This window comes from Ammospiza caudacuta, chromosome 17, assembly GCF_027887145.1.
Source record: "Ammospiza caudacuta isolate bAmmCau1 chromosome 17, bAmmCau1.pri, whole genome shotgun sequence".
Taxonomy (NCBI): Eukaryota; Metazoa; Chordata; class Aves; order Passeriformes; family Passerellidae; genus Ammospiza; species Ammospiza caudacuta.
This window is the reverse complement of record NC_080609.1, coordinates 12,442,245-12,577,185: the sequence shown is the minus strand read 5'-3', so window position 1 is coordinate 12,577,185 and position 134,941 is coordinate 12,442,245. Positions and strand designations below refer to the sequence as shown.

Here is a 134,941-nt window from a genome sequence, read left to right as displayed (position 1 = left end):
CATGGTGGGCAGGAGCCCATTGCCTTGGTGCCAGGCAGATGGTCTGGAGTCAGTGTCTCTCCCCAGCCCTGCTGTCCCTCCCTCAGTCCCAGCCAGGCTGCGTGTGTGGCATTTGCAGAAGCAGTGGCTGGAGATCCTCTTGGCAGACCTCCTCCTGCAAGGTCAGGCTCCCAAGCAGGCACAAAGCCAACCTTAAAAAACCAAGCAGCATCTCAGGGCCCTCGGCAAGATGCAGTTGTGTCCCTGTTGCCCAAACCAGGGAATGGGACAGCACAATCTGGGGATCTGAGGCATGGAATATTAGCAGATTTACATGGGATTAAAGGAGACTCAGCCCCTGGGGGGTGGCTTCATTACATCCCCTAATGACAACAAAGGCAGGAGAATGATTTATTTGAAGCCCAGTCATTGGGTTTTTAAGGTCTCTGAACGCATCCCTCACAAAAAGCCAGGTTGGCAAAGCCTGTCAGGAGTGGTTTCTCTGCTCATCCCTGCCAATGATTACTGGGTCAGGCAGAGGTTTCACTCCAGAGCTGATGGCTTTACATGCATGGATGTTCCCTGTTCCCCTCAAGGCTGCAGCAGCAAACACAGCTCAGCTCACGTGCGCCTGCCCAGACCCCAACCAAGGCAGTGAGACGTGAAGGATGCAGTTATGCAAGCAGAGAGTGAGCTCCAGTGCCTCTTCCCTCTGAAACTCAAAAATGCTGCTGTCAGAGGGCTGGCACAGCATCCCTCCCATCCCTGCTAGAGCAGACAGGATGACTGGGATCAATGCTGGGCAGGCCACGGCCATGGCATGGTCGCAGGGGCCTCTCACCCCTTGACAGCAGCCTTAAAGCTCTCCCTCATGGGTGCTGAGAGTGTGACATTTATCCCACATCTGCTTCTCATCTGTAACTGCATCTCGGGGAGAGCCACCTTTGTCCTGGATGAGCAGATAGAGCCATTCATTTCTGAGGAACCTGGGAGAATGCTGAAGTCAATTAAGCCAGGGTACTAATTGCAGAGGGTCAACAGGCATCTCTCACCGCCCTGGAAGATGTGCAAAGACCCATGAACAATCAGGGACACAGAAGATCAGTTGATTTGGGGAATTATCTCTTTACAAAGCCACTTTAACAGTAAGTTATATTACAAAAACTAAAAATGTCCATGTAGTTAAAGCTCTGGGGCTCAGGGACAGGGGTTTAACTCCCCTCCCTGACACACTCTGTTTGTACAATAAGGTGCTTAGATATGACACCACTGAGACCCATAGAAAATCCCTCTGAGGCTCATTTACGGAGGATGGCAAAGTGCATTTGAACATCCAGTCCCTACAGGTGCAGAGTTGCTCAATCTCACTCCTCCTACTGCATGTGACTCTTCTGTGGAGTTTAGAAACCTCAATATTTCCCCAGCCTAGCACTGCTCTGTTGCTAGCATAAATCCCAGCTCCCCCGTGCTGCAGCAAGCCCTTTAGAGCTCTTTTAAATGACATTACCTTTTCTTTGTATATTTTTGGTCCAAAGCACAGGAGAAAGCTAACAGAGGGAAATCAGCATTTTAATCAGGATTGGTGATGTGGCATTTCATAAGCAAGTCAGCTTATACATGGGTTTGGATGATAGAAAAATTGGCTAGTGGGAAGAATATTTACAGGAGTCTTTTCCCAGCTTTGGAATTAGAGAAAATAATCCTACTAAATTAAACAAAAGTGATAATAATATAAGAGAGTGCTTCTTAAACACAACAGCATCCTTCCTTGCCAGCAACATAGAACTCAATGTTTTCAACACATGTATAATGCATTTTTAATGTAAACGGCGTGAGGCAAAATTCCAGCATAGGATGTGAAATAGAAAGAGAAATCGTTCAGGAAGGGAGTTGGGGAAATTGCTAACGTTGCACACAAAATGAAACTTTCTCTAAATCCCAAGCTCTGTCTGTGGGGCATTACAGAATCAATACCACTATCGCTGCACACCATGGGCCGCTTATTGCTTTTAATTATGTGAGCAAAATAAAGGATCCTTTCTGGCCAGACTGGATGGACAATGTTAAGCCATGCTGGCAAAGCTGGATAAACCTCATTAAGGAGAATTTGGCACAGAGAAAGATAAGGCTGCACGCTCACCGAGCTGAGGATACTTCAAAGGGAAAAAAGGCTTTTGATAATGGATTTCTTGGGAGTCACAACATGACTGGGCACCTTACTCATCCTGCAGCAAACCACTACAGAGGACAGGAGGTCTTCCTGGGAAAATGCCCTCTGTTTGCCTTGCCACCTCCACAGCCATGTGATGTAGCGGTGCTGCATCACACCCTGATTGTGGGGTGACAAGATTTTGCCCTGTTGTTTTAGTGACCCTGGAACCACTGAGCATGCAGTGAAAGGACCATGGCCCCAGGCATGCACAACATGGGATGGCAGAGCCCTGCAGATGTGCTGCATCCAATGGCTCCCAGACTGTATGGACAGCTGGGCTGCACGTTCTCCTGGGTTTGCTCCACTTTGTTTGAATGGAAGATGTGGCATTCACATCTTCTGAAAAATCCCTTCACCCAGGATTGTTCTCCTGGGAAGCTGAAAAGCTTCAGAGAAAAAGGAAAACAAATTCTTATCTCATTTGCTTTTCCTGTGTTGTGCTCACGTGTGGAATGTGTTCGGAGATTGTTTACCCACAGGTGATTGTTTCATTGGATTCTGGTGTGAGTTGTTTTCACTCAATAGCCAATGAGTGCCAAGCTGTGTTAGGACTCTGGAAAGAGTCACGAGTTTTCATTATTATCTCTTTAGCCTTCTGTAAGTATCCTTTCTGTATTCTTTAGTATAGTTTAGTATAGCATTCTTTAATATAATATAGTATCATAAAATAATAAATTAGCCTTCTGAAAACATGGAGTCAGATTCATCATTCCTTCCTCCATCTGGGGGCAACCCAAATACAACAGCAAGACACAGTGAGGGATGAAGGAGCAGGGTTATTATGCATGCAGACAAGAGTGATTGGGGAGGGATGGCAAGGACACTTCGGGGACAAGGTTAGAATTCAGAATTATTTAGACAAGTTGGATGAAACAGCCCCAAATACTGAGGTGAAATGCAAATGGGGGACAAATGCCAGGGACTGCATTTCAGCAGGAGGCACATCCTGGGTGGGAATGAAGAAAGGCATGGCTTTTCTTCCAGAAAGGAGCTGGGATATTGGCAGTTACAGGGGAATGGTCTCTCCTTCAGCTCCAAATGGTTCCTCTCCTTGCATAGCTTAACAAGCAGCAGAGGAGAGATGTTAACCTTGTCTCCCCCTCAGCTTAACTATTCAGTTCTTAAGGCCTTGAAAAGATAACCTTCTGAGAGGGGAACAGTCTGTCCTGCACAGCTGGAGTAGACAGGACAAGATGACACAGGTTTAAATTGGAGTGAGAGCTAATCAGGTTAGACACACAGGACTGTTTACTGGGTCTGGAGCGGATAACTTTGGGATGCCGGGCAGTCTCCATGTTGAAAGCTGTAAACTTTTCTTTCCTGTTAATCTACAGGTCTCTTCTCCCTTCTGTGATATCTGTGTGGCAAAGGAATTTTAGAATTTTATCTGTCCTTGAGGAGAGGAGCTTGTCTTGGTTCCCCTGAAGCATTTTCCCTAGCACAGGGGAGGCAAGGCCAGCTCATCATCCTACGTACTAACACTGCCCTGAATATTGGGAGAAGACAGAAGCAATGCTATTTTTGAAGGCAATATTGAATATAAATAGACATGGCAAGGTGCCAGCTTCAAAACAGAACTGTTTCCAATAGAGCTGGGTGAGGCACTCAAAGAGTCTTTTGAAAAATCCATTAAGGCTCCATCAAAACAAGGAGCTTTTCAGGATGACAGACACATAGGTGCCTCCTTCAGCTCATTCATTGAAATAGAAAAATCAGGCATGTTTTCTCCTTATTTCCTTTTATTCAGATTCAGCCCCTTAAGAGGACAAAAAAAAGTAAATTAAAGTTTCTGTTGCAGAGAAGAAGGCAGCACCATTTCAAGTTTTAACAGATCTTCTATTGATCAGGCTTAAATCAGATGTTAAATCAGCTGCACGCTGCCTGCAGTCGAGCTCTCGGCTCCGCTGCACTGCTGCTGACATGGAAAGGACTTAGCAGGCAAGCAGAGAGCTCCCGAGTCTGCAACCCTCATCTGCTGCTCAAAGCTTCAAAATGCAGAAGCTTTCAAGACTGAAAAGCCCAGGCTTTTGCCTTTCCACCAGTAGGTCTTTGAACACCTCTGGGTTTTTGTAATAGCAGCATCTGCTTCATCATTTCAATTTCTGCATGAGTCACAGTTCCCCTCATGTACTACTTTTCCTTTCCCACTCTGCCTCAGAGATAAGAATTCACCGTCCCAGAGCAGAGATTTGAGAAACCTCAGGCAATGGATTCATGTCCAGAAAAAAATGAATCTTATCTATGACAAAGAGGGAAAAGGAAGGGGGCGAAATGTGTTTGTAGTAAAATTGTTAAGAGACCAAATCTGTGCTTCCTTAGGAAGTTCCTGGGTTGTAAAGCACCAATTAATGTGCACATGATGTGAAATATGAATAGTCCAGGGCTTTGACTCACCCCCCAGTGCAAAGCAAGGGAAGAGCTGGAGTCGGCAAGGCAAGCAGCAATTTCAGGAGGGAAAAAGGAAGCCTTTCATTTGAACTGTGCCTCCAGCCACAGCAGAGGGACAGAGGAAGTAATGCAAGTTAGGAAGTGCCAGGATGTGGAGATGTGAGAAAAGGGTGCCTGGGGTCTGTCCCGGCCCCGTGCCAGATGAGAGCCCTGTATCCTTGCAATTATTTCCATCACGAATCCAACAACCACTGCAGGTTTGCACACATAAGGAAGGACCTGAGACTCGAAAGGAGCAATACACACTTCAGCTGTGGATCCCCAAGCACTGGGTCGTGCTGATCAGCCAACCCACTCGGTGCCTCTGGCAGTAGAGTATTTTTAAAATATTTTAGGAGACAGGACAAGGATCAAATTGTTGAGGAAGCCAGCAGAATTCATGATTTGATTCTTCAGAAGATGCTTGTTTTACATGATTGCAGCTGAATGCTGGGGACATAAGGAGATAGTCCTTGGTTGTGACCCCCAACTGTCCCAGGCAACACAGCATCAGTGCCCCTGTCCTGCCTGATCCCCTGATTGATATTTAGGACCCAGCAGAGCTGGTGCTCAGATGCTGAGGACAAACTAAAGCCATTTCTGGTGCACTCTCTATTTACAGCTGCAGCACAACCAAATCCATCAAACGAGAAGAGGAGTTCAGTTGTCACTGTCACATCCTGGAGGAAGACTGGGCTGACTCAATTAGAAGACATACATGAGTATTGATTATTGCCAAGTACAAATTCTCTCTCCCTCTCAACTATGTGTTACACTGTTAGTTTATTTTCCCCCTCCAGGTTACTCTTAATTTCAAAATAACGTGATTGTTGTTGCTCCCAATGTACAATACAAATTGACAATATAATGTGTAGCTTGTACTACCACAATCCCTACTGGCTTCTGATGAGTTAGTAATTCAGCCATTTGATTTCCTCATTTTTTCTTTCCCTTTTCACTTGTGGATTCCAAGAGCTCTGAAAATGTATTTCTTGTTTATGTTCAAAGCAAAGCCACCTCACAGCTGCAGGATGCCTGAAAGATCTTTCTTGCCCTTTGATTCTACTATAGAGGGGGCTGTATGTGTTCCAAAGATCTCATCCTGTAATTGCAGCCATCAGTCACTTATTCCCAGGGAAACTTATTTACAGGGCATTAAAGTGGGGTGAGGGCAGATTCCTGGGAGCCAACCCTCTGTGTATGCTGGGACAACTATTTTGGAGGGACAGCAGAGGCTGTGAGCTCTCAGCTTTCAGGCTGGGAGTAATCAAGAAATGGATGTTGCAAGCTACAGTCTCCCAGGGTAAATGAAGTGTTAGATCCCACCAAACAAATCTGCCTTGAGACCTTTTTATTCAAGTGGGAATCCATCATCCCTGCCTCTGGAAATAAAGCCATTAGGATATCTTGCTATAAACTCACGAGACTAAAAAAGAATCTCCCTCATCTGAAAATGAGATTTCGCGGTCCTGCACAGAGCAAACAGAAAAGTCCAACTTTCTACACAAACATCATCACTCTCCTGCCCTTGCAGGGGAGTCTGGGAGCCCAAATTCTCCCACACCTGCAGTTTCCTGCATGGAACTGGCAAAATGCACTGACTGCATTGAATAAGCCTATAGACTCAGAGGTCCCATGATCTCACCAGGAGATATTAAAATTCTTCATCTTCCTCTTGCCTGATGAAAGAGGGATGAACTGTGCTTGCACCAGTTAGAAATTAAACTATTTCCAGTGTATAACATCTATTGCTCTCCTTGGGGATGACTCAGATGTGAGTTACATATTTCTGGTAGAATGGTACTGGAGAGGACAGCAGGGCCAGCACTTCAGGTCTGTATTTATGGATATCATCAGAAAAGTTTTATTGGATTCATATTTTTGCATCACTCTCTGGAGGTCTTGCTACTTTCATAGTATTGTTCTCTTGCTTTCAGTAACTGATTTTATACATGTATGTACACACAGGGGATTTGGGTAAGAATTTCTCAAAGTATGGAGAAACACTGGAGGCATGACTGAAACATGGGTTCACTGTGTTTATAAATACAAAACCCATCTGCATTCAGATGCACCAGAGAGAGATTCAGTACCAGTCCTGCTTTAGCACCTTGGTCTAGGTACCACATGCCCTCATGTGTTGTCCTTTCTCCAAAATGTGAGACATGCTAAGATTTTCACCCAAATAGGAAAAAAGGCAGAAATATTTTAAAGCTTTTCACAAAAACAGCATGTCCTGCAGGTAGTTTGGGTCAACCAAATGTTTTCCTTTGCTCACTTTTCCTATATAAGATAAAATGTGGATAAAAAATCGACATGAAGTGAAATGACTGCAACTTTGTTTGAAAAATCATCAAAGCAGAACACTGTAACCTAAAAGTTACTTTTGAAAAGGGAGTGATCAAAACAATACGGCCTGATGTGTCGAAATAACATTTCCAACAAAAATTCCTTTAACAACATTTTCTCAAAGGCTCCTCATTGCACCATTCCCAAAAGGACCATTCCTGGTGATAACATGAAGAGATCAACTAGGAATTTTCTCCTCTTATGCTTCCTTTTAAGGCAGTGGTGACATGCATTGGTCTCTCCCTTTCTCTTCATGCGCTGTCTTTGAGACTTTTAGTCTTTTGTACCAAGTCCTGTTATTAATGTTGGGCATGGGGTGTGAGATGCACAGCACCACAGACCCTGCACAGCTGTATCACATTTCCCTGCAATAATGGGGGACTCATTGGATTGACACTGATGTCCCCAAGACAGCAGTGATCTTTCAGAAGGAAAGCAGCCCCACATGAAGGTCACACAGATTTTGCCCCATCCATACTGGTAAGTCCAATGTGCTGCTGTTTGCTGCTGTGCACGTACAGATACTCAGATAAGAGGGGATGTGCTCATGCACTTGTCAGCAGAGCACTGAGATGTCCAGCACTTAGTAGAAATATATAGGAGATGATTGTTGGAGTATAATTGTGTGATCCCTCAGCCCAAGACAGCACAGGCTGAACTCTGTCCACACCAGTAGGCTGGTACAGACCTGAGCAGAGCAGAATGAATGCACTTCTTCATCATGCAGGTGTCACTTCTCCTGACTCAGATTCAAGTACACTCATGGAGCTGATTGCAGATTTCAGCCTACTCTTGCATATCAAGCACACATTCAATGTTCCAGGGACTCCATGAAACAAAAAGCCAGCACGTGGTTTTCCTTACAGCCCCTGAGGCTTGTTCATCCCTGGTGGAGCCACATAAAGAATGAGTCTGGCCTATTTTGTCAGAGGCAGGGGTATCTGTGGGATAGTATGTTCAATCCTTTATGTCATCTATCTCTTCTCAGCAAAATGTATCTGTGATTACTTCTCCATTTGCTGGGATTTAAATGCAGAATTATACAATAACCCTCAAACTGAAGGAGAGGGGAATAAAAACGTTTAATTTAAAAGTTTAACTAGTCAAAACAAAGTTAGGGAAAGCACTGAGCATCTCAGGTGCTGGTTAGCCTATAAATGAAAAATAATGAAGGCTGGAAAAAGGAATATTAAATTAAGTATATTCTTAGAGGAATCATATCTTGGCTCATATACAAGTCCTCAGCACTGCAGGAAAGGAATGGGAAGACTGAGCTGGAAGAAAAGGGAAAATCAGTGTCTTCTCATGGAAAACAAGGGAAAACATCAGTGGAGCTTGGGTAGAATGGAAAATAGCTCTACTTTAAAAAGTTAGGTCACATTCATACCACATAACAGCAGTAATGTGTTTTGCCCTCAAAAAGAAAGAGCAAAGCAAGTCTCATGCCCACATACAGCTTATGCATGCATGTAGCTAGCACACAGCCCTGTAAGGACTGTTCCTGTTGCATGGGGCTCCTGCCTTACAGAAAAGATGGAGCTGTAGTGTCAGGAGAGCACCCAGAGATGGAGCTGCACGCTTCTCTTTCTCCTCCAGACAGGGATACAGTCCCATGGGAACACACCCTGCCTTTTGCAGACACATCCCACTTCCTAATTTATGGCAAGTCACCACAACATCTCCCTGGATGCTTTCCTTTCCCTGGGGAGGCATTTGGGACCCAGGCCCAGGGCAAGGGCCACCCCTCCAGCAGGTTTGGAGACAAGGGTGGCTACAGACGCATCATCTGCTTCTCTGTGGGATCCATGTTGCACTGTTGTGTAGAAAAGCAGAAACTCCCCTCCAAACCTCTAATGTAGCTTCCAAGTCAGCAGCAAGTAAACTTCTGCAAAGAATGCTGAGTTGTAATGCTGGTCCCAGCTGGTTTGGGGAACATTGTTCTGTTGGAAACCGTATTTCATGGTCTGTAACTGTGACAGGGCTTTCTGAAGATGGCCAAGCATGTGGGAACACTTCTCAGTCCCTGGAAGCCAATGGTTGTTCCTCAGCACAGATTTACAATTTAATTGGGAAAAAAAAAAAAAAAAAGAGCGAGAAAGAGAATAAATTTTTATTAACATTGCTTTTAATCACCAAAACTTTAGCTGGAAACTACTTGATTTTGCCAGCCCAAGCCATAACATCTATTAGAGGACTGACTGTAGAAAGAACCAGAGAGGAGAACAAAGTAAGAATGGGGTAAATGATGGTCTCACTTGCTTAGGAACAACTCCATGACGCAAATAGCTACTCTGCACTTATGTGGCTGCAGAGGCTCAGTTTGTCCCAGTGCCTTCTCAACACTGAACATTTGTCCTGCTTTCTAATCTTTAGGACCTGCCCCTAGCAAGTCTCCTGTCAAGCTCTTATTTGTCCTGTTTGCATGATATATCAGGAAACATCTCTAAAAAGAGACATCAGTCTGTGGCATGGAATTCTCTCTGGGAAATAATCTGCTGTGCTGCAGGCTGTGGAGGGGAGATCTGTTACCATTCAAGAGCTGTCCCATTCAAAAACTGCTGAAGCAAAAAGCAAAAATTACCAGAGTCAACCATGAACCAAAGTCCCAGCCAACATCAGGGAGCCCTTTTCTGTTAGAAGAGCCTCTTTTCTGTTAAGACTTTCATCCAAGGTTATCTGAACACTTGCAATCAAATGGCATTTTGTGCTAACATTAATCCTGGTGTCCTGGCCACATTCCAGTTTGAGTAACAACATTCTGCCAACCTAAATTCCTCCAGAGGTTTCAGTAGGATGGAATTTTCTCCTTCCTTTTTGTCTTCCATTTCTGGGTAGTCAATTCTGGACAGTGCAAACACGGACCATCTTCCAACCCAACACTGGCAGCACCTCTATCAGGAGGAAAGTGGACCTTCAAGTGAGAAGGACCAAAATCCTGCATGAAAACACATAATTAATAATAAATGGCTTTTAAAACACTTCAGTTTTAAAACACTTCAGTGCTTTTATTTTAAATTCTGGTATCAGTTGAAAATGTAGAGCTGGAATACTACTGACACCTCTGAGAAAGTTTATCAGCAATCCCAGCAATCAGAAGAGAGAGGTGCCTTTTCACTTCTAATCAATACACTTGTGACACAAATGAAAGGGAGACGTTACATAAGGAGGATTTTTCCACTGGAGAGAGCCCTGACAGGCAGTTATAGCACTGAGGAGAGGAAGTCACCCAGATGGACTCTCCGTCACACTAATGAAGCCATCTCATAACTGTAACAGAGACCTCATGTATCTGCTGTGACACTTAGCAAATCTGGGCATGAATAAATAGCCAAAGTCCAATTGAATTAACCTCCAGCTGATCAGACCTACTAAACAAATTATCCTAAACTCTGAACAAGATTAGAAGGACTGGCACAGGCCAGAATCATGTGGCAGGAGTGTTAATTCAGTTTAACAAGTTTAAAACTAATCCTCCAGTGTTCTCAGATGTCAGGGTTTCAGGGCAAACTAGTTCCAAAATGCTCCTGGAAGGGTTAGAAAAGGAGGCTCACATGAAGTTGAGAACAAAAATATGAGCTCAGCCTAGAGTCACCTAAAGATACAGAAGAAGAATTTCAAATGCAGAGCTAAGAAGGGTTTAGGCAGAGCATTTCTTACTGAAACAGAAGAGAGTAGGAAAATAACATTGATTTCCTCATGGAATATTCCAACCTCATTTCCAGGATGAAACTTAAAAAGTTGATAGCATATCTGCTTTTTTAATTATCATGTTTCTTGTGCAGAAACAGGAGATAAGCACCTATGAAATAAGGGACAATACTCCATTTTAAAGCCATTTTCTCCACTATATAATTGTATTTTCTTCTAAGAGTACATTTGTACAGTCCATCAAAAGCACAATTAAATTATCACAAATTTCAGTTCATTACTTAGAATGGCACTAACAAACAACTTCAGTACTTGTTTCTTTTTATGTTGATTCATAAAAGAATTTATATGGTCAGCTAAAATTAACTTTTAACTTCAACTTTAACTGGCTCAATATTTTGCAGGGCTTTGGAATATTAAACCTGCTTCCAAGAGGAAATATTTATTTGATTACTCTCTAGACACAGGAGGAGATGTAGTAAACTCCACAAGTTTTCTGAAATGGAGATAACCAGGATTAGAAACTCTTCTAAAAACAAACTCCTGCAGTACATGAACATGATGCCTCACAAAATCTTTCAAATCACAATAATCTTCATAAATGTATTTCCAATCTTCTGTTATAGGTAGGTCTTTCAATGGAGCTCCCAGATTCCTAAAATCTCACTCTTTTCAGTGAGTCTGCTTAGTATAGGCAGATGAAGACAGAAATGTGAGAGTCTCTGTGGCCCACTAAAGGACACCTGCCTGCACTCTCCTGCCTTGCCATGGAATGTCTTTATGCAAGGCTGACTTGGATTCTTTACTGTGGCTTCAGTTTTATGTGCTCAACTCAAGCACCAGACAGCATGATAATTTTGATTAGATGGCAAACAAATTTAATGTATCATGAAAGAGACATTCAGACACCAGGCAATTCCATAATCTTCAATATCTTCAACACATAAAGAACTTAAAAATCAGATTAAGCCAATTTTCACCCAATATTCAGAAGTAATTCATAAATCATTTTGTTACTGTTTCACTGGCAAGGCATTGTTGCCCATTTTGTTGAGAACTGCCTGAATGCTTCTACATATTTCAGTGTTGAAAATGAATATTCCTGTAATTTTGAAACTTCTGTTACACAACACTCAAAATGGAATCATGACTTGTCTACTGTGTACTTTGCTGTTATTTATGCAGTATATAAATGCAAGGTAAATATTTATTCTCATTTTCTACTGTGTGCACTGACTGATATCTCCAAAAGTTAACAGCAGCATTATGAACTGCAAATGATGACACATTGTCAAAGTTGAAACCATTTGGTTAGATGCCTCTTACATTCTCAAATATTCCCAATGTAATTTCATAACTGTCTTGAACATAATGAGGCAATGGATTTTTCCTCCTTCAACTGTGTAACAATGAACAACTATTAGAACCACTTTATTATTTCCAGAGTTTGAGGGATCAGTGGCCACAGAGAAAGTATGCCCTTTTCAACCAAGTTTTTAATTGTTTTCTCACTTGAAAGAGGAGCTAATTTATTACTGGCAGCACAGAAGGCATTTGTCTCATCAAGATATATCATTTTAACTGTGGGTGAATTCTAGACAACAACACTATTTAATTTGCTGTCACAATTAAGTGATTTATAGGACTGACTATACTATTAGCATCATACTAATACTCTGACATTCTTGTTACTTCTGCAAGGGCCGCAGAGTTATTTTCAGTGCTTTCACACTTCTCAGGAACAGAGGGGTATGAATTTTACTGTTAGAAGCTCTGCCACAGTAATTTTTACAATCCACTCCATTTGCATGTTGTCTCCCATCTGACAGATCACCACAAGCACCTGAAAATCTCCTACACAAACTACAGTGAGATTTAAGGCAATTACTGCTGTCTTTACTGATCCATGGAAATAATTCCTCTGGCCACTGCAGCAACACAAAGCTTCTGCTGCTCTCAGAGTAGATTGCTGATGGATGATACCATCCACAGGCGCTGTCATGGTTGTGATCTATGAGGGGCTGTTATTTGACAAATGAAAATTATGTAAACAGTACTCAAACTCAATCTTGCCTCATGATGACTCTGTCTGTTCCATACCCCCTGCCTACAGTGCCCAGAACAGCCAGCTGTTATCTCATGATAAATATCGAGGATAAAATTATCATCAGACAGCACCAGGTTGTCTGCATGATGTAATCCCGACTCTTTTAGGTAGCTGGAGCTTTTTTAGCTCTCTTAGGTAGTCTGGAGTGTTTCTGGAGGTGTATCTCACACATTTCCAGAGAGTCATTTTCATTTCAGTGGTTGTTGAAATAATTTCTGCAGAAATTTTTGCAAAGAAATCAAAGATGTGCTGGTTTCAAGGGTACTGAATATATGAAAAATATTGTTGTTTGAGATCAAGCACACCAAAAACTGTTTTCAGCAGAATCCTTCTGCAGATGTGACTTGCTTCACTCTTGCCAGGCTCTGTAATCTCAGCAGGAGCCCCTTCCCAAATTTCTCCCCCAGCACCAAGGTTGCTCCTTTCTCCTCTCAGTCCCATGGATCTGTAATCCTCCTCCCCCAGCCTGCAGAGCAGCTCAGAAAACACCAATGACACAGCACAAAAAAGTCCTACAAGGGCTGGAGTACTCCTCTATTTATAGATCGCTAAATCTGACTAAAAAAAAACTTCCACAGAGCACCAGTCAAATTGCTACCTAGATGTTTCCAGGCCCAGCCAGGGCATGCTGGCTTGCTGCCATGTTTTTAAATCCTACCCTGTGCACTGAGCTTTCTCAGGAAAATCTGCTAGTGCTCATATGTGGGCTGTTACTATTGACACAAACATTAATGAACATTCCCCTATTGCTTCCTTACTAAGCTGCAAGTGCAAGAAACCAAAACAATAACATGACCTGACAGTCTCAAGCATGTAAGCACATCCAACCCTTCTATTTCAGATGTGCGGCTGAGTGCAGCTCACTTAGGAAAGGGAACAATTTGTGTTTAAGTGTTATATTTGTTTTTTCTTCTAACACTGTTTTTTTGCTGGCTGAATTCTACACTGGAAAAAAAAATGTTTCATCAACAGCAAAGTAGGTTGGAGTGGTTCTGCAATGCCTGATGGATTGGCTGAGCCTTCCTCTCACACAAGCAATGAAATAAGAGATGTTCCATACAATAAGAGCCATAGGGACAACTTCAGAACAAAGCAAATTGCTCTTAGAATTGTCTCTCAGAATAAGGACTGATAATCTTGTTATCCTAGGGAACACAGCAAAGGGACCAACACACAAAAGAGCCAGAATCCCCTCATCTTCCTTCAAAATATGAGCACATAAACTGAGAGCCTCAGAGCTTTAACTCAGGTATCACCTAATCCTGGACACATCTGAACTCCTCAGCAGCTCACACTCCAACCTCAGGCTCCCCTGCACACCTCACGTCCCATGTGCAGAAACAGCTGAGCTGAGGTCATGGTTGGCAGGCTCATACCTCTATCAGGAGGAGCTGCAGAAACCCAGAGATGAAACAACCAATGTCAGGTGCAGCAGGGATGACTCCTGACTGTGGACAGTGGGGTTCAAAGCTGTTTCCACTCTGCACCAAAGGCCAAAGCCTCTCTCTGCTGTCTGCAGCCAGCCAGCCAGGGAGACCCGAGCGCTGGGCTAAACAGCCCCAGGTGTGCTCCTCTCCCTGCCTCCCCCAGGGCCTCGATTCACTATTATTTTCTGAACACAGTCCCTTCCAGACTAATTAAATGCAGTGGGGATGACTTGAAAGGAGAAATCCAGGAGGTGAATTTCTGCCATTCTTCTACTCCTTTTACAATGGCCCCATGGAGAGAGCCCTCACACAACCCCGCAGCACCCACACCCCTGACCTTGCTGTGCCAGTAATAAGAGGAAAAGGAGAGTTCTGATATTGCCTGGCCCGAGGAATGTACTCACAGGCAACTCCACTTCATGTACCTGATTTATAACAAGGGTCAGAATAATTCCCAAGCAGCTCCTGCATCAGGGAGCAAACTAATTCCTTTCCTCTCTCCTCGGCTGCACAGCTCAGAGTCCAGCTGCACCCAAGGTTCCAGCTCAGTCTATATTCTGCATCATAAAAGATACAAGAGAGAAATCTAAACTGGAGAAGTAATAACCTGTAAACTAATAAACCAACCCAGCACTTTGATAGTGAGGCACTCCCCAGAGCAGGGATTATGAATGGGTGTCCTGAAACACTGTGTGTCTATGTTCGAGAGCAGTGGGAAATATTTCTGATGCTCTGTGGATCTTACACATATGTTCTTATAAAATCAGTTCAGATAAATGCAAAGACTAATATAAAAGCAGCCTCCCTCCAGTCTACACACACAGAGGCACTTAAGCAGTTTAAAAAGAAAAGCAGTACAAAACTGCTTGAATAAATAATAATAAAGGTATTAAGCTGCAATATTAGGAGTAGTTTTACTTGTCAAAGTATGGGGCTGCACAGTCATTTTCTCTTATAATTGAGATAGTGACATGCATGACTTATGTTTCTTTGGCAGTGAGTGCATGGGGATGGAAGAAGGGATCTTGAAATCCTGTGAAATCTCCAGCTGAGGATTTGATGGCTCTGAAACTGCTGTCGGTCTCGATTCTTTATTTCCCTCGAACCATAAAATGGGTTATATTAACAATCTGTTATGATGAAAGACAGTTTATGAAGCTAAATGTAATAACGTTTGCAATGTGATCAGGGATCTGTGGAGGTAAAGTGTTATAGAAACCAGGAGTGTGAGTATGGATCCAGATCCTTCTCAGCCAGAAATGCTGGGAAGCAGATGACAGGCAGACAGACCCCCTCAGGAAAGGCTTCATTACCTGTCCTGGTGTGTATTCTCAAATCCCCATGCCCTGTCTCAGTCACACAAACAGGAATCTTCTCCTTAGTTAATTTCTTTAACATATTCACTTTCAGTGATGAGGATTCAGTGCTCAGTTGCTTCAGCTTGCTATATCCCATCTCAGCTACATGCCAAAATGAGACATCTAATTGACGGAAACTGTGAAAGACAACTTTTTTTCTTTGTCCCAAACTAATGCAAAACAGCAAAGAATGGTGTTTCCATGTAAATCTGAACTACAGTGGACTCCCTTTGTTCCCCTGTCATGTAAAAAATAAAATGAAGTCTGGCAAGGATGGCAGGAAGAATCCAGTGCTTTGTGTTCTGAAGTAAAGTTACTCTCTGGAGAAGGCAGAGCAGGAATAAACTTCTTTATGAGTCAGGAGGTTTTACTGACAATAGCTGCTATTATCTCTGTCAAACAGGCAAAGCCTCGAGTGATTGTGGTAAGCGAGAAAGAGGAATGCTGTTTATTCAGTGCTGGAAAACAGACTATTTGCCAGACTGCAAAGAGTACTGAAAAGGTATCGAGTCTCTCTCTGTTTGAATTAACCACAAAAATAACCTGCATGAATTAAAAGCTTTTCCATGGATCTCTGCTGCTCTCTAACGGTGCCTTAAAGGATTGTCAGCACAAAGTGTATGTGTTCCTCCTGTAATCAAGTTTTGGTAAAACTTTTAATGCAAAACAAACAAAAGAAATATTCATTAGGTCCTTCAGAGATGTTACCTGAACAGATAACTCACAGATCAGGTAGCTATTGCTGTACCCATGGCCAGAATATTTGGGATGTGGTGAGGATGGTGGCAAAGGAGAGCTAAAACATGGGAATGCAGGTTTTGACTGTATTTTAGATGCAGCAATTGCAGGAGTCTGGGAAATGCCAGTTTTCAGGGCTTTGTATAAATTAGAATACCAGCTTTTTATTCGTGAGTACCAGTATTTCAAAGGAAAAAAATAGCATTGTATTAATTAGGTATAATTAATAGAAACTAATGTTTGCACCTGGGACAGACACATTTGGTTCCACTCTCCTCTCACATATGTCTTTATTTTATCCCCCTGTACAGCTCCATTGGTCACCTGCCAATGCTCACTCAGCTAGCTAATGGCAAAGCCACTTCCCTGACCAAAACCAGCCTTGTTTTCAGAGAATCACAGAATGGTTTGGGTTGAAAAGGACCTTAAAGATCATCTTCTTTCACCCTGTCATGGGTGACACCTTCCACCATCCCAGGTTGCTCCAAGCCCTGTCCAACCTGGCCTTGGACACTTCCAGGGATGGGACAACCTCAGCTGTGCGGGGCAACCTGTGCCAGGGCCTCAGCACTCCTATGGGGAAGTCTAAGTCCTAACAGCCAATATACATTTCTTCCCTTTAAGTTTAAAAGCATTCACTTTGCCCTAGCTCTGTTTGTCTATGTAAAAAGTTCTCTTTCACACAAGCCCCCTTCATAACCCATTTTTATTAAGACGGGAAAGCACACTCGGGGTCTTAGAGCGTGGCCTAACAAAACCCAGTACTGGAAATGACCGTACCCCATGGGGAAACGGAGGGAAAACCAATATTCACAGCGCTTCTGTGTCCCCAGGGTCACCTGTCCCCTTACAGCCACCCCCTCATGGAGCAGGGGGTCCTGCCTGGGAGTCCTCCCCAACTCTCGGCGTGCAACGGGGAGAAACCAGGCGTGGAGACCGGACCGGCGGAAGGGGATCATCCCCGGAGAAAGGCGTTCATCCCCGGAGAAGGGGATCACTCCCGGGAGAGGAGTTCATCCCCGGGGGAAGGAGTTCATCCCCGGAGGAGGGTCCGGGTGCGGCAGCTCTGTCCGGAGCCAGCGAGCGACCGTGAGGAGAGCGCGGGGGGGCCGGACATGGCGTCTTGCCGCGGCGGGTAATGGCGGCGGCGCTGAGGGAAGGGAAGGGGAGGGGACAGCCCGTGAGGGCAGCGGCCGCCCTGCGCCATCACCCCCCGCCGGCTACGGGAGGGAGGGAGGGAGGGATGGGAAAGGAAAGGAAAAGAAAGGCGCCGCTTCCGCCACGGCGGGGCGGGCCCGGGCGGAGAGCGTCGGCGCGGCGGGGCTGGTGAGGGTAGGGGCGGTGAGGGCCGCGGCCCGGCGGAATGGGGATGGCTGTGTCCCTGTCTCCATGTCTCTCTCAGGAAAAGCCTGGTGGAGCCGGGGTGAAAAGCAGGGCTCGAGGTTTCCCCCTCGGTACCAGCTATCCGCGCTAGCGGGGCCCCTGTCGGAGGCAGCGGGGCCATGCGGGGCAGTGATGCCATCGCTGCGGGGCTGCGAAGTCCCCCCCAGTCAGGGGTGCGGGTTTGCACTGAAATTAACTTAACCGTGGGTATTTCAAGTTACGGGAATGATTCAGTCTTTCTGTAGCTCGTGGCGCATGTTTTTAATCTAATGTTGTCACACTGTTGTTGTTGTTGTGTTCTTTTTCGGAAGCGATGGAAGCGAGTCCCATCGTGACGTCCAAGCAGCGAGAGGAGGTGGTGCACGGGGTGCCCACCGAGGTGGTGTGCACGGCCTTCTCCAACTCGGTGCTCGTGGTGGTCACACAGTACGGCAAGATGGGCACCATCGTCTACGTGGACCCCAACACCATCGGCGACAACGTGGGCAGGCCCTCGCTCACCACCAAGGTGCTGCTGGGCAAGGATGAGGTGAGGTGAGAGCGGATGCGAAGCGCAGAGGCAGCGAGGATAAGGGGGAAATGTGGTAGGTGGGGCTGTGCAAGCTGCCAGGGAGTTGATGAATCACAGCAGTTAAGCAGTGTTTGAATAGTGATAAGATTAATTTTAAAATGAGGAAAAGAGGGGCTCATCAGAAAAATATGTGTGCTCGTCTGCTCTTGGACATAAAAGTTTAACTAACCGTGAGTGGTTTGGCGTTCTGTTGTTTTTATCCTACAGGATATGGATTGCTTCTGCATGTTTATGGAAAGTTTGATAAAGTTCTGTTGATTTAAGGGTTGCAAGATTAAATATGCAGCCATTGATAACCTTTTTGGGTTTCTGTTCCAGTGAGTTTGTTTTCCTTTTCAGGTCTGTTTTCCCACCCCCATCCTCCCCTGTCTATGCCAGCCCCATAATGGACTTTAGTTGCCCTCTCCCAAGTGTGTCTGCCAGCACCTTCCCTTGATAAAGTTTAATTTGTTTTGCTTCAACAAAATGAGGTTTTTATCGACCATTTCACAAAGCTAGAGAGAAGGCAGAAGCAAATGTGTTTCTAAAAGCGTCAACTGGTCAAACATTAAAACAGAAAGTTACAGAGCTACAAGATTATGAGGCTTTCCATCAGGGTTGAAGCTATCACATATTACTTGCTAGCTTTAACTAGACAAGCTATAGCAGCACAAGTTCCTGATTCTATCCATGACTTCCCCTTGTGGAGTTCTTTTTCTTGAGCAATAGCCTTCCCTTTTTGGGAGATATTTTGCTTTCTCTGCTTTGATATCTGCAAATGCTGACCACCTCCATCCCCAAGCTTATTTGGGTTTTATTTGGAAATGGGAAGTGCTATGTTTACTTTGTTCCATTCTATTTTTAAATAATTTTAACTAACTGATCTAAAGTTCAAGAGAAGACTTTCACTAGTTTGCTGCTTTCCTGCTTGTCACTGCTAACATCATTCTTTGGGATGTTGCACATTTCCAAACAGCAGCTAAAATCAAGCAAACTCATCCTTCTGACAGATGCACAGCTGTGGGTGTAAATAAACCCTCAGCAAGCTGGGTGGTTCAAAGCTGTGCTGGCTGAGGTTGGGACTGGGCATGAGAAAACACCTTTTCACCAAGAGTGTGGTCAGACACTGGAACAGGCTTGAGGTGGTTGATGCTCTGAGCCTGTCAGTGTTTAAGAGCCATTTGGACAATCCCTGAATAATGTTTTAACCTGGGCTGTGAGTTGGTCAGGCAGTTGGGCTGGATGTCGTTGTAGGTGCCTTCCAAGTTAAATGGTCAATGCTGTTCTGATCTATTTTGTTAAAGAAAGCTCATGGAAAAGGTTATATCAATTTTTTGCCTCCTTTAGCCTCACTACTTATTTCTGCTTTTCATGATTCTATTAAAATAAGAAGCAACATGTCTGTAACACCAGGCATAAAACTTTGTACATAACATCATTTGGGGATTTCTAGGAATTACAAAAATAACAGGTTTTTTTCAGAGCTTGTCAGTGGAGTATCCCCTCTTCAGAACAAGTTTTTAAACAAAAAAACTGTACTTGCAGCCTTCTTTAGAAACCTGGCTGTGAAGGAAATAAAGGCATTTGGATCCACAGCATTTCATGTCATTTAACACTGGTGCCATAGTTCAGGTGGGAGGATTATGGAAGGAAAGATTCTCTGTACTGAGTTTCCAAGTTTCCCAGACAGTGCTGAACTCAGTTCAAGTGCAGCTCCAGTAAAGTTGTTTCAGGGTGGTGTGGGTGGCTGGCACACTCATGGGACCAAACTCTTCCCTTTTAAGCTGGTTGAGACGGGGTTTTCTGAAGTTCCCTGTCCCATGGCTTGCCTTTGCTGACCATGTTGGAACTGCTCAGTCTGAGTCCAGGATCAGCAGATTCTCCACGTCACCCCAGGGCTCTTCCTCTCCTAACTCCTGCAGGAGAACTCTCCCATCTGCAGGAGTGTACATCTGTATCCCTTTGCTTTTCAGCCCCTCGTTCATGTCTGTGCCAAAAACCTGGTGGCATTTGTGTCGCAGGAAGCCGGGAACAAACCTGTTCTCCTCGCCATGGCTCTAAAGGACAAAACCATGGAAGGAATACAGGCCCTACGAGAAGTGATCCGAAGTTGCCAAGTGTGGTGAAGTTGTGCCATCTGGATTCAAGGAAATGATCCTGAGCCCATGACTCATCACCACCTAGTTGAAAGGACTAGAAATGAAAATGATGGAATGTCTTTGTGGTGGTTTTGGACGTCCTGAGGAATTTCATGAATTTTTCTCTACTGTGTAGAACGTTTGTGGGTTTTATTACTGGGACAGGTTTGCAAGTCCATATAGACAGTGGTGAGACGAGAGCAATTGTCTCAACATAGGAGAGGAGTGCTACTTTTATCATGTTGGGTGGGTCATTTGGGAAAGGGCTCGGCTCTGCACATGTGTCCTGAGGAGCAGCAGATGCCAAGCTCTGTAGCTGTGCCATACCACAAAGGGGGAACACCTAGTGCAGAGGGAATAAAAGAAACATTGACAAATCAAATTTTACCTGTTTTCTTTTTTGCTCTGTGAGAATCACTTCAATTGAAATACAAGCCTTGGTAAAAAAATCAACAGTTGTATAATGAGAAAGGTTTTCTTGCCTTTTTTTAGGAAATGAGTCCTAGATGGCTGCTTTTGTCCTTATGTCCATTCATTTATTGGATGTAGTCTGAATTCATTTTCTGCTTTCACTCTGATTTTAAAGAGAGGCAGATCATGATGCTCTGCAAGTTTCATGAAAGCTGATGTCAGGGCAGAAGACAGGAACCCAAAATAGCGGTAAGAAAATAATCTCTGCCAATGGATTACATGGTACCGGCACATTGGAGAAACAGAACATCCATAGGCTGATCACCTGCAATGAGCATCTGTCTTAGGAGATGTGGGGACAGATGGTTTGAGGGGTTACACAGGGTTGTTTCTGCCAAGTCATTTACAGAAGGTGTCAGATTATGTTGTATGAGCTGATACAAAGATTAATAGCCAAACTTTTGCCTTTTGCTTGGAAAGCACATTTGTTTTTAGCTCTTGTAATAAACAACAACAAGTAGTAAATTTTTAAGTGAGCTGTTACACACTTTTGTCACTTATGAACTTGACAGCACAGATGGAGGCCAGGTCTTGGATTCTGGGCAGGGAGGAGTTGTGCTAAGGCCAGTTGGTACAGCAGAATCAGCACAGAGCCTGTGCCTGCCCCACCACGGTGATTCCGCTACCAGGTCATTCTGCTGCTAAAAAATCCCCTAGAAGCAGAAAAGCAGAAAATGGATTTTGAAAGGACTCTTTTCTCTGAAGTGAGAGTTATTTACAGCATTTAAAGGGATTATGAGAAATGAAACTCTCTTTTAAAAATACGTTCAAACACTGCAGGCTTCCAGCTGCCCTTGACAAGAAACTTCATCTAAAAATAATTTTCTAAACTGTGCTTCCAAGAATCAAAGATTCGCATCTGTCAGAGCTATAAATTTTTCCTCTTTTACACTTCCCTTTTTTTTGTCTAGGAAGGCTGAGAGAGACATGTGGAATTAGTTATTGTCAATTTTGGTTTGCTAGTAGGGATTCTCTCCTGACACAAAACTGAGGCTCTTACTGTGTCCGTAGCTCCAGCAGCTTGAGGAAAACATGCATGAATCAGCAAATTAGATGGAAATTGCATCTTCCACTGTGGTGATACAGTGACATACCACTGCTGAGCCCCAAAGAACTGAGTGTTACTGCCTAAAGGCCAGGCACAAGTTAAGTACCTTCATTTCCTGGCTGTATATGTGCTACCTGGTCTGCATAGGACAGTGGGTCAGGAAAGGTCATGGAAACCTCTCTGATTTGATGCTCAGAGCCAGGACATACTTACCTTGCTGCCTTTCCACGTGCCATAAATTAGAGCACGAGCAATTGGTCCTTCGACTTTGCTCCTCTCTGCTTCACAATAAACCAAGGGGAAGGCCTGCTCAAACAACAGGCACAAGGTGCCACCAGCTGCCTGCCTTTTAGTCATCGCTCTCCTCCAGGTGGGGATTAATTCCCGGTTGAGGGAAAGCTGCCTCTGCCACCCAGGCAGAGCTCTTGCCCTCGTCGTGCGCTGGGCGGGGGGGCAGCGGCGTCGGGCCGCGGCTTTCCATCCGTGTTTGCTTTCCGGGCGTGGGTGCCGAGCACGGCGGACTGGAAAGGTAAGTTGGGTGGCTTTTCTGCGGGAGACAAAGCCCGACCTGCTGCTCCAGCTCCCGCGGGGCCCGGGGCGCAGGGAGGGCGCTGGCACGGTGAGCCGGGCACAGCCAGGGGGTGCGGGTAAGGTAAGAGGGGCACCGGCGAGCCCGGGGCACAGCAAGAGCCACTGGGGGCTGGCAGGGAGAGTGGGGCGCTGGCAGCAAAAGTGGGGTGCTGGTGGGAGCCAGGGAGCAGCGAGGGTAAGTAAGTGGGGCAGTGGCAGGGCCCGCGGCCAGCAGGCGGGCAGGGCTGGGACGGTGTCCGGAGGAGGAGTCACCAGCGGTGCAGGTGGAGGAGGGCACGGGGGATGCACGGCAGGTGCACGGCAGCCAGACTCCCTCCCGGAGCAGCCCCAAAGGGTGAGTGGGGCCCTGGGGGGTGCACAGCAGCCGGGGGAAACACCACAAATCGGGGTTGACCCAGCCATTGGTTCTGAGCACCTGTGGGAGCCGCTGGGAGGGCACAGCCGCCGCTAAGAGCCCTGTGCCTGCGTCATCCACTCCTGCAGATGGGCTTTAGACAGGGCGCGATGCTGCCCTGCCGCGATTTGTAGCTGTGCGCTGTAGGTCCTTCCCCCTGAGTGGCCTGATGGTGGTGTGGAGAGGCTGGTCCCGTGAATAACCCGAGTGTCCTGGCTTTACCTGACAGCAATCAGGAGGAAAGGCATGTCTCCTGCTCTGGTGGGGCTAAGCCTGGATGCTCCCTTCCCCGGGATGTGGGTCAGGGATCTCAGAGGTGCTGCTGGGGGGCTGCGAGGGCTCACCTTTCCCTGCTGACTTGCTTCGCCCCACAGAGGGCTGCCACTGAGGTGGGGATTTGTCCTAAGTGCTGCAGGACACAGGGAGGGATGTGAGCTGGGAGTCTGGGCTCTGGCAGCCTGCAGATGGAGAGGAATCCCTGGCAAGGTGAAAAACCCCATTTGCAGGTGGCCTCCCTGAACACAAGCTTCGCTGCTCAGTTTATCTTTTCAGTTCTCACTTAGCATCTCTAATATCCCAGAAAGTGCATGTAACAGGTAGACACTGTATGGCAGCTACCTGCAAGGTGTCTGAAAACAGATTGGATGTGGCTCAGTCCCATCGAGGAGCTGAATTTTGCAGCTGGTATTATTCCCGGTGTCTCCTTGCCGCCTTTGTTTTGGAAGCAAATGGCTCTCTAACTGCATTGAATAGCCTGACTACCTTGCACGGCCGGGATCTAATTACCTGTGGAGCTGGGAGCCCTGTCTGTGAGCGGCACCGAGGCTTTTGCTTTTAATGACTTGTTCTGCAATGTTCAGAGTGTGACAATGTCGGGGAGGCTGCCAGGACTGGCTGTCGGTGCCACTGTGCGATGGCTGGGAAAGTTAATAGGAGATGGGATGTCTTGGGCCAAGCATCTGTGGTTGAAAACAGAATAAATGGATCTAGTGAAGAGCATAGCTCTCTGCCGTGTCTTGGGGAGTAAGCTGGATCATTTAAAAAGTGACTAGAAAAACACAGCTAGAAAGAGTGAGCTTTCCAGAGTGAGCTTTTCAAGAGTGAGTTTTCCTGCTCTGTCATGATGCTCTGGCAGAGGCAAAGCGTGGCCAAATGCAGCCATTTACCAGCCAGCAGCAGGGCAGCCCCCAGAAAGAGTCAAGAGTGATTGGGGAACAAGGCACAGCTGGACTCTTATCTCCTTCCCTGTGCCACGAGCTATCTCTGTCCTCCTGTTAATGTTTACAAGGCAGGTCCGGCAGCATCCAAGTCTGTCCAAAGACCAGCTCCCGCCCTGGCTTTCCCGGGATCCTTTTTCCTGCTGGCCGGGGCAGGAGCCCAGGCCGGTGTCGCGGAGGAGGAACGGGCTCGCTGCGGGCTGTGTAACACTACCGGCCCCGCTGCTGTCCCCGCAGCCAGCTCCAGCTCCAGCCCCGCTCCCCCTCTCGCAGCGCAGGTACTCGGGGTGAGCTGCTGGGGCCTCGCCAGCTGCTGCCCGGGCATCTCCGCTTACACCGACTGCCAGAGCCGGGGAAAGGTATTTTTAGGCTGTTGATCTGACACCAGCTGAGTTTGCTCTCCTGTGAGGTTGGGGTTCGGTGAGAGGGCAGAACAGGGAGCCGCAGGGTCAGCTCTTGCTTTGGTTTGTTTTCAGTGTTTAATTGGACTGAGGTCATTCCCTACCACTCTTATCTGTGGCAGATATTTTTGTGCTTCTCTCCTGTTCACGCTTACAGTTTTACTCCAGGCGATAGTTGCCCACCAGCTAAAATATTTGTTTATTAACAATGCACTGAGAAGCATCTATATTGTTAGAGTTCAGCTTGCAGGTTGTTGGGTTTTTAAACCACTATTGTTATACTTGGGGAAAAAGCAGCTTTCCATAGATTAACAGAAAGAAAACCCAAACATGGCAGTTTATGCATCTGTTGGCCTTGAGATATGAAGCTGCCCTATAAATAATTGCTTATTATTAGGTTGGTCCTTGCTGTCTGTAACCACAGGGTACACGGTGTCCGTATGCCCAGCCACCCTGTGCACCAGGAATGCTCAGTGCCTTGGGGCAGCCAGCTTTGAGGAGCACACAGCGAGCAGGGAGATGCCACAGCTCTGCCTCTGGCATGGCAGGCTTGCTCCCCTGTGCTTAATTTGGGTGCAGGAGGAACTGCTGGCTGTCCTTCAGGTCTTGGGGTTGGCACTACTGGCACACTGACAGCCCCACAATCCCAAAATAGCTGGGTAAGGAATGTGGGTGACACCAAATGTCTGGTTTCTTGGGCAGCCCCAGGCTTTCCCCCAGCAGGTCACACAGGAAAAAAGGAGCCAAATTTGGGGGGGACTTGGTGTTTTCTGGGCTCCCAAGGAAGATGACACAAGTGTCCTGATGGCTTGTTGGTAAGGGACTCTATTATCCCGGGTGAGGGATCGGTTTAACCCTTAAATCTCTGGTTTCTGATGGAAAAGATGCACAGATCATTCCCTTTCAAGTGGGAGTGATTCCTGAGAAAGCAAGGAGCCAAGCTGCAAAGGAGAAGAAGTGTGTCTTTTGGGAGACATGGGAACTGCATAGACCTCCTCAGGGAAGAGAGGGTCTGCTCCTGAAGGATATTTGCATTTTCCTGCCGGGAGAAGCAGATCATGGCAAAGGGGCTGGTTTGGGTGAAGGACACCCTGGGGAGGAGATAAACCTCTCAGGAGGTTTGTACATGCTGTGTGGGCTGGGAAATCTGCTGGGACCTTCCCTGTCCTGCACCACTCCCCTTCCCTCTCCCTCCCTGCAGATGAGTAATGCCACACGTGCTGTGCCCCCTCCCATGGCAGCTGGCACACTGGAGCCTGGCACAGCAGCCAGGGTGGCCTCAGCCCCACCATTCTCAGCTGTTGCCCTGCTCACGGCTGCCCACAACACCTCCCAGGAGGGCCAGCAGCTTTTCCTGACCACCACAGCAGCACAGGTCATCTCTGGCATCTTCGTGTGGTCTGCACTCATCGTCACCTTCCACCAGGTACGGGCTGCAGCAGAGGTGGGGCTCAGCACAGGGGTTGACATGAGAGAAAATTATTGATTGCCCCTAAGTCCATTGCAAATTACTCAGCTCTGGGTAAGTATTTCTTCCTGTTGCTGCCCAGAGGTGATATCCCCGCTGTCAGGAGCCTGCTGCTGGCAGCTCATAAGGATGGACTTTGCCCACACCCTCCCCAGGTGGTTGCCAGAGCCAGGAGAGGCTGCAGGGCATTGGCACTGCCCAGAGGCAACACCCAGTGGGGCATTTGGCGTGTTTGGGGTGCCCAGCACGAGCTGTCTTGAGGCATTCCCTGGGTGGGCACGGTTTAGGGGGCTGTGCAGGTCTGTGCTGCTGAAGGCAGCCCTGGGGTAAGCAGCTGTCTCCAAGCACTAGGATGGGGCTGCGCAGGAGAGGGTACATTCCTCACACAGCCCAGGGAAGGAACCTCATTTCCACGTTTTCATGCAAGGGGTGAGCCCAGGGACTGGGATGGAGCCTGTTGTGTGTGTTCTCTGTGGTGGAAGGCTGGCAGAGCTCTCACCTCAGAGAGGAGGGTTAGCACAGCACCCCTGTGTCTTGGGGGTTCCCATCCTGACCTCTGTCAGCCACAGCTCTGCTTGCTGGGCACTCTGCAGATCTACACACACCTGAGGAATTACACCATCCCCAAGGAGCAGCGCTACATCATCCGCATCCTCTTCATCGTGCCTGTCTATGCCTTCGACTCCTGGCTCAGCCTCCTCCTCCTCGGCAGCCACCAGTACTACGTCTACTTCGACTCGGTACGGGACTGCTACGAAGGTGAGCACAGCACCTGCTCAGCAGGCAGGCTGAAGGCAAAGCAGGGTTCTCATCCTGCTGACCTGTCTCTGGAGCATCTTAAAGTACCAAATCTCCATTGCTTTTGCTTCCCACTCTCCCTTCCTCCATGAAGAAGTTTTCCTTTTCCTTCTCTGTCGGCATCAGGGAGGGGATGCTCCACACACAAACATAAGGTGGTGCCTTTCAGACACAGGCTTGGAGGGACCCCAGCACCACATTCCTGGGAAAGAGGTTTTCTGTGAGGTAGAAGTACAGCTTCTCTAAAACACGAGGCAGATACACCCAAGAAACTGGGCAGTTGGGGTGTGTTGAAGTGCAAAGGAAACTTGTCAAGGTTAAGGATGTTTTTCTACCTTGGTCCATTTGGGTATTTGCATTTCTTCAGGTTTGGTGTATAAAAAAAATAAGTGGTGGGGATGTCCAAGAAAACTGTTCAGGACCCACTGCTTGCTGGCCACCAGCCATTTGTGCTGCCCCTTAGCAATTTTGAGGTAGTTCCATGCAGATGGTCCTTGGATAGACTGTGTGTGCTCAGAGGATCTGCTGTGTCCATAATGAACTCTGTGCACACAGTGCAATGTGTCTGACTCCACTTGGAAGTTGGATAGATTTGACCTGCTGCTCCTCTCCCTGGGCTCCCACCCACCAGCATCCCAAATCTTGATGCAGTGCCAGGTTGGATGAGGAAACACCTGAGCAGGAAGAAATGTGAGATGAAACAACCCCCTCCAGGACTTCCATCAGTCCTGCTGATCCTGTCTGCCCTTGCCTTGGCAGCTTTTGTGATTTACAGCTTCCTGAGCCTGTGCTTTGAGTACCTCGGCGGGGAGAGCACCATCATGACAGAGATCCGAGGGAAGCCCATTGCGTAAGTCCCAGCATCCTGTGAGTTCCTCCTCCACCCACTTTCCCCACCCAGCACCCCCAATGGTATCCCATCTCCTTCTGCTTCCAGGTCCAGCTGCTTTTATGGGACCTGCTGCCTTCAGGGTATGTCCTACTCCATCGGGTTCCTGCGCTTCTGCAAGCAGGTGGGTACCCCATGGGGAGCATTGTCTCCACTTCCCTCAGATGAGGGTTCTCTGGAGGCAGGTTCCTTCCCCACTGCCCTGCCAAGGGGGCTTAGCTTCATTATTCACTTAAAATGCTGCATTTGGAGGCTTTTTTCCTCTGAGGGAGGCAGGTCACCAGCTTGCTGGCACCTGGCCAGCAGCAAGGCTGCTTGCTGTCCTTGCCTCTGACTCACTGCTGAGTCAGGGTCTCCTCCCACTGCAGAGCTCAGATTGCCATCTCTGTCCAGTCCCAGGTTATCCTGGATGCTGTCTCACTCCCCAGGACTGCACTGTGGGCTGAATCCTGTCACCTGTCTGTCCCCAAGCCCTCTGGTCCCCTACCCTGGACTGGCTATACTGCCTTTTGAGAGCTGCCTTCTGGAAACCCCACTCCCTCACATGTGCAGACCTTGTGCTGGTTCATATTTCACCCCAGAGCTCTGCTTTCTCCTCTGAGTGTGTCCCTGGAGCAGAGGAATGGGATGTCCTGCTGCCCATGGTACACTGTGTCTCTCCTCTGTGCAGGCCACACTGCAGTTCTGCATTGTGAAACCCCTCATGGCAATTGTCACCATCATCCTGCAGGCGTTTGGGAAGTACCACGATGGAGACTTCAAGTGAGGATGCTGGGGGGGAAGGGGGGTGAATGGGAGAGGATGGATCCCTGCTCCATCTCAGTGTGTCCTGCCAGTCTCCCCAGGAAGCTGCTCCATGGATAGTGAGAGCACTGTGAGCCCAAAGTGCTGGGGAATAGAGACTCACTGCCTCCAAACAATAAAGGGACAAAACTCCTCTGAGCCATAATAAATAAAATCATAAATAAAAAAATTAATAAAATTAGGTCCCACCAGCAGAGGAGAAGCTGTTACCTCTGCCCTCCTCCCCCTCCTGGGCTGTGTTCTCCCCCACAGCAGAGCTATGCACCCTCCCCTTCCCCATTTGACCTCTCTTTTCCCCCAGCTGCACTTGCTTTGCTCCCCGCAGCGCAGGGCAGCAGCTCTCTCTCTCTCTCTCTCTCTCTCTCTCTCTCTCTTTGTCTGCAGTGTCCACAGTGGATATCTTTACATCACCATCATCTACAACTTCTCTGTCAGCCTGGCCCTTTATGCTCTTTTCCTCTTCTACTTCGCCACCATGGACCTGCTGCGCCCGTTTGAGCCGGTCCTCAAGTTCATCACCATCAAGGCCGTCATCTTCCTCTCCTTCTGGCAAGGTGGGTCCCACCATGGACACCCAGGGCTTCTCCTCCCATAGCCCCACCTGGATCAGGGGTGCAGGAACAGAACTGATCCCTCTCCCTTCCCCCACACAGGGACACTGCTGGCAATCCTGGAGAAATGTGGGGTGATCCCTGAAGTTCAGATCATCGATGGGAAGGAGGTGGGAGCTGGGACAGTGGCTGCTGGCTACCAGAACTTCATCATCTGCATTGAAATGTTCTTCGCTTCCATTGCCCTGCGCTACGCATTCACCTGCCACGTGTACAGGGAGAAGAAAGAAAACTCAACAGGTAACTCTTCCTCACTTCTTCCTTTCTGCAATGACTAAGGAAAGAGGAAACTTCCCCTATTTTATTAGTATCCATTACTAATGGGATGCTAAAAGCCACAAGAGGTATTTCTTTACCCTGTACTCCATGCATTTCTTCTCCCTCTTCCCTCATGACACCCACAAGCTAAAACAAGGGGGCAGGTAAGGAGACCTTGGTGTGGCTGGGCAGGATTAGGGGATGGTGGTATTACCAACAAGGTCTTGGAGAGGATCTATCCTTTGGAACATGGAGCTTGGATTGCCTTCCTTCTCCTTGGAATCACAAGCTGACATGGCCCACAATAAGCCCCTGATCTCGAATTTCTAAGGAGAAGTGTCTTGGATCACTTGTGCTCATTCACTGCCTGCTGTCCCATCACCCTCCTGCTCTCCCTGTTTTGCAGCAAACCTCGCCCCGATGCAGAGCATCTCGAGTGGGCTGAAGGAGACCATCAGCCCCCAGGACATTGTGCAGGATGCCATCCACAACTTCTCACCTGCATACCAGCACTACACCCAGCAGTCCATGCAGGAGGCAGAGCGCAAAGCGCCAGGAGACAACGGGCACGTGGCCTCCAAGATAGATGGACAGAGCAGCAGGAAGAGCAAAAACATTGAAAAGAGAATGCTCATCCTGTCAGATGAGGAGCTGTAGGAGGTATCAGAAGAGACACTGACACTGAAGAGGTTTTAACCCATGCAGAGGGGAGGTGTCTTGAGGCTGGGACAGCCTGGGCTAATCAGAATACTGAGAAGCCAGGAACTCTCTCCAAAAAGCCAGTCTCTCAAAGGGAAGATGCAACAACCCAGAAAAGGTTAAGTGAAATAGTGCCAGCTTCTGCTGTCATGGATGAAGCTGTGCTGGACCCTGTGTTGCAGCCTGGGCTTTGCTGCCCCACTGCTGCTGTCTCTCTGCCAGCCCTGTGCCAATGCTGGGGGATGCCAGGCAGGGAGGGGAGCCAGGGTGCAGGACAGACCTGATGTCCTCACCCTCCTCCTACCTCCAAGCAGTGCTGAGGCCTGAGAGAAATGCTTTTCTCAGCACAGTTCTGCTCTAGTTTCTCCCAATTTGAGTAAAAAATGATCTCCAAGGGCTCCGTGGAGAAAACCAGCCCAGGAAGGTGACTTCGCTTCACCTCAAAACCCGGTAAAGGTTGAAAGACGTCATTCCTTATTTTTACATCTTTCCCCCTCTCCCTCTCACAGCAAAGCTTATAGAGATGTGCACAAGACTTTTACCATGGAGAAAGAGTAAGTCATCCTCTTCTCCCTCCAGATGTGGATGCAGCTGTCCAAGTAACTCCCCCGGGAGTGTGGCAGGACCTCACTGGGACTAAGCAGAGGTCTGCAGCTGCATTTCTGAGAGCGGCCGGTGACAGAAATGCTTGTTTATGTCTAAACCAGCTTATCTCTGAATGGATCAGAAGTTAAAAGGGATTCCAGCTTCCTTATCAGAATCTTTACTAGGGAACCAGACTGTGACTGGTGGTGGTAGGAATTCACTTACTGGGAACTGTCTGTTCCTCTGAACCCTTCACCATTCCCCATCCCTGGGCTTTGCCTGACCTGTGGGAAGGCAAGCAGGAGCTGAGCCCAGCTGGGTGACCATGGTGAGGATAGAGAGGTGCTGAGGGATGTTGCCACGTGGGGCAAGACCACAGGCAAGGGAAGACTGTGTATGAGGGGATGCTCTTTGTATCAGTGATGGTGAGCTCATATCCTTCTATTAAGACTTCTTCTCCTTTCTTCCCCAATTTCTAGTCTAATTTCTATTCTCCTGTTAATGAGATGATCCCTGGGAATGAACTTAGGCACTGGTTGGGTAGTTGTCTGGGATGGTAGTTGGCTAGTGGAAGGATGAAGGCAAATCTATAGCCTCAGATTTGCAATCATGTGGCAAACAAACCAATGGATAAGGCTTGGAGCCCTTTTAAACACAACTCGGAGAATTTGGATCTTTTTTTCCCCTGCTCTTAAGCTGCAAAATGTAAATCACAACACAAAATTATTTATTTTTTTTTCTAATAAACAGCAATTTCTAGCACAGAGCAAGCAAGCATTTTCACTGAGCTCAGCAAGCAAAGCCCACGATCTGCCTGTTCCTGCTATAATGCTGATGCTCTTAAGCTTAACGTCCTCCCTGCCCCTCAGTGCTGGCCCAGCAGAAATACCTGCACACGCAGCATCCTGCACATTTTGGCATTCCTACAGGATTTGTGCTCATCTTTTTCACTCCACAAAGAACGTGTGTGTCTCCTGCTTTGTCTCCTTGCACAGCACCTCTTCCAACCCTCACCTAAGCTGGTTCAGAGGTGCTGGATCTGGTTTAGCTAAACTAAGCCCAGATTCCAGCACCAACAAGACAAGCTCTGTTTATAATTATTATTATTGGAAAAATCTTACCATGCTATAGCCCAGACTCCACATGAGCAACCTATAGTTCAGCCAGTCCTGCAAGTCCCTCTGGTCCAAAGGAGCACTGCTCATACCTGCTCAGCCGCTGAGACTGCTGCCACTTTTCCTGCAAGGAGGTCCATAAACAAGAGCCAGATGCTGTGCACATCCAGGCATTCATCCAGGATCCTGCACATCCTGGGAGCCAGACTGTCCTGCATAGAATGTGCAGCCTCAGTACTCAGGGACAAGGCTGCTTGGCTTTGTAATGCAGCCAGCACAGAAGCAGGGACATCTCAGCTGAACATCTTGGTCTTCACCCTTCTGGGAGAGGACAGCCACAGCTGCAGGAACAGAGGCTGCTCTGGCTCCTGGGGCGAGGACAGACTGCAAAGGTGATGATGGCACATCTGCTGGTGCTCTCGCAGCCGCTGAGATAAAGACTTGCACAAGAACACAGCAAGAACCGTGGTTGTACTTCATTGCACAAATGATCGACTCCGGTGCATAATGGGCTGCCTCCACTGCTCTGCCAGCAGGTGCAATTCCCAATGCAGACAATAACATTTGCCTATTTATGTCAAGCCCTGATTATTGTATTATATGTAAAACAGAGCTTTCTTGCAAGCCAAACAAGGGGGGAAAGAAAAAAAACAAAGTCAGCTGTGACTCATGCAAGTCAGCAGTGTGATACCAGGCTGAAGGAGCCGTGCTGGGCTGGACACCAGCTGGCTGCCGCGACGGCAACAGCAGGCACCCTCCCTGCTCCAGCCTGGGCCTCCTGCTCGTCCTTCTTCTTGGAGAGGGGAGAGAGGCAAGAGCTGATGGCTCAGGCTGGGCGCTGTCACGGCCCTCAAAGCCTCAGGCTGTCAAAAGGCATCCATGGGGAACAGAAATGCCAGCGCTGATGTAGGCTGGACGCCGTCTCCTCGGCTCGCGCGTCTCCTCCACCTCCTCAACAAGGACACAGGGAATGCTGGCGGCGAGCACACGGGTGACCTACACAGGAGCCTGCTGTGCCTGGAGCCACGCCAGCAGGCAGCCCGGGAGGAACAGGCGTCTCTCACTGCCAGCAGCAGGCTCCAGTGGTCGGCAGATTTGTTTTCCCGTTGTCGCCTGTCCTCGGGCTTTCCCCAAGGGCAAGGCTGAGCTGCAGCTATCGGATCTCCTGGTGATTTTTGGGCTTGGACCAGGCAGGTTTACACCCCACTCATGTCAGGGATGATCATCACAGCAGGCCCTGCAATTACACCTGCAGGAGCTGAGGCTGACCTCTCTAAAAGCAGAGGGGAAGGAAGGCAGATGCTGGCACCACAGGAGAGGCAGCTCTCATGCATGGCTGCTCGCTGAGAGCACAGCACCCAGTCAGAGACAGACACTTCTTGTTTTGGGTGCTAGCACTCACCAACAAGTCCCTGAGCCCAGCTGCTGACAGGCACCAGACTGCCAGACCTGTGCCAGAGAGCAGGATTTGTGCTTTTGCCACCCTATTCACAGAGACCTTCTATGCTCCTCCACTATGCATGGTAAATAATGAGTTTCCTTTCACTTCTGAACCTTCACCTGGCCATTCCTGATGCCCTTTTCCTCCTGAACTAATGCTTCTTCATCCCTCCAACAGTCACAACTGGCCCACCTCCCTGTCCCCTCTGTTGTCACCATCTCCTCGCTGCAGTGACTCCAGGCAGGAGCCAAAGCAGCTGATGATGCTTTTTTTGCTCAGCACAAAGACTGCCATCACCCTCAGGCTTCACCCACGTGCTGCTCAGCCAAGCCTGCCTGGCCCCACCTCATGACCATCCATTACCTGCTGACACACAAAGCCCTCCAGCCCTGCTCCTCTTCACTTTGCCCTACCTCTTAATTCCAGCTTTGGCCAACACACCCAGCTGTCTCCAACCTACTGCCTCAACACAGGCCAAGTGTTTTACCCCCTTCAGCTGTTCCCTCAAGAATTTCTACCACTTGAAATAGGGAATTAAAGCCAACACAACCTCTGGAAGTTCACTGGCACAAGGTACCACAAAGCCCCAACAGGGAAAAGCAAAAAGATGAAGTATTGATGTAAGGGGTTAAAGCAGTTTATTCACAAGCAGTGACACAGGGAAACCACGAAGGGATATTTCACAACCCAAAGGAAGAGAGAGGAGTGTCTCTCTCCAGCACTTCCAGACAGGTCACAGTGTCTCCAAGCCACAAGTGGCTTTGCTCTGCATCACAACTACAGGCAGGTGCCTGCTGAGCTGTCAATCCTGCTTGTGCTAACACAGACAGCCCCTGATTGTGCACAAAGAGAGCCCCTGGGTCAGGAACAGACACACGGTCTGAGCATGGCATCGACCTGACAAACAGCCTGGACAACAGCTGTCCCTGGAGCACGTTCCAAGTGTCCCAAGAAAGCACCACAACAAGGCTGAGATGGGCTCCAGGAAGTTGGGTCAGATGATTGCAAAAGCCCAAGCTGCCATCCCAGTCGCCTTAGCCCAGCCAGCCTCCAAAAAACACACTGCTCACCGCAGCCGCGTGCTGCGCTGGGGACAGGCAGCAAAAAACCCGAGGAAAACACTCCACTGAAGATCAATTCAGGCTCCAAAACGCTGACCATAGACCAGGGCAAGTCTGAAACCAGAAAATGCTTTATTGGAAAGGTACAAAAAAACCAGTCACTGCAGCTAAATTTACAGCAATAAATTACGTTGTGGCTGTCAAGAGAAGTAATGGACACATACACAGGGCTATTCGCCTTACAAACAGGAATCCACATTGCTTGGTATATCAATAATTTATTTTATAATAAAAAAGCAGCACAAAAATAAATATTGAAATGAAATTACTGAGTAACCACAGAGGATAGAATGAGCTGGTGATAAAAAACAACTTAAAACAGAAGACTTCTATCATTAAAAAAATGAAAGCAAGTATCCACCATCTACGGAAACACCCCAGCAGACTGAAATACAGACGAAGGAAAACAAATCCACATTACAAAAGTTTTTCGGTTTTGTTTCTTTTTTTTTCCTTTTTTTTTCTTCTTTTTTTCCTTTTTTTTTTTTTTTAAATAAAAACAATCATGACAATGAAGTTTAAATGATTCGAGAGAGAAAAAACTGCCACCTTCTCCTCCTCCCCGGGTCTGAGCCATCCCGTGGCACAGCTCACATCCGCCCCAGCCCAGTGCCAGCGCCTCGTCCCTCCTGCCGTCCCGGAGCTGCCCTGGCACCCAGGTCTCTGCACTTTGTGGTCTCCTCCTGGCAGATGTAGAGCTGGGCAGGAGCAGAAACGCTGCCTTGTTTCAAAGGGATCTGGAGCTGCCCTGGAGGGAAAGGTTCCCCACTCCCAACAGAGAGCACAGCAAACACGTCTACGAGAACAGAGGAGTCCCTTCCCGACGCCTTCGTCTTCTCCTGCCTCCCACCCAGCCTCGCTTCCCGCGTCACACTGCGGATGGGGAGCAACCAAAGAAAGGCCAGGCCCAGGGGAGAGGATCCCAGCACCCAAAAATCAGAGCCCCCCCTGAGCTCCTCCTCAGCAGGGTCGGGGGGACAAACTAAGAGGGGCAGGGAAGGGAGCCATCCAAAGTACTGCAGCAGAGAAGCGCGGGAGGCGCGGCTGTGGGGACACGTCCCACGCCACCAGCTCCCCAAACCGCGCTCGCCCTGGGTGTCAGGCTGGCAAGTGCAGGACGGAGAGAAAAAAAAAAAAAAAAAAAAAAAACCAAAACAAAACAAAACAAAAAAAAAATTAAAACACAACAGAAACAAACCGAACCCCAGAGGAATGCAACGCGACAACCCCAAGCTGGAGGGCCCTCCAGGGAGGAGGGTGGAGGAGCTGGGTCTCCAACGCCATCAACAGCTTTCGGGTCATTCCTCCCTCCACGTTACCTTGCAATTCTGATCCCTCTGTGGAAGTTTAGCCAGGACATTTCATTCTCCTCCAGGTCACCACCCAGGGAGCCCTGGACTGGCAATTTCTTTTAATAAAGATTTACAGTATCAAACTTGGAAAAAAAATTATTTTTTTTCTTTTTTACGAAAAATCTGTACGATAAAATGTATATAATTATATATTTATATATATATTTCTCTCTCTTTAAATATTTCCACGTGGTCCTTATGGATATCCAATATGGATTACCTACCATGGCTATGGTATCAACAGCTTTAACAACACCCAGGCCTCTTGTTCTTTATCGAGTGACCAGAGATTTAAGTGCCTACCAGCACTAAACTAGCAATCACTTGGACAAGCCTTTGGCACCCTTCCAAGAACTGGAAAAAAAAGAAATACTTGGCCACAAGGGAAGTGCCACATAAAGATATGTTTCTCAACTCATTCCAACAGCAAGAAGACCCCAGGAACAAAGTTCAACCTCTGTCCCCTTCAGTGAGACAGGTCTGATTTCCCCGGAGGGGTGTCAAGGGCAGCCAGAGGGTGTTCCTATCTAGCCAGGAATGTTATGGAGCTCTGGAGCTGTTTTAAAGACTGGAAGCATTTGGGCATTTTCAAGTCAACTGGCCTTTTTCAATAAAGTTTTCATTTAAAGCCCCAACAGTGCCAGGAGTCTCCATTTTGCCTGTTTTTGGAGGCACCTGTAAGGTCTGGGAAAGTGTCCAATGTCTGTGAGCTGGAGAACATGAGAGGACCAGGAAATGACCGTAACATCTTTCTCTTCCTCAGCTTCTGCTGTGGGAGTCAATAACTGGTACTGATACACAGGACATCGATCTGCCTGTTTGGAGATAGGGAGGGAATGGAGGAGAAATGAGGTAACACTAAGTGCCATCCAAACTCTACGTGTGTTGGAAAATCACACGAAGGAAACTCCCTGCTCCCCTCCAAAAGGTGTGGATCTGGCAGGGGGAACGAGCCTGCAGGAAGCATTTCACTGACACCCTTTCTGGCTCAGTAAAGTCACGGATGTCGATGCTGGGGACTGAACGAGAACCAAGTCTGAGGTTTCTCTTTTCATTAACCTATTTCACAAAGGATCCTCCTGGGAAATCCAGAGACTCCGATGACAAGGTGAAAAAAAAAAGAAAAAGCAAGCTAACAACTTCTTCCAAAGACAAGTAGGGCTTCACTAAATTTCTACCAACTTACTGCCATTCAAGGCAAGACAAAGCCTCAAACAACAAATTATACTGGGTGTCAGATGCCAGTTCACTGTCCTCTTTCCAACAATGGTAGCACTTGATTATTCTCTTTCAGTCCAAACCACTTATGAATTCTCCGTGATCTTTGTTCCAGAGCCCAAATTCTCTAAGCTCTTCTCCTCACCTCAAAACCTCAGCAATCTCATTCTTTTCTCACCTGCATGACAACAGGCATCGTCCATTCCATAAGTCTCTGACCTGCCCTACAAAACACACAGTCCCTTCCCTTTCCTACTTCAAGAAGAAAAAAAAAACAACAACAAAACACACAAACACCAACATAGCTATTTTTTTTTTTTACAGTGACCTGGAAACATTCATTGTTTCATCGCTGCTGCGTGACAGCAGAATCTCTCCTTTCAGCTTCCCAAATCCTGCCCACTGCCAAGCCAGAAATCCCTCTCCCAAACCACTGCTCAGAGCCAAACAAACGACTTCTCCATCCCAATTCTTCTGCCCCCTACACGCACATTGATTTTCCATCCTGCCCTCATTATAACTCACCCACTTGCAAGAGAAAGCATCAAGTTTCAGGGTCACATTCACACAGGTTGTCTGAACACTGAGGGTTGTTCACCGTACTCTTTGGATCCCAAATCCAGCATCTGATGTGCTATGGAGAGGGAAAGACTCTTCCAAGCTCCCATCTGACCTCCCCACAGCCCTTCTCTGATCACCAAGGACTGGTGAGCACAGCTCTCCAGCTAAGGATGCTCATTGCTAACATACCAGTGCTTTTGTCAAAGAAGAGACTCTAAACTTCTCTCCTCCTGGCTGAATGCTATTGCCCTCTAGTTACACTTCAGTGCTTTAAAAACATCCTTCCAACATCCTCTGCACAAACCCCTCCTCGCAGTGCTGATCCCAGCAGAACTGTCCCACCTTCTCTCCCAGCCAATTCTGCCTCCACCAGTAATACATGCAGCATTTTTCCTCCTCATCTCCCCTTCTCCTCCTCACCACACTGCTCTTCACAGCACTGACTGTGCCTCCCTCCCTTCAGCTTCAGGTAACCCAGGAAAAAAAAAGCTGCTACTTCAAGACTGCGGATCATTTGGAAGAAATAAACTGCATAAATATACCCAATTCACAGGCACACCTTTGGGAAGGAGCTATCAGGAAACTTGGGCTTGGAATAAAGGAGGCTGCTATGTAGGTTTTTTTTTTTTACAGGCCACACAGGTAATGGGGCATATTAAAATATGTAAAATATATATTTTTCCATATTTTAACAGCATGGATTGAAAACAAAAGGTTATTCTTAATGGGTGTGGTCAGACCCAAGCATTTATCTCCATCATCCTCCCACTCCCATCCACTGTTAGCAGGATGAAATCAAACCCAAAAAGCCTATATTCCTGCCCTCATAATATCAGGTGGAAGTGGGGAAGGTAGGGGAGACCCTTCTTACAAGGAGTAGGAGGCCACTAAAGGAAACTCTTTTTCCCATACATTCATCTCACATGATGATTTCTACGGTCCATATGTTTCCTGGCTCTTGAGCATCATTCACGAAGACTCCGGAGGCTCCTCAGGTATCTTCTCCCAGCTGGAAAGCTGCCCACAGCTGAGAGGGGTTTGTGGAGGCAGAGGGAAGGAGGAAGCAGATCTTGCAATTTGTACTGCATACAGAGCTCAAATCCTGGACACGAGAGGTTGATGGAGCCACTGAGTCCAGACAGAAGCAGCCAGTTAAGTTCCCTTTGTAGGAACCCTTTGGGTTTGTTTGTTTTTCTCTTTTCTTTTTTTTTTTATATTCTTCTGTTTTTTTGCACTTTTGGAAGAGACTTCTTAAAATGCCAATTCTTGACGTGACCAAGGACTCCGGAACAATGCATAAGAGCCTTATCCCCTCCCCTCTGAAAGGCTGCTAGTTCCCCCCACCGAGGGCACTAGGAGGCTGCTGAAAAGGGCACAGAACTGGATGAGATTTCGGCTGATTTCACGATGGTGATGACACTGGTGGTGGCAACTTTGGTCGGGGTAATAGGCCCTCGCGCCACAGTACGAGCAAAGGTCTGGAGTGCTTCGTACTTGGAGCGCAAGGCATCCAGCTCTAGCTTCATGCTGCTGTTTTCTCTGGCCAGCTTCTCCACCTCTTGCTGCAGCTCAACCCGCTGCCTCTCGAGCTCCTCTTTCTGAGTCACACGCTTGATGCGGCAGCTGGCAGCGTAGCCCCGGTTCTTGAGCGTGCGCCTCCGCTGCTTCAGACGGATGACCTCCTCTTTGGTGAGACCCCTCAGGTGCTGGTTCAGCTCCCGTACGGACATTGACACGAGTTCATCATCACTCAGCACTGGGGCATTCTCTCCTGACTCCTCCTTTACCTGCAAATACCAACAGCACAGGGGTAGCAGCAAGGCGACGAGAGCGGATGGTCAGGGCAGCAGAAGGAGAAAAGGCCACCCCAACATGACATCCCTACCTGGGAAATACTCCTGATGGGCTGTGGAGAGCACAAACTCCACTGAAACATCTGGGTTAAACATGGCAGAGATCTGAGCACTGCAGCTGTCTGGGTTTGGGTCACTCTCTTAGGTCACAGATCTTTACACGCCCAATGTGAACACAACAGCAAAATTTTCAAGGGGATAAATGTAAAGTCAGCTGAAGCCTTTTTTTGTGAAGTCCTTTGTCAGGATCTGGAATTCATAATGAATGCTAAAGATGACACCTTATCCCAGCATTATGCTGGGACACCAGTGCAGCAGAATAGCTGCTTCTGTGCAGGGCTTAATTCAGCATTTTGTGGTTTTTCGTTGAAGATTGCTCATTTGAGTCGTGAACAAAACCAACCATGCTTGGCTTCAAGGACAGCCCAATTTGGTTTTGCTGGGGCACAGCATGTAGTAACTGAAGTTACATGAGAAAACCACCAAGGCCTTGCCCTTTCCTCAAGCACATTTGCCACCACCACTATTTTCAGAATCACAAAATTGTTTAGGCTGAAAAAGACCTTCAATATCACTGAACACAGAACTTTTAGGACACCATCCTTTTGTCTTTTCAGAGACTGTAGGATATATGAAGAGCCAAAACACTAGAAAGAAATTTCAACCATGCATGAACAGCCCAGGCACAGACCACCACCAAGGTGTGTCTGAGGCATTTACTGGCTCATGGATCTAAGAGACATCAGCTGAAAAAGTCCCTTCCCCAGTGCCTCCCAGTCCTGAGAGTTAAAGTAGCTCATTGCCAAGACTCAGAGCACTGGTTTCAGGATGCTGCCAACACCTCCTGTAGTCAGAAGTCTCTTGGGAAGCTACTGGGATATGCCAGCCTCCTCACCATCCCAGAGACTTCAGGACTCTTTCTGGGTAATGTCAGTATTCTCCTACCCTAATCTTTCCTGTAGACAGTGGGAAATTGTACCAGCACCCATTTCTAAGAGTCTCTGGGAATGAAAAAGAACAGTCACGTACAAGCAGCACAGTTCTGTGACAGCCTCCCCAGCCACCCAGCACCACCCACTCAGCCTCTTCCCTACCTTTAATGCCTTGTTCGGTTTGGGATTAGTCGTCATAACCTGAGCACAGTCTTCCTGACAAAACTGCTCAGAAATTGCAACTGGAAAAACAAAACAAGGTTTCCAGGTTAATCACAGAGACAAGGGCAGGATAAAAAACGCCCAACACACAGCCCAAGCCCCCAAATCAACCACCATTAAAAGAAATAAGCACACAGTTGTTTGAATCACTGGGATGGATTCAGATATCATTTACCCTATTCAGATAACAGCAAGAGAAATTTGTGTTGACAAGTGCATTGCTTTTTAACAGCCAGACCTCGTATTTTGCTGTTAACCACACTAAGATGCAGCAGAGAAGACAGGGCAGGGAGGAAAGAAGGACACCCACATTCATCTGTAAACAAGAGTCACACTCAGCATCACGCAGCACCTTGCCATGTGCCACCCCTTCCCAAGGGGAGAATGGAGCGTGGCCTCCGAGGCCCCGTCACTGGCTCACCTCCCTCTGGAGGCATCCCAGACGCTCCAAATGGCCTATTAGGGACTGAATTACGAGTTACCTCTGCTCATAAAAGGCACTGAAAAGCCACAAGACAACAACTCCCTTCATTCTCATTTTGATGATTATTAGCTCGGCTCCAAATTGAGCCAGCAACCCAGAGAGAAGCTGCCTGGTTTGTAACCTGCTTCCAGCGCTGTCCCCACCCAAAGGAGACGCCACCAGAAAACCCAAACAACAGAAACAAACCCCCCCCCGACAACAAAGCCAGCAAGGAGTTCACCTCTCCCAACACACCAAGACTGTTGCTTCCCAATCCTCCAGCCCCAGACTGTGACAGCAGACCTGCTTGATGTTTCTAGTGACGTGGAGACATGTCCATCCACAGCCAGCCCGTCCCCTGCCATGACACTGCCCTTCACTCTCACCTTAGCCACGACTACACCCCTCCGACCAGCACCCTGCAGAAAATCCACCTGCCCACACCTCCACCAACCCCTTCACCCCGTGGTGCGATGGTACCTACCCCGGGAGAGGCACAGGCAGCCGTGCCACCATCACAGCCTCTGCTAAGGCTCCCCAGAGGGGAGGGGTGAGGCAGGTGCCCCCGACACAGGGCGGCTTCGAGGGCTGCGCACCCGCGGCACCGCAGAGCTCCTGTCTGGCGGGAGTCCTCTGCCTGCCCCCACCTTCTCCTGCCCAGCCCAAACCCTCCCCATTTCCACGTCTGCATCGTGTCACACATCCTAATCATTCATGAAAAATCCAGCCAAAGCATCCCAAGCATGATTCCCTTCTGATAGTTGCCATGGTGACCTTGGGAAAGTAGCCAACCCGGAGACAGTCGCCATGGAAACAGAGAAGCCCAAAAGCAATAATGACTTCAGGTCATGTCTGTGCAAAGACATCACGAGGTCGTCGGAGAGTAAACAAACTCATTCATATCTGCAAACAGGGGTGGCGGGATTTGGGGGGGTGCAAAGGTGGGGTGTGGGGACCAGTGGGAGCTGAGTGGGTGAAGGTGCTGGCTCAGCCCGTGCTGCTGTCACTTGAATTTTATCAGTCAAGGCACCTCATCATCACACGACTTACATAAAAATCAAGATGAAGAGCAGGAGGGGGAAAAAAAATAATCCTGTAATTGCAGAGCTGCAAGATACTATCCCAGATATTAGGGAGTGTATTTAGGCGCCTCCTCTATTTTTAAGCCTGAGACAGCACAGCTCTCCATGTCTGGAGGAGGGACAAGGACAGCCGCACAGCACACAAGCCAAGATGCTCCGTGATGAATGGACCACTTACAGCAACTGGTGTGCGCTGCATTTTCTAGAGCATCAGCGAGTCCTTCCCTGCTCTCCTCCAGCACTGAGCCCCACCCCGGGCACACCTCCAGCCACAGCAGCCCCTTGTCTCGCCAGCACAGCAGGAATGGGCAGGGCACGGGGCAGGGGGGCGACTCCCAGCCCCCGACAGACGGAGATGCGCCCAACCTCTGTGTGCGCGCTCTCCGGAGCAGCATCTCCTGCGAGCACAGGCACCTCTCCAGCCCCCTTGCACCGTCCATCGCTTCCCCTCCACACCAGCATTTGCTGCCCACCCCTACCTCCCGGCCGGAGCCGCAGACGTAGGCACTGGCAGGCGGGGAGGGAAGGAGAAAGCTCCTTGTGTTGGCCAGGAGGTCTCTGAGGAGCTGAGGAGCGCAGAGGCGCTGCCAGTGCGGAGAGGAAAGGGCCGGCAGCCCCCTCCCTGCAGAGGCGCAGCCGGGCCGCAGGCAGTTGGTGCCATAGTTATGCAGTGAGTCACCAGCTGTTTACAGAGTTTGAGCGCTCACATTCCCACAGCATCAGAAACTCTTCCTTCCCTCGGCGGCATCCCCCCCTCCCGCGCCGCCCCCGTCCCTACAAGGGAAGGGGCGCACCGGCCGCTGGCCGCGCTGCGAACGCCGGAAAAGGAAAGGCAAAAAGGAGGGGGAGGCCAGCGAGAGCCCCGTCACACCCACCGAGCGCACAAAAAGCCTTTTGATCCTCACCCAGCGCGTCTTCAAAGCGTTTCGTGCGCCAGCCGATGGAAAAACTGAACGCGGCCGCTTGGCCGCGCGGAGATGGAAAGAAATGTAAAGTATCATGGAAAACAAGAGGCGAGGGGTGAGGTTGCCTCCAGTGGGGGTCAGCGTGAGGGCTCACCTGCCACCCTGAGCAATGCTTCGGCTCTGAGTGATGAAACCCTGCTGGTCACCTGTTGCTCCATGTCACCAAAGCAACAGCTCCTTACCCTGCACATTCCTCAGAGGACAGCACAGGCGCTTGGCTCGGAGTCTTCTGCTGCACACCTGTCTCCCCCCCACACCAAAACACCCTGGATGGGCCAGCATCCCTCGGACACAGGCTGGGATCCACCCTACTGCACCAGGGGCCATGGCCAGAGCTGCTGCTGACACAGACTAACGAGGAGGTTCAAGGCACCATCAGGAATTGTGATGCCATACCCTCTTAAAACAAGGGTGGGAGACTGTGGGCTGGCCTGACCCAAAGGGCAAGATTTCACAGAGCAAGTAGAAACACTCAAACAGGCTCAAGTCAGATATGAGTGCAAGGGTGAGTCTTATCTCTGCACTAGGTGAAGGCACAGGTGTGGTCTGGGCTCCGCTCGAAACCGATACAGCAACACTCGCAATCCTCACCAGCCGTCCTCCAGGGCCTTGGGCCTCATCTCATCTACCAAATCCTTCCCATCAGGATTATTTGGGACTATTCAGCTACCAGCAAGAAGACACTAAAAATCAGCATGTCATCTCCCTTACATTTGTTACTTACAAAGCAAAACCCCGCAATGAAATCATAAACCACTCTGCAAACAAGTCATACCCAGCAGCGTTCCCTAAACATGCTGCACAGGGGTCTTCTGGGACCCTGCCTGCGATTTGATTATTAGAACCCTTTTAGTCTTTACCCTACTCCTGCCCTTCTTTCCTTAATTGCATTTGCTGCATCACATCTAAAATTAGGAGCTCAGCTTTTTGGAACAAGGACCGCGCCACATCCCTGCTCTGTAAGCAGTACGACACATTCCGAATGCCACATCAATAAAGCAGCAAGTAGTATTACACCAACTGTGAGGGGAAAAAGCTTTTCCAGGGCTGCTCCACGCTCGTATTTACAGCAAGTGTTTTGACTGTGGGTTACATAAAGAGCCCTTGTAATTCTGCAATAAAGTTACCCATTGACAGCCTTGCCAACGCCCTCTCCCCCTCTCAGACAGCTCCTGTGCCTCCTGCAGCATCCTCCCAAAAACCTGGAAGTCTCCAGCTGACATCCTAAGTCTGACAGTCTCAGCTTAGAGCATCTAGAGATCTCAGTTCCTTTGCTTTGAAAGGGAAAGGCAGCAGAAAGCCTGACTCAGGCAGAGGTAGGACAGAGCTTTCCACACAAGGCTTGCAATTAAGAAAGAAAACATGCCAGAGTGAGATTTCAGACTTTCCACGCTACAGGGCTTTCCAAACGCATTACACATTAAGGAATTACTATAAAATCACTGCCGACACCCGACAACTGCAGATGAACTTGAATTTTAAAACTCTTTCTACACCGAAAGACAACCCCGGCCACAACACGAGTGCCTGGCAGACAGCCCTGCTAGTGTTTAGCTTCCATGCTCACACACACAGAGCAAACTGAAAACATGCAAGCCTCACCTTCCGCCAGGCCAGCGACGACTTCCCGAGGGCAGAAAAACAGCGCAAGGTTCAAGCAGTGGCAGGGATCTCTGCCATCACGTCTCAATTCGGCACCGACAGCTACGCAGGGAACACTCTACTCGTTCCCAAACGCAGCCATTTAAATCCTAGGCAGCTGTTTAAATTTCTCGTTTATCCTCAAGTTGTTCCCAGCTCCAGAGCGCCAGCCAAACGGATGTGCCTACCCTGGGTAACATCTGAGCTGACAGGTGAAGGCAACTACAGATGCTTAAATCCTCATCGCCGTGCCTCTGCCGCTCGCAGGCACGACACGGATTTCCAGCACATTGCAGCATGGTAGGCAGAGCACCATCCCTCTCCCCATCACTCAAAAAGCCATTCTCCTGCTCTGACAACCTTCACACATCCTGTAAGGCAGACTGACGCTTGTCACTCATTTGTAATGAGAGCGGGGAGGGACGGGCTGGTGGTGTGAATCAGAGAGTAGAGAAGCATATGCGAGGCAATATATTTGACATGAAGAGAGAGAAGACACAAGGAGGGGGTGAGTCACTGTTTACTGTTCTAGAGGAGCTCCACGCAGCCCTCGCCCAGCTGGCCAGCTTTCCATTTCCCTTATGGATCGGAACCAGCATCCAGCAGCAAAGGGGAGATTCAGGAACCTTCAGAGCACATTTGAGAGCTGCCAGGACAGAGCTCTCTGAGGCGCTCTCCGGGGAAGCCTGGACATGGATCAGACAGTCTTCAGTGCTTTGGTAAACAACCTAGTCAGAAGCTGCAAAGAGCCTGTGGTTAGGGAGCAGGGATACAGAGCACCAGGCGGGCACGTCTGTGTGTCACCTCTGAAACTTCATGGAGGAGGAGACTGAAGGGGAAAGTTATGTGACAGCCAGCCCTGGTACTGACAAGCTTACAGCACTTTTTCCATCACGTGCTTGTAAAACGCGGTGACAGAGACATACTGGAATTACACCTCAGCATCACCAGCCCAGAGATGCAGCTCCCCAGCCGGACAAGCTGAGCCACCAAGCAACAAATAACTTGCAGATGCACAGCCAGACTCTGGGGCAGAACTGGGACTGGGATTCCTGACTTTGCTGCTCCTGACCCCAAGTGCCAGCCATCAAGTCAGAGACCTTCACTAACTTTAATAATGGAACATAGCACTGCTATTTGGCATCCTGCAATATTGCAAAGCAGTGGGATCCACTATGCAGCCTGTCCCTCAACTCAGGAGCACAGTGCCAGGGTAATTGCTCTCATTACTGCCTTTCCCCAGCCCTTGTGCTGATGGTCACAGAGCACTGCATCACTTGTGCTTGCTTCATGCTTGGAAGACTCTCTGCCCAAGTTTGAAGATAGCCTCAAACAATAGCTGAGACAGAAGTGGAAATTGCCTGTTCATCTCTACAGGGTGCTGAGCCTGAAACTTCCTGATAATTGAAAGTGCTAGCACCGCTCAAGTATTTCACAGCTGGATGTTTACAAAAATGATCAGCGAGCGAGCTTATCCCACAAACCCCGACTGCCGCAGGGGCCAGCGCTCCCAGCTGTCCTTTCTTCGCTTCCCAAACATCTCACACAGCTAGAGATTTTCAATACCAAGTCCTGCAGCACATTCCATGCCATTAATCATCTTCCAATGCTGATGGAAATCAGAGGGTATCAAGCTGATCTGTATTTTTCCCTTTCAGGAGGCACACAGCAGTACTGAACTCCACGCCGCAACAGATTGCTGAGACGGGCGACGGCGCAGAAATGACATAAAACATGACAAAGCACACTGTCCTTGACAGGCAAGCAGGGGGAAGAAAAAAATAAAAAAAAACCAACAAATTTCTACCTCTGGTTCAGAAACAGCTGTGAAGCAAGGCAAGAAAGCTGGCGTAATACAGCCAGGAACACTAAAGAGGGCTCAAAGCCCTGTCAAGCTCAGAGCGTGCAGAAGTGGGCAGGGTGTCCTGATGGCCAGAGTCACCGTGTGCCCAACCTTGCGGCAAGTGCATGGAAACCCTGGGCAGCCGCAGGTCCGGCCGGGCGGGAGCGGAGTTAACTCGGGGCCGCGCAGCCCTGCCTGCCATTGGGCAGCCGCGGCGTCCATCAGCCCGAGGAAGTGACTGAAGCCTTGGGGAAGGGCTCTCGGCAGGCAGCACCGCGGACACACACGGAAGGAGAGGGGGGAAAGAGCGGAGGGACGCACGCTGCTCTCAGCAGTGAGAAAAAGCCACCAGGTAAACTCATTCGCTGCTAGAACCCCGACGGCAGCAGGCGCTGGGCTGGGGCGCTGGGCTGCGTCCGCCACAGGGCTCACAAAAACTGAAAGTGCAAGAAAAAAGGCGTGCAGCTTTTCAGGGAAACACTTTGCTCTCTCACTGGCTCCCTCCACCTTCCGCAGTCCCAGCTCAGCTTTAGGCACGCTGGCAAAGGAGGGGGCGGCCAGGTGAAAGCGAAAATGGAGGCCTTTCCCTTTTCTGTAACAACTTTGCCCAAAGGGGGCTCGTTCCTAATTTGAGACCTCATGGCCTGCTTTCAGCAGAATCTGTAAAATAAATCCTCCACGGAGAAACCCACGAGGGAGGGGAGCGGGCTCTCAGCCCGAGGAAGAGGAGGAAGGAAACAGACCCTGACACACTGTGAGAGTTTGGAGATCTCAGTTCCCGTCGCTCGTGGCCTGGATGTTTCCCCACCTTGTGCCGCTGCCGTCACGGGGAGGCTGAAGAGGTTCCCCCCACCCACCTCCTCAGTTCTGATTAAATCCCCGAACCGTCCCGCACCCACCAGACAGTCACGCGGCACTGCCCGCTCCCGGAATGTCACCGTCCCCTTTCCTCCCACGGCCAGCGCTGGGCGGCCGCCGAGCACCCCGCTTGCAGGGCGGCCCCATGCACACGCATCCCTCCCTCCCCACAGGCTCCGGGACCAGCCCGAACACAGCCCGCACCTCTCCCTCTTTCCACCCGACCAGCAGCTGTGCTCAGCAGAGATAAGCCCCCCACCCGCCGCAGGCTGGCCCCCCAGCCCATCCGATGCGCCCGCCTGGCATTTCCCGGTGGCGGCGGCTGCTCCTGCCCGATAACGCGGGGCGGACAGCGGATCACGAAGCCGCCACCACGCCCGGCCAGCGCCGCACGCCGCGGCCACGCTGCCCGGCCCCGGCTGCGCCCCGGCTCCCTCCGTACTACAAAAGCTGCTATTTTTAGTCGGCGGAGCGCGCGGCGTCACAACAGGTTTCCTCACATGTATTTTAAGAGCCATTCAAAGGCAGAGGCAGGCAGCGCGCTCATCCTCGAGGGGAAGAAAAATAACAACAAGAGACAGGGAAAGCATCACCCCGGCGAACACCCAAGGGACCCCCCCCAGCCCCGTGTCCCCGAGGGTGCGGGGGCGCTGCCAGCCCCGTCCCGCGGGGGTTCAGCGGTGCCGGCTCCGCGCCGCTGGTGCGAGGTGACAGGGAAGCCGTGACGGCGGGGCCCTCGCGCCTCCGCCCCGCGGGGGCTTCGGGGGCCGCTCGGCGGGGGCGGGCGGCGCTGCCCGAGCCCCCTCCCGCTCCCGCCCGGCGGGGCCGCCGCCGCCCGCCCCGAGCCCCCCGCCGGGCCCCACGTGCGCGCCCGGCCCGGCCCGGTGCGAGGGGCGGCGGCACCACGTGCCCGGCGCGGTGGTGACTCAGCACTTTTACCTCCGCCGCCCCGCCCGCCCGCGCCCAACCGGAGCCGACCGGACCGAGCGGGAGCCGGGCCGGAGCCGGGCCGAGCCGCCCCTTCCCCCGCCATCGAGCGGCAACGCGCGGCCACCCCCCCTTGCCGGCTCCGACCCAGCCCCCCGCCCCCGCCCCCTCCGCGCCGCGCCCGGGCGGCTCCTCACCTGCGTGCCGGCGGGAGCGCCCCGTGGCGGGGGCGGCGGCGGGGGCGGCGGGGCAGCGGGGGCGGCGGCGGGGGCGCTGCGCGGCTCCCTCCTCCCTCCCTGCCAGCGAGTCCCGCGGACAACAACAAGCGCGGGGCGGCCGCCTCCCCCCCGCCGCGCCGCCGACCAACCAGCGCCCCCGCCGCTTCCGGCATGGCGCGTCACCGCGCGCGTCACCGCCCGGCCCGGCCCGCCCGCCGCGTCACCCCGGGACCGCCCGCGCCGTTCATTCATGGGCAAGGGCGCGGGACGGGCGGGGCGCCGCTGCTGCCGGCACGTAGTCGCCCCCCTTCATCCCCATCCCCGTCCCCGTCCCTCCTTCGTCTCCATCTTCCTCCCCATCCTTGTTCTTATCCTGGTCCCCATCCCTCCTTCATCTCCATCCTCACCCTGGTCCTGATTCCTCTGTTATGCCCCCTTCATGCCCATCCTCATCCGCGTCTCCTCATCACCACGCCCCGTGCCCCCGCCCCGCGGCGGGGCTCACCCCTCTCCGGCAGCTCCCGGCCAGCCGGATCAGTCCCGAAGGCAGGGGCGCAGCGTGGCCGGGGGTTTTGCACGCTCGCACACGGGTGCGTTTTATGGAATCATAGAATGGTTGGTTAGGGAGGGACCTTAAAGCTCATCGCGTTTCAACCGCCGTGCCATGGGCAGGGACACCTTCCACTAGACGAGGTTGTTTCAAACCCCATCTAAATTGGCCTTGAACACCTCCAGGGATGTGGCATCCACAACTTTTCTGTGCAACCTGTGCCAGTACCTCACCACCCTCATTGAAAAGATTCTTCCTGACGTCTAAACTAAACCTGCTCTTTGTCAGTTTTAAACCATTACCCCTTGTCCTGGCACCACATGCTCCGGACAAAAGTTCCTCTTTAGCTTTCTTGCAGGCTCCCTTCAGACAAAGATAGCAATAAGATCTCCCTGAAGCCTTCTGTTGTTCAGGCTGAACAATCCAAATTCTCTCCTTTCCTCATAGGAGAGGTGTTCCATCCCCCTAATCAATTTGGTTGCCTCCTCTGGACTGTCTCTAACAGCTCCATGTCCTTCCTGTGCTGAGGACCCCAGAGCTGGACACAGCCCTGCAGGTCAGCTCTCACAGAGCACAGCAGAGGGATAGAATCACTTCCCTTGACCTGCTGGCTCCTCTGCTTTTGGTGCAGCCTGGGACAAGGTTGACTTTCTAGGCTGCAAGTGCTTTGTTGGCTCATCCAGCCTCTCATCCACCAGCACCCCGAAATCCTTGGAAGGGCTGCTCTTGATCCTTTCATCCCCCAGTCTGGATTGATACCAGGAGTTGCCCTGAACCAGGGGCAAAACCAGCAGGGCAAATGATGGTGGAAAAACGTGTCCTGGGCATCCCAATGCACTTGGGAGGACTCACTTTTTCCCTGGGCTTCTTGAGGTGGCCACTGACCAGCTTTGCCCTCCACTAGGTGTGGGCCAGCCTTTGGACTGCCTGTCCTGCCTGTGGACCTGTGGACTGCTTGTCCTGCAGCCCCCTGAGCATTGCAGCAGGGCCAAATCCTGCCCTGGGCTGGACCCTCAACCCAATCTTTGCACTTTCCTCGTGCAGTTGTGTGAGCTGCTAAACACACCACCCTGACCCCAATGGTGTGAACGGCATTTTGGACCCTGGGGGAATCCAACAATCATGATAATCTATCAAAAAATGTAATAACACAGGCAATTGACTAAACCAAACTGTCTCCATCTCAGCTGGGCTTGTTTTGGTTTCTTTGTGTCCATAACAATGTGGGGCACTCTGTGTCAGCCCCGTGCAGTTTGTGCTTTCCAGCCTTGGGGCCAAATACTGGAGCAGCTCTAAGGGCCACAACTGAGGCTGTGAGTAAGATCCCATCCCTCCCAGCTCCCCTGAACAACACAAGCTGCAAAACACAGGGAGCCTCATACCTGGCACAGCCCCATGGGTCTGGGCAGCCAGAGCAAGGTTTAGTGAATGCACCTCCCTGATGTTAAGAAATCCCCACTTATCATTGGAACTGAGCTAATGAGGTTGGCTAAAGCTCCCAGGTGATGGGTGGCACGAAGCTGCTGTCCAGTGTAGCTGCAGCAGCTTTGGCCTTCACCTCTCCCAGATTTGCAGGCACTGGTTGAAATCCTGTGCTGGGTGCTGGGACAGGGTGAGCTAAGGGCTGGAGGGCAGATTTCAGCCAAAACTGTGGTCTCCACTGAGGCCTCTGAGGTTTGTCTCCAGATCTCCTTTCCATCCAGGAAGGTTCTAGTGGCTCAGAGAGCCTAGACAGGCAAGGAGAAGGGATGCTGGGTGTGGAGCCTTTGGGGCCACTGATGTCCTCAACACAGCCACCTGCTCCTTGTGCTCTCTCTGAGTGGTGATAACCAAGAGTGGTCAGAGCCATCCTAAATCATCCAGGGCTTATCCCTGAGACATCCACGAGATGGTCCTCAAGGGCAGGAGGGATGGGCTGGCTGCATCCTGGACGGGGATTTCACCCTCTGTGGTGACAGCCCCGCACATGGGGCTCACCAGAACTGAGGTATTTCCCCCCATGGGGTTTGACAGATCACATATAGCAGGAGGGGAGCGGCTTTGTCTCCTGAAATTCTGTTTCTGGATGAATTGTCCTGTTCACAACAGGTTGCTTTTCATTTTCATTCCCTGGGGAAAGCACCTCTGCTCCAAAGGTCTGTTTTCATTCGCTGCTGAACTTTAGACAGCGGTGGCCTTCAATAGTAAACAAGGAGGAGCTTTCTAGTCCTTTGAAAAGTGGGAAAGCCTGTGCAGCACACACACTCGTCAAGCAAATGAAGAGGAGTGCATGGACCTCTGGTGAAAACTTGGATGGAGAAAGGTTCTGGGACTTGTGGGATTTTGTGAGTCTGGCCCAAAACACACCCAGCATTACGATTCCCTGAAGCCACTCAGCAGAGATAAAGTGCTCTCACCCTATACGGGGACACAGAGGATTAGTTACCTAAACAGAGGTTTAGAACACCTAAACAGAGGTGTTCTTTCTTCGGGTTTTGACACCCTGCATGCATCAACTGTGGAAAAACCTAAAAAACCCGCTGCTCTCCCATACTCTAGACACAAATATTAAAAATAAAATTTAAAAACAGCACCCAAGGCGGAAGAGCGAGCGGAGGAGGGGCGTGCGGGGATGCGCTGCTACTAGAGAGGCGCGGTAGGAGCCGGCCGAGCTCGTCGGGTGTTTACGGCGGGGCCGGCGGAGCCGCAGCGCCGGGAGCGCTGCCCGTGCCCTGCCCGCTGCCCGTGCCCGCTGCCCACAGCCACAATGTCAAGAGGAGACCCGTGTATGTAAGCGCCGGCACGGCCGGAGCGGGGCCCGCAGGCGGGCAGGGGCGCCCGGGGATGCCGCGGCTGTGTGTCCCTCCCTGGCCGTGTGTCCCTCCCGTCCGTGTGTCCCTGCGGCTGAGAGTCCCTCCGGCTGTTTGTCCCCCGGCTGTGTGTCCCCCCGTGGCGGGCAGAGGGCCCCGGGGTTCGGGAGCGGCCGCGCCGGGGGAAGCGGCGGGCGGTGCGAAAGGCGGAGGCGCAGCCGCTCCGGGAGGTTCGCGGCCGGGTTGAGCCGTGGTGGTGGCCCGAGATGGGACAGAGCTGGGGAGTAAATGTGTTGATGGGGGATGGAGGCGTTTTCTGAGCCTGGGCAGGGAGGATGGTGAGGGGAGCAGGGTCTGAGTGAGAGTGAGATGGAAACAAGAAAGTTGTGTCTCTTTTTTAAGGCGCTGAGATTGCTGCCTGCAAACTTAACTAGAGCATGGGGGTCTCCGTTGCTTAGAATCCGGGAGTTGTTTGCCTGAGAGGTTGTCAGGATCAGCATTTATCAGTAGAAAGCAAGGACTAATGGCATATTCCCAGCCATCCCTTGCTCAGCTCTCCTCGAGTCTAAAACCTCTGAGTCAGGGCTTTGGACGGTGATGACAGAGGATGCTCGGAGAAGAGGAATGCTCAGAGCAGAGAATGCTCCTCACCTCGGAGCTGTAGCACTCAGCATCACAGCTCTGTTCCCACAGAAAGAGCAAGCTCGGTTTTGCTTGCACTTTCCAGAAACACTGCAGTCCATTAATTCAGATCTCCTTGAGGGGCCACTCTGCTGCCTCCCAAAAGCAAATGGTGCTTTTACCTCTTCACAGAGAGCAGCAGGCACACTTTCACCCTTGGGATTGGTGGACAGTCAGGTGTCAGTGTCTCCCCACACTTAGCAGGGTGAGGACCACCTGACCTTGGCCAAGCCTTCCTTTTGCTGTATTTGCCAGGTGCATCTTGGCTGAAGGCACAGATGTGATGCTGCAGGCTGCTGAGGGAGCAGGCTCTGCCCAAACCACAGGCATCAGGAGAGGGGGAAGCTGTCCTTGAGGCCTGGGCGAACTCTCCGCCTCTGTCTCTTTCACCCCTTCCATCCAGCAGCAGGACAATGAAGTCGTACCAGAAGCTGACAGCAGCCCAGCCAGCAGCATGCCGGCTGGAAGAGGAGGGGGCTGCCCCGGTGCCCTCCGGCCACGGGAAGCTGGCCCCGTGGTGGGTGGGCAGTGGGCTGCTGGTGGCCGCTGTTCTGCTGAGCACCATCACCGTCTGGGTGCTGCGGCAAGTGTCGGGGGGCTGGCTGGGACCCACGGCACCCCCAAAATGCCTGGTGGTCCCCGAGAGCCGTCGCTTTGACTGCTACCCGGAGCGGCGCGTGGTGGTGACCCAGGAGCTCTGCGAAAGCCGAGGCTGCTGCTTCATCCAGAGTCCCCCGCTGGCAGAGGGCAAGCAGGGGGTGCCCTGGTGCTTCTATCCCCCTGACTTCCCCAGCTACACCCTGGAGGGCCTCAACCAGACAGCGCTGGGCATGGTGGGGCTGCTGGTGCGGAGGGAGAAGGCCTATTACCCCCGGGACATCCAGAAGCTGAGGCTGGATGTGGAATTTGAGACGGACACACGGCTGCACATCAAGGTGAGCTTCCTGCTAGCTGCCCTCAAGGGCCTGTGACTGTGCTCCTGACCCTTGCACCTGCCATCCTGTAGGGGACCATCCCTTGCTTGGATCAAGTCTGGAATCTGCTGTGCTCCAGGCATGGCTGTGTGGGGCCAGTGAGCATCTCCAGCACTTTACCCTCTCGCTTTGCTGGTCTTTAAAGCCCTTTTTCTCCCTTTTGCAGATAACAGATGCAGCCAACCCACGCTATGAGGTGCCCCTTGATGTTCCCCGGGTGATGAAGAGAGCAGAAAACCCCATCTATAGTCTGAACTTCTCCGGGGACCCCTTTGGGGTGGTGCTGCAGCGCAAGGCAACAGGGACAGTGCTGTAAGAACCCACCTCATGCTCACGCTGTGCCAGTGGAGAGAAGCTTTTCCCATCCTAGGCAGGATCCAGCATGCTTCCCCGAGGTTTTCCGTTAGGAAAGCCCATGCTGTGAGATCTCCAAACTCTTTGTCTTGTATCTTTTGAGCGGTGCTGACATGGGGATGTGGCAGCAGGTGGCTTCCTGGCCTCAGGGGCTGGCCATGTGCTTGCCTTGGCCATGGCAGACCTGTGTGGGATCAGCATCTCTCCAAAAACTTCCCAGTGCTCTGATTCCTCCCAGGGTGCTACAGAAGCCAAACATTGTGTAGTTCCCAGCACATCACCAATAAATGATCTGGTGGCTCAGGAAAAATGTCAGAGAAGAGTTGTGGCTTTGCCCTCTCCCTGCTTTTGGGTTTCCCTGGCTGTCCAAACTATAGGTACACCCACAGCTCCAGGCTTTTTGTGGAAAAGGACTGTGGGTGACTTTGCTGTACATCTTCTGTCACCTCCACAGCTTTGCCCACACTCGGTGGTAAGCACCACCAGCTGGACAATGTCTGGTCAGGGTGTGTTTTGGGATCCCATCCTTTCCTCCTCTTTCCCATTTGCTGGTGGCTGTGGTCCATTCTGTGCTTGGGAGCTGTTTATCAGTGACAGAAGGCTGAGAAACCCCATGGCCATATCACCTCAGTGGTTAAAATTAACCTGGGTGGAAACTTCTGGTGTCAAAGGGAAGGCTGTGCTGTGCTGGCTTGGGCTGTGCCTTGTGTCCAGCCAGACCTGAATTTGCTCCTGGGCTGCTGGATGCAGGGTGGGATGTGCTGTTAGACTGCCCCTTGAGATGCTTTGAGAGGGAAGAGATCAATTATTGATGAGCAAATGGATCCTAATTCATCCCAGAACCCTCTCTTGACCCTCTCTCTTTCTTGGTGTCACCCTGGCAGGCTAAACACCACCGTGGCCCCCCTGATCTTTGCTGACCAGTTTCTCCAGATATCCACATCACTGCCATCCAGGTTTCTCTATGGGCTGGGGGAGCACCGTGACAGCCTCCTGCACAGCCTGGACTGGAACACCCTCACACTGTGGGCCCGCGACGTCTCTCCCACGGTACATCTGCCCTGTCCCCGAGGGGTGCAGGGGGTGAGGGCAGGAGTGCCACTCTCCTATGCCTGGGAAAGCGTGGCAGGGGTGGGCAGCACCACTGGGAGAGGCTGATGAGCAGGTATGTGCCAGGGAGGATTTCAGAGCAATTGCAAAATGCTCTTGGCACTCCAAGGGCGCTGGGTGTTTCCGCTCCACCCTGCTCCTCGTGCAATGTGTTGTGGTGAGGCAGGAGGCTTCCCCCTCACCCAGCCCAGCTCAGTAGCAGCCCCTGAGCTGGAGGAAGAAGCAGCCTCCCATGGCCTTAAGTTCCAAACCTATCCTCATTCCTTGCCTTATGCTCCAGAGGAGTGACAGATGCCTGGTGAGGTGGTGGCAGCATATACAGCTCAGGGTCATTTATTCCCTTTCAGTGACATGGGCCTCTCCTGCTTTGCCCTCTTTGTTGTCTTACTGGGCACCTTTCCTTGCAGGAATCATTCAACCTGTATGGTGCCCACCCCTTCTACCTGCTGATGGAGGAGGGTGGAAACGCTCACGGTGTTTTCCTGCTCAACAGCAACGCCATGGGTAGGTGTCCAGGGGACCCCAGGCCAGCTTGTCCATGGTGGAGGAGTGGCAGATTGGGACAGATGGGAGCTGCTGGAGTGGGCAGTTTGGGACGTTGGGGTGAGGGGAAGGCATGAAAAGGAAAGATGTGGTTTGATGGCTCCGTTATTGAGAGCAGCCATCTGTTTCCTGGCTACGGCGAGGCTCTTTAGCAACTGCCGAGCAGTTTAACCACACGCCCAGCTGCCATCAGCAAGGCAGGTCCCCTGCATGCAGCTCCATGCCCATTGCCCTGCTCCAGCACTGGGCACGGCTGGGGCACTGCCAGGGGTGCCATCTGTCACCCTCACTGTTCCCAGCTGTGCTGCCAGCTGTGGCCATGGGATCTGCCCCTGTGTGCCAGCTGATAACGCAGCAGCTCCTGCCCTGCCAGGGGCAGAACCAGGACCACCCGTCCCTCCCTGCAGCTGCCTCTTGCAGCCAGCTGGGATGATGCTGCTCACCCCAGGGCTCTGGCAGCTCCAGCTGTGCTCTGCTCTGTGGCTGTGATGCTGCTGAGCAGGAGCTCCTGTGAGATGCAGCCACCTGAGCTGAGGTTAAAAGGCTGCTCCCGGGAAAGGCCTGGCTCCCATGTGCTTGCTTGTAAAAGCAGCCCTCAATTCACTTAGGAGGGGATTTCAGGGGAGGACATGAAGGAAAGCACTGCACTGAAGTGCTTAGTCTTGGTCCAGAAGCTGGCACAGATTTGAGATTAAAGAGCAGATTTTCAAGATAGCATAAACCCATGATCTCTCTGGGCTGTGATGATTTAAGCTTCCAGACACCCATTTAGCATCTGCTGAGTGTAAGACAGGGATTTCTGTGTTCCCCCCTGAGCGTTGCCTGTGGTGCTGCCTGGGCCCCATCATAGGGGCTAAAGTCTGGGGGCTGCTCCCCAGTTGTCACTACCTTTTTCTCTTCTCTTTCCCTTTCTAACTTGCCATTCAAAGAGGTGGCTCTGCAGCCTGCTCCAGGCCTGACCTGGAGGACCATTGGAGGGGTGCTGGATTTTTACATCTTCCTGGGGCCCGATCCCAGCATGGTCATCCAACAGTACCAGCAGGTGATAGGTAAGTGCCCACACCCCAACACAGCTCTCTAAAGGCATCTCCTTCATGCCCACATCCCTGTCTCACCCCAGCTTCACCACCATCCCCAACCCTCTCAGCTGGAGAGGGATCAGCATCCCCCAGCCATCCCATCCCCAGCCCTTCCAGCACACTGTGGTCAGTGGTCACCTTTTATCCTCCCTCTCCCCTTACCTTCCCATCCTTTTGAGATGCTGCTGTCATCTTGGGAATCCCCATCCATGCTCCCATTCTCCCACTGCAGGGTTCCCAGCCATGCCCCCCATGTGGGCTCTTGGCTTCCACCTCTGCCGCTGGGGCTACGGATCCAGCAACGGGACCTGGCAGACTGTGAGAGCCATGAGGAACTACCAGATCCCCCAGGTAACCCCAGCCTGTGGGGCAGGGAGTGCCCCACCACCCATTCCTGAGCCCCATCACCCATTCCTGAGCCCCGTCACCCATTCCTGAGCCCCATCACCCATTCCTGAGCCCCATCACCCATTCCAGAGTCCCGTCACCCATTCCTGAGCCCCATCACCCATTCCAGAGCCCCATCACCCATTCCTGAGCCCCATAACCCATTCCAGAGTCTCCATCACCCATTTCTGAGCCCCATCACCAATTCCTGAGCCCCATCACCCATTCCTGAGCCCCATCACCCATTCCAGAGCCCCATCACCCATTCCTGAGCCCCATCACCCATTCCTGAGCCTCTTTCCTGCAGGATGGGCAGTGGAATGACATTGATTACATGGATGGCTACCGGGACTTCACCTTGGATTCCCAGAAGTTTTCCTCCCTGCCCTCCCTGGTGGAAGACCTCCACAAACATGGGCAGCACTACGTTATGATCTTGGTATTCCCCCTCCTCTCCCACTGTGCTGTCTTTGCTGCAGGGATGTCAGACAAGGGCATAAGGGATGCTCCTGGTCCCAGCTGGTCGTTCCTGGCTCTGGGGATTTTTGTAGGAGGTCAATTCCCAGTTCTGGTCAGGCCCTGTAAACTGTGACTGGAAATCCCCCTAATGCAGGGACCTTGGAGACACAGCCAGGTTCTTGTGTTGTGGTCCTGTGGGTCCAAGGATGGCCCTGACCCCTGGGAGAGAAGGAATGGAGGAACTGTGGGTCAGGCAGTTTAACTTGTGGGTGCTCAGCTCAGGTGCTCTCACATCCCCACAAGTGCTGGGATCTTGTGACCTGGCTGTAATGTCCCTTCTTCCCTCTGCAAGGAGTGGGGGCATGGGTTCTGCTTGCTGGAGGCAGTGGGGACCAGCAGGTCCTTGCAGGGGGAAGCTGGATTTCCTCCTCAATGAACTCTCTGTAGTAGCCCTGTCCATGACCTGACATTTCTTGCATAAGAACAAGAGTTCTTGTATTTGTTTCCCCCTCCCCAAAACACCATAACAGGTCCTGGGGACTTGCAGAAGTGGCATTTTAGAAAACATGCCTGGAAGTGTTGAACACAAGTTTCTCTTCCCCTTGGGGGGGAAACAGCCGCTGTGTGTGGGCTCTGGCTGACCCTGCCTGGGTTCTCCTCTGTGAATCACACTGGTCTGGCCAGGGGAAGGAGCCATGGGCTGCCTGAAATGTCACTAACCCTCTGCTCCATCCCCAGGATCCTGGCATCAGCAGCACCAGCCCCAATGGCTCCTACTGGCCTTTTGATGAAGGCTTGAGACGGGGCTTGTTCCTCAACACCAGCCAGGGGCAGCCACTCATCGGGCAGGTGAGGAGCTCTGGGGGAAATCCCAGCCCAGGGGATTTCAGCACAACAGAGGGAAAGCCAAGTGGCCAAGGGACTTCTCTGGGATAATTGCCAGAGCCTGGCTCAGTCCTTGTCCCCTCCTGGTGTCTTCACCAGCCCAGGGACCAGCCCTTGCTCAGCAGAGGAGCCTGTGGAAGTCATATGAGCTTACCAGAGTCAGCAGTGCTGCCTCAGGCTGATCATCTGATTTCTCTCCCTTCCTGTTTCTGGGGTGAGGGGAGGTTGTCTGTGATGAGCAGTGTGCCTCGAGACCTGCTCTGCAGCTCTTCCCTCCCACTTTGACCCCTCTGGCTGTTTTCTCCCACCTGCTCTCTCTTGCTCTCTCCAAGGAGGGAGCTTTCAATGTAGCCTGAAAACATGGGGGAAAATGAATTGGCTAAAATTCCTGGAGTGAGGCAAAGCACAGAGAAATCATGGCTTTTCCCTGACATGTTCTTGGTGAGGTGGTAACAGGCCTTGTGCAAGTGAGGGCAGAACAGCTCCATCAGCTGCCCACAGCCTGTGGGGACTCCTCAGCACTTGGTACTCCTGGTACCATGGAGTAGAAGGGATGCTCTGTGTTTGTGTAGCACCCAAGACTCAAAGCTTTGGCTGGGTTTATCTTCTCTCATTTCCTGTTTCACCCCCAGCTGAAATCCCTGGCGTGCTGTGGTACCCTGTTCCTCATGGTGGCTCCCCACAAATCACCTGCTCGCTGAACCCATGGATTTGTGGTGTCTCCACAGGTCTGGCCTGGTTTCACTGCCTTTGCAGACTTCTCCAACCCAGACACACACCAGTGGTGGCTGGAGAACCTGCAGCACTTCCATGCCCTCGTGCCCTTTGATGGCCTCTGGATCGTAAGTCCCTCCTTGCCCGTGGGTTGCTCCATGCCAGCAGCTCAGCTCATGCCTGATGTGTGTCCTGGCAGGACTGTCCCTCAAATGCAGCTTTTCCAGGTCTATTACTAATCCCAAAACCACACACCTGAAATTGCAGCACAATTTTCTTTGCTTAGGACATGAATGAGCCATCCAACTTCATGGATGGGTCTGAACATGGGTGCCCCCCAGGAGAGTTGGACAACCCACCCTACACTCCAGGTGAGGAGGGAGATGAGATGCAAAGCTGTGCTCATAGGTACTGTGTGCTTTGAGATGGCTGCCAACTGAGTGTGGTGGAGGAAAACCATTTCTAAGAGACATTTATGAGTGCCTCCATCCCTTCCTTCATGTGCCAGAATCCATGTCTAAGCCATGCACACTTGTTAGGCCACATCAGGGTGCAGGATGGGGCTGTTTGCATGATATTTTGGCACTGGTTGGCAATGACAGCTGGCTGTGGGAGGGCTGACCCAGAGCCAGCAAGTGTGGGGGTCCATATCCCCTGCACCCCAGCTGGGTCCAACTGGGCTCTGTGTCCTGGCAGCCGTGCTGGGCGATTCCCTCTCTGCAAAGACGGTGTGTGCCTCAGCAAAGCAGAAAGTCTCCGTGCACTACAACCTCCACAACCTCTATGGGCTGATGGAAGCCAAAGCCACAGCAAGGTACCTGAGCATCCTTCTTCCTGGCAGCCTGGGCATGGGCTGGGACAAAATTCTTTTCGGAGCTGAGCAGGAAAAGGATGGGGATTTGAGTGTGATCTGAAGTGGAGGAGCTCTGGCTGTTCACTGCTTCTAGGATGGGAATAACCCAGGAGAAGAGAAGAGCTGACACTGCTCTGGGAGGAATGGGTGAATGAGGCTGGTCCTGCTGGAAGCCTTTTCCAGACTGCTCAGACTGACTCTCTACCCCTCTGCCAGCAGGCTGGAATTTCCCTCAGCTGTTGTGGGACAAGGCAAACCCTGATGGGCTGCTCTTACCCTCTGCCCCCAGCTCTGCCGTTGTTTTCCAGCGCCTTGATCCAGCTCCGGGGGAAGCGCCCCTTCCTCATCTCCCGCTCCACCTTCCCCAGCCAGGGCCGCTACTCGGGGCACTGGCTGGGTGACAACCGCAGCCAGTGGAAGGACATGCGTTACTCCATCCCAGGTGGGTGCCACAGAGCCCCTAACAGCACTCTCCTTGTTTGAGGTGTCTCTGAAACTGTGCCCTGCTGACTGTCCCTGCCCCCAGGGCTGTTGAGCTTCAGCCTCTTTGGCATCCCTCTGGTCGGGGCGGACATCTGCGGCTTCTCGGGCAGCACCTCTGAGGAGCTGTGCACACGCTGGATGCAGCTCGGCGCCTTCTACCCCTTCTCCCGCAACCACAACACCCAGAACGAGAAGGTGCAGGGCAGTGGGAGGCATCCTAGGGCTGGGTTGTGGGATGGGGGATGCAGGATGTGGGGTGTGGGATGGGGGATGCAGGATGTGGGGTGTGGAACTGGGGATGCAGGATATGGGGTGTGGGATGGGGGATGCAGGATATGGGATGTGGGATGGGGGATGCAGGATATGGGGTGTGGGATGGGGGATGCAGGATATGGGATATGGAATGGGGTTGCAGGATAGGGGATGTGGGATGGGGGATGCAGGAGGTAGGATGTGGGATGCAGGATATGGGATGTGGGATGGGGGATGTAGGATATGGCATATGGAACTGGGGATGCAGGATATGGGATGTGGAATGGGGGATACAGGAGGTGGAATGTGGAATGGGGACATTGGATGTGGAATGGCAGAGGCAGGATATAGGATGTGGGATGCAGGATATGGGATGTGGGATGCAGGATATGGAGTGTGGGATGGGGGATGCAAGAGGTGGGATGTGGAATAGGAGATGCAGGATATGCGATGGGGTGTGCAGGATATGGGATGTGGAATTGGGTATGCAGGATGTAGAATTGGGGATGCAGGAGGTGGGATGTGGGATGGGGGATGCAGGAGGTGGGATGTGGGATGCTGGATATGGGATGTGGAATGCAGATATGGGATGTGGAATGGGGGATGCAGGATATGGGATGGGGATGGGGGATGCAGGATATGGTGTCGGGGGTGGGACAGCTGCTGACTGCCCGTGTCTCCCCCAGGCCCAGGACCCAACAGCATTCAGCCCCGCAGCCAGGACAGCCATGAAGGACGTGCTGCTGACCCGCTACTCCCTCCTGCCCTTCCTCTACACCCTTTTCCACCGTGCCCACCTGCAGGGGGACACCGTGGCCCGGCCCTTGTTCTTTGAGTAAGGCCGTCCCCACTGGGAGTGGGGAGATGCTGGGCTGAACCAGGGAAATCACACAGCATCTCCATCATGCTGCAGGTTCCCTCAGGATAAGGCCACGTGGGAGCTGGACAGGCAGTTCCTGTGGGGCCAGAGCCTGCTGGTAACCCCAGTGCTGGAGCCTGGGGTGGACTCAGTCACAGGTTATGTCCCCCAAGGCACGTGGTACGACTTCTACACGGTGAGGAGCATCACAGCATTTGCCAGGGGCTGGGTGATCCCTGCTTGACCCTCTTGAGTCAAACTGTGGGTGGGAAGCCCTGGCTGAGCCCTACTGGAGGGAGGGTTGGGGATGGCTGCCCTGCAGACCCCTGCCTGAGCCCTGATCCCTCACACCCCTGTCTCTCACTCCCTGCCCAGGGCTCCTCAGTGAACAGCAGTGGGGAGATGTTGAAGATGTCAGCCCCTCTGGAGCACCTCAACCTGCACATCCGAGAAGGTTCCATCCTGCCCACCCAGGTGAGTGCCCACCCATCACCTCCCTGGGTGCTGTCCACGGAGTGTGTGTCCCCCAGCACCTCAACTCTTGCACCCAGTGCTCATGGCCCTACAGCACCCGTGTCTTTGAACCCAGAAACCAGGAACCACCACAGAGGCCACCCGAGGGAACCCCCTGCGTCTCATCGTGGCCTTGTCCTCGCATGCCACTGCCTGGGGTGACCTTTTCTGGGATGATGGCGAGAGCCTGGACACCTTTGAGAAGGGCAACTACTCCTACGTGGTGTTCAATGTCACACAGGTGGGATGTGGTGGGGAGGGCAGGAGTGGGAGGTCCCATGGTACCTGGTGACCTTGAGCTCATGCTGTCCCCTCCTACAGAACATCTTCACCTCCACCGTCCTCCATGCCAGCACCGAGGCCACCAAGGTCACCGTTGGCACACTGAGCATCTTTGGGGTGCAGAAGCCGCCCAGCAAGGTCCTCCTGAATGGCCAGGAGAAGCCCTTTTCCTACCTGGACAACCAGGTATGGCCCCATTTCAAAGTGCCCTTTGCTGGGTGGGGGTCCCTATCCTGAGGGTCTCCACCCGTCCTCTTCCAGGGTCACAGTGGGACCAACGAGGGGGTGAGGACTCTCTGTGGCTCTCCCGCCATGCCAGGCCTTAGGGGAAAGCATCCTCCACTTCCCTCCTGTCAAGGCTGTACCCCAAAATGTCTCCTTTCCCCCCACAGGTTCTCAACGTGAGTGACCTTGGCATGAGCCTCAGCCAGGGCTTCTCCCTGCAGTGGCTGTGACAGGGGGCTGTGGGGTCACCCCCAGGACACCCTGCTGGGAGATGCTCAGTGCTCCAGTCCCTGAAACCAGGATGCTGCCATGGAGTGGGCTCTGGGGACTGTCACCTGCTGCTGCTCCCCCCCTCCAGCACAGCTGGGGACAGGGGGCATGGGATGGGGGCTTGGCTGCTGGGTGCCCCCTGCATGGTCCTGGGTGGGTGCCGTGGGTGGAGGTGTGGGTACCTGCTGTCCCCAGTGCAATAAAGGCATGTGGAGAACTTGTCCTGGGAGCATGATGTGGGGACAGAAGGGGTAGCATGGGGGAGAGAGCAACTAAAACAGTTGCTGCTGGTTTAGTTCTTGACCTTGGTTCTCCTGACTCCATCACCCTGGTTTCAGCTGCTCAATTTTAGCCCCAGTCCTCAATTCCAGCCCCACATTCCACCCCTCCAACTTCAGCCACTACTTCCAGCTCCCCAGTTTCAGCCCCTGACTCCAGCATCCAATCCCACCTCCTTGATTCCCCTGTTTGATCCCAGATCCCCCAATCACAGAATCATTTAAGCTGGAAAAGATCTCCAAGATCAAGTCCAGCCGTGGACTAATCACTTTTTCATACCCCATGGCACCGAGTGCCACGTCCAGTCATTTCTTGAGCACCTCCAGAGGCGGTGACTCCATCACCACCCTGGGCAGCCTGTTCCAAAATGTAATCCCACTTTTTGTGAAGAAACCCCTCCTGATGCCTGACTTAACACCCCCTGGTGCTGCCTGACACTATGTCCTCTTGCCCTGCTGCTAGCGGCGTGGGAGAAGAGACGGATCAAGCGCCAAAGAATACATTTTTTAAGAAGATGTTTACATTTTATACAACTCGCAGCCTCTCTGATCTCGGGCTGCCCCCGGTCCCCGGCGCTGCAGTTCCCCTCCCGCCCGCCAGACGGCGCTGCCCGGTGGGGCGGGCCGGGCCGGGCGGTGCCGCTGCGGCGGCGATTCCGGTTCCGTGCGGCCGCGGCTGTCGGTCGGTCCCGGCTCTCGGTCCCTGGTGTCTGTCTGTCCGTCCCGGCTGTCTCTCGGTCCGGTGCTGAGCCGGTGCTCGGCGGCGCCATGAACCGGCCGAAGGCGGCGGCCGTGCGGCGGCCCAGCGCCGTGCCCAAGCCCTCCGGTGAGTCCCGCGGGGCCGGCCGGGCTCTGTCCCTCACTGTGGTTGTCGCTCACTGTCCCTCACTGTTGCTGTCCCTCATTGTCGTTCACTGTCGCCGTCTCTCCCCTCGCAGCTCACCCGCCGCCCGGAGATTTCATCGCGCTGGGCTCCAAGGGGCAGAGCGGCGAGGGCAAGGCCGCCGTGACGCTGCTGAAGCCGGCGCCGCCCGGGCTGCCCTCGGAGCGCAAGCGGGACGCGGCCGCCGCCTTGGCGGGCCCGGCGGGGCTGCCCGGGCTCACCAAGCGGCCCAAGCTCTCCTCCACGCCGCCCCTCAGCGCCCTGGGACGCCTGGCAGAGGCGGCCGTGGCGGAGAAAAGAGCCATCTCGCCCTCCATCAAGGAGCCGTCTGTCATCCCCATCGAAGGTGAGCCTCGCTGCGCTCCTGCTGTCACACGGAGACCTCGGGGAAACTTCTCCTTGCTCTGGAGTCTCATCCCAGGAGTCGTTCTGGAAGCCCGCGCTGCAATTATGTGCTGTCCTCGAGGGTTTCCTGCCCTGGATATGGGGCTGAAGTCAAGGCTTTCTCTTCTGTTGGCATTGGATTGTGTTCATTCTGTCTGACAGCTGTTTAGTAGCTGTATGCAAAATACACCCTTGAGGAGATCTCAAAGTCTGGATTGTAGTGTGTTATTCACATACCTCTTTAGCAAACTCTGGGTCTGGATGTTGCCTTTGAATTGTCCATTTCAATTGTCCAAATGTATCCATTTCTGATATTGGATACATTTGCAGAGGAGTGTGCTAGCATGGAAAAACAAGGGGTATTATCAGTTGTGAAACACAACTTTTAATGGCAATTGAGTAGGGAAAAACTGTTGCAGGGGCTAAAAGTGAGCTGGTCAGTGCTTTGCTGTCCCTTGTGACTGGTCCTGCAGCACCTCAGGGTGGTCATTTAGTGTGAGGGTAAATGCTGATGCCTGTGTGTTGGTGGTTGCAGTCGTCCCCACGGTGCTGCTGGATGAGATTGAGGCAGCAGAGGCAGAAGGCAACGATGACCGTATTGAGGGGGTGCTGTGTGGAGCTGTGAAGCAGCTGAAGATGAACAGAGCCAAACCTGACACCACTCTCTACCTGAGTCTCATGTACCTGGCAAAAATCAAACCCAACATATTTGCCACTGAAGGGGTTATCGAGGTGAGGATTCACAAAGTCACTGACTGATCATTCTTGCCAAACTGTGAGCAGACTTGTACTTTCTCTCAGGCCAGAGCATGGTCTGCATGGCTTTGTAAATACCAGAGCTCTGTGGCAAGCTGCTGCAATTTGTATTTCTCTTTCTGCAGCTTCTCCGCATGCTTTCTCAATAGATGACTTGTTTATCATTTTATTTTTTGTGGATGTTATTCCAGGCACTGTGCAGCCTACTCCGAAGAGATGCCTCCATCAATTTCAAAGCCAAAGGGAACAGTCTTGTGTCTGTCTTGGCATGCAACCTTCTCATGGCAGCTTATGAAGAGGATGAGAACTGGCCAGAGATCTTTGTCAAGGTTGGTGAGCTGAGGGGGCTTCTGGACTGAGGCAGTGATGGGCAGACTGATTTGGGAAATGTGGATTTGTTGGAGTAGGAGAGCATCATGGGATTTATTACAGATGCAGGGAAGGGGGTGGCTAGTGTCCTCTAGTCCACTGTGGGAATGCAGCTGGAGGAGGCTGAAATTGGAGTCTGGACCCATCCTTGTAAGGAAAAATCTCCATGGGTTTCTGGAATGTAGCCTCCATTGTCTTCTGTTGCCTTATCTCTGAGATGTCTTTGAGAGTCTGTATTGATGTAAGTGTTGCAGAGACTCCTTGCTTTCTCTTTGGTGTGTAGGGGTTAAAAAAGCCCTTTAACTTGAAAAGACTGAGCTGACCAGCTTGTATATTTTGATGGCAGAAGTTGTTGTAAAGTGTTCCTTCAGAAGGTGCCCAGTAGAGCTTGGGATGTGGTGGTATAAATTTTTGCTCTTTTATGATAATCTGGTCTGGTTTTCATTCACGCACTGGTTATATTAGTTTCCTACTCTGTACATTAGAAATCCATAAAAACTCACATATACTCCTTAATTAACCCCATGGAAATGGGTTGTGCTCCCTGCTGCAGGTGTACATCGAGGACTCCCTTGGGGAGCGCATCTGGGTGGACAGCCCTCACTGCAAGACATTTGTGGATAACATCCAGACAGCTTTTAACACCAAGATGCCTCCTAAGACCATGCTCTTGCATGGAGAAGTTGGACGTAGTGGAGGGGACCTTAGTGCTGGTAAGAAGATGTTTGGGAACCTGGAGTAAAGGTTTAGGGAGAGCACAGAGCCTGCAGTGCTTATTGACTTGTGAGAATAGTTTAGATGGAGTCATACAGACCAGGCTTTGAGTTCCAGGCATTGCTTTTCTCCTTTATGGGTCTCTCTCATGCCCAGGGGATGTTTGAGGGTAGTTAAAAATAGGCTTATATGGGATGCAGTGTGAGAAGCTGTGGTCCTGCCGAAAGGGATCCCTGAAAGAAGCTGAACAAACCAGAGCACAAGTGATTGATCTCTAAGAAGAGGAGTTGTGTGCTGTGTCCAGTGATTGACCTGTAGGGAGAGGAGTTGTCTCATGGGGTGTGCTGTGTCCTGGTGTCTCTTAGGGAGTAGCCCACACCCTTCCATGACAGAGGAGGAGGACAGCCAGAGTGAGCTGCTGATTGCAGAGGAGAAAATGAGCCCGGAGCAGGCGGGCCAGCTCATGCCCAGGTACAGTGCCTCTTCCTCTCCTGACACAGTTGTGTGCAGGTGTGTCTGTAGATGTGTCTGTGCTCACCCACCTGCAGAGCTGTGGCAGGAAGCTCCTTCTCTGTGCTCCTGTGGCATTTGCTGGGGGATGTTGATAAAGATAAAACTGGTGCCAAGAGAAAAGAGGGGATTTTCTTGGTTTGCAAGTTGTACCACAAACAAGAGTGCTGATCTCTGGACTGTCTTTTGTGGAAATGAGTAAAGTTCAGTTTGTGTGTCCCAGGTATGAAGACCTTGCAGAGAGTGTGGAGGAATATGTGCTGGACATGCTCCGGGACCAGCTGAACCGGCGGCAGCCCATGGACAACGTCTCCAGGAACCTGCTGCGCCTGCTGACAGCCACCTGTGGCTACAAAGAGGTGCGCCAGATGGCTGTGCAGAGGCTGGAGATGTGGCTGCAGAACCCAAAGGTGAGGAGAGGAGCTGCTGGAGCACAGCCCTGGTCTGCAATCCAGCCAGGAGGGCTGCTTGCTGTACTCCAGTTATGTTTCTGGTCTGTAATGGTGAGTGGTTGAAGTCTTTCTGCTCTTTTTCTGCAGTTGACCAAGCCAGCTCAGGACTTGCTGATGTCAGTGTGTATGAACTGTAACACCCACAGCTCAGAGGACATGGAAGTTATCTCCAACCTGATCAAAATTCGTCTCAAGCCAAAAGTCCTTCTCAACCACTACATGCTGTGTGTCAGGTGAGTGACTGGGTCTGTGACAGGAAGGGAGAGCACTGTGGGAGACATGCCCAGGGACTTGACAGTCTCAATGTCGCTGCACAGTGGTTTTAAATATCAGCTTGGGGCACAGAGTGTCTTGTGTTCATTTAAATTAATTTCACTGTCCTAGAAATCTTTCAGTAGTCCTTTGATATTGTCCTTTGATATGTGCTGTTCTATCCTTTTCACTTCTGTGTGCTAAATACTTCAAGGAGAAATGAAAAGAATGTGTCCAGCTGCAATGAAATGTCAATTCAGGTGTCCCTGGTCTTCCCTTGCAGGGAGCTGCTGAATGCACACAGGGATAACCTGGGCACCACCATTAAGTTTGTGATTTTCAATGAACTGTCAAATGCAAGAAATCCCAACAACATGCAGATCCTGTATACTGTGCTTCAGCACAGCTCAGAGCAAGCTCCAAAGGTAGGTGCAGTGTCTTGGATGACTGATGGTTACACCAGAACCCCACCTGACAGATTTAGTTGTTTCGAGGCCCAGATGAATCTTTTCACAGACAGCTGTCTGATCTGTATCATACTATTTTGAAATTATATAATTATTCTTGCTAGGAATAAACATAAATGGGCATTTTCTAACTCCCACATTCTGGGTGATAATGCAGTTTCATGAGAGAAACATTATTACAGCTGCCCAGGGGTCTGAAGGACAGGATACGTCCAGCATGGTTTCCTTGTGTCTCTTCATGTTGTGGATGCAGACCCATTACAGTGCACTGAACGTTTTCTCTCTGTGTGGCCCCAGTACCTGGCCATGGTGTTCCAGGACCTGCTGACCACCAAGGACGATTACCTGCGAGCTTCACGGGCTCTGCTGAGAGAGATCATCAAGCAGACAAAGCATGAGATCAACTTCCAGGCCTTCTGCCTGGGTCTCATGCAGGAAAGGAAGGAGGCCCTGTATGCAGAGATGGAGTTCAAGGTACCATTCCCCACCCCTGTGCTGCTGGATGTGCCAGAGGTGCCCTGAGCTCTCCTGTGTCTGCTTTCCTGGCCATTCTTCCTTTTGCTCTTTGGTGTGTGAGTCACTATTTGTGTGTCTCATAGCAGCACTCCCATATCTCATTTCCAAACATCCACGTTCATCCTTTTTGATGACAAAACACTTCCAGAAGGCAGCTCTGGCTGTTGCTATTCAACTCTTTATTTTTTTCTTTTCTATTTTAAGGAGCGGTTTGTCATTCACATAACCGACCTGCTAGCTGTCTCCATGATGCTTGGTATCACAGCCCAGGTGAAGGAGGCTGGAATTGCTTGGGACAAAGGAGAGAAAAAGAGTAAGCAGAAGAAACTAGGTTCTCTCTGAGGATGAACATTTTAGTAGATATCTGCCCCTGGTGTTGGTGGAACATCAGCTAGGGTTGGGAGCCTGCTGCCATCCTGGGGCTGGTAGAGATTGGGGATGTGGCATTTGCATGGCCAGTGCTTCTTGTATTTATGGAAGCAGTGGCTGAGAGGCTGGAGAGAGGGAGCTGTGGGTGGAGGGGCCTCAGGCCTGAAGGGGCAGCTGTAAGGATTAAGGGGCTGGGAAGACAAACCTTTGGTGTGGCACTGACATGACTGCCCACGTGCCTTCTTCTCACAGAACTAATCCATCTGTGCTTTGTGTTGGGGGTTTTACTGCAGAAAGCAAAGAACATGTTCTGCCAGAGCTGGGGGACTCAAGTCCTTCTCATACACTCCTCTGGTTCCCCTTCTTTAGTGGAAGGTGTGGTGCAGGAATTGGAACAAGATGATCTTCAAGGTTCCTTCCAACTCAAACCATTCTGTGATTCTGTGATTTGCTATTGATGCCTCAGAGTCCTGTTTACTGTCTTGAAACCACCACACTTCTGATGAGGCCCATGTGTGTATTTTGTGCCCTGAATGTTTTTCAGACCTGGAAGTGCTGCGCTCTTTCCAGAACCAGATTGCTGCTATCCAGCGTGATGCTGTCTGGTGGCTGCATACAGTTGTTCCATCTATCAGCAAGCTGGCTCCAAAGGACTATGTGCACTGGTGAGAGTCAGCCTGGTCATGTCTGTGCATAACCAGTCCCTTCCCCAACACTTTTCATATATTATGAAAGCAGGGTTTAGTTAGATTTCTCTCCCATTTTCAGACAGGGAGTAGAAACAGTTTTAGCAGGGACTGTCTCCCTCTCTGAAACTCCTTCAGGTGCATTCTCATACCAGAAATATATGATAATGGAAAATATTTCTGATTTATGTTTAGGCCCACTCAGTAGGGGATTTTTAACTATCTGACCAAACAAATTCCCTGTGGACTCCTTGGTTTTTTTTTTTTTTTTTAATTTGACATACTTTTTAAGGCTCTGTTGCTGAGGGCTCCACAGATAGTTCTGTCTTCTGGAGAACAGATGATATCCTGGGGTCTTGACACAAGGTATTACTGAGACAGTTCAAGCCAGAATTTTTAGTAAGCAAGACAGGTTACTGAAAGTTATTATAAAAGCCCCCAGCCCATGTTGATTGCACAGTCCTCTCTATTCTGAATCATGTTGTTACTGTTGCTAGACTCACTTACCTGAGAGTGCTCCTTCATGTGCAGGTTGGGAAGCTTTAGCAGGATTTGAGGGAGACTGGACTGTTGTATGTGTTCTTAAGCCTCACAGATGATGTTGACTGTGCTCTTCACCTCTACAGCCTCCACAAGGTGCTCTTCACAGAGCAGCCAGAAACCTACTACAAATGGGACAACTGGCCCCCCGAGAGTGACCGCAAGTGAGTGCCTGCCCTTCCTGTGGTAGGTGCAGGGGGAGCTGCTCTAGCTGGAGGCAGAGGAATGGGTGTTTTCTGGTGATTCTTATATAGCTCTGTGTTGGAAAGGCTTGGAACTGTGCTCAGTTTTCTTCATCTGTTACACTGCCATAAAACTGGGGGGTGTTGTTCCACTCTCCATCTGTTCCTCTTCCTCCTTCATTCCTGTTCCCTGTGCCAAGCTGTTCTGTATCTTGACGCTGTAGTGTAAGGAGAGCAGCCCCACAGTGTGTGGGTAACTGGGGTAAGGTGAGGGAGCTCAGACTCAAGGGGGCTGAAGCATAGAAGGCACTGCAGGTGATACTCAGATAATAATTTGTTTCAAATAGTTGCATTTGGAGCTGGAGATCAGGGAAAGAGGCTGTGATGTATCTTCTGCTCAGATACGTTGTAAGGTCCCTGGAGGGTTCCAGGAGGCTGCTGTGCAGGGTGATTGATGTCTGGTGTCCCCTGCAGCTTCTTCCTGCGGCTGTGCTCGGAGGTGCCCATCCTGGAGGACACGCTGATGCGCATCCTGGTGATCGGGCTGTCGCGGGACCTGCCCCTGGGCCCTGCTGATGCCATGGAGCTCGCCGACCACTTGGTGAAGAGGGCTGCAGCTGTGCAAGCAGATGGTGAGGCTGCACAGGCTCCCACCAGCAAGTGCTGGCTTCTGTCTCCACATCCTCCTATTGCCACCCAGGGCTGAGACAGCTCCTACCACCTACCAAAGAGCCTTTGCATCACTTAAAGCATATTTTAGTCGTGATGGCTAAACATTTGGCTCAAAGCCAGCTGGGCTGCTGTTGCTTTCTCACTAGAGGAGCTTCTTATTTTTTCTTACTGTTTCTCTCTGTTGCTAATTTTGTATCGTGGAGTGTTTGGGAAATTATTGGTTGTGTGGAGAATGAAGGAATGTGAACAACCACCCAGAGTTTTGAGTCAGCATTTTAAAATTCAATTTTGTCCTTTGTACATACTGTAAAATGAAATTTGTAGGCTATGCAAAAATGGAAGTATTGGAAGTTAAATTAATTAACCAATTGTATCCTCTTCTCAAGTCCATTATTGGGACACTTACAGAACAGCAGTTACAAAAGCAATCTTTACTCTTACTCCTTTTATGAATTCATTTAGCATTTGTCTAAATTCCTGCATTGCTGGTAAATACATCCATTCAGCTGAGCTGTGTATGTTTGTGGCAGAATTGAGAGTGTTGTCAGAGTTTGGTTCTAAAGCATCTTACATGCTCTTACTGCTGACTGATTAATGGCAAAGAGGGCTTGTGGAAGGATTTAGACTTTGCTTGTTTTATTGCTGTTCAGTATCCTTTCACAATGTGTCCAGCCTCTCATATAGGATTTTAAATCCTGCACCATTTCATATCCTGGAAAACTCAGAATTAGAGTGAATCTGAAACTTGCAGCAAAGTTGAAATTCATTTCTAGTTCTTCTGAGCCCCAGAAGTTCTGAGCAGATTTGTTGCTTACCTGAAGGAGTGTATCCAAGTTCTGAAAAAGTTACAAGTATCATACTGGATGCATTTGGGAAAAAAGTACCCTTAAGAATTTAAACCAGATTGCTGCTGAAAAGCTCCATATCCTTATATATTGACTTATAGGATTTTTAAGTGTTGTTGCTCTTTAAATGTTGATTTTTAGTTTTTGTAATATCACAAGAGCAAGCCCACAATAACATAGTTGCTTGAAGTAAAATTTTTTTACACTGTGCTGCTTTTCTTGAAGGACTTTCAGGCAGGTAGACAGGTCAATAACTTGTTCAGTCTTTTCTTCTCCTCCAGATGTTGAGGTCCTGAGGGTAGAAAGAATCCAGCTGATCGATGCAGTCTTAAATCTGTGCACTTACCACCATCCAGAGAATATCCAGCTACCTCCAGGGTAAGACTTATCACATAGATAATCTTGCTGTGATCTAGCTCACTTTCACCTTGTGACTAACATTTCCAGTACACAGATTTTAAGATGCTTTTCTGTATTAAAATTTGTCATAACAAAATGACAAGGATTTTCAGGGTCATGTTAAGGAGCAATCAAGACCTGAGTCATGGAATGTACTTTGGTCTGCAAGCACTGACTTTCTGCCCTAGAAATCTTCAGCTGAGCTGGAAGGATTTTTGTGTGGGTGTGGGTGTCTCTTTGTTGGGAAAAGCACTGAACTGAATGAATCTAAACAGTGCATGATTAAGGGGAAAAGCAGACTTGAGATGGGCTAAGGAATCAAACTTGTCCACTTATTTCTGTTGGTGGCTTTTGTAGGTACCAGCCTCCAAATCTAGCTATTTCTACTCTCTACTGGAAAGCCTGGCCTCTCCTGCTAGTAGTGGCTGCATTCAATCCTGAAAATATTGGTGAGTTTGGACATTTCTCAGGATGCCAGTTCTGCTGCAAAAATTGGCCAAGATACTTTCTGCAGAAGTCTGGTTGCTTGTGTGCAAGGCCTGTGCTGGGTTGGTGAGGTAACTGCACTTAAATAACTGTGTATCCCCTGTGGCTGAAAAATGTGTGCAGATGGGATTTGGACCAGCATGTGGCTGGAGTTACCTTGTTTGTGCTCTGAGTGTTATGAGCTGTTCTCAAGTGAGCTTGTGTTTCCCCACCTTGCAATGTGTTAGAGTATATTTAAAGGCTCTATTTTTTTCCTGTATTCCTTATTGTTCTCTTCTCTGCTGCAGGTCTGGCTGCATGGGAGGAGTACCCCTCTCTAAAGATGCTCATGGAAATGGTCATGACCAAGTTAGTATGGTTAAATCCCTATGTATGTCAAACAGACCACTGAAAACACACATTTCTGAATTAAGTTTGTGCCATGCAACTCCTTCCTTTCCAGTGGGACTTGTGTAAAATAAACTGGCATCAACACTGCAGTTGGAGTGGGAAAAAAGCCTTCCCTTGACAAAAATATTATAAGCAAGGGAATAAAGCTGAGAAAAAGAGGGAGGGGAATGACTGCTGTGCCTTGCTGAGAAGGTCTCAGTCTCCTGGTTCCACTGAGGAACTACTTGGTTTTTTCTATGTTGTCTATCAGAGCTGAGGTCCTGTGTTCTTTCTGACTGTGGTTCATGAATTTTGAATAGAACAAAATAACAATTTCCTTTTTCAAACTCTTTTTTCTCAGTAATTATTCCTATCCTCAATGTACCTTGACGGATGAGGAGACACGCACAGAGATGATTAATCGTGAACTTCAAATCTCCCAGAGAGAAAAACAGGAGATTCTTGCATTTGAGGGTCATCTGGCAGCTGCATCCACAAAACAAACAATTACAGAGAGCAGCAGCCTCTTGCTGTCCCAGCTGACAAGTCTGGACCCTCAGTAAGTAGCCTTCTGCATTCTAGTACCTTTATGAAATCCTAGTTAACAGCACTAGCAGGAAACCCTGCTCCTCCACAGGGTGCTTGATGTGGGGAAGAAGAACCCTGTGGTGTGGTAGCCCATGGGATCACAGAATCATAGAATGGTTTTGGTTGGAAGATCATCTGGTTGCAACCTGCCTGCCACCTTTTTATAAACCCCTCATGCACTACAGAACTGACTGATCGTGCTCACATCAGAGTGAAGGTCTGCCAGGCTGTAACTTGCTGTTTCTGTGGCAGGGGCCCCCCTCGCAGACCTCCACCACATGTCCTGGAGCAGGTGAAAAGCCTGAACCAGTCTCTTCGCCTGGGCCACCTTCTGTGTCGCAGTCGCCATCCTGACTTTTTGCTCAACATCATCCAGAGACAGGTGGGCTGTGGTGGGACTGGATCCTTTGCCTCTGAAACTTGAGCAGAGTGGGGGCAAAAGGAAGCTGAGTGAGATTCAGGGGAAGGTGGTTTACTGCTCAGGAATTAAATGATCGGTGTGCTGCTCTGATCTGTGATCTGCGTTCTATGATCTATGTTCTATCTGATCTATGATCTATGATCTGCTGACCTTGTTACTCTCATCCTTCCCAGGCCTCATCACAGTCAATGCCATGGCTGGCAGATCTGGTTCAGTCCAGTGAGGGCTCCTTGGATGTCCTGCCTGTGCAGTGTCTTTGTGAGTTCCTGCTTCATGATGCTGCTGATGAATCAACCTCAGGTGAAGAAGAAGAGGAGGGTGAGAGTAAGGACCAGCGTGCCAAGAAACGCCAGGTGAGCATTCTCTTGGGGATCCCTTCTGCTAGCTAATTACTGCGCATCCCAGATTTGATTTCACTGGACAGACCAACTTATCACTTCACAGAGACAACAGAAACAAAGGCAGTTGCTTGGACGTTTGCAAGACTTGCTGTTGGGACCCAAAGCAGATGAACAGACAACCTGTGAGGTGCTTGACTACTTCCTGCGGCGCCTGAGCTCCTCCCAGGTGGCTTCCAGGGTCCTGGCCATGAAGGTGAGCAGAATGGAAATCATCTTGACTGGGGTCTGTCTAAACCCCAGGGCAGAGCCCTAGGTTATCTTGAGTGCAGAGCCAGCACAGTGAAATTGTTCCATGTCATCCTCCTTTAGTGACTTGTCTCAATCTCCAAACCCCACCAAATACACTTCTGCTCCCTGCTGCTCAGAAGTTATTGTTCAACAGCTAAGTTGTACTGAAGATATAGCTGGATTTTACTATGTTTCCCGTGGAGTTCAGGTGTATGCTTAGGAGATTGTGTGCCCTGTGGAGTAATTGGCAGAGGCTGTTGTTTGTGAGTGAGTGCCTGGTGCTCAGACTGAAACTTGAAGCAGGGTATCTGTCAAGAAAACTCATTATATGAGATGAAACCTGTTGTGTGCTGCATTTGGATTGTTCTGTGGTGTTTGAAGCATGTTTCTGTTACATTCACTAGTATGAACCTAGCAGTCCAGCTGTGGCTTCATATGCAACAGCTGTATGTGTGTGACTTTGCAGGGCCTGTCGTTGGTGCTGTCGGAAGGAGGAATGCGGGATGGGGAGGAGAAGGATCACCCCATGGAAGAAGACTCTGGTGATTCTGAGCTGCTGCAGGGATATCAGTGGCTGCTGAGAGACCTCCCAAGGCTGCCACTGTTTGACAGTGTGAGAGCCACGACAGCTCTGGCCTTGCAGCAGGTGGGTGCCAGCAGCTGAAGGGAGGAGTGTCAGGCTTGTTCTTTTTCTACTAGTGCTGAAACAGATCTAAACAAACTGGATCTGGCTGTGATATTGGCGTGTTTATGTGCTTGCAGAAGAATTTTGTTTATGCTGGTGCTTGTTTTCATTAAATCCTGATTTCTAATGAAAAGAATTCTCATTCCAGGCCATCCACATGGAGACAGATCCCCAAACCATCAGTGCTTACCTGGTGTACCTCTCCCAGCATGCCCCAGTGGAGGAACAGGGACAGCACAACGACCTTGCTCTGGTGAGAGGAGGGATTGTGTGGGGGACACATGGCAAGTTCCAGGAGAGTGGTAGGCATGGGACCTGCTGTACCACCAGAATGAGTTTTGGGGAGTGTGTTACTCTGACAACTGCATGTTTGTGTCTGTGCATGGGCACCTGGCAGTGTTTCATAAATAAACAGGTGCCAAACCTGCAGTCATATGTGTCTGGGGAGAGAATGGGAAGTCAGGAACTTCAGTGGTGGGATATGTACTCCCCTATAACCAAAACTAGATTTCTGGGTTGATTTGTTTGTGTGAATTTTTTTCTTTTTAGAAAAGCTTTTGGTGATATTTTTTTTAATAATGTTTTTTTTTTCTTTTTTCTTCCTGGGTACTTTTTTTTTGTTGCTTTTAAGACTTATGTGCTGATAGTGCCTCTGTTTGGATACACGGGGGAGATTGAATGATTAGGTCAGGAGATCTTTTTCTTCAGAGTAAAGCTATGTGAAGGCTTATTTTGTAGTGGGGTGCATCAGAATGCATCTGTGCTCCACTGAGGCATGCAAAGATGCATGCAAAGCACCAGCCTTTTCCCTCCTGTGTCAGTTCTACTCTTGACTCCACAAGCTGATCTCCAGAGTGGTGTGTACGGGGCTGATGATGGGAATGGAGAACACAATGCAGTGAAGCAGTGGGGCCTGGCTGTGCTTTGCAGTGAACACCTCCTGGATGTTTTCTCCCTGCAGGACGTCGCCCGACTGATCGTGGAGCGCTCCACCATCATGTCCCACCTGTTCTCCAAGCTGTCCTACAGTGCTGAGTCAGATGCAGTGCTCGTGGCTCTGCTCTCCATCTTCTCGCGCTACATCAAGCGCATGCGGCAGAGCAAGGAGGGCGAGGAGGTGTACAGCTGGGTGAGTGCCTCCTGCCCTGCCCCAGCAGCTCACAGGCACTGGCCAGGTTAACAGAAGCTCTTAATGGGTTACTCAATTTGAATAGACCAAGTCCAGCCCAAGAATTCCCTGATTTGAAAATAATCGGATTGTGACATAGGATAAGAGCTAAGCCTGTGTGTTTGTAAAATGCCTTTTTAACTTTTCCCCAAGTATATCCACTGTTGGAGATGTTGGGAACTATGGTCTGACTAAATCTGTCCATTCTTATCTTCTCCTTTCTCTCCCCACCTTTGCTTATCCTGTCTTATCCTGCCTTTTTCCAGTCGGAGTCCCAGGACCAGGTGTTCCTTCGCTGGACTAGTGGGGAAACAGCCACCATGCACATCCTTGTGGTCCATGCCATGGTTATTCTCCTGACACTGGGGCCACCTCAAGGTCAGTGAAGTATGCTCATGGTTTTTTTTGGGGTAATGGTCAATACAGGTTGGCTTTTCTCTATCTGCTGTCTCCTAACAGGTCAGACTGGTGTTAATCCTATTCCCAGGCTTGACCCTTGCAGTACATGTTTGTAGCTGTAAGATTTATCAGAATATTGCTGCAAGGAGTGAAGGATTTGCAGGCTTATTTATTTTTCTTTTTGCTTTCTGCAGACAGCAGGAAATGCCAAAACAATGCTGTATTCTGGTGTATTGACAGAGAGGAGCAGGGCATTCTAGGTGCTTGCAAACATGGGAAATAACTTTTTATCCACTCTTAAGCAGGGGATGGTGATTTTTACACCTTACTGGATATATGGTTCCCTGAGAAGAAGCCCCTCCCTACTGCTTTCCTGGTTGACACCTCCGAGGAGGCCCTGCTGCTCCCGGACTGGCTGAAGCTGCGCATGATCCGCTCCGAGGTCCCGCGGCTCGTGGATGCAGGTGAGCCTGGGCCGTGTCTGTTGGTGTTTCAAACCCTGCTGAAAGGAAAGGGAGAGGCTTCCTTGCTCAAGTGTGCCCAGCCATCCTGTTTGGATGCCTTTGAACATAGCCATGTTACTTTTAAAGTAGGGGAGTGAGTCTGAATGGATATTCCCCTTTCTGTGTATTTTAAAGGAATGGGAGACTCTGAATTGAAGTCCCATCTCTTTTACAACAATTCAATTCAAGCTATGCAGTCACCAGACAATAGGCACAGCACTGTGGAAAGCTGTGCCTAGAGGATGTAAGCTAAACCTCTGGTTATTCTGGTCTTTGTACCACTCATCAGTGCTCTCTTTCTTCTTGGTATTCAGAGCTTTCATCCCATTTTACTAATTAAATGACAGCTGTCTATAGCCAGTGATTGAATTATTCAATAATTCCTGCCTGCAGCCATCAAGAGATAGGGTGGAAGTTATTTTTTAATACGAATGATTGCATTACTGAAGTTCTAATAAAATTAAACAGAAGATCAGATTAGCCAGTGAGTGAATTAACTGGAAGATGCAATAAGGCAGCAATGATTTGCAGAGGAAAGAAAATATAGTAGGCAGCTGTCAGAGTTCTGGCTTTAGGCTCTCTGCAGCTCTGTCATTAATGTGTCACAGACAAAAGCATAAAGATAGGTAATAAAGATGACCCTCCATGGACAGTTCGGAGGTCTGAGGACTCAGTGTTTGTCTATTGCAGCCCTGCAGGACCTGGAGCCACAGCAGCTGCTTCTCTTTGTTCAGTCCTTTGGAATCCCAGTTTCCAGCATGAGCAAACTTCTGCAGTACCTGGATCAGGCAGTATCTCATGACCCACAAACGCTGGAGCAGAACATCATGGACAAAAGTAAGAGCTGCAGAGGAGGCTGACTAGGCATTTAACTTTTTCTTGAACTGTTTCCATGAGTATCTCCTGTGACTTTCTTGGAAAAATCCAAGCTAGTTCAGCAAACTTTGTGCACAGGCTGCTTTGGCAGCTTGTTGTCACTGTCAACACCTGGGTGGCCCTTGGCTGTATTTCCCAAAATAGAGGAGGATTTTTTGGATTGGAATGTACAGAGTCAAAAAGTACTTTGGAAGGTATTTTGTAAAAGAAACAAAGCTTTCAAGGCATCATGTTTACAAAGTCTATGGGAACAGCAGATTCTCTTGTCTGTGGGGGCTGTACAAACAGCCAATTCTGTCCTGCTTTAATGAAGAGGGCAAGATGATGATGTGTTCTTATTTCCTCCTTTTTTCAGACTACATGGCTCATCTTGTGGAGGTTCAACATGAGAGAGGAGCAACAGGAGGCCAGACTTTCCACTCCCTGCTTACTGCCTCCTTACCAGCTCGCCGAGGTACTGGCCAGGATTACCTAAATGTCAAAGTCATCTTCCAAACTTTCCTCCTTTGTTGCTGTTGGGAGGAACAGGCAGAGATGTCTTAAAAAGCAGGCGTGTTGTAATGAACCAGCAAGCTACAGTTAGACACCAGTCCTTTGCTTTTTTGCTTCTGGCAAAGAGAAAAATTCCAGTATTTTTGGAGTTTATTACAGTGAGTTTTTCTGAGTCATATAGAAAAGTAGGTCTTGCTTGGAATGAAGAGAAAAGCTGCTGAATTCCTCAGTAGTTAGAGACTGTAAAGCTGAAGGTGATCTAGTGTTGGGGCTCCAGATGCTATCTACCATAACAGCATTTTCCTTTCTTTCCTTTTATTCCTCTTGCAGACAGCGCTGAGACTGCAAGGTCAAAATCCAGTCCTGAAAACTCCCAAAGTCAGAGTCGGATCCGGGCCTTGAGCCAAGTCCGTGTGCTGGGCCCAGAAGATGATCTGGCAGGCATCTTACTGCAGGTACTGTCATAACCTCCAGCTGAGTAGCTGCTTCCCTGCAGCAGCTTTACAAAATCCATTTCTCTCATACTTGCATCTTGTGACTCCTCATCCTGCAGTGTTTGCAGGCAATAAATATGGAAACCCTGATGCAATGAGGCTGTGCCATTACAGCCTGATGGAGTTGATACTGGCAGGAATTTTCTCTTGTAGTTGGAAGTTGATGTGGCTTTTGATCATGCCTGGTACTGTCAGTACCTACTAGCATGTTGCTGTCTCTGCACCTTGTTTGTTCTGTGCATAGTGCCTTTCCTCTCAGCAGTGGATGCAGGATTTGTGAAATGCTCACAGGGCCCTGGCAACAAAGCTGTGTGCAAACAGCATTTGTACTCTGGCTTGTCTGCTTACAGAACTTCCCTCCCTCCATTGACTCCAGGAGGAGCCTACAGGGAATTAATTGGCCAAGTCAGTTGTTGGTGTTTGGGTAGTAGGATTCCCCTGCAGTGTCAGCGTGGATAATCGTGTTGGGGTTGCAGAGATGCTGCTTATGTTCATGTGCCAGGCACTAGAATATAGAAGAAGCTGTATCAGAAGGTTCCTGTTAGCCTACAGTCAGTATAACTGTACAAGATAAATCATTCCTCAGCCTCAGGGTGTTCATGCAATCCTTTCATTGTCAGTCATAAATTACTCCTTGTTGTATCTCCCCAGCTCTTCCCACTGACTCCGGACCTGCGATGGCAGAACTCCAGCCTGCGGCCGCTGGCCCTGGCTCTGCAGCAGTCACTGGGGCAGGAGCTGGCCCACATCCGCCAAGGGGCCGTGCCAGAGAGTGGGGTCACAGCCAGTGGGGTCACAAGCAGTGGGGTCACAAGCAGTGGAGCCACAGCCAGTGGGGTCACGGCCAGTGGGGTCACAGCCAGCGGGGTCACAGCGCGGCTGCTGCAGGCCGTGGCTGCGCTGCTCAACTCCGCGCACGGCGGCGCCCTGGCCATGGCCATGCACCGCCACCACTTCATCTCCTGCCCACTCATGCGCCAGCTCTACCAGTACCACGTGAGTGCCTTGGGAGCATTTCATACAAAGGAGTGAGGGAGAAATGGGGAATCTGTTTGGGAGCATTTCGTACAGAGGGGTGAGAGAGAAATGGGAAATCTGCAGGGCATGTGCTCTGCTGTGTGCACACTTTGTAATGCTCAGCTCAGGTTGCCTGGCTGTGGGTATCTGGATGCAGGCTGGTGGCATTAGGCTGGCACTACTGAGATTACCTGCAGAGTTGGTGCACCTTACCCAGCCTGGTAACTGTTTTTTGGATTTACAGCTGTAGGTCTCTGCTGGTTTTGGGATCTGTAGTCTGTGCTGTTCTGTAGTGTTGGACATGTCTTGCAAGCCAGGGCATTTGCAGATAGTTTGAGAGCTGAAGTCTAATTCATAGTCATAAAATGGCTTGGGTTGGAAGGCACCTTAAAGATCACCTAGCTCCAATTCCCTGCCATGGGCAAGGGCACCTTTCACTAGACCAAGTTGCTCCAAACCCATCCTACCTGGCTTTGAACACTTCCGGGGATGGGGAGTCCAGAACCTCTGGGCAACCTCTGCCAATGCCTCACCACCCTAACTGTAAAGAATTTCTTCCCAGCGCGCCATGCCACAGGACACTGCCTTCTCCTCGCTCTTCTTCAAAGTGCTCATGCAGATGCTGCAGTGGCTGGAGAACCCTGCTGTGGAAGATGGTCCCCTGCGAGCTCAGCTGAAGGCCTTTGCTGTGCAATACTCCTCAAGGCACAGGATCAGTGATGGTACTGGCACTGGGCAGCTTATGGGACTCAGAGGGGACAAAGTGGGGCAAGAAAGAGACAAAACTGCACCTGGAGCAGGAAGCGTTGTGGGAAGCCTTTTAGACAGGTGTCATAAGGAGTTACAAAAGTAGCACATTGTGCTGCAGAAGCTCTTTGAGGCTGTGAACCGTGTCTTAGCTCTGGGGGCTTACAGTTGACAGCTGGTAGCATCAAAGCACAGCAGATCTCTCAGGGAAAACTTACAATTCCTCAGGCCAGGAATTCCATGTGAATTGTAGTTTTGGTAGATGAGCATGCAGGAATGCCTCTGGAACTAGGTCACATCATGACTTATAGAGTTGTTTATCATCTGCCATCCCTTGGGAGCAGGAATCTAACGAAGAGCTTGGGCATGGAAATGGGTTTGTGGTTACAGAGCTTCTTCTTAGCCACATGTCCCTGTAACATGCAGGAGAGCTGTCAAGGGTTCTGGTGGCCGTAAGTGGCAGTAGAATGTGTATTTGTATGTTTGAGTAGTTGTGCCCTGGAGCCACATGGGGAATCTGTGGGAGGGAAGTCTGATGTGGGGGCTGGCTTGTCCCTGTGATGCCAATGCTGTGATTTTGTTACAGTTAGAGGTGGATTCCTGCACCTCACAGAAGCTCTTTCTTTCCGTCGTGACCCGGACTTGATCAGCTCCACGGTCTGTGCCATCATTGCAACCCTGAAATCAGGAGAGAAGTGTAATGTGGAGCCAGAGCTCATTAGCAAAGGTACGGATGTCCTTGTGCTCTCCTTCTTTGCAGCAGCAGCTTGAACTTCCAGCCCAGCAAGGCAGTGCCTAGTGTGCAGGCTGTGGGAATCTGCCGTCTCCTGGATCAGAAAATGTGAACTGATCTAAGCTTGGGCCTGTCTTGTATCACCTCCTTTCCCCACTGTATGTGGGTTTATAAACTATGATCTGGGGCTTGGATTAAGTCTGTGAGCAAACTGTTGGTTTCCACTAACAAAAAGAAATGGAAGCCTACTATCCCAGATAAAAATGTCTTCCCTCTTCCTCACTGAGCCTGGCTATCAGGAATAATACTTGCAAGGTTCCATACCTTTCACCACATCCTAGAGTTAATGAGTGGCATCTTTCTCCTTCTTCTAGTCCTTCAAGGTCTGATTGAAACCCACTCTCCATACCTGGAGGAGCTCCTGACTGTCCTCTTCTCAGCTTCTGTTGAGACCAAGTGTCCTGCCATGAAACCAATTGCTGTGGTGTGCTCCTTGTTGCTCCAGGACAAGGAAGAAACCCCAGTAAAGAAGGAAGTGGAGAGTTGCAGGTGAGCCAAGGCAATGATGGGAATTCACAGGTAGGTCTGGGTGCATGGTATCACCAGTGACACTGGTCTTGCTTTGTCCACAGTGCTGAATCAGCTTGGCCAGGGCCTGCCTCTGGCCTTCTCAATGACTGGCTGGAGATGTTAGACCCAGAGGTCATCAGCAGCTGCCCTGATCTACAGCAGAAGCTACTGTTCTCCTGGAGCAAAGTAAGAGTTGTTGTGCAGAGGGATTGCTGTGCTGAAACAACTTTCTGGGGTACTGACCTGCACCTGGAAACAGGGCAAGGGCTATTTTTATGTTTTGCCACAGGTTACTGTTGGAGTTGCAAAGCAGTACAGGCTGACTAGGAGGACAGTTGTGTGCAAGGCTCACATTTGTCAGCGCAGGGCTTATGTTTCCTTTTAGCTTTATATTTCCTCAGTTATGTTCTTTTAAGGACTTCAAAGTGCTTTGCAGACACAGCACAGTCCCATAACAACCCAGCCAGCTGTGTTTTCATTGGTATTTTTGCAGACAGATCAATAGCTTGCCCAAAGTGCCATGCCAAAGTTAAATCTGAAACTGAATTTCACATCTGATACTATGTTCTCTAGAAAGTGCTGCCCTAAATCCTCATGCTGTCTGTGTTGTCTGCCCTCCTGGACTATCATCCTTCTGCAATACACATGGCATGTCCTACAGCCACCCTGCTGCCAGGACCTGTTCATTGCATCTCTTTCTCTCTTGGTGCTTCCAGGCAGGGTCCCAGGTGCCCTCCTTCCGCCCGTACCTCCTGGCTCTCCTCACTCACCAGTCCAGCTGGACCACACTGCACCAGTGCATCAGGCTTCTGCTTGGCAGGAACAGGGAGCAGAGGTGAGTCTTGTTTGGCCTAGCCAAGGGATTGAGTTGGGCAACTCTGTCTGTCTGAAAGAGAACAAGACCTGCCATGTTCATGATGTGACTGCCAGGAGATGTAAGTCAGCCAGAAATAGACTTTGTGAGAAGGATGCAGATTTCAGTCCTGCTGATTTGTGTACCTTGATGTAAATATTACCTACTGTTTGATGGAAGCAGCACATAAAGATTTGGCTGTGTTCTAAACAGGAAGTGCTAATTGTGGGTAATCCATCTTGCATTGCCCTTGTTAGTAGTGCTTATGAACACAGGGTTTGCAGGATGGCTTGGATAGCAAACTGGGGGCTGTCTCTGTACCTGGGCAGGCTCTGATGGATATTTTGGTTGTACTAAACTCCATTTCAAGTCTTTTTTCTAACCCTTTCATTACATCAGCCTCCCAGTTTTGATCTCTGCAGCAGCCCTAGCTCTGATCTTCTGTACACAGCTTTCAAATACTGAAGTTCCAGTTGTAGTATTGTTACAGTTATGGACCAGGACATGCTAAAAACTAATAACAGCAATACTTCTAAAACTGGTAGTACTTCAGTTTATTATTTTTTCTTAATTTCTTGCTCAAAATTAAATTACTTTCTCAGTTCAAGGTAACTGCTGTGATAGGGACAGTAAGGTCATTGGTCTGATTGTACCAACTGTTTGTGTTGATGACCAGCTCCTGGCCTTGGTGTAAGGCTCCCTGTAGCCCCCACACTTGCTGAATGCCATTTGTTCTGTTCTGTACCCTGTGCTGTGCTTACTGCAACAACTATTTAGTCATAATCTGGGGACAGAACCAACCTCCTTCTTGGGACTTAATAGGTCCTATTTTTACATTTGCAGATGTTTCTTTCTTCACAGCACTCTTCATGTTTAGTGATGCTTCCATGTGTTTGTGTGCTGCCTGAGGGTTGTGTTGACTCTAATTGCAAATCTGTCTTCTTTTGTCTTCTGGCAGGTTTGACCCAACTGCATCCTTGGATTTCTTGTGGGCCTGTATTCACATTCCTCGGATCTGGCAGGGAAGGGACCAGAGAACTCCTCAGGTATTGGTTCAGCTCTTCCAAGATTTCTGTCTGGATGGAGTGAGAGGCAATGTTTTCACAGTGCCTGATTTTTCCATGGCCAGGAGGTGGCTGGAGTGATTCAGGTGCAGTGTGCCAAGTTTGCTGCTTGTACCTCAGCTGATTACTTGGTTGCTCTGCTGTTCCATGTGACAGTGGCAGTTTAGAGTCCAGAAAGCTGATAGGAACACATGAAGTTTGCCCACTTGGCATTTGCCCTGCAGCAGTTGCCACAATATCTGGTAAAGGCACAAGAGAGTGGCAAGCAAGCTAAAACTCAGCATGGGATAATTGCCATTTTACAAAGAAAAGGAGGCTGTGTCTCTTCTCCACAGAATTTCTTTGGTTTGGTGACTGAATTATGCTTTCTGACCCATCACATCTAAGATGGAAGTAAATGAAGAAGTAGAGGAGGGGTAAAGAGATTTTATTTGGGGTTGTGATTCTTTCAGAGCTCTAGATATGGAGCCATTCTTAAGTCTGGTTCTGAGATGTTCCATTCCAGTCAGGGAAGGTGTGACTAGAAGGAGCTAAGGCTCTTGGGATTTGGTGTGGAATAATTTGGGGTGTTCTCTTGCCTTACAGAAGCGCCGTGAGGAATTTGTGCTCCACCTGAAGGCATCAGAACTGATCAGCATGGTGGAGCTGATCCTGGCTGAAGCAGAGACCAGATACCAGAACACTGACGAGGCCTCCTGCACACTCATCCAGTCCCGACTGCCGTTGCTGCTCAGTTGTTCTCATGGAGACCTTGAGAACATCAAGAAAGTAACAGAATATTTGACCAACTGCATCCAGCAGTGGGGAAGCAGGTGAGGGTGCAAATGAGGAGCATTGTCTGCTGGAATTGTAGTTCTTGGGCACAGGCAGGCAGTAATGCTGAGACTTGCCAGTATGTCTTCATTAAGAATATCATGTTCCAGAGCCTGTATGAAAATGCACACTATCCTCCCAAGGTCTGGGGAAATAACAAGTGGTTTTAAGTGGTACTCAGCCCAGGAAGCTGACTTCAAAAGTGAAATTTAAGGGCCTTCTTGCTTTTAGGACTTCAGAATGAAATTCTTGACATGCTTGGGGTTTTTTCTTTCATTCTTTAAGGCAGTGGTTATTTTTGATTACTAGTTCCTAACGTGGGATTTCTTGTCTACTCATCCCTTGAGTCACTGCTTGTAATACATCCTGCTTCTGACTTGCTTTGAAAGCTGAATGGAGACCAAATTATTTCCTAACAGCTATTTTAAGACTGTGGAAAGAACAGGAAGATGATGTTTTTGTGGCAGTGAAAGGAGCTGACCTAATTCAACCTTGCTTATGGTGATATTAGGAAAGATTCTGAATGACTGTTTCTTCCTACTGCCTCCTGGTACAGACTGTGCCAGGGATCTCCAGGGGTTTCAGGTGTGTAGAGAACATGCTGGTTAGTCTGAATAGTTGTGGGTTTGACTTATTTTCCAGTTGGGATGGGGCTGACTGTGAGTACCACATGCAGGAACTCTGCACTGGAGATGTAAGCAGAGCTTTCTTCTCCTATGCCCTGTGAACTGCAGTTTTCTAACTCCAAATGGCCTCCTGGTGGATCCCCATAGACTGTGGATGGATGTGTGTGGAAAGTGGATGATTTGAGCTGTTCAAAAGAAGCAAAGACTTAAAAAACACTGGTTGAGATTATTGATGTCTTTGTTTTCACATGCTCTGTTTGCCACATGCAGGAAGGCTGTTTGTTACTAATCTGATGGGTCTGGGGTGTTTGCTGCTTGAACTAATGTAGTGTCCAGTGGCTGACCTCTCCCTTTCTCTTTTAGCTCTGTGGGGAAATGCTGCCAGGACCTTCTCCTGCAGATATACCTGCAACTACCTGAGCTCCTGGTGCCTATGCCTGAGATGCTTCTTACCAGTGAAGGAGCCAGAGACAGCAGCACTTGCAAGGTAAAGTTAGAGGCATAGGAAGGCCCCTTTCAGTTGTGTGTATGCACAATGGATTCTACCTTGATGCCCAGTTTAGAAGGTGAGGGCTGGCAAAAGCTTCCTGGGTGACTTTGGTTTCTTTATTTTGCTTTTTTGTTACCCCATCCCTGCCTGCACTCTCCAGAGAAGAGAGTTCTGGTGTGGTTTGTTTTGCAGTGTCCTTCTATAAAATAGTATAAGCTCCACAAGCTTCTGTGTGCCAAAGGCTTCTGTAAGACACAAGTGTGCGGGCATCTGATCCTGCTTTGATGTCTGTAGGGACTGTGGACTTCAGATCCCATGCCAGCTGGAACACTGCATCTGCTCACAGATTCTACCTGAAAATAATTTCTGTTAACCCCCCTGTGTAGCTGGAAAGGAATTGGGAAACACTGCTGGAGAGCTAGGGACTGGTTTGTACATTAAACTTCTTACCAGTTTGCTCATTATTTTTCTTGCAGCTCGATGCCCTGGTTCACAGATTCATTAACCTCCTCGCAGACACCAGTGACTCCAAGTCCTCCGAAAGCCGCGTGTGGGATGCCAATATGGCCTGCAGGAAGCTGGCTGTGGCTCATCCCATCCTCCTCCTCAGGTACCTCTCTCTCCCTGTGTGTCTCTGGGGCTTGTTGAAAAGCATCCACCCTTGTCCTAGAAAGGGAACAAACTGGCAGCAGTCACAGTGGTGGTGACAGAGTTCACCTTCATGGACAGAAGTCAGGAGAAAAGGCAGCAAAGTGACATCTTTTACAGTGAGGCAACACTTTGTGTCTGTCAGGAAATAATCTTGGAATTGGAGACAAGGGAACAGAGTATGGGTGGGAAATGGGGCATGCTGAATCTGTCTATACAGGGATCAAGACAAGAACTCTGAGAGAGGATAAGGGATTTTGCCTTCCAGGAACTGAGGTAACATGTACCTTTGAAAGATCTAGGCCTAGATTTTCGTGTTTGGTGTTTCAGGCACTTGCCAATGATTGCAGCACTGCTGCACGGCCGCGTTCACCTCAATTTCCAGGAATTCAGGCAGCAGAACCACTTGACCTTCTTCATCCATGTCCTGGGCATCCTGGAGCTGCTCCAACCACAGGTGTTCCAGAACGAGCACCAGGCGGCACTCTGGGACTGTCTCCTGTCCTTCATCCGTCTGCTGCTGGTAGGAAAATCCCTCCCTGTGCCGGCTGCTGGCCACTAGATGGGGAAGCTCCTGTAACACAGGGCCAACCTTGCTGCTTCTCATTTGAGGGGAAAGCCTTCCTAAATGCCTAAGAACAAAAAAGTGCATTAAGTACCTTGGAGAGAGGAGGCAGCAGATCAAGAAACTGCTCCCTGGTACCCAGAGGTGCAGGATGGGGCAGTGCATTGCTGCTGTTTTTTGGTTAACTCTCACCTTTTTTATCCTTTCCCAGAACTACAGAAAATCCTCCCGGCACCTGGCTGCCTTCATCAGCAAGTTTGTGCAGTTTATCCACAAGTACATCACGTGCAATGCCCAGGCAGCTGTCTCCTTCTTGCAGAAGCACTCGGATCCACTCCAGTAAGCTTCCTTATGCCTGTTAGCCCATGCACAGTCACATTGCCAGGAGCTAATCAGACACAAGACAGCAAGAGGATATGACAGAGTAGCTGCTAATATGGCATTTTTTACCCTTAGCTCCCTTAAGTCACCACTGAAATGAGCAGCATATCTCTTCTTTATAGGTGAAAACTGAGCCCAAGGAAGTCACATAATGAGTTTAACTCACATTATGGCCTAAATGTTATATTGAGGTATTATAGTGCCCTGCAACCTTTCATAGAGGCAGCTGGAGAGTCTTTCCCTAGAGCAGTGGCTGCAGGGTCCCACCTACAGATATGTGGGGGAAATGGATTTGAGTTCCAGTTATGAAGAAAGGAATTGTTTCTGCTTCTGAGAAGCTCTTTGTTTCAGTGTGCATATCTGTGCTCATGCCCTTATTGCTATTGAAAGCCAAACGCACCACTTTTTCTTCCCAGTGACCTGTCCTCAGACAACAGTGACCTGGCAATGCTGAAGTCCCTCCTGGCTGGGCTGAGTCTCCCTAGTAAGAGTGGCATCTTGGACAGGGGCTCTGATGAAGAGAAGGATGGTGAGTCTGGGTGGGAGAAGAGTTATTTCAGCTGGTAAACCTGCACTCTGCTTTGGAAAATAAGTGGGTTTTTTTGTGGGGTGTATACTGTGCTTGTTCTTATAACAGCTCAATGTGTTTAGAGTGGAGAATGGCACTTGTATGCTCAGCAGTTGGGAACCAGTATTTAGGATGGGTTAATTTGTTTTCCTGCCAGTTGTATCAATACTGGAGCAGAACAGCTCTTAACAAGGGTGAGTTTCCTGGTTGTGGATTTTGCCCTTTTAATCCACACTTAAGGATTGACCTGTTGGGGGGACTCTAAGGGTACATCCATTCTTCCACTGTTGACAGCTTGCACAGCTTGCATGGAGAAAATTATTCAGCATTAAAAGAGCTTGCAAAGCTTCCTCCTCAGTGTCAGCTGAGGGGGTTACAGGAGGTGCAGTGAGATTAGAGGCAGTGTGAGACAATTGTATCTCAGCATTGCTGGTGGCTCCTGATACACCACTGCACTGCTGGGGAATCCTGGCCAGTCCAGAGGCTCTCAGGAGTGCCCTGCTCTCTCTCTCTCCCCAGAAGAAGCAGCTGCTGGCTCTCTCCCCCTGGTCAGCGTGTCCCTCTTCACTCCCCTCACACCAGCTGAAATGGCTCCATACATGAAGAGGCTCTCCAGAGGCCAGACAGTGGAGGGTGAGTGAGGCCCTGCTGTGCAAAGACACAGGGCAAATACAGACATTTGTCAGCCTTGTTACTTATCTGTCAGCAGCAGTCTGGTTTCCTGTTTCAGTCTTGCACCAGCAGTTAGGATGTTGTTCCATTTTTGGATTAACTTGTCCATAGCCTCCTGTGATTCTGTGACAGAGGCTTCCTATGATTTTGTTATCACTTAGCTCAGCAGTACTTCAGTGGCCCTTCTAGGCCATTTGAGATTGGCCCTTCTGGGCCATTTGATGGCCCCTTTGAGGCTCTTCAAGGATCTTCAAGTATTTTGGGAGATAGTATGAGTAAATCAAGGAATGCTGCAATTTAAGCCACGAAGTGCTGATAGGAATGAAATACCAAACTGATGAGAAGCAGGATTTACTAGAAATCCCCAAATGGCCTTCATGGAAGAAAACCATGTTAATCTGGCATATGGGAACAATAATCTCCAAAGGTCTTCTGCAATTAGAAGTATCCTGTGTTCATACCTAAGTTGTGACAGTTTTCCTTCCAAGGTAGAATAGGACAAAAAAAGTTCTGCCTGTACCCTGTTTTTTAAAGAGACACTCTGAAGGTCTTTATTTACAGAAGAAGGTGTTCTGAAACTGAAACCTCTCACTCCTTGTATTCCTTCTGCCTGGGCAGCTTGGGATGTGTTGATCTGGCACATCCCTGGTCTCCTCCTTTCTGAAGAACTGCCTTCGTTACACTACCTCTGTGTGAAAGTGGGGAAACTTGATGGCTTGGGAGATTTGTTTTGTGGGGAAAAAGAAAAGATTCTTTGCTGTATCTGTGAATTTCAGTCACCTTTTCAAGCTGTGTCTTCTCCCAGACATCCTGGAGGTGCTGACAGACATTGATGAGATGTCCAGACGGAGGCCAGAAATTCTTGCCTTTTTTGCTGTGAGTATTAGTGTCTCAGACTGGAGCTGGAAGAGATTCTTTTCACCAGATTCTGTTGCACAGCCAGCTGAAGCCCTACCCTTCCTCTGTTTTTTGGGTGGTTGTTGCAGCACCTTAGGAGAAAAGTGTCCTCAGTTAGCCCTGCTGAGGGCAGACAGTATTTCCCTCCATTGCATACTGCCTCAACTATCATCTGCTGTATGTCAGAGGAAGAATTAAACCTCTGTCCTCTTCCCAGGGCAAGGAGAGAACAGAACAGCTCTGTTGAATAAGCTGGAAACTAGGGAAAACTCAGCTGTCCCACATGAAATAAGATTACAGAAGGGTGCTTTAAAGTATTCAAAACCAGGATAATCTGTCTTACTAAGAGGGATTTCTGGGGTCAGCCAGTACCTGCTGGATTTGTGTTGGGCTGGATTGGTGTGGAGGGGAGTAATGCCAGTCTGAGGAGTTTGTGCTCCCTGAATGGCCCTGTGATCCACATTTGTCCATCTTTCAGACAAACCTGCAGAAGCTGATGAGTTCATCGGAGGATTCCTGCCGAAACCTGGCCTTCAGCCTGGCTCTGCGCTCCATCCAGAACAACCCCAGGTGAGCACCACTGCACCTGAGGCTGTGCTGCCTGAGCTGGGGCTCCACTGACCCCGTTTGCTGTGGATTTCCTGCCCACATGCATGTACTGACCCTGTCATGTTTCCCTCCCAGCATTGCTGCAGATTTCCTGCCCACCTACATGTACTGCCTGGGCAGCCGAGACTTCGAGGTGGTGCAGACAGCGCTGAGGAACCTGCCTGAGTACACCCTCCTTTGCCAAGGTACCTGGAGATCAGCCCCCTTTGGGCCATGGTTGCATCACAAGGGTCAAAGCTGGGGTGCTGTGCTCCTTGGAATTGCTGTTGCTTAGACCAGGCTGTCAATACCAGCAGTAGCTTTGGGCTGAGCTTCACAAAGGGGATTTGGCATAGAGACAAGGGGGGCTTCCTTGAAGCAGATTTGCTCCCTTGTGGTTTTCTCTGAGTTGTGACCTCTCACATGATCACAAACCCACAGAGCAGTTAGAGGGGGGATTGTTCCAAATTCTTATGAAAGGGGAAATTTCTCATACAGCTGCAAATGCTCAGCCAGTGGTTGTTGGTGGATTGCTCTTGCACAAGGAGCCCTGGGGCCAGTCCTCACTCTGCCTTTCCTTTTCCCTTTCCAGAACATGCAGCAGTGCTGCTGCACAGAGCCTTCCTGGTGGGCATGTACGGCCAGATTGACACCAGCTCTCAAATCTCAGAGGCCTTGAAGATTCTGCACATGGAGGCCATGATATGAACATGTGGTTCTGGGAGTTCCACTTCCAGAGGAATTAATTTAATGGATTCATCAGCTGCATTACAGCCCTTTAAGAAAAACAGTGTATTGCAACTCATGTGCTGGAGGATCAAAGAGGTGATGTGGCAGGCCAGACTGTGCTGGAAAAGAAGAAGGTGCTGACTGAAGATCAGAAAAGGGCAAGGATCAATCTGCCTGGCTAAGATGCCATTATTGTGGGAGAAAAATCTCCTAAACATTGTGCCAAACAGGGACCCCTTCCTTCTTGGAGTCTTGGGGCAGTGGCTGTTGGTTTGTTGTTTGGGGTTTTTTGTCTCTCCAAGAAGGTAGACCTGCTGGGAGAGCAGAAGGGAGTGAGTGATGGCCCTTGCAATGGAAGTGTCTGCACTCTCTGTGCTGGAGAGAACATGCAGATTTGTGCAGGGGGAGAGACCACTTTGGTTTCTGGGGGTGGGTGGGGTTTTTTTATTTTATAATAAAAATTCTCTTTGTTTCCACTGTGCCTTTCTCTGCTCCCTTGGGTGTAACATGACATCCCTCTCACCCTGTTCTTCAGTCTCCCTAGACAAAGCACCTCTGGAAGACCTCCATGGCCAAGTGCTCACAGGGCTGTCTAGGCCTTTTACAGGATATGCAAGAAATGGAACAGATTTGGAAGGGTCAGTGAGGTACTGTGGATGAGTTGGGTCAGTACCAGCTGCTGACAGGACAACTTTTAAGAGGTTCCTTGGAAAACTTTTGTTTAAAAACAAATAAAACAAACTTCTTGGTACATCTGTAAACATCCCAGCAGCTGGCCACTGTCTCAGTGGAGGCTTTGAACCAGCAGCTGGGTTTCCTCCTTGGGATCTGCCAGTTCCTCCCTGTGACTCTTCTGACCACTGCTCTCTGGTCCCTTACCTCCTGATAGGGGTGAGGGTTTATTTGCCAGCTGTCATTTGAGGATAAAAGTCTTCATTTCCCTGCTCCAGAGAAATTACTGCTCCTTGTGCTTGTTCTGCAGCCTCACTTTATTCCAATCACCAATTTGTTCTCCTGTCATTTGTCTCTATCCCTCTGGTGCTCCACTTGTTTAGTGGAGAAACACTGTAGTATGGTAATGACAAACATCCTGGAGGAATTTTATCTCCTTGCTGGTGGCAGGGACAGTTGTGACCTCAGAGGTGGCTGGTGGGGAAATATTGGCTATTCCTGCACATGAGGAATACCACAGCTGGTATTTAGCTGGTGTGTCAAAATATGAATGAATGTCCAGCTGGCTTTGCAAAGAAATGGAGAAGAAAAGGGGGAGAACTGAACCTCCCATCAACTCTAAGTAGCCTTGTCTTTAAATAGAGATTAGAGCCATCAGTTATGGATGCAACATGCTCTTTTCCTCAGCAGCATCTGCTTTGCATCCAGAGCCACTACTGAGGCAATTAGCTCCATGTAAATTATGTGGAGGAACAGCTGAAGGAGATCAAGTCAGTGCAATGGGTTTCCTGAGGGGCTCAGTGACAGCAGGATTAATGCCTGTCCAAGGGGAGCCAGGAATCTCACTGGGAACCCTTTCCTTAGTCCCTTATCACACATCATTAAGGCACTGCTCAGTTTGTCAGGGCAGGGAGGTAGTTCTGTTGGTGCTGCTGTGGGCCTAGAGCTGCTGGGCACTTGTGGGACTTCCTGGAAAAGGCTTTTAAGGACTTTGAGTCAAGGAGCAAGGAAGATGTCCCGAGACTGTTATTGTGCAAGGACAGTGAGTCAAACACGATAGTGGTGCTTTGGTAAAGATCCTCTGCAGCTGGGGCTTTCCAGAAATTCCACTCTTGGCCTGCAACTAGAAACATTTACAGGCAAAACCAAACAATGTGGTTGGTCCCAAATTATCCTCTGTGTGTTTTGCAATGCCTGTGGTGAGCAGAGCTGCTCCAGGATGCCTGGGTCACAGGAGCAGGACACACTTGGATGTTGGCAGAGCTATTTCAGGACCCCTCAGTCCAGAGCAGACAGGCTTTGCAGAGCTGTGTAGAAAGAGATGTGTCTGGGAAGGTGGAAGGAGCGTCTCTTTAGCAGCAGCAGGAATCTCCTTTTGGGAAATCAGGAAATGAAGTCAAATGGAGATGATGTGGGTGGAAGTTACTCTGCAGAACTGAGATTTCCTATAGATCTCACAGTACAAAAATCATCATCTGTGATGTGTTGATCTCTCCTTTTTCCTGTCCCACAATGCATTTTCTCTGCTGCCATGCTCTGTTTGGACCCAGTGGAGCTAAGCAGGCTGCCTTGGCTTGTAGCACATCAGCAAAACCAGATGAGTGCTGAAACCAGGGCTGTCAGAGGGTGCCTGGCTGGGTGGAGACAGCTCAGGGCAGGGCCCCATCCCTGCTCTTGGGGAAGGCAGCTGTGGCAGCTCTCAAATGGTTGGTGACAGTGGTACTGATGCCCTGACACTTGCTGCCTGTACTCAGTGCTCTGTAATTTCCATCTCTGCCTGGCTGAACACCTCCTCTCCTCCCATCCTGGCTGAGCTGGCAGTGTCACCCTTCACAGCTCATCCCAGGCTCCTCCTGGGGCTGGGCCCATCTTCTATGTGTTCAAGAGCTTGTGCCTTCATCAGAAGAGGAGTGGTGAGGAGGTTTGCAGGGTCTTTCCTGGCCAAGCCCATGGGGCCCCTTGACTCACCCAGTGCAAGTCACTGCTCCCATCTGCCTTACAGGCAGCACATCCCAAACTGGTGCAAAAGTGTTCAGACACTTTTTTACCATCATCTCCTGTAGCCAAGAGCTTTCTAAAGATAACTGGGCTGCCAGAGCTGGTGGCTGGGGCTGGAGAATGGCACTGGCTTGTGGGGAGGCTTTTTGTCTTCTCAGATACACTGGGAATCCTTTGCCAGCTGTAGGGGGAGGCATGATGGGGAGGAGAAAACTGGCCAGAGGTTTGTTTCTCATGCTGGGGCTGCACCCAGCTCAGGGCAAGGCTGGCTCTTGCCCAGCATGCACATGGTGGACCTCAACTGCTTGGATTGGCATCTCCAAGCTGGCCATCCCACACACCTGCCAGGCCCTGTGTGGCTGCAGTTGTGGCCCCTCACGTGTGCCAATGTCCTGGAGGTTTGTGGCTTTTTGGCACAGCTCTGGGCAAGGTTGTGCACCCCAGGAACTGTGAGGGGTAACCAGCAGCATGTAAATTTGGTTATGAGCAGGGTGTCACTAAGCAGGGAGGTGCCTGCCTGTTCCTGCCCCAGTGGCTGCTGCTCTGGGATGTGCTTGGCACTGGGGAGCTGCACAAGCCCCAGATTTTCCTCTGGACAAGCTCGGAGGAACATCTGCCCAACCTGCTACACCAACAGCAGAAGCACAGGGAGAGCTGTGCAGGTAACAGGCACCAACTGGGATTTCATGGCTGAATGCTGATGTACCAGCCATGAGCAATGAGAAAGGGTAAAGAGAAGCCTCACCTTACAAGGAGCAGCAGGCAAGAAATCCTGTGCAAAATGAAAAGGGAGAGGAAAACTCTCCTTCTACCTGGTGTCTGTGAGTGGAGCCGGTTCCCAGGACTGCTCCCTGGGGCTCTGCCATCCCCTCCCTCCAGCCAACCTCATCTGTGACCCCCATCAGTGACAAATGCAATCCTGGCCCTGCCTGCCCTCAATTAACTTCCTTCTGGCCATACCACAGTTCAGGACAGTACAGTTCACACTTAACTCAAGGACTGGCTTGCTAAAAGCTAAAACTGTAGGGGTGTCAAAGCCAGCCCCATGCCATCCAAGTAGCCTGGCTGCTCCAGGGGTAGCATTTGCCTGAGGTGGACTGTTCTCTGTGTTGCCTGTCCTTGTATTTAGATAATTTGCCCCTAAAATATACAGAGAATACTTTAGGGGCAAATTATCTAATACAAGGACAGGCAGAATATAGAGCTTGACATTTCCCATCATTTTAAAATCAGAAGACCTCTATAACAACATATCTGCCTGTCCCATGTTGCTGGTGGTGTTTTGGTATCAGCCTGTTTGCAGAACACCATCTCTAACACAAGAAGATACTGACAAAAAATGTCAAGACCCCCAGCAACAATTAAAAAATTAATTAAGCTACAGTAGCCCAGTCATTGCTGGGTAATTATTAAGCTGTAAGAATTGCTAATTGTCTTATTAGCATTAAGCAATTATGCAAATAATGGAAAACATACCATAATAGTAATAAAATTACCTCCTTTTCTCTCTCTCTCTTTTTTTTTTTTAAACCAATAATGATATTCAAAATCTAAAGTGATGCATATGATTTTATTGTGAGTATCTTTGAAGAGGAGTGAGACCTCTAAGGGTGCTCAGCCCTTTTGGGGCATCCCAAAACACATCTATCATGAATTCTCTTGCAGAGCTTGTAATGCCCCACATGAGGCCATCCCCTGATTCTGCACCCACCAAGGCACCAACACAGGGACACAGGGTGGCCAGGAGTGGGGAGTCACAATTTTATACTGTCACAGACGTTCTAGGGCAGTCCCTGTTCTCCCCCTAATAAAGCACATACTGCTTCAGGTTTGGTCTGGGAGAAAACAAGGCAATTTGTAGTTTTTCTGTCAATTCAGTGCAGAAGTGGAAAGTTTTGGCCTTTAGAGTTGCTGTCTCAAGGATTTTATTCCTATAAAAGTTCATAACCTGAGGTAAGAGCTGGCTTCTTCTCCAGGTGAGGCTCCAGCTGGATTTCAGGGTTCAGGAATAAGCTGAATGATGAGCAAGTGTTTTTGTGTTCCTTGAAACAAGAACAAGACCTCACCCTCATTACCAGGAAAAGGAAACTTCACTTGGGCCTGGACAACATGAAGTGATTTTTTGCTTCAGCACATTCACACTGTTAATCACTAACAAATTTTATTGCTTTTACAGGCTTTAAATTCTGCTTTACTGATAAGACACAGCATTTCAAAGTGCCCAAGCCAGTTCCTGCTCCAGGGTGTGTTCTGTTTCCATGGAGGCTCCTTAATAAACCTCTGGTCACTTCACCCAGTTGTGTGATCCAAACAGGTTTTGGCCTGCAAAACACACCTTTGCTTTCACTTTCTGATAAGAATGGGAATGTTCTCTCCTGGAGAACCAGAGAGAGTGTTCTGCTATGGCAGTGCAAAGACTGGAATCACATTTATCTGTTTCCCCTCCTTGTCAGAGAAGGGGAGATCACATTATGAAATAAATACCACCCCCAACCCTCTTGGAGTGCTCCTTTCAGCTCCCTGGGACTGGTGACCCACCAAGCTGCTGTTAATGCCCTTTTCATTTTTCCTATCCCCTGGTGTGTAGGATACAGGATGTGAGCAATCTCTTATCTTTGTTGCCTGGAAACAACTTTCTGAAATCACCCTCTAGCCTGTCCCTCATTTCACTGCACTGGGGGACAGAAAAACCAGCAGGACATCTGGCTGGTGGAAGGGGGGACAAGGGAGAGAGACTTCTTTCTGTTTTGATGTGATATTGTATTATACCTAGGTGATAGGACACTCTTCTTTCTGATGCTCGCTGGTTTTGGTCCTCTGAGATTTTAGGATAATGGGTTTACCATTTATGAGCTTCTTGAGGGATGTGTTGCAGAGAGATTTATCAAAGTGCCTTTTCCTGTAACTTCATGTTTCTCTTTCATCTTCTTGGAAGAATGGAAGAAGTGGAAATTCTTGTTCAGACTTGAATTCCATAATAACTTTTTTTCTGCCACTTTTACAGGTCAAACTAGTCAGACTCTGAGGGGAGGCAGGTATCATGTGGAAGCATTTCTGCGTGAGTAGCTGTGAAATTGTTGGGGCTTTCTTTTCCCTGTTTGGGGCCTTTCCATCTCTGTGGAGTCAGCTTGGCTGCCTTCTGGGAAGAGAGAGCTGATGAGGCATGTTACTGATGAGACAAATGCTTTTTCCTTCTTGTTTTAAATCCCTCAATTTAATTCAAGCCATTGGCACGGGGATGTGTGAGAGCTCTTGGCTACCACACACACTTCCTATTGTTGGGAGTGAACAGCCCTGCACACAGCCTGAGGCAAAATTATGAAGTAGCTCAATTTGATCAGCTGATTTCTCACAATAGTTAAAAGATGTGATTTTTTTCTATGATGTTACACTCTCCTATGAGGAAAAAAAAGCATCACTTGATTCTCAGCTTCTTGAGGCCCCACATTTCCTGATACAAGGAATTGGCCTTCTCCTTCTTGAGTCTTCAAGGTGACAAATTTTGGTTGGGTTTTTTTGGGCTTTAGGGTGGCCTAGTCAGATATTTAAGTTTTTTCTCCACTAATGGTAAAGTCCATTGGTTGCTGCATATGGGAACCAGGATAAATTTAAGAGGTGATGGCAGAGTAATCCTCACTGGTCATAGTCATAGCAACTGTCAGGAAGCACCAGCATTGCTCTGGTGCAGCCTGGTCTCTAAAAAGAGAACTGAAAAGGACTGAGGAAGAGAAAGAAGAGTGTCTGTAAGTAGAGAAGAATATATCAGTCAGTCCATGTCTGTGGATTGCTGCTCCAACAAACTTCCAAACACACCTTGGGGAGGGAGCTAGGGGAGCAGGCAGGGTGCTGCAGGACACACTTAGCTCCAGGAGCCAGCTGTGCATCACAGGAGGGAAACCTCACCCAGCAGCTCTGGGAAAAGCTCAGTGAGCAGGGGCAAAGTCTGCAAAAAAGGGTAAGGACATATAAGGCTCCCTCAAAGGAAAAGATGTAGAAAGGAGAGGTACAATGCAGAGTAAGGATTTGTCAGCATCATCCCCTGAGGAACATTCTCAGAGAACAGCAGCTGTGGGTGACAGGCAGCTGCACAGGCAGCTCTGCTCCCTTCCTGCCCTTTCCTCTCTCAGTGTGTGTTACTTTACCTGTTGGTGCATTAAAGGCTCATCAGAGCTGCAAGCTCCCACAGAGCTCTCCTCGAGAGGTTGCACAAGTCTCTGCTGCCTGCACTTTGGAAAGCCATTCTTGGGCCAGCAGCAATACCCTTACTGTATTAGCAAACTCCTCCAGCAATGTCATTTTAATCACCTTAGTGGAAAATGTGCACCTGATTCTTCTGGTGTACCAAGGGCAGTTCCTCCAGACTAAACCTCTCTTGGGGTGCACAGCTTGGAGCCAGCAGCTAATAGTTTCTTCTTCTGCTGCCTGCAAGCCTGGATTTGTGGTCTGACCATCCTGGTGATAAACAGGGCTCAGTGCAGGGAGGGACAAGGTGAGATGTGCTTGTGACACACAGGAAGTCACAGCTGCTCTGAGCCCAGCCTGGCTTTCCACTCTGTGGGTCTGTGTCCCCTGTCACCCAGCCCCAGCTGCCCCTTCCCAAAGCACGAGGTAATGAGAAGGGACTGGCTGCATTGGCTCATTGAGCTGGGTTTGTCAGAAGACAGATTGTCATGTTAAACAAATATATTAAAAAAAAACCACAAAGTCTCATTCCCTGGGCCGTGCCCCATCTGGACCATTAAATCTGAAAGGGGTAAGTACAGCTGTGTCAAAGCTGCACTCAGGAGTTGATTTTCAAGCTGATTTTCTCTGTTTGTGTGATGGCAACTGGCAATCACTCCATTTCCAAACCTCATTTCCTTCTCCTCCTTTCCCAGAGCTGCGCTGTGTCGATTGGAAGCACAGCAGGGGATGCACACTGCTAAACACAAACTCCACAGACACATTTCCTAAACCCAGAGCTGCCTCTTTATTTCTAACCAAACCCTAAGATACCTGGGGATGGGAAGGGCTGCTCACTGTTAGCCAGGCTTTTTGTAAATTGTACTATTATACTATTTTATCAAAGGTGTTGTGGAAATGTGGGACAGCTCATCTTTCAGGGCTCCAGCAAGTGTGTTTTTTGAGGGAAGTGAGGGGTAAAAACCCAACTTTGAGTTAATCCAGCCTTTCTTTTGATTGGTCCCTTGGTAGTCCGATTAATTTTGAGTGCAGATGTTTCTGCTTTCCATCACAGAATACACCCAGGACCTGGGAGCAGCCTCACAGTGCCATATTTCCTCCTCACCACACCACTCTTGTTACGGTTGTGCAGCAACATATGCTAAGGCCTTATTACAAGGGATTCCTATAAATGGCATAAAGGATTAATAATGTATTTATAACACAACTTTTTTTTAGTATAAAGTGATCTATAAATTTGTAATAAATGTTTTATAATGTTTTTGTAGCCTGTTATAAATGATAAATGGGAGACTATAGATGCCACATCAAATATTCATGCTGCATTGTGTGCATTATTATGCCATTACTGTTCAGGAAACCATTAATAATAAAGTGAATGGAGATGTAAAAGTTGCTGACATGCCCAGCAAGCCATTTATAATGAAATGTATAATCCTTACCATAAAGTAAATACATTGGCCAGTGATTGTTGATGAAATGGAAACACTCTGAATTATTTGTGAGGTATTTATATATTAATGTATATTATCCATATCATGTCACAGAAATGCCGTTAATGTATTATATGTATTATTGATTATTTTCCCCTAATTTATAGGCAGCTGTTTAAGTGTTACCTTGTCTCTTCTCGTGTTTTGCCAGCTGCCTGAGGTCTGCTGAGTTATTTTATGGGACGCGAGTGCTGCGGGGCAGCTGTTGCGAGCTGGCCATGGCAGCGCTGGAGCGAGCCCAGCGGGGCAGGACGGCAGCGGGGCCGCCTTATGGAGCCGCAATCCTTCCCCTTATGGAGCCGCAATCCTTCCCCTTATGGAGCCGCAATCCTTCCCCTTATGGAGCCACAATTCCTGCGGGGACGGGCCGGGGAGGAACCCGCGGGGCTTCTCCAGCCTGAACGAGTGCAGGGTTTCACGGCACTGCCGGCGCCTGGTGCGCTGCCCCAGCAGGGACAGACAGAGCCGCTGCTCCCGGCTGGCCTCGCCACGGCGAGACCTCGGGGCAGGCTCCGGGCTGGTTCTGGGCTGATTCTAGGCTGATTCTGGGCAGGTTCTGAGCAGGTTCTGGGCAGCCGAGCTTCGTCCTTCCTCCTCCCCGTTCTCTCTCCAGAGGGGCTTTTGCGGCTCCGGCACCGCTCGTACTCGGCGTTACCTGGTGATGCTGGGGATGTATCCGCCCCCCCCCCCCCACCCCAGCCCAGGATTATCCAGCGAACACTTTACAGTTAGATACTTTATGATGCTTTTTAACTTTTTCTCCTTCAAATGGGGAGAAAACATCCCTCCCAGTGACTAAATATGGTTCACGCCTCCCCTGCTGGCCGCCCCTTGGGCAGGAGGTTTTTCTGCGGGAGCAGAGGAAATTTCCCATGCCCTTGGTGCGGGCCCCTTGTGCCGGGGGTGCCGCTGCCCGCTCCCCGAGGCGAGGCGGCGCCTTCCCCGCCGCTTCCCCGCCCCTGAACCGCCCCAGAACCGCCTCAGAGCCGCCCCTTTCCCCGCCTCCCGCCGCCGGTCCGGCCGCCACCCGCGGGCTGCTCGGCCCGGGCTGGGCACGGCGCGGCGCGGAGGGTCCCGGCCCTGCCCGGCCCGTCCCGGGCCTGCCCGGCCCCGCCAGGCCCTGCGGCGCCCCGCGGGCCATGGCGGCCATCCAGAACCTGCAGCTGTGGTGCCGCCAGCAGTGCGAGGGCTACCGCGATGTCAGCATCACCAACATGACCACCTCGTTCCGCGACGGGCTCGCCTTCTGCGCCATCCTGCACCGACACCGCCCCGACCTCATGTGAGTACCGTGCCGGGCATCGAGGGACCCCCCGCTCCGGCCCGGCACCCGCGCTGGGCCGTGGACCCCGTGTCCTCCATCCCCCCGGAACCCTCGCTGGGCTTTGCCCGTCCCTCCGTCCATCGAGCTGTGCATGTGCTGTGTCCATCCTGCCGTCCATCGAGCTGCAGACCCCTTGTCCTCTATCCCCAAAGAACCCTCGCTGGGCTGTGCCCATCGAGCTGCGGACCCCGTGTCTTCTGTCCCCAAAGATCCCATGCTGGGCTGTGCCCATCCCTCCATCCTTCAAGCTGTGCATGTGCTGTGCCCATCCCTCCATCCATTGAGGTGTACCCGTCCCACCATCCATCGAGCTGTTGATGTGCTGTGCCCATCTTGCTGTCCATTGAGCTGCAGACCCCAGGTTCTCCATCCACGCAAGAACTCTCTCCAGGGTGTGGCCATCCCACCATCCTACAAGTTGTGGATGGCTGTGGCTGTCCTGCCGTCCATTGAGCTGTGGACCCTGGTCTTCCACCTTCCTTGGGCTCTTGCCCTCACCAGCAGCATTCTGCTCACACCCACGCTGAGAATCTCCAAGAGAAAAGCTCTGCTCTCCCAGCCTACGTGCTGGTTTTTTCCATACATTTTTCCTTTTTCCCTTTTCTTCCCTCAGTAGCCGGATTATAAATGTTCCAAATGCATCCTTTCCGTTGCAGAACAAGTTCAGGCACTGATCTTTGGGGCAGCATTTCCTTCTTTGCTGTTGTGTTTGCTCTGGCTGGGCTCTCCTTGCTCAGCCCAACAGCAGCACAGTGCTCACAAGTCATGAGGCAAGGGCTATTTAAACAAAATGCAGTAAAAGGGCAGGGCCCCACAGCCACTGGATTCCTGCACATCCTTGTTTTTCCCATCTAGAGCTCTGTCTGTGGGAGCTTAAGTGCTTTTTGTGCCTTGCTGGGGCCATTTCTGGTGCCCTGTGGGTTTTGAGCTGTCCCTGCCCAAATGTTGGCATATGAGAAGGTGAATGGCCAAAGGGAGTCATAGATCCTGCTTCATAGCTGGGGTTCTTTGAGTTTGATTAATTTTTTCTTCTGGGCTCTTTGAGATAGTGGGATTGAGGGGGAAGATGAAGGCAAGGGAAAGAGTGCCCAGGAGTGTTGATTTAAACATTAGGTCTCTCCTGATCAGATGTGCCCAGCTGGGTGAAGAACAGATTGAGTGGTCTGCACTGCAGTTTTCCTCCTGTCCTGCATCTTCTCCCTTTTTCTTCATGCTCCCAGCACAGCCTGCCACATGGGTTTGTGTGCAGCCATCCCTCTTGCAGGTGTCTTGCTTCTGCTTGAACCCAAGAAAAGAACCCTTGTTTTCTCTCCTCTGTTACCTTGAAACGTGCCAGAAGCTGGAGCAGGCTTGGGCAGCAGAGGTTGGTTCAGGACCTCCAGGCACCCTTTGTTGTCTCAGTGCTTGCTCTGTCACTGTGGTGTTGCCATGAATGACTTCCTGACATGTTGTCATGTCCATGTGACTCCAAATATTTCCTTTCCTTCCTTTGATTCACAGTCACAAAAACACAAAACACCGGGGCAGGAGGGTTGAGGTGTTCTTGTGGAGGGGCTGTGACTGCTTCCTGCAGCTGGCCCATCCGGAGCACAGGATGGGAGAGCTGGAATAATCCTGTTGCCCAGTTTAGTGAGTTGTTTATAATCCTTGAACTGTGCAAAAAGGGTTGTGGATAGACATCTCTTAAGTAAATTTTCCTGTGCTGGAGAGGGAAGATGTTCCTTGAGGCATCTCTCTGTTGCCATTCATTTTCCTTTATGGTGGACATTCTGCCTGACTTGATTTGGGACATCACAGAAGCTCTTTCTGACTCAGACCAGCTCAGCAAGGGCTGCCTGAAGGTTAAAGTAAGAGAAGCCTTTATTTGTCACCTCCTTCATCCGTGTCAGTGCTGTAATTCAGCAATGCACCACGTGTACTACTGACTGGGCAAAGTCCTGCTGGAAGGAAATGGTGCTTTTGGGTGGTTGGTGGCCAGGCTTGCCAGGTGCCATGTGTCAGATCCTGGGGCAGAATACTTGTGCAGGTTCTCCATTTATCCCAAAAAGCTTCTCTGAGTGTTCCTGGTGCAAGGCACAAAGGTGGAGGAGTGCAGCTGGGTGCATGTGTGACTGTGATTTCTCCTTCCCAGGGGTCCATCCTGGGCTCCTGTCCTTGCTTCTACCAAGGATTCTAGTTAAAGATTAAAAACACCAGAATGAAAGTAAAACTAGAAAGGGATGTTTGGAGCTCTTGGTGAGTTTGCAGCAGCTCTGCTGCACAGATTACTTGCAGAACATGAGTCAGTCACAGCATCAGTTTTGCAACAGCGTGTTTTCTGTCTTGTTTTACACAAATGACATTCTTGGGCTGAGTGCAGGGGATTTCTCCCGAAGAAGCCTGAAAAATTACCAGGAAAACTTCAAGCTCAAAACATGGACATAAACATGGGCTTCTCTTGTGAAGTATGTGGCTCAGAGGGCAGGCTTGTGTGGGTCTCTCCTTCCTTCCTGTTTTCTTGCTGGAAAACATATGGAAAATATGATAACTCCTCTCAAACTTGGCCAGTGTTGGCTTGTGTGTTACCAGTGAACAGGGCAAGCTGTGTAAAATTAGAAATGCATTTCCCACTCACTTCCCACTCAGGCAAGGATGCTTGGGGGAGTGAAGATCCATGCTGAATTACCATGGAAATCCACTTTTTTTTGTCCCAGATAAAGAGTGTTTCAGAGTCAGTCCCAGCTGGGCACACACGCTGTTTCAGGCAGGCTGCAGCCCATTTTCTGGGATGGTTGTAGAGCCTGGGGACATCTCTTGTCAGAGGAACATGAAACCTCATGGTAGGAGCTGAGGTTAGCAGCTGCCACATGTGGTGGTGAAGGTTGTGCAAGCTTCAGCCAGGATTTTAGTGCCCTTGTCCTGATGAATGAGTTAAAGAGGCAGGGGAGCTGTGCATGCTCACTCAGATATTAATGCCAGATGTCGAGGAAAGGTTTTGATTAGGATCCTTCTCTTCATCCAGGATCTTGCTCTTTCCCAGGCTGGTGTTCTGGGAACGGGCTGCTGGTGAAATCCCCCTTGGCAGCTGAGCAGCAGCAGTGCTCCTTCCCCCTGCAGCATTTCCAGGTCAGGGGCAGCTCAGCAGGGCAGGATGGGGTCAGGCTGGGGATGGGCTGTCAGCAGCAGGCTGGGCTGAGGCAGAGCTGCCTTGGCTTGGTGGGTTTGTGGTTTGTGTGACAGGCATAGGCAGGGGAGGATGGCTGGGGGTTCATTTTGGCAGCGTTCTGTCACTTGCCAGCAGGAGCATGGCAGTGTGGGGCCGGCATTCCTCAGAGGAGGATGGGCACATGGGGGGCATCTCCCTCCTGGAATTGCCAGCCTTGTCCCAGCTTTGCATCTCCAGAAAGAGCACAGCTGAGAGCTCCTGTTCCCAGCAAAGCAGGCTGGATTTGAGCTCCTTTCCAAGGCTGGGAGGGCTGGGAGCTGGCAAAGGGTGCCTCACTCCTTTACAGTGATCCTTTTCACTGCACATCTTACTGTCTGTAGAGAAAGTAACACAAAGTTGCCTAAAAGAAGAAACTTTTTTGGAGCCATTGAGGCTCTGGGATTTTTTTTTTTTTTTTTTTTTGCTCAGTCTGTTCCAAGGTCAAGTTTCCAATCAAGTTGGTGCTTGCAGCAGCAGAGATTCCTCCTGTGGAGGCACATGTGCTTGCAGAGGACTGTGGCATGTTTGTGAGTGCTGGGTCTGTGCAGCTGGAGCAGGGGGTGGTCACAGAGATTTGTGGGCATGGGAAATGCTCAGCCTCTTATTTGCTAAGGGAAGGATTTTTTTTTTCAGAGCTAAAAACTTGCCCTGTTTTAAAACAGGAATAAAACTATTCCTCTGCTTGTGCACTCCACTCTGATTTGTTTCCAACACTGGAGGCCTCTCTTGGGTCGCATTTATATTTTTCACATTTTCCAATTAATTCAGTTGCCTGTGTTTTCTCAGTGGAGAACTCCTACTTCTCTGTTTGTATTACCTTTGCTGTCTTAGGATTACATTGGTCCAGAGAGCTTTGATATTCCAAGATAGGAGATGCACCAGCAGGATCAATTTCCAAAAGAAATATTAGATGTAAGCAGTTCACCTGACTAGCCAGGAAAGAATGATGCTGAGAGGTCAGGGGACTCTTGAAATGACCAAATAACCTGGTTGTTTGCACTTTCTTTTGAGGAACAGACGGGGATTTGAGACATCACAATCAAAAGATTGGGGTTTGTAGGTCTCTGCTGCATGCCAGGGAGTGCACACACCACCACAGCAAACAGTGTTGTGTGTGGCTAATAAATAATAATTCCAGAGACTGACAATAAATAATAATTCCAGTGTCTCACAAGTCAGAATGACCAAGGAACTGGAGCTGCTCTTTGTTCTTGCAGTGTTTTGCTGCATTTCCATGCTACAGAGATTGTTTGGGAGCAGAACAGGGAGTGAGGCAAAGAGCTGATATCACCTCCTTCAGCTGGGTCTTAAAAAAAACCAATTTTCTGCCCTGAATTAACCCAAGGATGCTTGTATATATTGTTCCATTGAGACTTTTTTGGCACGTGATTATTTTTGTTGCTTTTTACTCCATTGTCTCAGGGAAGGGAAATCTTTGGGCAGCACTGCTTGAAGAGAAACCTCTGCAATTCCCTTTGACTGTGCACAGGAAGGACTCTGTGGTTTAGAGGTGGGATGTGCCTTGTCTTTACTGCTTGGGGGAGTTTAACCTCAGGGTTTTATCTGCCATTCCTTCTGTCCCTGTCCCACACAGCCATGCCAGATGTGGGAAGCAGGGAGGAGGCATTGGCATGATGAGCCAGGCTGTGTAAGGTTCCTCTCTTATTTATGATGTAATGCTCCCCTTTCTGTGCTGAGCAGATAAAGGACCTGGCTGCCTCCTTGCTGTTACAAGCAGTGGAAAAAGTTTCCCCGCTGCGATACAGATCATGTGTTTCTCTCATGAATAGGGTGCTGCGAGCCAGCTTTGCTCTCAGAGCTACCCTGGCTCATCCCACAGGAGAGGGATAGGCTAAGGAGGTGGGTCCACATCAGATATAAAGGTGCTACATACAAGGAATGCAAAGTTGGTGCTGTTTTCTGTTTGTCAGTGAGAATTCCCCTCTCAGGTATCAGCAGACACAAGGATTGGAAGGTGAAACGGTGTTATCAGGGAGGGATTGACCCTGCCAGCCTGCCTGGGCAGGAGGAAGCAGTGTTGCAGAGCAGGGCTGCCAGCCAGGATGCAGTTTTGTGTGCCCTGCTTAGCAAGTGGCAGCCAGTCTCTAACAAAGCTGATGGTGCTGTTTCCTCAGCAAGGGACACGCTCTGCTGTGGCTGAGGGGGCACTGCCAGAGGGCTCCAATTGCAGCAGCACAAACTCTGCAATCCCATCCCTGTCCCAGCACACCCCAGGGTCTCAGCTCCCAGCACAGTGCAGGGAGTGTGGATCTGGGTTGGACGAGGCAGAGGGAAAGCAAATCTGGGGAGAGGTGAAGAGGGAAGTGATGTCTGGAGACAGCAGAAAGGAGTTGTTGACTTTGGCTTGGATTTGTGAACAGTAATTGTCACTTCCTTTTCAGTTGCTGATTATGAGCACGAATCAAAAGTTACAGCCCTAGGGAAAGCAGGCTAAAATTTTTACTGGCAGCTTTGGTGTTATCAGATGCAGTATGGTGTGGGCAGAGGTTTTCCCAGGCAGATCCCTGGTGCTGCTTTTGTGGAGTTCTGCCAGAGGAAAAAAAGAGGATTTGAAGCCAGAACTCATGTGCTGCTGGACCCAGGAGCTTCTGAGACCAGAGGATATGGGTGTGTTGGAAAAGCACGTGATATGTGCAGTGTGTGAGGGCTCCATGAGAGACCTCCTTGGAGCTGAGCTCTCTCTGTGTGGAGACAAATTTCAAGGCAGGAGAAGAGCATGGAAAGTACTTTTGGGGAGAGAGTGTTCATACCTGGCCAGCAGGTATGTCTCTTTGAGATGGGAGGGAAGCAAGGCTTTTCTAGGGGCCAAGAAACCACCCCATGAATTAGAGGTTGCTCCTGGCTGTCTCAGCAGAACCCCTCAATGTGCCTGGGATGTTTTTGCACCAACATGTCCTGTCCACAGGCAGCTGTGGGAGCCAGCAAAGGCAGATGTGCCAGAATTGTCTGGTGCTGCCTGTGGGCAGGTGCTGTGCCTGCTGCACATCCCTGTCCTGGGTGCAGCAGTCTGTGACTCTCAGGTGGGATCTGCCACGCTGCCCTCTCTGGAGCTGTCCAGGGGTGGATGGGATGCTCTGTCCCCTGAGCCAGAGCTGGAACTGGAGCAGTTCACTCTACATCACCAACCTGAGATTTTTCCTCTTTCTGTATTTCAGAAACTTCGACTCCCTCAGAAAAGAAAATGTGTACGAGAACAACAAGCTGGTAAGTGACTTCTAATGTTTACTTTTGGTCTAGTCTGGGACGTGGCACTTTGCTCATGTGATTTAGCAACAGAAACCCTGCAGACACAGTGTGCCCATTGTGCTGTGTTCCAGTCTTTTGCCTTATTCTGCACCTTCCAGCCTCCTCCTCAGGACAGCAATGTCCTGCTTGAAAGCACCTTCAGGCTGTTCACTCTTCTTAGCTCACACAGTGATGCCTGTTCCCAGTGTGTCCCGTGGCAGCAGGAGCTCAGACAGAGCTCAAAACATGGACATGTTGAGTGTGTGATGCTCCTGAGGAGTGGAGCAGGAGCTGGGGAAAAGCTGGTGTGAGAGGGGAAGCACAGGGAGTGTCCTCCCAATTCTGTTCCTTCCTGCTGCAGGGGATCAAGGTGGATACATCCTAAAACCCGTCTGGGTGCTGCCTGGACACTTCAGCCTGGTGTTGGAGTTTCTCATGTTCTTTCCACGAAGAAAATAGAAGTTAGGCAGGCCAGCCCCCTCCTGCCCTGGATTCTAGCGTGGTCTTAGTGATCCAAGGAGGGATTTTCCTCTCCCTCTCTCCATTGCAAAAGGAGAGGCAGCGAATTATAACCCTTCTCTTCCCCTGGCGTTGCTCCATGCAGCTTCATGGCTGCTTGACAGGAGCTTGAGATATGAGCAAACCATGGCAGCTTACCCCTGTCTGGGCTGGAGCAGTGACACACTCTCAGGCTGAAGTGCTTCTTGCCTCTGGGAGAGCCAAACCTGTCCCGTCATGCTCCTTAGCTCCTGCTGCCCTTCATCCCTGGCATGTCCATCACAGACCCTGAGTGCCCAGGCTGGGCTGGAGCCTGTGGGGAGTTGGTGACACTCTGGGGCTCAGCCCTGTGTGTTCCTCTCCTCAGATTCAGACCGTGCATTTTGCCCTGGAGGGTTGCTGTTTGGCAGGAGTTGGGGCCTCTTCTCCGTGGAATCTTGGCTGGAGTGCTGAGGATCCCTGAGTGTTGCTCCTTGTCCAGCTGGGCTGATGGTGTCTGCTTGTGTCTGGGAAATGAGCTCTGAGAGCTGCCTCTGCTGCTTTCATTCATGAAAAGCTTCTTTGTGCTTCTCATAAAGAGTTGCTCCCCTCCTTTGTTGCAGTCTGTGTGTCCCCCCCTCCTCCCCCTTTCTGAGTTTCTTTTATGTCCTTTGTTTTGCTCTCTCTTCCTTACTCCACCTGCTGTGGGGTGCCTTGTCTGTGTTGTCCTTTCCCTGCTGGTGTCCTGCTGTCCTGGCTGTGCTGTCTGTGGGACTGTCCCTCCACCTCTCTGTGCTCCTGGGCTGGCCTCCCTTGGGCTTCTCTCCGTCCTGGCTCCTACCCTGCCTTGCTCTGCCTGTCCTTGGGATACAATGATTTGCTGATTTCTCCCCAAGTTATTGCTCTGCTATTTTCCAGACCCTCCTTGATGCCTTACTCATCAGAGGCTTATTTTCAAGGGCTGTATTGTGCATGTAAAAAAGCCTTGTTTGAGCTGCAGTTTGCCATATAAGGTCATCTGTCAAGGAAGAATGTGTCACTTCTCATGTGCCACAAGACCAACCCCAAACCCTAGAAAAATTTCAGTTGCTGGCACATTTTTGCTAGAGATTTCAAAAATATATAAAGAGGAGGAAAGTTTCTAGAGGCTTGGAGTCAGTGCTGGTGGAGGGTGGTGTGGTGTAGTAGGTGGAGCCTGTGCCAGGCAGCTCAGGTGGCCTCAAGCATATCACTTTCCCATTTTGCATGGGCATGACAGCAGTGGCACTTTCTTCCCCTGGAAAACCCTAGGAGCTGCACAGATGAAAACCATGATGCAAAAACAACATGCTGGTCTGTGATGGTGGTCACAGGGGTTCTTGGATGCGGGAAGAGATGAGGATCTGACTTCATGTTTCAGAAGGCTTGATTTATTATTTTATGATATATATTACATTAAAACTATACTAAAAGAATAGAAGAAAGGATTCCATCAGAAAGCTAGCTAAGAATAGAATAAGAAAGAATGATAACAAAAGTTTGTGGCTTGCCTCTCTGTCCGAGCCAGCTGAGCTGTGATTGGCCATTAATTAGAAACATCCAACATGGGCTAATCAAAGATCTACCTGTTGCATTCCACAGCAGCAGATAACCATTGTTTACATTTTGTTCTTGAAGCCTCTCATCTTCTCAGGAGGAAAAACCCTAAAGAAAGGATTTTTCATAAAAGATGTCTGTGACATTGGTCCTTCAAAGGGCAGCCTGGGCAGGCAGGCAGAGCAGGAGGTGACTGGGTCCTTTAGGTGCTGATCCTGTTGGGTCTCCAGGCAAGAGCAGCTCCCAGGAACACGAGGGTGCTGCAGGCACAGGGGACACCATGTCCTGATGGTGCTCTCTGCATTTGGCTCTGCCAATGGTGGAGAGCACAGAACATCCTCCTCTCTGTGCAGAGCAGCCCCTGGCTCGTGTTCTGTGCCCGCTGTCACCCGTGGCAGGAGGTGGCATGACCTGTGTCCCCACTAACATCACACCACCAATGTCCAGCAAGAAAACTGGACTGGTCAGACCAGTTGTGCAGTGGGGAGCACTCCAAGGAATGCATTAAGTACCAGTTTGCAAGACAGGAAAGTGCCAGGCTGGGCTGGCAGCTGGGGTGACACAGCCAGTGGTAACTGGCTGAAAGCGTTTTTAATGTCAGCTCTGTTGCATTTTTACTGGGATACCCAATGGAAAAAAAGGGTAATTATCTTGCTGAAAAATAGTGGCTGTTTGTTTCTTCTAAGCAGGAATGGTTGGCTTGTACACCAACACTGTGTGTGTCCGTGCCAGAGGTCAGATGCAGAGGGGTTTAATATATTCAAGGGGTTTTTTTAACCCTTTCACTGTGGACTTTAGCAGTAGCTTTCCTTGTGCCTCTGGTCCTACAAGTGCAGTTTTCCTTTGCTGTATTGGCATTTCAACAGGGATGCTCCAAAGGGGGAGAAAAAGGATTTTTTCCCATAAGTTGGGAAGGAACAAGGCTGGAGAAGGTTCTTAGTAAAAGCTTTAAACTGAGCTGGGGTGTTGCAGTATTTTTGTATTCTATTAAAGACTTTTTTCAGAGTCAAGAGAAAATAGCTTTTGCCTCCTTTAACACCTCTTTCGGGTGTCCTCTGCAGTTTCAAAGCAGAGGACACCAGAAAGAGGAATATCTACCCCAAATACATGTTAGGCAGCACGGAAACAGTTAAACTGGAAGGCAGCTCTGTATCAGGAATTTTTCTGCATTACACCTCTTCTCCCCCTTTCTGCTCTGGGAGAGCAGGGTCCCTCCTGCAGCCCAATTTTCAGATGGAGAAGGGCAGGCAGTAGGAGGCTGGAAACTTTAGCCCAGCACTCAGAGATGAAAGCTGCCTGCAAGCACCTACCAGCCCACCGTTAATTGGGGAGAGCTCAGGTTGGGCTGGGAGCCTGGAAGCAGCTCTGCCAGCCTGGCCTGGCACATCCCCTTCTGCCAGCCTGGCTCTCTGCAGCTGTGCACTCACACACACAGGCAGGCTGCAGGAAGAGCAAGGCAAGCCCAGGTGAGTTACTGAGCACTGAGCTATGGCCAGCTTGCCAGGCCAGATTTTTGGCTCCTTGCCTGGGTTTCTCAAGGCAGTGGCTGGAAGCCATGACTCCGTTGGTTCCTATGATGTAGGAGTTAAACTGGTGCAGCTGTTCCCCAGTAGAGTTGTTTTTATTTGAGTGGGGCTGTTTGCAGTGCACTTTTGTACTTATGATGAGGAGCAGCTCTGCTGCCTGCCATGGATAAGACCCCTCTCTTTTTATTTTTATTTTTATTTTCTTTTTCCCTTTCTGCAGGCATTTCGGGTGGCAGAGGAGGAGCTGGGGATCCCAGCCTTGCTGGATGCAGAGGATATGGTTGCTCTGAAGGTACCAGACAGGCTGAGCATCCTCACCTATGTTTCCCAGTATTATAATTACTTCCATGGACGGTCTCCTAGTAAGTACCATATTCCCTGGAGGGCTGGGAAGCATCAGGGCTTCATTTCAAGGCTGCATCAGGGCTGCATTTCCTCCTGACAAGCTTGGAAAAAGCAAAATAAACTGCACAGAGGCCTTCTTAGTACCAGAACTGTTTCACTGGGGGGATCTGAACTCTTTGCACACCAGCCTACAGTTGCACCAGTGCTTTTGGAATAGGGTACAGGGCCGTGTCTTGTCTTTGAAACTCTACCTTAAAATTTAAAATGCAGTTTAAAATTTCTTGTGGTCCAGCCAGAGGCGAGCACTGAAGGTTCCTCTCCATCGTCCCCACCTCAGCTTTCCATTCCTGAGCACCTCCACCCCTGTTCCAGTCTTTGCCATGCCTGAGGGCTGGTGAGAGCATGGAGCAGAACAAGGCTGAGCTTGTCTGTGAGGCTGTGCCAATGTGACAGCATCAGTGGTAGGGCTTGTACAGCACAGCAGCACTGATGGAAGGAAGGAGAAGAAAATTATCACCCTAACTGACATAATTGTGATAGAAATTCTGTTAAACATAAAACAGAGCTGCCAAGGCATTATATTCATGTAGTGGAGAGTTTAGCTGAGCTCACAGGAACATTTTTGTAGTCTTGGTTTATATTTGGCTTTAAGCTCACACAAAATGAAGTAATATGATAAAACAATTTTACAGGTTCCTCCAGAGGAAACTTTCTAAAGTGGGACATGAATGACTTAAGTGGTTAAGGTGAATGTAAATGGAGAGATATGTATTGAAAATGTCCTACATCTTGGAAAGAAAGCACAATTCACTCAGAACTGCCTTTAATGCTTAAACTCTTCCTACTTCTCCACCTCTTTACACATTTGAGCATGCTTTTTCTCTCCCTCCACAACTTCTTCTCTCTCCCTCTTCATTTTTTATTTCTTATTTTAAAACTGTTCTGATTGAAATCAAACAAATTCTGTCATGTTCATGCCAGGTGGAGAGAACCTGGGTCAGGCTGGGGTCTTTGCCCCCTCCTCCCTGCATTTATCTGCAACATCATCAAGCACAGCACATTTTTATACTCCCACAAGTGTCCCTCAAAACACTTTGGTTGCATTCCTGTTGCTGGGGTAAATGGGAATGTCTGAAAATGAGGAATGTGCCCTCTGACATGGAGCGGAGTCGCGGACGCACAGCCGTGCCCTTCAGATGGGTTCCTGAAACAAGCAGGACACAGGAGGGCAGGCAGGGAGAGCAGACAAGGCTTTAGTGAGGCCATGCTCTTGTGGATGAGCAGAGTTGAAGCCACCCATCTTTGTGCTGGGCTTTGGGAATTCAGTGAATGGCACATTGGGGAGTGAGGGGCAGTCTGAGCCTGAGCTGTGTGATGTTTAACTGTGCCCTGCTCCCTGCACTGGGAGTGCTGGGTGTTTATTTGGAAACTTGGCTTTCTTGAGGCAGACTGCTGGGAACTGAGCTCCCTCTCTGCTCCCTGCCCTTTCTGTGTTTACTGAGCAGGGTATAATCTCTTTTCAGATGAGTGGCCATTGAAGTGTCACTTGGAAAGTGGAGCTGTGGCTCAAATATCCCACAAGGAACACAGAGACATCTCGTTCAGAATAGGAAGTGGTGCAAGAATAACATCCCCGTGAGACACTTGGGGTTTGTGTCTGTAAAAACTTTGCACAAAGCCTTATTTCCCAGGGAAGGTTCCCTGCACCTCCCAGGGCACAGGGCACCATTCCCTGCTTGACTGAAGTGTGCTGGAGATTCTCTTTTCTCCACTTGTAGTGAATTTTGAGGGGTTCTATTCCATCTGCAAAGAAAAGAGAATTGGGCATTTTCAGGCTGCTTGTGGCAGCTCTTGGTTTCCACATCATCATCTTCATGGCACCTCCAAGTCTTTGCAGAATTACCCATTTTTAGTGGTCATTTCCACATTCAACAAGGCTGTTTGCTCTGTGGGAGTCCCAGCTGGGGTATGGGAGGGACACTTGTAGCAGTGAATGTTCAGGGTCTGTAGGAAATCTGGAGCACAAGGACTTGAATGAAGCAAACCCTTTGTTTGCAAACCCTTCATCTCCTTAGCCATGACTCCTCTGCCTGTTCCAGCAGGGCCTCTTCCAGCTGGGATCATTTCCAGCCAAACCAATGGGCTGCAATTGAAAACCCAAGGTCTTGTTCTCACCAGCGATGGATGGTGATTTGCATTTCTGCCCTCTTGCATTTCTGTTCATGAAATTCCCTGATTGCATTTCTTCCCTCTTGCATTTCTGTTCATGAAATTCCCTGAGAAGAGAAAAATCAGCAGTTTCAGAATGTTGTTACAATTCACTCGTTGCCTCTTGCCCCTCAGTCCAGTACAGAACTGCTCATGAAGGAAGTGTGTGTCTCCTTGTGTGCTTTTCATGTTACCCATCAGGCACCTCTGGGTATTCTTACTTTAAAAATTATTCCTAAACCTGTGAGTTTTCCTTAAAAATATTCCCTTCTTCCATTCTTCCAGTTGGAGGCATGGCTGGAATCAAGCGTCCTTCCTCTGAATCTCCAGAGCAGCATCCTGGGAAGAAAACTGCTCCAGAGCCCCCCAAGCCAGGGCCACCAAAACTGCCTCCTGCCCACCCACCAGCCAGAGCCAAGCCAAAGGAAACCTCCCCAGTTACCACAGTAAGAAATGTGGGTTTGGGTGTTCCTTATACCCTAAATGTGCCCAGTGAGATGGAGAGTACTGGGCTGGTTCAGGGCTCCTGCTGGTAAGGACTTAGTCCCTAAATTTTCTGTTCACTATGAGTGATTTAATTCTGGCATAGATGGAGGTGGGAATCACTGGAAAACCATCAATCAGCCTGGATACTTCCTGAACAGGATGTGGATGTCTTAGGACATGGAACCTGTGCTGTTCCTAGATATTGGGAATGGAGATTTTACAGGATGTAGTGGTTTTTTTTGCTAGAAAATATTGATCCAATTATTTGATATGGCTTCAAAACAGAGTAGAGATGAAAACAGGGTAGAAGCCCTTTCCCAGCTCATTTAAATCAGAGACCTTTGCCTATAGGCAGACAGGACACCGTGGTCCTCTGGTTTTGTGGGAACACATTCCCCATGCTCTGTCCTTCCAAGGGCTGTTCCACTTCTGTGACCAAGGGATTGGAGGGAGAGGGAATTTCCTGGGTGTCACTTCTCTGTCCTGGCTGTGCAGGCCAAACACTGACCTTCTTGGGAGATTTCTAGCTGTGCCCAGTGCCACGCTCTCATCTGCTCACCCTCTGCTTCTCCCCACAGAAGAGGGTCCTGGCAGAGAGTGGGAATGTGCCCAGCAGCAGCTGTGGGGTCTGTGGGAAGCACGTGCACCTGGTGCAGCGCTACCTGGTCGATGGGAAGCTCTATCACAGGAACTGCTTCAGGTACAGCAGCTCTTCAAGGCAGGGGCACAGCCCTGGGGCTCACAGAGGGCCAGCCTGGTTCTTTGGGGCTGGAGAGAGTGGTGTGGCACATTTTATTCAGAGTGGAGGCAATCTGGGCTTGCTGTTGACCTGTGTGTAAGGGAAACTGTCTTCACTGGTTTATTTTCATCCTCACCTTTCCTGCTTCAGGCTGTGCTATCAACAGCTCTTGTTCTGGTGCCTGAGGAATGTGCACACAGGGTCTGCTCACTGCCAGTGTGGTGCCTTCACCCTCCTGTGGGTGGTGGAGTCGTGCCTGCACTCCCAGCTGTGTGTTTCCCAGCACTCTGGAGGATGTTTCCTGACATTTTTGTATCCACAGGTGCAGGCAGTGTTGGAACTTGCTTCTTCCTGGAAGCTACAAAGCTGGGCCTGAGCCTGGTACCTTCATCTGCACCAGCCACCAGCAGCCAGACAGTGTCCAGATCTCTGGTCTCCACAGTACTGGGAAACAGCCTGACAGTGCCCCAGCCCCTGCTGCTGCCAGAGCATTTCAGAAAGCAGCAGAACCCAAGAAACCAGAGCAGGTGTTGAAGAAACCCAGCCAGGAAGGCCTCACTAATTCAACCAAGCCATCTGTTTCATCTTATGGAAGCTCTGGCTTCAAAAGTGTAAATACTCCATGGTCCTCCTCAGCTGTAAATAAATCAGATGACTGCAAAGGTGCCTCGTTGGGGAATAAATCAGATCCCCATGAAGGCACCCCAGCAAAGCCTCCTTGGACATCCTCCACAACAAAAACACAGCAAGCACGAGAAAACTTTTTTCGCTCTTTGGAGTCCTCCAGCAATAAATCTCCTGAGACTCAAAAACAAGTCCAGTCTCCTCAGGGCCCTGATAAAGCTGCCCCTGCCAGAAGCACTGCTGAGGTCAGTCGGGTGACTGCTGGGAAGGATCAGGCACGTAACCATATTATACAGGCTCTGTCTGCATCAGGCACTGCTCCAAGCAGGCCAGGAGGACTCAGTTCCACTGGCTCCTCAGCACCTGGCAGGTAAGCACTGTTTCCCTTTCCCTTTTTACTGCCAAGATGTTCCTTGGGATAATTTGAGAAGCCCCTGCACCTTTCTTTGCTTTGTCCTGACTGCTCTTGTGGCTCAGTTTTAAAGGCATGTAGAGGGACACATACAAATCATTGGAACAGAGGCAAATAAAAAGGTCCATCCTTTCAAAAAGACTCATTAAGTTGTTCTTTTTTGCAGTGGCAGGTTTTCTCCCATCAGTTCTCAGAGTCCAGCTCCAAAACCACAGTCCAGCAAAACAGGGTACCCAGCACCAAAGCAGGAAAAGATCACAGACCCTGTGCCCAAGAGCCAGGCTGCCAGCAAACCTGCTGAGCCTTTGCACAAGCCAGAGCCAAAAGGCATCAAAGGTGAGGATGAATGATTCACACAGCTCTGCCTGGACACAGCACTCCAGCTTTATGCCTTCCTCTTGGACCAGTGCAGCAAATGTGTCCATTACTCTGTCCTTTGTGTCTGTGAGTGTTTTCTGAGCTGTGTTTTCTCCCTGTGTGCACTATCCCTGTGCAACTGCTCCCTCTAGCATGGGGAATTCTACTGCTCTGAGGATCTCCAGGTGTTTGAAGTTGTACTTGCTGTCATCAAACATTGAGATCATGGTGGCTTTCAAAGGCTTAGGGTTTCCCAGGTGGGAGACCTTGCCAGAGCTTTGGGATGGTTTTTTGATTGCAGTTGCAAGTCACCCAGCCTCCTTGTCTGTTTTGTACCAAGCTTCCATCATGGTGACTTAGCAGTAGGCCAGGGGATGATATCTGGGGGTTCCCAGTGTCCCAGGCACTTTCAGGTGGCTGGTATTTTTTTGGGCCAGAAGAACTGGCTGTTTGCAGTTAGCTGTGACTTTGTGGGGCTTTTTTGTCTCTTCCTGCCCCAGCCTTTGGTCTCTGAGATCTGAGCCGTTTGGGTTGTATTGCTGTTGAATGTGCCTGTTCATGTACTCTGCAGCTGAATTTCTGTAACTGTGATTGATCTGAAAGTGACAAAATGCCACTTAGATTACTTACTCCCTATTGTATCTGAATCTGCCCATGTTAAACTTGTTGAGCTGGTGCTGCTTTGCTGCAATAACATCATAGTACCTGCCTCACTGCATGCCTTATCTCCTAGGATTCTCCTGAGACTCAAATCTGGCTTGTTTCTTGGCTTGTTTCTTTTTATTGGATGCTTTTGTTCTTGTGTATTTTTATTTCCCTTGCTATATTCTTTTCTTCAGGAAGCACAAATGTTGCTGACAGCAAGTCTGAGAGCCCAGAAGGGTGGAGATCTCGGTTGAAGCCTGTGGCCAACAAGTGAGTGTCTTTGCAGCTGGTGGGTTTCCACACCAGATCCACACCAGGATGGCCAGAACTTTTCCTGTGGACCATTCTGCAGGAGGGATTTTTCCTATCTTTGTCTTTTTTCTTTGCAGGGACCAAGGTGGCTCCAAGAAACCTGCTGATAACTGCCAGGTGGGAGCAGGGAGCCCAGCACAGAGGGAGCCAAAGCCAAGCCCATTAGTTGTCCCACCAGCAAAGCAGGACTCTGGTATGAAGGATCAAAGCTTTGCCTTCGTTTTGCTGATCAGGAAAGGGACAGGCATTGTACTGCAACGATGTGTTGGTGGAGAGTGGGCCTTTGCTTTCAGAGATCTTTGCTCTCTGCACCTGCTTTAGCCTTGTGGTGCCTTTATTTTTGATGGATGGCTTCCTATCCTTCCCTAAGAAGAAGGACTCAGTATCCATAGGGTTCCCTTTTCTGCAAGACAGCCTGCAAGATTCCACTTACCCTCTCTTGCATGATTGTATAATGTTGAGAAATCTTAGTGATGGTTCCCAGCTGTTTATTCTCCTCCCAAATGTTTATTCTCCTCTTACTCTGGCCTTGTAATGAGTGTTTTTTCCCTGTTTACTTTGGGTTTATGCCCTTCATTATCATCAAGAGAGAACTAGGACTAGAAATGGAGTTTGGTAGTGGTGACTGCCAGAGACATTGGGCATTAAAGGGATTTTTATGAGATAAAATTGAAATTTCTTACCCAAAACTTCTCTGTGCTTCTTAATCCAGCTTCATCTGGTGGATTCACGAAGAAGTTGTTGATTCCCAGCTCAGATCTTATCAGGAGCTGTCAGAATGCAAAGCAAGACCAGAAAGATCCTGGAGGGTCTGCCAAGAAGGAGGAAGATGGCAACCAGTTGAAAACAAGCACTGCTACATGTAAGATCTCTTCTGTCTACTGAAGTCACCCTCTCCCCTGCACTGTCAGGGAACAGCCTGAGTGGTCAGGGTGGGTTATGTGTCCCAGAGTTTTCTGTGACTAATCCTCTGGCTGCTGTCAGGGGGGCAGAGTCTGTGTAATTGATTTTTATTAGCCAGCTTGGCCTGAGCAGGAAGCAGCAAGGCCAGAGAATTCAGTGGGAAAGGAAGAAATTGAAATAGGAATTTTTCAAGGTCACTGCCCTGTCATTTTTTGGACTTATGAAGTGCTATGAAGAGGACCATCTCCTAATTTGGGGAACTGGGATCTAGTTGATGTCTCTGTTCTTTTTCAGCTGGGTGGCTTTAGGAAATAAAAGGAATGCAGAGAATTGTCATCCAGAGACTCCAGCTGGCAGGACCCACAGGAGCAGGAGCCAAGGCTTCTGTTTCTTTGATATTCAAAGATGTCCTGACCAGTTTTTTCCTACTCTTAATCCAGTTTCTTACTCCTGTTCATTCAGCCACAGCTTTACTGTGCACCTCTCCTCCAAGTTTTCCTTGCTCTGACGCATCCCACCACAATGCTGAGGAAATTTTCTGGAGCTAACCTAATGTTTGCTGCTGTCCTGTTTGCTCAGCTTCTTTGTCTCTCTTTTCCTTGCCCCATCTTGCTGTGTCTTACCTGTCTGGAGTAGAAGCTTCACACAGCAGGGCTCAGTCCTGCCCCTGAAGTTTGTCTTGGGCAAGCAGGATGGATCCTGGTGGCTCCATGGCCTCATCTTTATTTTTTGTCAGCTGGTTCCACCACCTTTGACAGCTACCAAACATTCAGTCTCCAGTTGTGTTGTCTTTTTTAAAAGTTTGCTGTGCCTCCTTTGCCAGCATTTTCCCAAAACTTCCCAGCTCCTCTTCCCTCAGCCTCAGCCCCAGGGTTCAGCTCCGGTCTCTCCCAAAAGTGAGTGAGCTGTTCAGATAAGGGAGGCTGGGTTCATATCTGTCTTTCTAAAGGTTATTGATTGCCATGGAGGAGAGCCATTGGGAAATGTTCCTGGCAGTGTCCCCCCACTTTTCCCCAGCTGAAAGGCTGGTTCCTGCTGCTGTCACTGGGCAGGCTCTGGGGTAGGGACAGAGCTCTTGCTCCTCTCTGTGGATTTTTCCTCAGCACTCAGAGCTGTGAGCAGTCAGCTGCTGTTCCTGCCCTCAGTCCTGGGCTGGTGTTGAGCTGTGGATGGTGAGCATTGCTGTAATCATTCATTTTCTTTGGTGGTAGGTGATGTTTTCTGCTGAGAAAGGAGGCTCCAGGCTTTTCCTGCCAGCTGTCCTACTTCCAGCTTGCTGGCAGGCATCCAGCCCATCCTGTGTCTGTCAGGCCACAACCCGAGGGTATCAGGGGATATCAGATCCTGAGCTGGTCACAGGGTGTCACTTTACAGGCTCTCCCCCTGCAGTGACCCTGGCCTTCTCTCCATCAGGGCTGCAGCTCTCTGCCGTGCTTGGAGGTGCTGCAGAGCCCACCTGGGAGGACCGAGGTGCAGGACTGAGCTGGGAGAGGGAAATGTTGTTTGGGCAGACAGCTCAGGGCAGGACAAGTCCTTCTTGGAGGAATCTTTAAGAGAAGTGTGGGTTGCAGGCAATGCACAGGCAGCAAACAGCAGCATCCAGAGGGAAGGGATCCCTGACAGAGCCCAGCAGTGCAGGAGCAGCACAGCCACATCCAGCATCTTCTGCCTTTGCACTCCTAGAAAGCACAATGGGCAGCTGGAGAGCTGTCCTTGAGCTCTTCCTCAATCTCCAGAGACTCTCAGGAGGCTCCCCGTGTCTGTCTGTCCTGCCTTTCTGCTTGTGTGTGCTCAGCCTGCATCGCTGCTGCCTTTGTTACAGCCCTGCTCTTTTGATAGCAAGAGTTTTCCTCCCTTATCTCATCATCCACTCACGCCTCTGTTCCCTCTCTGTGGTAATTATCCAGCCCAGCCCCTTGGGGATCCAAATACCTCACACTCTTCTGTAGTTATCCTTGCAGCACAGTTGGGCAGAGGAAGCTGAGGCACAGTGGAACAAATACACATTGCTTAAGGATTGATTTTAATAGGTGTCCAGAGCCTGAATAATGCTGTGTAGTGGGGCCTAGGGGACTTCTCACCTAGGAAGTGTTTTGTGGAAGGAATTGAACCTTAGTTTCCTGAGATCTACACTGAGGTCCCCTAGACTATCTTTGTTTCATCAGTATTTACTGATACTCCTTTGTAAAAGAGCACTAGGGGGACATTTTTAGTGTGTCTTGGTGTTTGCTGTGACAGTAACCCTGTCTTTCTGTGCTGCCCTTTGGAACCTTAATAAGGAATGGGTTTTGCCACAACAAATATCTTTGGGTTTTGACAAGATAGTGAATGAACATGCAAGTCAGTATTCATGGGTGGAAATTCCAAAGTCACACCTGAATTAGGTGACTGTCCATTCCCTGGGGTTGAAACCCTGAGGGACAAGCCACAAGGCTTGAGGATGTCTCAATCAGGCTGTGAGAAGATGTCTCTTACTTTGGTCATGTGGATACATGTGTATGATCTGTGACCTCTGTTGGGTAGCTGGGACCTGTTGTGCTCTGGTGGTCTGGGACAGGCACTGTCCCACACCATAAAATTATTTAAACGTTGTTGTGATTTTTTTTCTCTTGTAGTTAAACTCCCTGTTCCAAAAAGCGAAGGGAAGCCTCAAGTGGTGTCCCCAACCAAGGTATGGCTGGAAACCATGTGTAAGAGGAGATGGGTGGGGTGGTTAAATACCCTTCTGGAGTGCTTATCCAGATATATCCAAGTTTGTCTTATTGGGAGGGTTTGTTGGGATACCCAGGGAAAGGGTGAAAGGCTGTGGGGTAGAACAAGGTGGAGAAGCTGCTGGTTATCTTCCATGCAGGGAGACAATGAAGACAAAACTATGGCAGACATTGCATTCCCCACAGAAGGAAGTAGAATTTCTGCAGGCTGACAGGTGTGGGGGAGTTACCACTGACAGCAGAAGTGTCACAGCCCTGCAGTGGCCAATGACAGCAGAATTGTCACAGCCTTGCAGTGGCCCCTGCCCTGTTGTGAGCAGCTCTGCCCCTCTGCTGGCCTGGCCCTCCCGGGCTGTGGCTCTGTACCTGGGCTCCTTATGCCCTTTCCCATCTCTGTGGTGACCTCACCAGGCAGTCTCAGGGCTCCTGAGCTGCATTTGGCCCTACATTTTTATTCCCTAGCTGCACCCAGACTACCTCCCTGAGGAGAAGATCCAGGAGAAGGTTTGTGCCATCGAGAAGCAGCTGGATGAGCTGGAATTGAAGGGAGTGGATCTGGAGAAGCAGCTGCGTGCCTGTGAGGGAGGTGAGGAGCCCTGGTGCCAGCTCTGCCCTGCTGGGGAGCTGTGGGGCTCAGGTCCCACCCCTGGGCACTCTGGGCTCCATTTTTAGGAGCTCAGAGGGTGAGTCACCAGGTTGCCAGAGGTACCTGGTATACAAAGATAAAGCCCGGGGAATTTTGAACCTTCTCTGGCTGTTTTGTAATATATTTTATAATATATTACAAAATATAATCTATTACAAAATTAATATAAATATTTTTTGAGCAAGGTCTTGTGTTGATTTGGCTGAGGATCAGAGTTTTGGGAGTCCTGTAGCAGAGGATCCATAAGCAGCTTCCTTGAATCCACAAGGAGTGACCTGCATCCCTTGGGGCTCCAAAGATTGCCTGTTTTCACTTGGGGTCTGAAAATCCCCACACAGGCCCTTGCTTTCAAGGGAACCAGATGGAATTTGCTCATGTCTAAGACTCTCACTGTTGGGTTTTTTCCTGTTTTTTCACTTGAGGTTGCCTGGGGCTCACATAAGTCACCCTAGGCTCTCCCTCAAGAGATTGTGTGCTTGAGCCAGGGGGGCTGAACTGATGCAGCTTCTTGCCCTTTGTCTCCTCTGTAGATGAGTCTGAGGATGCCCTTATGGTGGATTGGTTCAAACTGATCCATGAGAAGCAGCTGCTGCTCAGACAGGAATCAGAGCTGATGTACAAGTGAGTAAATCAGAAATTCTCCTGTCTGCTCGTGCACTCCCTGTGGGCAGTGAAGGACAGGGAGTGTGGCAGCCCAAAACAATCCTATGCCAGTTGGGATGAGAAGGGTTGAGGGTGTCTCTGGGAGAGCTGCCAGCATCCTGATGCATTAGCTGGTGGGCTTTGGGCACCCAGGGTCTGTGAAGAGCTCGTGAGGAGAGAAACATCAGAAATGTGATGGAGGAAGATTTCCCCTGAGCCAGCAGCCCCTGCTCAGGTGGTGGGCAGCACAGAGATGAGGCTTTATCATGAGAGGAGAAGGGTCCAGCCCTGGGGCATGGCAGGGCAGTAACCCATCACTCCTGTCATTCCTTCCAGGATGAAGCAGCAGAACCTGGAGGAGCAGCAGTGGAACATTGAGATGGAGCTGCGAAGGCTCATGAGCAAACCAGGTAAGGACTGGGAGTCCTGCTGGGAGCCTCCACCTGTGTGCCAGCCCTGGGATATCCTTCAGATCTGAAGGGGTTGCACTGTGGGTGTCCCTGGGCAGACTCCCTGTGACACCCAGCCCACCTCTGCTTGGTGAGGGCGTGTAGGATGTGCCCCTCAGTGTGAGGATTGTAAAATTGGGGTGGAAGCAGGAGCCACAGTGGGGAGGCACTGCCTGTAGCTGTGAGATGGGCTTCCCTTGTCTTGTGCAGAGGAACTGAAGACTCCCAGGGAGAAGGAGCAGGAGAAGGAGCTGCTGGAGTCGTACCTGAACACGGTCAATGACCGCAATAATATTGTGGATTGTCTGGATGAGGACAGGCTCAGGTGAGGCTGCTCAGAGCCAGCACTGCTGTATTTCCACTGCTGCCCAGGCTGTAGGGGTGGATGGGTGGCTGTAGTTCTGCTCCATGAGAGGTGGGTGGTCACCTGTCATCAACATCTTGTCCTGAATGCTGCTGTCTTTGCATCCTTGGCAGCTGCTGGGAAGAGATCAGGACCACAGCCCTGTTCTCTCTCAAGCTAAAGCTGCTGTGAGAACTGGGCTGGGAGATGTGGAATGCAGGGGAGGGGAGGGAGAGGCTGGAGATGGGGAGGCTGCAGGCAGTATGGGAGATACAGGAGCAATCTGGGAACATGAAGTCAGGAATGTCTGCTGCAGCAAGTGGAAGAACAACTGTAGCCAAGAACTGGATCCTTCCTAAGTTCAAAGGAAAACTGTCAAGTAGCTGGATTTGTGCCTCCTGATGCTGAGAACAGCCTCCATTTGTTGACCTCAGAGCAGCAGCTCCTGCTTGTGGATTCTGGTGCTGCCAGGACAAGGTGGTGACAGCATTGTGCCTGTCCCTGATGGCAGTGAGCTCCTCTGTAGCACCCTGGGCTGCTGTGTCAGCTTCACTCATCTCCTGGGGTGTGCTGGTGTCTCACCACTCCATGAACTCTGATGATTCATCAGCCAGCTGGGAGAAGGTCTGGAAATCCCCACACAGGCCCTTGCTTTCAAGGGAACCAGATGGAATTTGCTCATGTCTATGACTCTCACTGTTGGGTTTTTTCCCTGCAGCCTTCTCAGGGTATGCTGTGGAGGTTGGTCATCTCTTACTGGGGAATAAGAGCAGTATTTGCATGGGCTTTGGTATTTACCAGCTTGTCATGAGCACAGGAAAGTTTCCTAATGCCATCCTGTTCCATTGCAGAGAGAAAGAGGAAGACCAGATGTTGGCAGACATGATACAGAGGTTGGGTAAGGACCCTTTCTCCTCTTCCAGGGTAGCCCTGGGGCTCACTGAGGCTGTGGGTCTCAGCCTGCTCTGTGTCTGCTCCCTCTCCTGCAGATGGATCTCTTGAGAGCCACGAGCCAGAGAGGAAGAAGAACAAGTTCCGCCTGTCCAAAATATGGAAGCAGAAAAAACAAGAGTAAAGCTCAGGAGCTTCATGTTCCTTTTCCCAGTGGCCCAGAGAGAGCCATCAAAGGTGTGGTCCTTCCTCAGTGCTGTGTTCTTGGAGCTGTGCAGGACTGTGAGAGGCCCCAAGGGGGCTATCAAAGGTGTGGTGCTTCCTGAGTGCTGCTTTCCTGGAGCTCCTGGGCTGTGAGAGGCTCCCTGGCATGGAGACTGCAGGTTTGCTGACCACAGGACAGTGTGAGTCCCCTCTGGCCCTGGTGTGGGGCCCAGGGATACCTTCCCCAGCACATAGACTTTTAAGACTGTTTTCCTTCACTGGCTGTGGGTCAGAGCTGGTTCAGCCTTGCTGGCAGCTCAGGAGGGCAGAGCTCAGGTTGCCCACCCAGTGCCTGGGTCAGAACAGCCCTGAAAGCAGGAGCATGGCCCTGCATGGCACCCCACAATGTCCCATCCCTGTCCCAGGGCTGTGGAAGGGCCATTGTCCCTCCCTTCCTCCTCTCTGCCTGTGCTGTGGCTCTTTGGCCAGGTCAGAGGTGCAGGGAGGGAGATGCTGCAGGGCCAGAGGGGTTGATGGTTCCCCTCTCACCACACCAGTGCAAACTGGAGGCTCCATGGCTGGGGGGAGCAGAGAGCAGAACCTCTCTGTGTCTGTGGTGTGGGATGTTCTCCACCTACAGCAGTTTCAGCAATAGTGATTTGTTTCCAGACCTCTTTTGGAAGTGGCTGTAGGCTGATTTCTCAAAGCCATGAGAGGCTGCTCACTGCTTCATTCCCTCTGTGGGGGAGATTTGTAGCCTCCTTATTTCTCTGGCTGCTCAGTGGAGCAGTGTTTTCATTGTCTGTGGCCTATCCTGATAAAAATGAACAGAATTATTTTATTAACCAGGTGCTAACTTGGGAGCACAAGGGAATACATGGGTTTGCCTCACCCCTGATTCTTCTGCTTGGGACCAATATTTCAGCTCCTGAGCTCCATCCCTGGACATCCAGGGGTTGTTGTGGATCACCCTGGTGAGAGCAGAGTGCAGGAGCAGGTTCTGGGCTGTTGCAGGGAGCCTTTCCACTGGGGGGCAGGGATGGAGACAGCCATGGAACGATCAGATTAATTCATGTGGCCTCTGGTCTGTGTGACCTCCTCCCCGCACGGCAGCTCCTGGAGGTTCCTGCGGGCGCTGCAGCCCAGCAGGAGCGGGGCTTTGGCCGGAGGAGGTTTGCAGAGCAGAGGTGATGCATCCCTTTCCCACGAGGTGGCAGTGGGACTCTCCGGGCAGGGATGTGCTGGGGTGGCCCCGGTGCCCGAGGGGCTCCCTGTGGGGACCGTGTGTGTGCGAGTGCTGGGACACCCCGAGCCTGCAGATGCTTTCACCCAATAAAGAATTACTGGAGCAAATCTCAGCATCCCAGTGTGGTTTGGGCATCCTGTGGGTATGGCTGTCCTGGGAGCACTGATAGTCCCTCTCTGGAGCTTGGTGTGCCTGTGATGGAGCAATCCTTGCCCACAGTCCTTGCAGGGCAGCACAGCAGTGACACCAAGGGGTTTTTCACCGACTTTGGGTGTCAAACTCACCCCTGCTCTCAGGTAAATGCAATTCCCCCTTGCTGCTTTAGCATCACACATATCCCAAAGCCTGTGGGGTCCCAGCCTGGCCCCAGAGAGAGGCAGAGCTGGTTCTGCCACAGCTGGGCCGTGGCATTGGTGACACGGTGACAGAACCACAGTGTCACCAGTGAAAGGCTGAGGGAGGCTCTGCCACCTCTCTGCCCCCTGTGCTCACCCAGAGGGGAGGACAAACTGGGCTGTGGGGACATGCTGGCCACAGGGGCTGGCATGCTGTGCCTTGCCATGCTGGCCTGCTTGTCTCTTTCTTCCCTGGTGTGCAAACATGAGGGGAGGGAGGAGGGCTCCTCTTCAGACCTGGGCAGTGGCAGCAAATCCCCAGAACTAAACCTGCCTTTGTGGGCTGCCAGCTGAGAGGAAAGGAGCTGAAACCATCTCTGCTGAAGGACAGAAATACCTTTCCTGATGAGCTATCCCAGGCTGTCAATATTGCTGGGCTTTCATCTTTTCAGGCTCCGATTCTCCAGCCTCAAGAAGTTTAGTCTGCATGGATTTGGAGGATGGTGGCAGCACCATCCAAACTCATCCAATTCTTCCCTCTCCAGCCTTCACCCACCTTGAAAACAGGCAGGAACTGGACCTCTGCAGGCATGTGATAACAAAGTGCTTAAACAACACCCCCAGGGTCCTGTGGTGGCAATGGTGGGACCTGCTGTAGGGTTGGATTTTGTGCGGAGGCCAGGCTGCTGCCAGACTGCAGGGCTACACCTGCTCCAAGAACAGGTTTTGAAGGGAAAACTGCTCCTTCTCCCATCTGGAGTCTGTTTGAGAGGTAGCCATGGTCTAAGGAATATGAAGTTCACTTGGAAATGCTGTGTGGGTTTAGGTTTAAGTTTCTAGGTAGAAAAGTCCCAAAATTGTCTGTGTGGATGGAATGCTGTCTGGCTGTGACCAGAGTGTACCAAAGCCAAGCTCTGTACAGCCTGTCCCACAGCTCCTGCACACCCTGACAAATGCTGATGGTGACCATGAGAACAACCCAGCTTGTTCCTCCTTCCTCTGCCCTGAATTTGGGACTCACAGGATTTGCAATTCCACCATTCTCCTAATCCAGTGCTTGAAACGAGCCCTAGAAGATCTAAGCTGTTGGCTAAGGTGGAGAAAAGGAATGGCTTTTCTCCAGCTGGCTGCTTTCAGCTGAGCTGATTCCCCTGCCTGACCCCTGTTTGCTCTCCTGGCACCAGCAGCTTTGCTCACCCCTTGGAGGAGCTCCAGGAGGCAAAGCAAGAGGATTTGGCCTTGGGACTGAGCAGCCAGGGCGGTGTTGGGAACCAGCTCTCGACTGCCTCTCCACAGTGGTCACTGCTGAGTAATTAGGCAATCCAGACACCCTCCCGTAACCGAGTGGGAATCAAATTCCTCTCCCTTCTCCATGAGAAAGGGCTGTTTGTGCTCTGCTCCAGCCCCACCAGAGGTCAGGCTGGCAGGGGGCTGACAGATCCATTGCTGTGTGCATGTGGGTGTCTGCATTTCGGTGATGACTGAGGCCTTAATTACTCTTCTAGCTCAGCTGCTCCACTTCCAAAATGGTTTTCAGGGGGCTGAGCTTCCTGCTCATTTCCTGATGGCCTCCAGTGGGGTTCGTGGCCTCACCAGCTCCTGGATACCTGGAGTGCTGCTGCTGCTGCTTCCATTGCAGCTGAAGAGGAGTGTGGGGGCTGCACAGGGGCTGCACCCCTGAGCCTCTGCCATTTCAGAGGCTCTTGGGGATTCTACTGCAGCTGTGGGGTGCTGTGGGCTCTGTCACTTCCAGGCTTGCAGATGAAGCTGTGCTTAGGCTCAGTGTGTGTGTATGTGTGTGTGTGTGTGTGTCTGTCTCTTCTGCTGTTTTCCTTAATTACAATCTCCGAGGTAATTTCTGACGCATCATTAACAGTTCTGAGTAAACAAGGGGAATTCTCCAAATTATTTGCCATGAGCACAAAGGGAAATCGACTTTCATCGTCTCCCTCTCCATCCGAGTAAGAAGCTGATCTGCAGTGAGCATGGGGATGTTGTGGCTGCCCTCTGATGCTTTGAGTCTCTTTGAGACAGAGCAGCAACACATCCAGCTTTTCCAGCTGACTGGGGCCAATTCTGCCCACAGCTTTTTGTCCCCACTGCTGAGCAAAGTGGCTGGGACTCGTCACCATGCCAAGTGCTTCTTGCCCATGACAGCTTTGGGTGCTGCCTTTGAGGGTTCACCTCTTGTTTCCAGCTGGATGAATCGGAACAGGAGCTGCTCAAGAGATGGGACAGTGCAAAAGCATCCTCAAGGCTGTGTCTCAGCTTGGAAGGTAAAACCCTGGTCATGGCTGGTGGGTTGAAGGGTAAATCCTGAGACCAGAGCGGATTTAATGAGGGAAAGAAGGAGCACTGATATGGAGAGAGTGCAGGGTTGGGGAGGGAAGGAAGCAGCACTGAAACAGAAGAACGTGGAGCCCAGGAAACTGAGTCTGAAAAAAATAAAGAACTAAAGCAAGAGCCCACAGGGATGCTGGTGTGCCCTGTGAGAGCCACAAACACACCTGGCAGCGGGAGGAGGTGGCTGCAGAGGGCTGCTTAGCTGGGTGGGAGAGCATTCCCACCTAGTGCAGGGCTCAGGGGAAAGGGGCCTCACTAGAGGGGTGGCACATGGAGCTCAGAGCCAGCAGTGCCTGCTGGAGCATCCCTACCCCTGCCCTGCTCTGCCAGCCCCTTCCTCCAGCCACGCTCCAGCACGGTGGCAAAGCAGCTGCAGCAGCAGCCGAGGGAGCGGAGATTATTTATATTCATGCTGCAGCCCTGCCAGCCGTGCTCTGTTATCTGCCATGCATGAATATTATTTGAATACGGAGTTTGTCCTGACTATTCTTCCATGTGAAACGAGGGATTTGGAGTGGGATGGGAGCCCTCCCTCTGGCTGTCAGTCAGGAGGGGTTTCCTTTTCCTGTCTCGTTGGAAGCCTCGTCCCCAGCAAGGTGAGACAGTGGACACTTTTTCTCTTGTTAATATCCATGTCTAATCTCCTCTCAGAGGGGCCCTTTGTCCTAGACTGTAGCCAAGATGAGTAATTCAGGGATAGATGAGACGCTATAATTGGTTTGTGACAAATTAAAACATTTTTCCTTGGGAGCTGAGAGCAGGACTGTGGTCTGGAGCTGTCAAGCGTCACAGGGGAGGGCGATTTTCGGAGTAAGCGCATTGCAAATTGGCTCCAGATATGCCTTGGAGTCTGAAATTAAACTCCAGCTGGTGACTCCTCTCAGTTGGGGTTTTATTTTAGGGGAGACAAAGGGAACATGTGTGTGGAGGGACAGCCTGATCAATACAGAGAGTGTGACTGCTCTTTACATCATACCGTGAGCTGGGAACCAGAATGAGCCATGGTGGGGATGCTGGGGAGCACCAGGGGCACAGTGGGACTGAGCAGGCCAAGCCCTGGGCTCACCACTGGCTGTGTTTCCTTCACACTTCTCTCAGTGGTTCCTCCATCACGTCCCAGAAAGGAAGAACCATGATGGAAAGCTGCAGATCACACCATGTCCTCTCTTGGTCACAAGTGGGTGCCAGCTGCAGGACCTCTTTAGGAGATACAGGCTGAACCTTGCCCTCTAATAATTCTTTTACTGAGCCAAAAAGAGTCTCTTATTTCCACCCAGAGATCAGGGGACTAGCTAAAATTCAGGAATACAGAGATTTTTCAGGACAGACAACTTGGTTTGACCCTAAGGTGTTTATAAGCTGGTCTAGGGCAAAGGGGTGGAGGTGGGAGGAAAAGAACTTCTGATGCTCAGCACAGCTGCATGGAGAGAGCTACAGCAGCAGCATCTCCACCTTGCACTGAAGCTGGGTGGAGAATGAAGGAATGCTTGGAAAGGGCATGAGCCTGTAAAGGAGGTTTAAAAGGCACAAGAGGAATCACCATGTGGGCTGGCTTGTGTGTAGATGGTGGTGGAGAAGAAAGCCTCAAGATCTTCTATCTGGTACAGAAGAAAAGGGAGGCCCGAGGAATGGGTGCTGTGAGTTTTGCAGTGTCTCAAAGTGAACCAAACAGTCTGGAAGAGACAGTCCTAGTTGTGAAAACAGGGTAAGAGCACAGGCTGTCAGTGAGCTGGAAGAGTTCAGACCCTGGAGGTGCTGGGTGGAGAAAGGAGATCTGGGCATCTCTTAGATATGAGGAACAAAACAAGCAGGCCCTGGTGGCAGGGTGATGGGTGATGGGGAGTTGGGGGGCTTGGAAGGAAAGATCAGAGGATCTGGTTTAGCAATGGAAAGTGCATAGATGCAGCAAATCCTGAAAGGCAGGATCAGATGGTGAGCTGTGACTGGTGTCACTGGCATTAAGACGTTCGCTAATCCGGTTTAAGGGGATAAGCCCAAGAAAAACTGTGGAGACCTAAATTGGAGCTTGTCACTCTCCTGTGGAAAGCAGAAGTGTGGAGGAGGAGGAGGAGGATTTTCAGAAAGAGGCCCTGGGTGGTTGGCCAGAAACAGAGGGTGAATGGAGGGTGGCTGTGAAGATGAAGGATCAGGAAGCCTCCAGTGGGAAGGAAACAGGAGTCACCAAAAGTGGAGAAACCCAGGAGCCTTCTGGTGAGCACAGTCTCTCTGTCAATAACTGACCTGTAGCCCATCCTAATGGTGAAGCTGGCAAGGTAGCAGGGAATCTACAGAAACCCAGTGATTTTGGTCTGGGAAGCTTAAATGATGCATATCAAAGCCAGGATGTAAATTGCACAAGTGTGATGTAGGTCTGGCACTAAAGTGATAAGAGTCATATCAAGGGAATAACTTAATTAACTGGTCTTGATCAAAGAACTGTATGAATTCAATAGCCCAGTTTTCAGTGCTAAATGATGAAGTTTAGAAAAACTGTACTTGACACAATTATCAATTTTCCTGTCCGAGGAGCTTTGAAGTGCCATTAAGAAGGGACAGTCCGTTGTTCTGTTTAGGACAATGTTCTCCTTCCCTCCAGTGATCAGAAGGCAGAGGGGCTCTCTCTCCTTTTCAAGTGCTCATTTGAAATGGTCTGAAGCATAATAAACACTGGATGTCAGGGGGAATGGTACTGAGGATTTCACAAATTAATTGTTTCAGATGATGTAAGTCAGGAGCAAAGAGCTGCCCTTTCCCTGCCATCCAGAAAACAAAAAACCAGAACAAACAAACAAAAAACCCAAACAAAACCAAAACAAAAAATCCAAGAAGATGTGCAGAAGATGGGTCTTTTCTCTGCTGTTACCTTGGCAGGCCTCAGCCAGGGATTCCAGAGAGACCTCTGCACATTTGGATGTACCTTCTGTGAAAGGATGTCTAAACCTTGTCAGTGACAGTGGTGGGAGTAAAGCCCCACTGCTTCCAGCTACTCCTACCTGTGAACAGACTTCCCTGCCCTTCTCCATTCTCTGGGCACCATGTCCTTTCCACTGGTGAGTATCTCATTCCAAGGCAGGGAAATCTGGGAGTGTGTCTTGCCTGTCCAGTGCAGTGTGAGGCTGCTCTGAAAAGCTGAGAAGCCTCACAAAGTCCCTTGGGAAATTGAGGATTAATTCAATTTCTTCACTACTCCAGGACTCCCCTCTGCAGAACACAGATGGACTCTGAAATGAGGTGGTTCCTCCTCCTGGGCAGAGAGGGGGAATGATTTCCAAAGCAAGCCCAAGTTCCTCTTGCTTGGGTCTTCCTCAGAATAAGACAAGTGATGGCAGTGGGATGATTCCCTCTCGGAGCCACACTGCTGGTTTGTCTCCAGGACATGGAGGGAAGCTGGGTGCTGGTAGCCAGGAGGCAAAGCTGCAGCTGGCCACGCCGGCTCCGAACAGCGAGGGCAATTAGAGATCAGAAGAGCTGGGGTGGCTTCGTCACATTTCCCTGCTGCTGTTCTGGAGGTGATAATATAATTCATATCAGAAGAGTTAGTGGGCTGAAAATGAATTGGAGAAATCAATCCAGAGGGTATAAATGAATTAGCATGTAAATGAGGACACTTGCTCTACATAGTTTAATATTGCCTGCAGCTGTAAATAATTCCAGGGATGGAATCAAAAGCCGCAAACAACTTCATTTTTGTGCTCCTCCCCCGTCCGGGAGCACCTGCAGCTACGACCGACCCACCCTTGCAGAATCATCGCCTTGCAAGGGAATTAAAGGAGATGAGATGTATAAACTTTTTTTTTTCCCCTCCCCTGATTGGCCATTATTTACAAGACTGCTGCTCCCAGTTGTGTGTGCACCGAGTCCCTGTTTGTGCATGCACGTGGCAGTGTGAGTGGTGGGGAGGGGACGTGGGGAAGCAGCCAGCGGTGAAACCTCGTGCAGAGCACCACGAGCCACCCCGGTCACCCTGTGGTGGGCTGGTGTGTGTGTGAAATAGCAATTTCTCACCCAGCAGCTGCAGTGTGAAAGCTCCTGGTTGGGGTGGAGGATTTAACCCTCCTGGGGTGCCTGAGGGTGGGTGCTTGGAGAGCAGGAGCTGTTGGGGTACACCTTGGTTCTTGGAGCTGTCTGGAGAGAAGGTATTTCCAAGGGATGGGGAAGCATTTGCACGGGGGCCTGCACACATGTGCAGTCTGGAAAACTGGAAGAGGTGCAGAGCCAGGTCATCAGAGTGGGGAAGTGTCAGGAAGCTCCTTTATGAGAGATGACTAAGGGAGCACAGCTTATTTGGCCTAATGAAAGGAAGGCTGAGGGATGTGATTGCACAGGCAGATAAACACAAGAGAGGGAGAGGAGCTAGTTAAGCTAAAGGCCAGTGTTGATACCAGAGCATGCAGACACAAACTAGTCATGAATAAATTTCATAGGGAAATGAGAAGGAAGTGTCTAAGCACCAGAGGAGAGACTGTGGATGAGCACTGGAGAGTCCACACAACCAGGCTGCTCTTGCACTGGCATTTGAGTGTAAAACAGGATTACAGGGGCAAGTCCCTCGAGATCAGGCAACTACGTTTTGTGATCTGGGAAGTTCTGCCTGTTGCCAAAAGCCCCTTTATTATTCTGGCAGGGGAAGGATGCAGATCTGAGGAAGGGCATATGTCTCTTCGAGTGACTCCAAGAGCGGTTGTTGAGAGCTTTTGGAGTGATGCTGATGACAGGAGGTTAAAGATGATCCTCAGCAGTCTTTTATCAGTACTTCCCTCTTGTTTTTTGACACTGACAGATCACTGAGTTCCCTCTTTCATCAGGTTGGAGTTTCAGGTTCTGCACTAACTAGATCTCCCAGGTGGACTGGAAACACTGATTAAGATGGATAGAGTGAAAGCAAGTCCATTAAATTGTTAATAAAGAATATTACACACATACCTTAATCTGCAGCTAGCCTGACACTTTATAAAAGTACATTAGGATATAATCCAATTGAAGCCACAATATCGAGAACATCTTATCTCATCACAAATTGAAATTATATCATATTCCTCATTTCTTAAATTAAAAAGCTAAAACCTTTTAGTTTGCTCTCATATGCTTGTGTAAAACTTAATCAGTGGTTTTAACAACATTATTTTTCAATATGGGCCATTTCTGCTCTCATTTATTTACAAGAGAGAACTTCCTGGTAGAAGAAGTGATTCAATTTGCAGGAGGATACATCAAGCACTTAAGGATTTTGTAGGGATTGATTGATTATTTATCGTGTTATCTTGCCTGGAGACGTCTGATATGCCTGTGCTTTTGCTATCTCTCATTCCACCTAATGCTCTCCCTTTGCCTCTCGCTCCCCTCCGGTGCCACGGGCGCTCTTCCCGCACACACGTGTCTGCATCAGCACACTGGGAAAGGGAGGCAGGGCTGAGGTTCCCTCTGCTGGGTTGAAGGTGCTGGACTGGGCAGATGGGAGAGATTAATTTCACTGGGAGATAGCACAGAGGTGAGAGGTGGAAGGGTGGTTTGAAATTCTGCTGGGTTTGAACCGTGGGCTGCGGCACTTCAAGTGCAGCAAACGTGTCCTTCCTTGCAGGGGAAGGAGCTGGCACACAGAGAGGCTGGGTGGTTTGCTGGAAGTGCCCCCAGAAGCAGAAAACAGCCCTGAAGGGCCATCAGCTCTGGTTGGTAGATGGTCACCTGGGTCACACTTTCCAGGGTAGCCATAATTACCTTGAATTGCCCGGTGAAGCACTGGATGATGTCCTGGAACATCCATGGGACAATGCTTCCCACTCAGCTGAGCCCCAGTGATGCAGTGGCTTCTCCAGGGATCTTTGAAAAACATCCTGACACTTATGAGGAATCTGGTGACCTGATGTGGCCAGGAGTGGGGTGCAGAGAGGAAGGGGTCGCCTCTTCATGCTTAAAGGAAACCACTCTCACACCAATGGCTGATTATCTCCCACTGCTTCACTCTGGCAGATGGGCTCATTAGCAGTGACAATTAGCATGTCCATGATGGAGGTGTCAACCCAAGGCCTAACGGGTGACATGCAAGGTCTCCATTTGATGGGGGATGACCCTCAGGAGCCCTGCAAGAGGGCTGTGGCTTAAGCTTTGTCTCGAACATTGGCCACTCTTTATCACTGGAACATGAGTGGGAGAAGGAGGGATGTTGTCAGTGGGAGCTCTTGGCCTTGCATCCCTGGTGGGGCGTTGGATATAGCAAGAAAGAAAACTTTTGATTTTATGCAAGAGAACAATGGCAGTAGAAACTCCAACCAAACCCTCGAGCGTTTGGACTGTGATTGTCTGTAGGCACTGGGAACCAGGACTTCTGAGGTTTATTCTTTTCACTGCTGCAGATTTTGGCAAATCGCTCTCCCTGCCATAGTTTTCCCTGAGCAGTTTGAGATCAGCTGGGTTTATTCTTTTATGAGTACTGGAGTGCAGGAATTGCTGTCTTCTGGTGAAAATAAATACAAAAATCCTGAAGCACAACTCCAAAGAGAGATGAGCCTGCAAAAAAAAAAAAAGCACTGCGCTGGAAAGGGAGTATGTTTGGTTTGTCTTATTTTTCTTTTGCTTTCTGGGATTTTAGGATTCCCGTTGCAGGGATTGCACCAAGATGACAAACTAGAGAGTTTTCAAAATGGAAACACAATCCCCTGACTCCAGGAGCTCAGACTTAAATATCAACAAATAACTCAGGATGCGGTGCGAGTGCTGATGGAGCAGCTGACTCTGGGAGCATGGAGGTGAGCAGCTCAGGAGCCCCACAGAGCCCCACAGCCCTGATTTGCTGAACCCACTGGAATGAATTCCTGTGCTGGATGATACATGTGCATGGGCCTCCATGGGATCACGGCCAACATTTGCCAAGTGCTGTGAGATGCCTGGATGGAAGAGACCACAGAAGCGCAAAGTATTACTTTTTCATGATTGCTGCAATTGCTATCCTTGGGGCTGTCCAAATACTGTTGTTCCAAGTGAAAATATAAAATCCTTTTTGGCACGTTTCTGTTTTGCATTGTGAAAAATAGAAATGCAGGAGGGGAAAAAAAAAAAAATCTCCTCCTAAGAGCGAGAGAAGGAAAAGCAGCCCCTGTGCAATTTGTTACACATCTCATATGTCTCTGACTGCTAGCTGCAGAGATATTTAGAGGGAGTATTTAACCAACCCAGTGCACAGCCTCTGGAGTCCCAGCTTCTGCTTTGGTCCATGCTTGGTTGAACCTTTACAGCAGCTTTATGGTTTTTCAGCACAGTATTTCAGGAGAGGCTGTGATTCTGGAGGATGCCAACTGCACTGAGTGAAGCTAAGATGATTAATCAAATTATTTGAAGGGTGTTCGCCAGAACTGGGCAGTGACCAGTCTCTGTCCTAATCTCTGGATTGAGATGTCAAACCGGCCTCCAGCTCGGAGCATAGAGCTTGTCAGGAGGCAGAGGGTGGAAAGAAATCTCCG

At 50.0% G+C, this 134,941-nt stretch overlaps 6 protein-coding genes across 14 annotated transcripts; 5 read left to right on the top strand and 1 right to left on the bottom strand.

Moving 5' to 3' along the window:
• Positions 1–17,540: 17,540 nt before the first annotated feature.
• On the top strand, positions 17,541–20,929 carry PSMG3 (proteasome assembly chaperone 3). 5 transcript variants are annotated; one of them, XM_058816172.1, is made up of 3 exons: positions 17,541–17,571; positions 17,940–18,157; positions 20,152–20,916. In XM_058816172.1, the coding sequence occupies exons 2-3, from the start codon at positions 17,942–17,944 to the stop codon at positions 20,302–20,304; spliced, it is 369 nt and encodes a 122-aa protein (XP_058672155.1). In that variant the 5' UTR covers positions 17,541–17,571; positions 17,940–17,941; the 3' UTR covers positions 20,305–20,916. The 5 variants fall into 5 exon arrangements, with proteins under 5 accessions (XP_058672155.1, XP_058672157.1, XP_058672154.1 ...); XM_058816174.1 differs by lacking the exon at positions 17,541–17,571 and adding an exon at positions 17,584–17,801 and having other exon boundaries at positions 20,152–20,917; XM_058816171.1 differs by lacking the exon at positions 17,541–17,571 and adding an exon at positions 17,621–17,835 and having other exon boundaries at positions 17,940–18,162; positions 20,152–20,929.
• Positions 20,930–23,066: 2,137 nt separating this feature from the next.
• On the top strand, positions 23,067–29,923 carry TMEM184A (transmembrane protein 184A). The gene is made up of 9 exons (XM_058816164.1): positions 23,067–23,081; positions 25,640–25,864; positions 26,500–26,665; positions 27,464–27,554; positions 27,642–27,717; positions 28,264–28,355; positions 28,782–28,951; positions 29,051–29,248; positions 29,673–29,923. Exons 1-9 carry the CDS (start codon positions 23,067–23,069, stop codon positions 29,921–29,923), a joined length of 1,284 nt encoding a protein of 427 aa, XP_058672147.1.
• A 3,885-nt stretch (positions 29,924–33,808) lies between these two features.
• MAFK (MAF bZIP transcription factor K) lies at positions 33,809–48,526 on the bottom strand. 4 transcript variants are annotated; one of them, XR_009275455.1, is made up of 4 exons: positions 48,342–48,526; positions 40,306–40,385; positions 38,271–39,145; positions 33,809–34,281 (listed from the first exon to the last, which is right to left on the bottom strand). XR_009275455.1 is itself a non-coding variant. In XM_058816387.1 (3 exons), the coding sequence occupies exons 2-3, from the start codon at positions 40,339–40,341 to the stop codon at positions 38,711–38,713; spliced, it is 471 nt and encodes a 156-aa protein (XP_058672370.1). In that variant the 5' UTR covers positions 40,342–40,385; positions 47,259–47,362; the 3' UTR covers positions 35,382–38,710. The 4 variants fall into 4 exon arrangements, 3 of the variants coding, with proteins under 3 accessions (XP_058672370.1, XP_058672371.1, XP_058672369.1); XM_058816387.1 differs by lacking the exons at positions 33,809–34,281; positions 48,342–48,526 and adding an exon at positions 47,259–47,362 and having other exon boundaries at positions 35,382–39,145; XM_058816388.1 differs by lacking the exons at positions 33,809–34,281; positions 48,342–48,526 and adding an exon at positions 44,478–44,789 and having other exon boundaries at positions 35,382–39,145.
• Positions 48,527–51,649: 3,123 nt separating this feature from the next.
• On the top strand, positions 51,650–62,825 carry LOC131565259 (lysosomal alpha-glucosidase-like). Its single transcript, XM_058816057.1, has 20 exons — positions 51,650–51,677; positions 52,786–53,317; positions 53,523–53,668; positions 54,595–54,760; positions 55,228–55,324; positions 56,293–56,412; positions 56,675–56,793; positions 57,137–57,268; positions 58,027–58,137; positions 58,902–59,015; positions 59,174–59,258; positions 59,584–59,701; positions 60,049–60,182; positions 60,267–60,418; positions 61,162–61,310; positions 61,389–61,530; positions 61,710–61,808; positions 61,924–62,088; positions 62,169–62,315; positions 62,522–62,825. The coding sequence occupies exons 2-20, from the start codon at positions 52,796–52,798 to the stop codon at positions 62,582–62,584; spliced, it is 2,781 nt and encodes a 926-aa protein (XP_058672040.1). The 5' UTR covers positions 51,650–51,677; positions 52,786–52,795; the 3' UTR covers positions 62,585–62,825.
• A 794-nt stretch (positions 62,826–63,619) lies between these two features.
• On the top strand, positions 63,620–91,378 carry INTS1 (integrator complex subunit 1). 2 transcript variants are annotated; one of them, XM_058815790.1, is made up of 47 exons: positions 63,620–63,728; positions 63,841–64,131; positions 64,705–64,901; positions 65,117–65,254; positions 65,848–66,007; positions 66,374–66,479; positions 66,742–66,928; positions 67,058–67,203; positions 67,506–67,647; positions 67,987–68,163; positions 68,410–68,518; positions 69,119–69,239; positions 69,887–69,964; positions 70,457–70,614; positions 71,781–71,877; positions 72,256–72,347; positions 72,672–72,732; positions 73,115–73,312; positions 73,594–73,723; positions 73,936–74,115; positions 74,207–74,356; positions 74,858–75,037; positions 75,225–75,329; positions 76,038–76,205; positions 76,511–76,622; positions 76,949–77,107; positions 77,837–77,983; positions 78,378–78,476; positions 78,845–78,969; positions 79,660–80,004; positions 80,588–80,747; positions 81,359–81,499; positions 81,880–82,054; positions 82,138–82,261; positions 82,792–82,910; positions 83,887–83,974; positions 84,578–84,804; positions 85,795–85,918; positions 86,398–86,531; positions 86,900–87,092; positions 87,346–87,473; positions 87,932–88,044; positions 88,603–88,716; positions 89,561–89,631; positions 90,131–90,222; positions 90,337–90,446; positions 90,833–91,378. In XM_058815790.1, the coding sequence occupies exons 1-47, from the start codon at positions 63,671–63,673 to the stop codon at positions 90,946–90,948; spliced, it is 6,645 nt and encodes a 2,214-aa protein (XP_058671773.1). In that variant the 5' UTR covers positions 63,620–63,670; the 3' UTR covers positions 90,949–91,378. The 2 variants fall into 2 exon arrangements, with proteins under 2 accessions (XP_058671773.1, XP_058671772.1); XM_058815789.1 differs by having other exon boundaries at positions 76,946–77,107.
• Positions 91,379–100,347: 8,969 nt separating this feature from the next.
• MICALL2 (MICAL like 2) lies at positions 100,348–124,904 on the top strand. The gene is made up of 17 exons (XM_058815956.1): positions 100,348–100,596; positions 106,999–107,047; positions 110,867–111,008; positions 113,485–113,645; positions 114,264–114,385; positions 114,747–115,418; positions 115,627–115,796; positions 116,657–116,732; positions 116,852–116,967; positions 117,487–117,636; positions 120,293–120,348; positions 120,851–120,974; positions 121,565–121,655; positions 122,013–122,086; positions 122,336–122,450; positions 123,320–123,366; positions 123,458–124,904. Exons 1-17 carry the CDS (start codon positions 100,454–100,456, stop codon positions 123,541–123,543), a joined length of 2,394 nt encoding a protein of 797 aa, XP_058671939.1. The 5' UTR covers positions 100,348–100,453; the 3' UTR covers positions 123,544–124,904.
• The last annotated feature ends 10,037 nt before the right edge of the window (positions 124,905–134,941 follow it).

Bases quoted from the DNA above. Each gene is read 5' to 3' on its own strand.
- TMEM184A (XM_058816164.1), top strand. The intron at 28,952-29,050 runs GTGGGTCCCACC...TCCCCCACACAG, and splicing joins CTTCCTCTCCTTCTGGCAAG to GGACACTGCTGGCAATCCTG. The intron at 29,249-29,672 runs GTAACTCTTCCT...CCTGTTTTGCAG, and splicing joins GAAGAAAGAAAACTCAACAG to CAAACCTCGCCCCGATGCAG.
- PSMG3 (XM_058816170.1), top strand. From the start codon at position 17,748: ATGCGGGGCAGTGATGCCATCGCTGCGGGGCTGCGAAGTCCCCCCCAG. The intron at 17,836-17,939 runs GTATTTCAAGTT...CTTTTTCGGAAG, and splicing joins TGAAATTAACTTAACCGTGG to CGATGGAAGCGAGTCCCATC. The intron at 18,158-20,151 runs GTGAGGTGAGAG...TTTGCTTTTCAG, and splicing joins TGCTGCTGGGCAAGGATGAG to CCCCTCGTTCATGTCTGTGC.
- MICALL2 (XM_058815956.1), top strand. From the start codon at position 100,454: ATGGCGGCCATCCAGAACCTGCAGCTGTGGTGCCGCCAGCAGTGCGAG. The intron at 113,646-114,263 runs GTAAGAAATGTG...TTCTCCCCACAG, and splicing joins AAACCTCCCCAGTTACCACA to AAGAGGGTCCTGGCAGAGAG. The intron at 122,451-123,319 runs GTGAGGCTGCTC...GTTCCATTGCAG, and splicing joins CTGGATGAGGACAGGCTCAG to AGAGAAAGAGGAAGACCAGA.
- INTS1 (XM_058815789.1), top strand. From the start codon at position 63,671: ATGAACCGGCCGAAGGCGGCGGCCGTGCGGCGGCCCAGCGCCGTGCCC. The intron at 66,008-66,373 runs GTAAGAAGATGT...GGTGTCTCTTAG, and splicing joins TGGAGGGGACCTTAGTGCTG to GGAGTAGCCCACACCCTTCC. The intron at 72,733-73,114 runs GTTAGTATGGTT...CTTTTTTCTCAG, and splicing joins ATGGAAATGGTCATGACCAA to TAATTATTCCTATCCTCAAT.
- LOC131565259 (XM_058816057.1), top strand. From the start codon at position 52,796: ATGAAGTCGTACCAGAAGCTGACAGCAGCCCAGCCAGCAGCATGCCGG. The intron at 57,269-58,026 runs GTATTCCCCCTC...CTCCATCCCCAG, and splicing joins AGCACTACGTTATGATCTTG to GATCCTGGCATCAGCAGCAC. The intron at 59,016-59,173 runs GTAAGTCCCTCC...TTCTTTGCTTAG, and splicing joins CCTTTGATGGCCTCTGGATC to GACATGAATGAGCCATCCAA.
- MAFK (XM_058816386.1), bottom strand. From the start codon at position 40,341: ATGACGACTAATCCCAAACCGAACAAGGCATTAAAG. The intron at 39,146-40,305 runs GTAGGGAAGAGG...TGGTATTTGCAG, and splicing joins AACCGAACAAGGCATTAAAG to GTAAAGGAGGAGTCAGGAGA.